The sequence below is a fragment of the Carya illinoinensis genome, chromosome 6 (genome assembly GCF_018687715.1).
Source record: "Carya illinoinensis cultivar Pawnee chromosome 6, C.illinoinensisPawnee_v1, whole genome shotgun sequence".
In the NCBI taxonomy this organism is placed as follows: Eukaryota; Viridiplantae; Streptophyta; class Magnoliopsida; order Fagales; family Juglandaceae; genus Carya; species Carya illinoinensis.
This window is the reverse complement of record NC_056757.1, coordinates 26,318,678-26,462,856: the sequence shown is the minus strand read 5'-3', so window position 1 is coordinate 26,462,856 and position 144,179 is coordinate 26,318,678. Positions and strand designations below refer to the sequence as shown.

The window sequence follows — 144,179 nt, the reverse complement described above, 5'->3', positions numbered from 1 at the left end:
TTATGATTTTGGACTTCCTCATCACGGACTCGTTTAATTATGAGTAATGCTTAGACCACCTATGATTTTTTATTTTTATTTTTATTTTTATTTAATAATTAAGAAAATATTTTTTAATAATATTATGAATATTTTTTTAAATATTAAAGGTATAAAAAAAGTGTCATTTGTCATTGTCGGTAACATCCATTCCACCGGTGGATATAACATCCCTCTTTAATTATTCCATCTTAATCTAAAAATAATAAATATATTCGTACATCTCGTGGGACGACATAACTTTAAACAATTTTTTCTCGAAAAAATCTTAATATGCCATAAGATCGATCATTGATTAGTTCCACCAAACATTAATCACCAACCCAAAATCATTGTTTTGTTGGGATTTTTTTGGTATCTTGTAACTTAAATAACAATTAAATGGAATGAAAAAAGGGGTCTCATATCATTACTCTTATTTCAAAACAGCCTAAAATAATGACATCTCTCCTTCCATTTGATTGGCTTTATTTAATTAATTTGCTATAAATGCATTCATGAATGCTATAATATGGCACTTAACTTCAGGAATCCAAATTGCTTTGTTCAATGCTGCAGTGCCTTAAACAAACTTATAATCATTACTATCTTCTTCTTCTTCTTCTTCTTCTTCAGTGTATTAAACGCCGCACCTTCCAAAGTCTGTCACCAACAAAATTATGGGAATGTGACTACTCCCCACAAGTCAAAATCATTAGGTGGGTCTAACTTCTTCGTCCAGCTTTGTATTTCTTGCGCATTTCAACTTCCATTTTTCTGATATTTTCTTTTATTTGAAAATAAATCAGGAAAGTTCTTTGCATTCAATCTTCTTGTGCCTGCAACATAATCGAGATGGTATAGGAGAATGTCTCGTGACTCGTAGCTAATGTTTTTTTTTTTATGTTTTTTTCTTCTATTCTTTTCTTTCATTTTCTTTTATCAAGTTGCAACCTTATACCCTAAACTTAAGTCTTAAATATTGTTTGATTACACGTATAAAATGAGATGGGATTAAATAAAAATTAAAAATTAAATAAATATTATTAAAATATAATTTTTATTTTAAATTTTATAAAAATTAAATTATTTATTATATTTTATATAAAAATTTAAAAAATTATAATAACTAGACGAGTAAATTACGGTGAATTGAAATAGTTTGTGTAGGTATCCGGCCTTAAATGCCTACCATTCCTACCAAAGACTTTAGAATGGTTCTAAAATTTCTTACAACCGATTCTCCGGATTTCATGGACTTCACGTGATAAAATTTCTTTGAAAATTGTACAACTAACTATCTTATTTCATTTTAATATTTAAATATTATTTAAATATAAATATTATTTAATTTTAAATTTTTTAATTTTTTCATCTAATCATTAAATGATTATTATAATTTTTTTAAACTTTTAAATAAAACATAAAAAATAATTCAATTTTTTTAAATTATAATATAATATTTAAAATTAGATTTTAATCTTATTTTAATTTTATAATTTTTTATTTAATTTTTTCTCTCTTATTTTTTAAAATTTTATAAAAATTTTAATTAAAATTATTTAATTATTATTTATAATTTTTTTTTCTTCATCTCATAACGCCTGTATATCGAATCGAGAGCTATGAGATTAGTTTCCAGATTCTATACGCCTTTTGCGGTGTTTGACGTATTCGTACCATTTGTTATAGGATAATTTTAGTTAGAGCAATATTACATATAGTTATTTTTGTGTATTTTTTATGCACTCTATTGATATGATTGACTGGATTAATTTTTTTTTAATATCCAACCAATCATATCATTGGAGTGTATAAAAGAATGCGTAAAAATGACTGCACATAAAATTTTTGTTTTATAAGTTATAAACATGACTATATATTAATATATATATCATATTAGTTAAAAAATAAATTTTATTAAAAATAATATTAATATAAATTTTAAATATGGAGACAAAAATAATAAGAGAAAGAAATTCAAAGATGAATACAAGAGAAAGAGATTGAAATGGGTAAATTTCTGGGCAGGAAAGCTGGCCATCATGGTCATTAAATTGTGCGTTAAGAAGTTGTCCCCTGGCGTGCCGTCCAGGTAAAGCGGCACACCTACCCAAGCTGCTAAAACTTAGATTATTATTATTTTTTTTTTTTGAATTTTTGGTTTACATTTGAGCAGGTGCGGGCCCAAGAGAACCCAACATACTGTTTGTTTATTAAAGCCAGCCGAGTGCTTGCATCTCGGAGATCTGAATCATCTGATAATCCAAAGTCCAAACCCAACTTCTCAGCTAGCTTTCCGCTCTTATGCAGCCGACACTACTGTCCCTCCTCCATCTTTAAGCATATAATGTCAAGGCAGGCCCTTTGCAATCATCTAGATGACTTTTCTGAGCATTTACAATATACATCATTGTAATGCACAAACATATAACAATGATATAGATATTATTATTTTGAAACTTATTTTATAATTTATCAGTGTCAAAATAATAATAATAATACTAAGATATATAAATCCTCGCACTCACGGAAAAAAGTAAGACTTATTGTTAAAAAATAGATTTTTTTCATATATATTTCAAATTTATTTATTTTTTATAAAAAGAGTACTTAAAATTTGCACACGCTAAGATGTACAAATCATTTTCCTTGTAAAAAACAGATTTTTTTTTTTTATTAAAAATTTGAATTTTTAACCTATTTGAATTTCAAATACTAAATAAACACCTTTCATTTTATATATATATACATATTGTCTATAACATAACTGAAGTGTATTTTTCATGTGTAAGAGACGAAATTAGAAAGTTTGAAGTTTAGTTCAGTCCACCTGAGTTCAGTCAGCCTGATCTCAAGACAAGTGGGACAACTCATTGAAGCTTTTTCAGCAATTAACGGCTGCTTAAATTATGAACTGCATGTGGTTTTGGACAGCCCAAAGATAAGTAAAATGGGCTCAATTCAACATTACCCCCCAACTACTTGATCCATTCTGACCAAACATTCATTAATTTACGATTATAACTCTAGAAAGCCTGGGTGTCATAAAACAAAATTGTTGAAATATATAGTAAGACAAAAGAAAAGAGCACTTGCAATGAAACTTTTTTTCCCTAAAAGAATAAAGGGACATTAAGAACTAGAATGGGATAAAACTATTGCTCAAGATACATGTTATGTTTAGTATGAGACACTACGATAAAATTATTGGTTTCCATTCCAAGAGTAGAAGATATGCAACTCTAGCAAACTCATAAATTTTCCATTCTTCATGAACTTCTGAATCCCAATGATTTGACAAAATAGAAAAGCGCGCATAACTTCAGAGATCACTGTGGAAGTATCATACGATATCGTACCTTAAAGGCCATCTGCCTTCGTACATGATCATACTTGAGCTCCTGAATTTTCATCGTATCTTCTTGTTAATTTACAGAATGTTGTAGACATAACTTTAAAAATAATGTTACTTTACAATATAGAAACCTAACCCGGATCTCCTGAGGTTTTTGATTGGGTTGTCGAGGACTCCGAATCTGAGTGGTGTACTGAACTTGTGCATTTATCCTATGTATAAAAAAAAATGCATAATTAGTTATTATGGTGGGGTAGAAAAGTTTTTGAAATACCAAGTATTTCATCAAGTCGAGTTCTTTTTAAAAAACATGTTAATGCAATGAAAATAGCTGTGCATCTTGACTATGGGTTCAGTCATCTCCATACCTTGCCATCATCAAAAGAGACACTCCGAATGCTGGCTGCTAATTGAAGAAGCTCTGAACAAGTTGACTGTGGATGAGAACACGCAAAGAGCAAATGAATCGTTAATATTTGTTTTTTCTTTTTTAAAAAAGCCAAATTTGTCTTTCAACACAACCAAAAACAGCATGGTTAAGAAAAAGACCACTTGGCTCTGACATACAGGAGCCATTGGTATTTTGATCCTGTAAGGGACCGCCAACTTTTTTGTACTCCTCAGATAGAAGTGAAGCTGCATCAAAACATTTGGAAATACTGTATTCCATACCGAGACATGAAAGAGAGAGAGGTAATGCATGTGTGCGTGAATTTTCAATTTGCACTTCTTGTAGTAAAATAAATGACTCTGATGTGTGTATATGTTCTATTCCATGAAAGGGAATTTTTCTTTTTAATTTTTCTTGACATTGCGTTGAAATTCAAATAAGACAAGTTCATCATTTGAAATTACTACTCCTCACACTTATAGGACCAGTTTTCTATGATTCTCGATGTGGCTTTCGATGCTGATACTGTTGCATAGGGTGCAGTTCCATTGTAGACCAATCTTTTGCACGCTGTTGTAGGAACAAATTCTATTCCCAATACAACTACTCATGGCAGTTTCTAGGACCTAATCATTAAAAGGATTTTCTTTTTTCTTTTTTAAAAAAACTCAAATAAGCAGGGAATTCAGGTTTGTCTTCAGAAACATTATCAACCAACTTGCACCAGCAGAATGGAGAATGGAAAACATGTGAAACGGAGTATCGCAAATCACAATGACTAGAACCCCATGCTCGAAGATCACCACATGTTAGCCGCATATCATTTCCTACTGGAGTATCACAAGCTTAGGTTATCTCCTCACATGATGATTCTCTTTAAGACGCACATGTGCCATATGTTTCAAAATCTATGATCAAATAACTGACATGAATATTTTATTTTTTATGTACTAATTCTCTATGACTAAGCCTTACAGAAGTAAAAACAATATGGAGAAGGCTCAATAAACCTGTATTTTCCTTGCCGGTATCAGAGACCTTATCTGGAAATTTTTCTATCTTACTTTGAGGCAAATCTTCAGTCCTGATGAGCAAAGAAAACATGAGTGACATTACAAATATGTAATGCCTAGCAAGGGAGGAAAAAAGGGCCTTCTTTCAATTGCCTGGATCAGGGATGCATGACCATCCATTGGGAAGTCCTAGTGGGATCCTTCTATTTTACTCCCGTCCATTATAGTCAGTATCTTTGGAAAAAGATTCCAAATACACCTATACTCATGAGAGAATCATACACTTGATTTTAAAAACATTATCTTGGCAGGGTATCGTGTGCCATTTATATGCGACACCCAAGATTATGAATTCATCGAACCACTGCCCAAGATTGTGATTTCATCGAACAATTAGAGCAGAGTTACCTGATCCAAACAACCTGACATATACACTTAGATGTCTAGATACCTAAAAGGAAGCAAAATGATCTCTCCCGTAGTCACATGCTAATAGGTTGAAAAAAAGCATGCTAGGAGGTTGAAGTTGTCCTAGATAAGAACAAAGTGTTTGTATCATACCCATTATTTTCCTTCTTTATAACAGTGTCACGTCCTTCTTGGCATTTGAGTATCAATGAAAATTCCCTTTTATCCTAGCATGAGAGTCAATGGTATTTCAAAAAGAAGCAAATGATTGTGAAAAAAATAACATACTGTAAAAACAATTCACTGAAGTAAGAAGAGAGTTTGAAAATGGAAAAATTATGAGTTACTTATAAGGGAACCACAAGGAAGATAATGACCAGGGGTTGCTACAGGCATTGCAAGGCACAGTACTAAAACTTAAGCATAGGAAAAAATTTGAATATATAGAATGGACAAAGTCTTAGGCAGAATTGCATTCTACGTACTATGTGAAACCAATATGGTTCAATTGCTACTCACATTGCAATTTGCATGCCATAAATTTATAGGACAAAGGTAGATTCCTTCAAATTAATAATCACCTCCAATATGTTCTCCGTAACTTCAAATCAGAATCATCATGGAACTGGAAGTTCTTAGGAGAAAAATAAAAACAAAAAAATAACATCTACAAATCGAAATCATGGTATATTCCAAAAATCAGATCCTTTTCTAACCTCTTCATGGATATTTGTAACAACATCCTGAATCTTTTGTAAGATAATGCTTACAGTCCCCAGTTCAATGTGCAGTGCCTGATTATGGATCATTTCAAAGAAGTTTAGAAAGCCAGGAAGCACAATGTGCATAAATCAAATAATCAAAAAAGGAAATCTACAATTCAAGAACCTCTTTTTCCGAAATTAAATTCTGTATGACAACATCCTTTGCTGATAGGGTTTTCTGAAGGTTTGGCCAGTTAAGATAAACACCCATAAAAGTATACCTTCAGCTGACAGTGCAAGTTATTCCTTGGAATCAATCAAACACATAATCAACAAAAGTTATATGGATATCTCTTGTATTTGATTTTGATGGTTGTTGCTAGTTCTTGCTGCCTCAAGATGTGCATCTAGCTCTGAAATGATTCTATCCTTTCTTCGTAACTCGTCCTTGTCATTCTTACGTTTATTTTGAAGGTCAGAGATCTTTTCTGCATGAATAGAGTAAATTCTAGTGCTAATAAATCATAAATGTATCACACAGTCATTTTGTTCAATTTTGTGTAAGGCAAAACTATATGATAAATTCATGAGCACTTTGGCAGCATCAAAATTATTAATGATGATATATGGTCCAGACTGGCATGATACTGATATTGCAGATTGTTTATTATAACAGAAAATTTCAATAAGGGACAGTGCTATTTCCACACCAATATTTGCTATTTTAAGACCATACTCTCACTTAGTGGGACCCATCTTTTGAGAAAGAGGGTTACCGATATAGAAAAGCTGGTCTGGAATAGTAAGTCCTTTTGAATATAACAGACTGATAGTTACATATGCACATAACATAGTTAAGGCTATGCACCCAGACATGCACACGTATAAATATGTTTTATACTACAGAGTGAAGATTAATCAAGGCAGGTGAATGAGACTTTGGCATTACCAACAAAAACTTTTTCAAATGCAAGCAGCTTATCCATTTTGCTCTTTAAGGCAGCAACTGAATGTAGAAGACAAGGTTAGAAAGGAATACAATACTGCAGCTTTCATTATATGAATGGCCTCGGTTGAAAATGTAAAAATGAGTGTACACCTGCAATAATTTATGGTTTGGAAAGCTACTTACCTACTTCCTCTTTTTCATTCACTAGGCATTGCACATCATTGATGACTTGCTTGATAGAAAATGCCTCCTTTTCTATTGAATCAAATAATAATAAATGAGACTTTATCTTCTCAGATAGGACAGTGAGCCTTCTATCCCTGCATTCAACTGAGCGTTTCAGTTCATAAGTAGATTCCTGCACATAGATTATGACATGAGATGCCTCTCATATAAGCCTCAGATTAGCGTTGCAAGATATTTGTTCAACATAATGTATTAGTCTTTTCAGTAGTATTTACAGCACATTCTATTTCTCAGATTTTGCAGAAAAGGACCTTCATTCCATATTAATACATAGGTAACAAGCTTCACAGGATTCTGAATTGATGTAAATAAGAGCAGAAGGTTAATAAATTACTAGTCAAATTAGAAATAACATTAAGTTCATAATTGTAAAGGTCATTTATGCAAAGGATGACCCGCATAGAACAAAGAGTGTGACGGTAATGATGCGTTGTAGAGAAGCACCAGGTAAACAAAGTAAATCGTCTCATGAAAGGACATCCGCCCAATACTTTTACTGCCCAAATCCAAGTGCACTTAATACATTCAGCTGTACCATTCATAGATTCACACATTTGACCTGTTTTAAACCACAAGAAGCAGTACACCAAAATCTTAATATAGTCAGTTATTATGCATTACTGAGCCAACAAGGCCACCCGACAGATTAGTCATTAACATCATCAAGTATGTTTTCAATCGGTATAACCAACTATCTTTGCTCGGAAGTTTGTTCCATGCCATTCTTTTACTAGCCGGCCCATCTTCATCTTCTCCTCCACAAGATGATAATCAATAAAAGTGTATTCAATACACGTGATAGAAAGGATTAAGAAAACACAGACCTCATAAGCATTGATGAAAACTTCCCTCGATTGAAGCAAGCTCTGTATGGTTCCGTTCAATTCTTTCTGCTTGTTCTCGAGTAAAGTATTGTCATTTTGAAGGTAACTTACCTGTACCGGCATATAGTAAATCACGATGACTTTTATCTCTTAGGAGAATTTCTACAGGCACATAGACAGCAAGTTTTATCCAGAAACTTAACGAACCTGCCTTTCAAGTTTTTGCCGCTGTTCATTGGACAGAGCAAACTCTGTTTGTAGTTCCTGTAACTTTCTGCCCTGTTCCTCCTCAGTTTGCTTTTGCTTCTGTATTCAAGCGCCAAAAAGCATAGAACATGATCATAGAAAATAAAACAAAAAGAAAACATCAAAGTTTTTGGATTGGAATGGAATCGAATGGAAGAAAAAACCTGAATTTGATGATGGAGCTGTTCGGTTGCTGAGCGTTCCCTTTCCTGGAAATTTAAAGAAAAAAATCTATAGGATACACGCACACGCACACATAGATATTTAGTGGATTTGTTAATGGAAATCGTACTCTGAGGTCTCGAACTTCGGTGATTAGGTATCGGAGCTGGAGCTTGAATTTAGACAATTCGAGCAACCCCATCCTTTTCCTTTTGAAAAGTTTCAGATACTCCTTCTCCTCCTTCTCTTCTTGAAATTTGCTTCCGTTTCTATGGTTAAGATTTTAAATTCAATTCGCATCCAAGGAATGGATTGTAAAGACAGTTCCCATGGCTGCCATTGAAAAAATATATTATATATAAGGAGCAAAAACCGATTTTCCCGCCATCTTGGAAACAAATGGCAAAATATAGTAAATATTATTATACATTAGTTATTATATAATTAGTATTAAATATTAATTATACATTAATTATTTTTTAATTAGTATTACATGTTATTATACATTAGTTGTTATTAGACATTAATGTTACATGGTAGATGTTGCCCAGATGACTCATACAAGAGGGGGGAGAATTGAGTTATATTTAAAAAAAAATAACAATTATAAATCAAATATAAAATATAAACAAAATACGAAAAAGCAATAAATATAAAGAGTAAGGATAAGAAAGAAATAAATTCAGTATGTTAACGAGGTTCGGCCCCACTGCCTACGTCCTCGCCTCAATCTGCTCCTTGAGGATTCTCAAATTCACTATTCAACCTCATTCAGATGGAGATAGAAATCTATTACACCTTTGAACAATACCGCTACAAAGGATCCTTGTAAAACACCCTCTACACTTGCAATCACCTTACACATAGTGATTCAACTATTTCCTGTGTAGAATATTTTCTACATGCATAATGGTTATACACACTATTTTACTGATACAAGAGCTGATAGTGGATAGGTTATCAAAGAACATTCTTCAATAAGTGAAATAAGAATAATACAGCGCAAACTATATTTTTCTCAAAATGAATAAGAATTAAAGCTCAATGCTTAGATAAGAGAGAATAAAAGTTTTGAACGAATGTTGTATGCTCTTGGTGTTGTGAATGTGAAGCTCTCAAATGATCTATTTATAGACATATGAGACTTCATATTCAAATTTAAAAAGATTCACATATCAAAGACAACATCATTCACTTTTTCAAAAAATTCAAATAAAAGGTTCTTCTTTTTCAATTGTCAAAGACAACATCATTTATTTTTCAAAAATTTCAAATATAATCTTTTACTTTTGGCATATGACAAAAAGAGCATACTTTACTTTTCAAAAAATTTAAACTTAATCTTTTTACTTTTTGTATATAAAAAATGGGCACACTTTACTTTTCAAAATTTTCAAACAAAATCATCTACTTTTTGCATAAGTCAAAAAAAGTATCAATCACTTTTGAAAATATTCAAATAAAATATGCACATATGAAAGATGACAATAAATCATCTTTAATATTTTCAAAATTCAAACCTTTAATCATGTAATGTACATGTGAAAGATGACGATCAATCATTTTTCAAAATTTTTAAATTTAATTTTCAAAATATTCATGCACATGTGAAAAATGTATTTTAATGCTTTATGATAAAATATTAATTTTAAGCCTTAATCATAATTTTGAATTTTTAAGAGATTTACAGCATTACTCTATAAATTTAATGTGAATTTGTTCCCTTCTTACCCATACTTATTTCCTTGATGTGCTTGACTTAATTGTATAGACAACTTGAACTTGAGACTCATTTATTCTTTGAATTCATTTGTTATCGTCAAAATCTATATGTAGATATATAATTATACAAATTTTGAAACTTTGGGTTCAACAATCTCCTCATTTTTAATGATGACAAATACTTGATAGAACCTAAAACCTGTATTGATACTTAAGCTCCCCCTGAGAATGTGCGTTAGTTTTTTAAGCAAAATTATAAATATAATTCCAAGCATATATAACAAGTTTAGCAATTCAAACAATGTTAATGTTCTAGTTTAACATTTTTTTCCCTTTTAGCATCATTAAAAAAGATCCGCAACAAGTAAATAGACTGAAGAAAATAGCGCGTTAGTAGAAACTGTAGATAGTTGAAAAAATAGATTTGTCTGTGACCCGACAAGTGTGGTTGGAGATTTGAAAAAAAATCGCCTGATGTTGTTGACAAACGAGATTGAGGGCTCCGAGTTTCTAAAAAAATGTCATTTTCACTGATCGGAAAAAAAATCACATTGCTCTTTGACTTAGATGATAGCACGTCTTGTTCTTTATGCTATCTTTATAAAATCAATCTATAGCACGTCTTGTTCTTTATGCTATCTTTATAAAATCAATCTTAAAGTTCATCCAATCCGAATCAGATTTTCTTCTCATCTCTATTACTCATCTGCATTATTTTAACGTTCTAGTTTTAAGCCTTCAATTCTTTTCTCAATGGCTTATTTTTCTAACATTTCTCTAGATCCATATATACGGTATTCTATACCTCAACCTCCTGTCCTTTTTGCAGCTGCCATTGGTGCTATGTTACAGCAAAAAAATAATAATTTAACTAATAAGTCAGATTCCGATGCTATCTACAACTTGGTGAGTTTTGGGACTCGCTACTCCTCCTTTATTGTTACTTTTTCCTAGCAGCTACAAGTCAGAAACCATGAGATTGAAAAGTTTAAAGAACAAATTGTTGTACTTCAACGAATTGTTCAAGAGTCTCACACAAGAGAATGAATCATTTGGTAGAAGAATAAACAGTTAAAATCTCTATTAGATTCTTCATTCTGCTTGCTAGTTCCTATGGATATGGATAACATGATATTGTATGAAGAGAATGAGTGTCTCAAATATGAGACTAAGAATCTCAAGTTTATGTAAAAGTATTTAAAAAATCTCTCTCTATTTGTATTGATTCTGGTTTATCTTTTAAGAGATATTCATAGCATGCATCATACCTATTTCTCTTCTAATCATACATAATCTATCATCTGGTAAAGGTTTTGTGAAAATATCTGCTAACTGATCATGTGTGTTTGTGAACTCTAGTACTATATCGTCTTTCTGCACATTCATGATCTCGAAGAAAATGATATCTTATTTCAATGTGCGTAGTTCTAAAATGTTGTATTGGGTTCTTTGAAAGATTCATATCACTTGTATTACCACATTTGATTGGAATGTGATTATACATGAGTTTAAAATCTTCAAATTGTTGCTTCATGTAGAGAACTTGAGCACAACAACTACCCGTAGCAACATATTCTGCCTCAGTAGTATATAATGTAACAGAATTTGGTTTTTACTAAACCATGAAACTAGTGCATGACCTAAGAAATGAAATGCTCTATTAGTACTTTTTCGATCTATTTTACAACTAACATAATCTGCATCTGTGTAACTAATTAGATCGAAAGATGTGTGCTTAGGGTACCATGCTTAGGATACCATAATTCTAGGTTAATTGTACCACTAAGATATCTAAGAATGCGCTTAACTGCAATTAAATGTGATTCTTTTAGAGATGATTAAAAGCATGCACACAAGCATACATTAAACATAATATCTAGTCTACTAGTTGTCAAATATAATAAGCTACCAATCATACCTCGATATACCTTCAAGTCAACTAGCTTACCGGTTTCATCTTTATCAAGTTTAGTTGATGGACTCATTGGTATTCCAATTTCCTTAGCACCTTCTATTCCAAACGTCTTCAGTAATTCCTTAATATATTTTGATTGATTGATGAATGTCCTACTTTTTGCTTGCTTAATTTGCAATTCGAGAAAGAATGTAAGTTCTCCTATTATACTCATTTTAAATTCTTCTTGTATAGTCTTACCAAAAACTTAGCATATATTTTCATTAATAGCACCGAATATTATATCGTCAACATAAATCTGAATCAAAAGAATATCATCATTTTCATATTTAATAAAAAGAGTTGTATTAATTTTTCCTATTGAAAAACCTTTTTTCAATTAAAAAACCACTGAGTCTCTCGTACTAAGCTCTAGGAGCTTGTTTGAATCCATATAATGCTTTTATAAGTTTGAAAACATGATTTGAGAAAATATGATTTTCAAAACTTGGAAGTTGCTCAACATATACCTCTTCATTTATAAAACCATTTAAGAAAACACTTTTAACATCCATTTGAAAAAATTTGAAATATTTATAACAAACATATGCAAGTAGCATTCGAATAGTTTCTAATCTTGCGACGGGTGAATATGTCTCAACATAATCGATTCATTCTTCTTGATTGAAATATTGGACTACAAGTTGAGACTTATTTCTAGTAACAACTCCGGACTCATCTTTCTTGTTTTTAAAAACCTATTTTGTTCCAATAATAGTATGATTTTTGGGTCTAGGAACAAGTGTCCAGACATCATTTCTTTCAAATTGATTCAACTCTTCTTGCATAGCTAAAATCTAAGATTCATCAAAAAGTGTTTCATCAATATTTTTGGATTCAATCTGAGATAGAAAAGCAATATAATTGCAAATATTTCTAAGAAATGATCGAGTACTTACATCTCTTGAAGGTTCTCTTAAAATTTGTTCCACTGGATGGTCTTTCATAAATTTTTATTGTTTGGTTGTATCTTATATTAAATTTTGATGATTTTTCCTAATTTTTCGATGTTGAACTTCCTCTACTGTGTTCTCTTTGTTGAGATTGAGACTTTCTGTGTTATTTATACCTTCTGTTTCTTCATCAATAGATTTCTTGGATGGTAGAGAATTAGATTTATTAAATACTATATGTATAAATTCTTGTACAGTCAAAATCTTTTTTATTGAATATCTATAAGCTTTACTATTAGTAGAATACTCGAGAAAGATACCGTCATTAGATTTTGTATCAAACTTGCCTAAATTATTCTTATCATTCAAAATAAAACATTTGTATCAAAATACATTAAAGTAACCAATATTGAATTTTTTCTCATTCCAAAGCTCATAGGTGGTTTTATCTAATTTAGACCTTAGCATAACTCTATTTATAACATAATATGCAGTACTTACCGATTCGGCCCAAAAATAACTAAGCAACTTGTTCTCATTGAGCATTATTTTTGCCATCTCTTAAAGAGATATATTTTTCTTCTCTATTACCCAATTTTGTTGAGGAGTTCGAGAAGCAGAAAAATTATGCATAAAATTATTTTCATCACAAAATGTTTCAATATGTTTATTAACAAACTCTTTTCCCCTATCACTTCGGATGCTTGAAATAGTATAACCCTTTTCATTTTAAATTCTCTTGCATAACTTGGTAAAAGCATTATGTGCATAATCTTTATGAGCAAGAAAAATGACTCAAGTATATCTAGAGAAATTATTAACAATAATAAATGCATAATATTTTCTTCCTAGACTTGCAACTCTATTTGGTCCAAAAAGATCTATGTGTATCAGTTGCAATGATCTAGTAGTAGAAATATGTTTCTTGGTTTTAAAAGAAGTTTTTGTTTATTTACCAAATTGACATACATCACAAATTTTGTCTTTAAGAAAATTTATTTTTGGTAAATCTCTCACAAGATCATTTTTTGAAAGTTTGGAAATAAGTTACATGTTGGCATGACCTAGTCTTCTATGCAATAACAAATTAGTTTCATTTTGAATTAAAAAAAAATAACATCTTATGAGGTAATTTTTTCAAAATTGATTGTATAAATATTGTTGCTTCTAAAAGTAATAAAACAAATATTATAATCATAACCATTCAAAATAATTCACTTATCCATTTTGAAAGTAACTATAAATCGTTTATCACATAATTGATTTATGTTCAAAAGATTATATTTTAAACCTTCAACAAGTAGAACATATTCAATTATGAGAGAAGATTTATTACCAATTTTACCTATTCCCACGATCTTCCCTTTCGAGTTGTCTCCAAATGTCACGTGTCCTTCTTCTTTATATTTAAGATCAAAGAACTTAGTCTTGTCTCTCGTCATGTGTCTTGATCATCCACTATCTAAAAATCATTTATTTTTGTTTGTGGATGATTTCATGCATACCTATAAAAACAATTAAAATGATTTTTCTTGGTACCCATGTTCTTTGGATCATTTATTTATTAGTATTAAAAAAAAAGATTTTTAAGTACCTATATGGCCCTAATAGTCATTATACGCTTTCTTCTAATAGGACAACATGATAATTATGATCATTTCTATTACAAAAATTACAAATAGCATGTGGCATATATGAAGAACTTGAGTGATTATAATATTATTTTTTTTGACAAAATTATTTTTATGAAAAGAATTTTAGATTTTGATGTAGAAGGATTATCAAAAAAGTTTTTATAAGGTTTGTATTTTTGTTTTGGCATATATCCCAAGTTTGCCTTGTCAAAAACATATCTTTAACTACCAAGAAGTTTTTCAAAATTTCTTTTTCCATTCGTAAAGTTTTCAACAATATTTTCTAAATCAGTTTTCTTCTTTTTCAACTCAAGATTTTTATCTTTCAAAACGATACTTTGTTTTTTTAAAATATCAATTTCGTTTGTTAAAAAAGAATTTTTCTTTTTCAAAACAGTATACTTGATACCCAATTTTTCAATTTCCTCATATACCTCTTTTAAAATATTTTACAATTCTACATATGAAAGATTTTCAATATTATCAAGATTTGTTACCTCAATGTCATCTTTAGCCATAAAACAAAAATTTGCTGATTCTTCATTACTTACTTCACTATCTGAGCTACTTGAATTATTATTTCATGTAACTTTTATTACTTTCTTGACCTTATTTCAAACTTTTTTTAGTAGAGGACAATCTGACTTGATATGACCAGGTTTATTATATTTATAATAAATTAAAGTGTCATTTTTACCTGAATCTTTTTTAGAAAACTTTTTGAAGGATTTCCTTGGAAGAGTTTTATTTTTCTTTAAGAACCTCTGAATTCTTTTTGTTATCATCGTAATTTCTTCATCTTTATCATAATTTTCCTCATCTTCATCACTTTCACTTTCATGAGGAACAACTTTAAGTGCCAAGCTATTTTTTGGTTTTCTTTCTTCTTCTCCTCTTTTCAATGTGTACTTATGGGTGATAAGTGACCCGATGAGTTCATTCATTTCGAGCTTCTTGAGATCTCTAATTTCAAGAATCGCTGTCACTTTTGATTCCTAACGTTTTGGTAGAGAGTTGAGAATTTTTCTTATTATTTCCATCTTGGAATAAATTTTGCCAAGAGTTGTCAAGCTATTTATGATCTTAGTAAAACTAGTGTATGTAACAGCCCGCTAGAAATTCAATGATGAAATTTTTATTGGTTTTAGGAATCTTGTGAAGATCTCATAAGTTTTCACGAATCTATTAATGGTATACGTTTTAGTCTAACTACATAGTTAGTGTTATTACTCACTATTGTATCAGAAGTGTATTTTTAATTATTGGAAATAGTTAGACAAGTTTTAATTGGACACATGGAAATATCTTAGCCAGCTCATTCTTCCAAGTCTACTCTCCACCTTTAGAAAATATTTTGAATTGATTTTCATGGATATTATTGGGTAAAAATATTGTTGCCCAGATGACTAACACAAGAGGGGGGTGAATTGAGTTGTATTAAAAAAATAACAATTATAAATCAAATATATAATATAAAATATAAACAAAATATGAAATAACAATAAATATAAAGAGTAAGGATAAGAGAGAAGCAAACTCAGTATGTTAACGAGGTTCGGCCCCACTGCCTACGTCCTCGCCTCAAGCTACCCCTTGAGGATTCCCAAATTCACTATTCAACCTCTTTCAGGTGGAGATAGAAACCTATTACACCTTTGAACAACACCGCTACAAAGGATCCGTGTAGAACACCCTCTACACTTGCAATCACCTTACACGTGGTGATTCAACTATTCCCCGTATAGAATACTTTCTACACACACAAGGGTTATACACACCCTTTTTCTGATACAAAAGCTGATAGTGGGTAGGTTATCAGAAAACACTCCTCCATGAGTAAAATAAGAACAATACAGTTCAAACTATATCTCTCAAAATGAATAAAGATTAAAGCTCAATGCTTAGAGAAGAGAGAATGAAAGCTTTGAATGAATGTTGTATGCTCTTAGTGTTGTGAATGTGAAGCTCTCAAATGATCTATTTATAGGCATATGAGACTTCATATTTAAATTTAAAAAGATTCAGATGTCAAAGACAACATCATTCATTTTTTCAAAAAATTCAAATAAAAGGTTCTTATTTTTCAATTGTCAAAGACAACATCATTCATTTTTTCAAAAAAATCAAACCTAATCTTTTACTTTTGGTATATGAAAAAATGAGCACACTTTCCTTTTCAAAAAATTCAAACCTAATCTTTTACTTTTTGCATATGACAAAAGGAGCACACTTTCCTTTTCAAAAAATTCAAACCTAATCTTTTACTTTTTGTATAAGTCTAAAAAAGCATCAATCACTTTTGAAAATATTCAAATAAAACATGCACATGTGAAAGATGACAATCAATCATCTTTAATATTTTCAAAGTTCAACCCTTTAATCAAGGCATGCACATGCAAAAGATGACAATCAATCATCTTTCAAAATTTTCAAATTTAATTTTCAAAAATATTCATGCACATGTGGAAAATGTATTTTAATGCTTTATGATAAAATATTAATTTTGAGCATTAATTCTAATTTCGAATTTTAAGAGATTTACAACATTACTCTATAACTTTAATGTGAACTTGTTTCCTTCTTGCTCATGCTTGGTTCTTTGATGTGCTTGATTTCATTGTGTGAACAACTTGAGCTTGAAACTCCTTTATTCTTTGAATTCATTTGTTATCATCAAAATCCATGTGTAGATTTATAATCACATGAAACTTGAAACCTTGAGTTCAAAAAATATCTTAAGCTGATTTTTATGGGTATTGTTGGATAAAAATATCTTGAGTTGATTTTTGTGGATATTATTGGGTAAAAATATCTTGAACTGATTTTTATAAAATTTAAATCTTTGGTGGTTTAAACCTATTCCAATGGCTTTGATAATTTTATTAAAGGATCCTAAACCTCTTATATACATGTTATAATATTATTTTGAAATTATTTGATGTTAGTTTCAAAAATATGAAATTTTATGTAAAGAGATATTTGGATAGGCCAAAGTGATGATGTTCTTGGCTAAATTTATATTTTGGTTAATTTTTAACCATGTTATCTTGAATTAGAAGTTTATATATATTTTAAGACATCTTTTTAAATAATGTGATGGTTTGGTTTGAAAATCACATCTTTATAAGTCATAGATTAAAAGGTTGATCAAAACAAGTTAGAAATAAAAATCAATGGAAATAGTATATGAGAATTTCGGTCCTATGGAGTTTTAATAGTTGTGATTAGTTTTAAATTTTTTTAAATTGATATTTGAGTTTAGGATAAAAGTTACATGAGGCATGTAAATTTTGGTGACTTTTGGAGTTAGTATGCAAAATCCTCAAGTTAGGGGTAGAACGGTCATTTTCCTACATGTAAATGGTAAAATGAAAATTTTACTATTTAAGTTAGTATTTTTCTATATTTCAAATTATTAGTGATTTAGTTCTAACTTTTAGAATCACTAATTACAGTTCCTCGTGATCGCGCTTGAACTTTTTTAAGAAAAGCGGAGATCAAGATAAGTTAGCTTTTAACTTATTTGCAGTCTACTGTGTATGTGTGCTAAGCAAAGGAACTACAATATATATATGTGTGTTATCATATATACCATGTCATGTTAAGCTATCACATATTTTTCTGTTACACAGAATTTATTCTATCATGAGTTTCATCTGTTATACAAGATATTTTGTCATATATTGCAAGTACATAATATTAAATATGTCATCTATTACATGTATATCATGTCATGTTCACTGTTGCAAGGAAGTTATATTATTTATGTTTCGGTTACATGTGATATCATGTTATGAAATATTGTGTGTTACATGTTTAAGTCATGTTACGATATAACCCTATCTCAAGTTAGTCATGTCTTTCAAGTTATGTTCAAGTCACGTTATGTTACGTCAGAACTTCTGTCTTTTCGTATTCCAGTCACGTTTCATCTTGAATTACATTTAGTTTTGTGGGGTCTACAACAACTGTGGCACACGAAGTATGGGGTCACAGCAATTGTGACGCATACACTACGTGAGACACAGCAATTATGACACCTAAAATACATGAGGTTACAACAACTGTAGAGTATGTATTTAACTGCATTGTGATATGTAGAATACATGGGGCCACAACAACTGTGGAGTATGTATTTAAGTAGTTAAAGTCAAGTTTCATAGCAAGTTCATGTTAAGTCAAGTTTCAGATCAAGTTCATGTCAAGTCAAGTTTAGTTCACGTTTCAATTTAAGTTATGTCAGTTATGCTATGTTGTACGTCAAGTTATGCTTTAATTACTTATGAATTTGATTATGTATTCATATTTTTACTATCATCCATGCATCATTAGCTTGTGTGGAAGTTTTTGTTAACTTACTGAGATTTGTAATTAAATCTCACTTTGGTAGTCCCAGCTACCATTCTCCCCAAATGGTAGATCTTGTTACAGGACCTGAAGGAAAATCAGGAGCTGACTAACTAGACACAGTTGACTGAGCGACGATTCGATGTCAATGTTAATATATTAGTTAACGTAAATTACTACTTGTACGATGGAGTTGCATCTCCAGTACTTTTTGAATCATAAACATTTTGGACTAGTGTTGTGATTTTAGTTGTTTAATGAGTCTTTATATATGAAGTATGTTTTAAGCATTTGAGATATTTTCAATTTGGTGCATAGTATTGCTAAAGAAAAAAATTTATCCGCTTCGAATATTGCATAATGTTAGATGCATGTTAGGAATATTGTATCTTATATATCATGAATGAGGGCAGGTAACCTTGTGTTGTCTGTCTCGACGCTTCAAATGTCCGTCTGATCCTAAACGAAATTTAGAAAAGTCACAGTGTACATACTAAAAATAGATTCATCATCATTCATTTTAAACATTTCATATTCATGAGTAAGAAACAAAATTTTTGATTTCTTGACTTGCGAAATTCCTTCATAAGTAACTTTCAAGTTATCCCAAATTTCTTTTGCCGTAACGCAAGTCATTATTTTATTAAATTCATTTTCATGGAGAGTATTAAATAATAAATTCATAGTAGTTAAATTTAAAGTATAAAGTCTATCGTGTTCACAATCAAACTCTTCTTCTTCTTTTTTGATCTTTATTCCATCAACTACTTTTGTTGAAATATAAGGTCCATTTACCATACATTTTCAGATTTCTCGACCTTAAGCCTAAAGGAATATTCTCGTTCTAACTTTCCAGAATGAATAATTTTCTTCACAAAAGAGTGGAGGCCGACTGTTAGATTGAACTTCATCAAATGAAACTGCAATGTTAGCCATAATATCTTAACTTAAAAGATAGTTAATCTTATAACAGAGCTTTTTAGCTCTGATACCAATTGTTGCCCAGATGACTAACACAAGAATGGGGTGAATTGAGTTGTATTTAAAAAAATAATAATTATAAATCAAATATACAATATAAAATATAAACAAAATATAAAACAACAATAAATATAAAGAGTAAGGGTAAGAGAGAAACAAACTCAATATGTTAACGAGGTTCGACATCATTGCCTACGTCCTCGCCTCAATCTACCCCTTGAAGATTTCCAAATTTACTATTCAACCTTCTTCAGGTGGAGATAGAAACCCATTACACCTTTGAACAAATTCGCTACAAAGGATCCGTGTAGAACACCCTTTACACTTGCAATCACCTTACACGTGGTGATTCTATGTAGAACACCTTTTACACGCACAAGGGTTATATATACCATTTTACTGATACAAGAGCTGATAGTGGGTAGGTTATCAGAAAACACTCATTAATGAATGAAATAAGAACAATACATTGCAAACTATATCTTTCTTAAAATGAATAAGAATTAAGATTCAATGCTTAGAGAAGTGATAATGAAAGTTTTGAATGAATGTTGTATACTCTTGACGTTATAAATGTGAAACTCTCAAATGATCTATTTATAGGCATATGAGACTTCATATTCAAATTAAAAAAGATTCACGTGTCAAAGATAGTATCATTTACTTTTTCAAAAAATTCAAACAAAATGTTCTTCTTTTTCAATTGTCAAAGACAACATTATTCATTTTTCAAAAATTTCAAACATAATTTTTTACTTTTGGCATATGACAAAATGAACACACTTTATTTTTCAAATATTTCAAACCTAATCTTTTTACTTTTTGCATATGATAAAAGGAGTATACTTTACTTTTTAAATTTTTCAAACAAAAATATCTACCTTTTGCATAAGTAAAAAAAAGCATCAATCACTTTTGAAAATATTCAAATAAAACATGCACATGTGAAAGATGACAATCAATCATTTTTAATATTTTCAAAATTCAAACCTTTAATCATGTAATGTACATGTGAAAGATGACAATCAATCATCTTTCAAAATTTCAAATTTAATTTTCAAAAAATTCATGCACATGTGGAAAATATATTTTAATGCTTTATGATAACATATTAATTTTGAGCCTTAATCCTAATTTCAAATTTTTAAGAGATTTACAATATTACTCTATGACTTTAATGTGAACTTGTTTCCTTCTTGCTCATGCTTGTTTTTTTGATATGCTTGACTCCATTGTGTAGACAAGTTGAGTTTAAGACTCATTTATTCTTTGAATTTATTTGTTATCATCAAAATTCATGTGTAGATATATAATTATACAAAACTTGAAACCTTGGGTTCAACACTTGGTTGCATATTTGATGCTTAGTCTGTGAAGGCTGGGAAGTGTGGTTAATAAATCAAGGTTGCAAATTTATTGGCTAAATTAGGTGAAAATAATGGCGAAATGTGGCTGAAAATTTTGGTTGGCTTGATGTGTCAAGAGAGGTGGGAGGTTTTTGGCTGGTTAATAGATAAGTGTTTATCCTAAATTATTATATGATTTGTGCATCAATGTACAATATGGAGAAGGTGTTTAAGATGAGAATATGCTTAGGGCTGTACAAAAAAGGTGTGTATTCTACCCGATTATTTTTTCATTGATATCCATGGGTGAAACTTACATTGCTTTCAACATAAATGACGTTAAGAGAGAGACCCTTTCACTCACTCAACCTCACAGTTGTTGAAAGGGACCTTTCTAAGTGTTGAACTTATTCCATATCTTTGAAATCATAAAAGTCTAGTCATCTATTAAGGAATTGAGTGTTTTCAGTTTTTCTTATGATCATTTCATTCATTGAATTCAAATATGATTTCATACCCCACCAATCCCACCAGTTATATATGTTTTGACTTTCTCTTATGATTCGGTTGTTAGGATGAAAGCAAAATGTTGCTTGTTCTTGATTAGTTGGGTTATTTTGCCAACCAAATAACCTAAATCTTAAGCCTTGCTCTTTAGCATCTTAGGGGGTTAAAAATATAGTGAAGTGAGGGGCGGTTTGGCATTGGTTTAAGAGGTGTAAAGTTCTATCCATGCCTGAGGGCTTTAGGTGGGTATCTAAAATTATAGGTATACAATCACTTTGGTAAAATATATCAACTTTATCTACTTGGCATTGAGCTGCATTGTTGCCCTATTCTATTGTTTGACATTTATACTCGTTTTGTAGATGGACAAAATTTGGATGCAAATCACCGATAGACTTAAATCATTGGAACATGCCAATGGCATTAAATAATTGATTACTTTGGCGCGATCTCATGCTGTTGTAAGTGACGATGATGATCTTCATGAGCCTGAACATGATGATCATTATATTGATGACGTTGTTGTTATGTTAGAAGACATTCGTGCTAAGAAATTCATCGGTGTTTCTTCATCCGATGAATTCCATGTTGGGGGTTCGACCTCGGTAAAAACTGAACCAACAAAATGTTTCAATCAGTCGTTGGCTGACGCTCGGCGTCCTCTTTATAAAGGTTGTACGAAATATTCCAAACTTTTATTTATTGTCAAGTTGCTGCACATTAAAACACTTGATAGTTGGAGTGTCAAGACGTTCAACATGTTTCTTCAATTGCTGAAATCAACTTTCCCTGACGCACTTTTTCCCAACTTATATCAAGAGTCAGGCAACTTATTGCGATGCCTGGGCTTTACTTACACCAAAATACATTCTTATCCAAATAATTGCATACTTTATTGGAAGAAAAATGCAAATAAAGAAGAGTACCCTAAATGTAAGGCGTCGAGGTGGATATTCAACAAACGTAAGCAACAGTGCATTCCTCAAAAGGTTCTGCGACATTTCCCATTGAAGCTAAGATTACAGATATTGCATATGTCACAGAAAATAGCAGTAGAAATGATATGGCATAGGGAGCAGTGTGTCAATGAGCATGGTGTTCTAAGGCATCCTGTCGACTCTGAGTTTGGGCGACATTTGATTAAGAGCATGCTTGGTTTGCTCAAGATAGCTGTAATGTTAGGCTTGGTCCAGCTAGTGATGGTTTCAATCCATTTAATAATTTAAGTAAACCATATAATATATGGCCAGTTTCTGATTCCTAGACCAAGATCATCAGGAAATGAGATCGATGTTTACTTGTAGCATCTAATAGATAAACTAATTGATCTATAGGAAAATGGTATTGATACTTACAATGCAGTGGTAGGCCAGACATTTTGATTACATGCAACTTTATTATGGACAATCAACGATTTTCTAGAATATGGAAACCTCTTCGATTGGAGCACTAAGGGAAAGATGGCATGTCCATCATGTAGGCAAGAAACAAGTTCAATATGGTTGTCATATAGCCAAAAATATTGTTACATGGGTGATCATCGATTCTTGCCATTGGGCCACATTTGGAGAGAGAAAAAAAAAGTCATTTTAATGGCAGTGTAGAACATCATGAGCCACTTGATCTCGTCACGAGAAGATATAATCAATGAGATACAAAATATTCCTTTCAATGTTGATTTTGGTAAATCAAATAAAAAAAGAAAGTGTACCCCTGAGGTGTTCAATTGGATTAAAAAAAATATATATTCTTTCAATTGCCGTATTAGTCGTGGCTAAAGATCAGACATAATCTAGATATTATGCAATATTGAGAAAAATATATGTGACAACATCTTGGTAACATTGATGAACATCACCAGAAAAACTAAAACTCACGTCATGACCTTTCCAATCTCAATATAAGGAAGGGAATTATAATTGAATTAGGATGGATGGCGCATCACAATGCCACATGCATGTTTGACTTTATATGGAAGTGAGAGGACAGGTTTCTGTAACTGATTGAATGATGTTAAATTTCCTGATGGCTTCTAATATTGCATGATGTGTTAGTGTTGTCGATTGCAAAATCTCTATGATGAAAAGTCATTATTGTTATATTTTCATGTAAAGATTACTTTCTGTTGTAATTTTTAGATACCCACAACAAGATATACGATTGGCATTGACTAAATTGAGTCATTTTTTCAAACAATTGTGTGCTAGAACATGTAAAGTTGATGTCTTAGAAAGGCTTCAAGTTGATATTGTTGTCATTTTGTGCAAGCTTAAGATGATATTTCCACCTAGTTTCTTCGATGTAATGGTCTACTTAGCTACTATTTGTTATGTGAGGCTTTACTCACAGGGCTAGTTCAATATAGATGGATGTATCATTTCGAGAGGTATCCGGGCAAATTCAAGAAGTAGGTCAAGAATAAGACCTGCCTAGAAGGTTCAATAGCAAATACCTATATGCATGTAGAATGCTTAAATTTTTGCTCATGTACTTCCATGATGTTGAGATTAGGTTAAATCCACAAGAACAGAACTTTGATGGAGGAGAAGATGTTGTACGAGATGGGCTACATGTTTTTACACAAAAGGTGCGACCCATGGGTAAAGCATCACGTCACCAACTTGAAAAGAAGCTGTTTGTAACAACCAACTGGTATGTGCTTAACAATTGTGAAGAGATCAGAAAATACCTCAAGTAAGTTACTTTAACTACTCACCGACTTAGTTTATTTCAATTGTACCGTATTTTAGTTTATTTCAATTGTTCTATATAGCGATGGTAGTCCCAACTTGTTACTTATTCATCTGATGGCTAGGCTTTTTTGCAGTGAGTATTACATGCAATTAGTTTAAAGTATTCAGATAATGTTGATTGCATGCATGCTGCAAAATTTCCAAATTAGTTCAAGTCACACATATGTTTGCAAGTTTATTAAATCAAACCTTAGTATTGTACGATATTGGTATGACTTATCAAGAGGCATGTTTTTTTTTTTTTTTTAAATTTTGTTTATGTTTCTTGTTTCAACTTGTGACAAATTCAAGATTTGCGTATTGAGAATCCTGGTGAAGTCTCTGAGGGTTTATATGCTCTAACGTGTGGTCCTGACCCTTGGGTTGCGTCCTATTTTGGTTATATCATGAACGGTATACGGTTTCACACCATGCAATGTGAAAAGCATCATCGCATCCAAAATCTGGTGTCCTAGTTATTGGTGAACACCAATCCCAAAGTGTGGAGTTCTATGGTGTCCTAACAGACATTTTGGAATTGAGCTACATGGGATGGCATCTTGTATATTTATTTAAATGTGAATGGTTCAACATCTCTAACGAGGGATTCATGTGGACAACCATCTTACGAGTGTGAATATGTTCCAAACTTTTTATAAGGACGAGCCATTTGTTTTGGCGTGCCAAGCTTCACAAGCGTTTTACCTAGAAAATAGTAGCCTATGTGGTGATTAGTATGTTGTGCAAAAAGATACAAATAGAAATGTATATGACCTTCCACCTGTACCATTGATTGAAGACGATGCATCTGATTCTAGCGACGTTGATGCATACCAAGACAAAAATCCCTCAGATGCATACATATTTGTCCAATTCGATGACGGTGATTTAGTTACTCCAATGAACGGGCTTGATGTTGAGCCCACTCAAATTGATGCGTCCTCAATCATGGGGGATACTAATCGAAACCTCCATGAGTAAACTTTTATCAATGATGATAACAGCGATACCAGTGAGGATTACAATGCCAACCACGAGGGAAGCCTGAACAAAGATTATCTCTCGACAGAAGAAGATAGTTTCTCCACGGATGAAGATTGGAACTAGATGTGGTAATCAAGTCTAAAATTAGTGTTATGCCAAGAAACATGGTTCAGTGCATGCCATCATTGGTGGAGATGTTGAACCCTCATGTTTTGTTTGATGAGATTAACAAGGTAAATATATTGCTGATATGCTTTGATTAATCTTATACGTACCTAAGATTTTTTTTTTTGTTAACATTCCATTTTATAGTATGGAATGGGTGTTAATTAATGTAAATAATTTTTGTTGCAAGCTTGCAAGTTATGGAATGAGTATGATCTTCAAAGCAATAGCGTTCTTTGGGGGCTAGGAAGGGGACATGCTAGTGATCCAGCATGTGCAATGTTGGAGCTTCTTCATCCTAATCATTTTCTAGATGACTATCTTCATGCTGTAATTGAGGTTAAATCTATATTTTCTAGATCACTAAATCTTATAGATCTATCTTGATAGGATGATCATAATTATATATTCTCTAGATCATTATTGAAGTCCAAGGTTAGTTATTATAGTGAGGTGGAGAAATTTGAAGATATGCAATACTTTATTCTATTAAGTGGTAGCTTCAGTGTTTACTATCTTTGGATGGAAAAGTCTTTCGTGGCTTATTTATTGTTAAGCCAAGTGTCCATTGTTACATTATCTACCTTAGGGAGATGTTGTAGGTGTTCTACAACATCTACAGAAAAGGTCCTGACACCCATTTCTAATACTTGCATGGTGTTGCAGATTAATTTTTTCTGCACAACAACTTTTGTGGAAATGATACCCAATCCTTTGTTGGAGAGCATAGAGGTCATTGTCATTGGTGGATATAATTCTAATGCTTCAATGCACATGGCAAGAAAGTGCATATGGAGAAGACTATTGTTCTATGGTAAGAGAGCCAATTAGTTTGGATACACCAACTTGGAATCATACTGTTATGATGAAAAAGCAATAGATCATTGTTTCTCCTGTTTTTAAGTCTCTGCTCTGGATTGGCATACTATTATAAGAATTTCTTGGTGATCAAAGTCAAATTACACTACAATAGTTGATATTAATTATTTTGGATCTAAATTTTTGTCTCATGGAATGTGCTTTGACTATATCTAGCCCTATTGAGGATAACAGCCATCAACAAACTACTTAAAACCATTTTGGAGCAGCCGAAACAATACCAAAAAATACCTCCTACTTGATCAAAATCAATTTACTACTGCTAAACAACCTTTGGTTTCAAAGGTATAAAATAAAAGTGGAGAACTTTGGGAATTGGGTGTCATTAAAAGAAAAGTTTAACTTTGAAAATTTTCTGCATCTTTCGTTTGAGCATTTGGGTCTTAGTTATTAAAACCAAAGGTGGCACTTGACATCTCTCTTTTTTGAGTACCAAAGGTTTGTAGCTGTTAAAGCTAGAGCTTTAGATGCTTTGTTTATGGAATTGTTGGACATGTCTCCCTTGAAGCATATGGAGTGCCAATCATTTTCATGTTGAAGGAGGTAAAAAACCAGTCATAATTCTTCTTCTACAGCAAATGGAAAATTAATAAGAAACAATGTTGTTAATAAGATCAATTGTCTCTAAATGTCAAGTTTGGAGTGTTGGCAAATTGAGCCGTGTCTGACATTGAATACAAAGAAATGAAATGCAGCTAGAAAGGTAAATAAGTGAATATCATTATATTCTTGGTCTCTTAGTTAAAATGAACATCAGTAATAAAGTATATATATATATATATATACTTGTAGAACAGTTAATCTAGTATGAAGAAAAATGGAATGTGCAAAGTTGTTGTTTGATTCATTCTGATGTATTTCTTCTAGTATTGAGGGTTGTTGGAACTGCAAAGTTACTGTTTGGTTCAGGCAAAGTCTGTTTGATGCTTAGCTACTTGCATAAATTGAGGGTTGAGACAAATGTTGTCATAATTATCGATGGAAAATATAATAACGTGAACACATGAACACCAATTCCTACAATGGTTCACGGAATTAATCATGGCTAACTTTATAAATCAGTAATATTTACAATAATTCGTTGGGGTGACTTTTTATTAACTTGATGGGATGACGTTAGATAAGTGTTTGTTGTACATGATCCATTAAGTATTGTGTTTGCTGTTAGTGAAAATTGTTGTTGGAGTTTTACACGATGAGGTTGCATGCATACATACTTGTCAATATATATATAATCTAGTGAAAAAATAATTGATGGAACATTGTATATATAAATGGACATTAATGCAATGATATTATTAGAAGCTACGGAAATTTGTCTAACACAACCAAGGCTTCAAACTAATGTAATTAAATGTGGAGAGAATTGTGTGCATAAAATAGAACAAAAACCATAAACCAGGTACCAATTTGTGAGGGATGTGGTATCCTTTGCGCAGGATGTGTGTTTCAAGAGGGGCAAGTAGGGTAAATTTTGACTGTACAATTGAGTAAAATCCCAAAGCATGTAGGACAAGTTTCCATATTTTCTAGCTGGCCCGTGTGTAGTACTTATAGAGAATTGATTTTTTTTTCTCACAAATTTCTATTCATGCTCTGCATACATATATACAATCCGAGAGGCCTAATTTTAGGCATACAAGATATGCAATTGAAAAGGAAAATTATAATGTAATAAATGACAATATTTACAAAATAAAAAACTGATCCTAGAATCACGAGAGGCATCAAATCTGGCTGTGTTTATTGTGGCAGCTGGATCTTTGTTGTTGTTTGTTTGAATTTTTCAGTTTCCTTAATACGCCCCCGCAAGAACGGGCTACCATCAAATAGACCGATCTTGTATTTTAGATAATCTGTCCGCTGTCTTGAAAGTGGCTTAGTAAGCAAGTCTGCAAGCTGATCAGTTGTATGAACATGCCGAACTATTAGAATCTTCTTCTCAACCAAATCTCGCACAAAATGAATATCAATCTGGATATGCTTCATTCTGGAATGTTGGACCGGATTAAAACTTAGCTGTGTGGCCCCTAAATTATCGCATAAGAGTATAGGTGGCTGTGGTAAGGTAAACTTCATTTCTTGAAAAAGAGAGAGCAACCACATAGACTCAGCTGCAGCCATTGCTAAGGCCCTATACTCAGCCTCAGTTGAAGACCGAGCAATAGCACGTTGCTTTTTGGAGCTCCAGGAAATGGGTGTGTTACCAAGTAAGATCAGATAGGCTGAAGTTGATTTCCTGTCATCCAAACTACCAGCCCAATCGGCATCGGAGAAACATGTGAGAGTTGAGCTTGAAGATTTTTTTATATTGATACCGTGAAAAACTGTATTCTTTAAGTAACGGAGCAGCCTTTTAGTTGCAGTCCAGTGAGTTTGTGTAGGGCAGTGCATAAACTGAGAGAGTTTATTTACTGCAAAGCTTATATCCGGGCGAGTTAAGGACAGATACTGCAAGGCTCCTATCACTCTGCGATATTCGGTTGAATCAACTGAAGATGAGCCATCTGACAGCTTGAGGGGAACTGAAGTAGATAGTGGAGTGGTAACATCTTTAGCTCCATTCATACTTGTTTTAGCAAGTAGGTCTCGGATGTATGTATGCTAAGATAGAAACAGACCATCTGATGTGGGGATGACCTCAACACCAAGGAAGAAGTTTAAGGATCCCAAGTCCTTGATGGAGAACTGATTCCCAAGTTTATCGATAATGCTTGCAACAAATATTGAATTATTTCCCGTGAGAATCAGATCATCAACATAGACTAAGCAATAAGCAAGTAGAGTACCATCATGGAACACAAATAGAGAAGAATCTGATTTAGAATTTTTAAAACCAAATCTCAATAGTGCCTGTTTTAGAGCAGAGTACCAAGCACAAGGTGCTTGTTTCAGCCCATATATTGCTTTGGTAAGGCAGCAAACGTGATGTGGTTTTTCTGGATTCTTGAAACCAGGGGGTTGCTTCATATAGACCTTTTCTGTCAGTTGCCCATGAAGAAAGGCATTATTAACGTCTAATTGCCTTAGAGACCATCCTTGCATAACAGCAAGGGTTAGCACAGTACGTATTGTGACTGGTTTCACAACAGGGCTGAATGTTTTTGTGTAATCCAGTCCTGGTCTCTGATTAAAACCTTTGGCCACGAGTCTGGCCTTGAACCGGTCAACCGATCCATCTGCGTGCCTTTTAATACGAAAAACCCATTTACATCCAACAAGATTGCAATCATCCGGTTTTGGAACTAGTTGCCATGTATTGTGACGCATTAAAGCAGTCAACTCAGAGGACATGGCATCACGCCATTGAGAGCTTCAGTAACGTTCATGGGTTCCAATGATGGAGGAAGGGGATGTTTTGTGACTACAAAAGTTTTTTTGGTTTATAAATGTTATTCATGGAGCGAGTAGTCATGGGATGGTTTCGCACTTCATGGGTCTCAAGAACCTCGGGTTCATGTATTTGCAATGGAGAGATATGACTCGAAATTAAAGGAGAAGAAGAAGGATTACTTACCTGGAGAGGAGACGGAGCAGGGGATGACTCACGCGTAGGCAACGGCAAGACTTCAACACCCAAGACCGGATCTTCAGAGATTTGAACAGGAGCCAAAGGAACGGACAGCAAGGGAATTGTGACCGAGTGATTTTCGTTCCTTGATGGAGTCGGCCATGAAGAGTTAGGGTTTTGTGCTTTAAAAGGAAAGTTTCCTTCATGGAAAATCACATGCCGAGAGTGGAATATTTTTCGGGTGTTTGGCTCAAGGCAAAGATATGCGTTTTGGGAGAGGGAGTAACCAACAAAGGTGCACGGTTGGGCCTTGGGCTCAAGCTTATGTTTATTATAAGGCCTAGTTAGTGGGTAACATAGGCAGCCGAATTGTTTTAGCTTGAGGTAATTTGGAACTTGATTGAATAATTTTTGAAATGGAGATTGATTATTCAATTTCAAAGTGGGCATCCGATTGATTAAGTATGCAGCGGTTTGGAATGCATATGGCCAATATGAAAGAGGCATGTGAGCATCGGTGAGTAAGGTAAGACCGGTTTCAACAAGATGACGATGTCGTCTTTCGGACATGCCATTTTGTTGTGGAGTGTGAGGGGCCGTTGTGTAATGACTAATTCCATGAACTGAAAGATAAGATTTTAGTCCAATATATTCTCCACCATTATCGGAATAGAGACTCTTTATTTTGGTGTTAAACTTATTTTCCACAAGATTTCGGAATTGAGGAAAAATAGTTTGAACATTGGACTTAAGTGTCATAGGATATAGCCAAATGTATTTGGTATAGTGGTCAACAAAGATAACATAATATTTGGAACCATCAATACCAATTTCATGAGATGGACCCCAGACATCCGTGTAAATTAATTCCATGGGAGCGGTGCTAGAGAAACCATGAGAATGAAACGGTTGACGATGAGCTTTATTTTGAGAACATGAAGTGCAAAGGGAAAAATTATCATTTTTATTGGTGGGTAAAGAAAAGGCATGAATTAAATGGTGAACAATTTTTGACGAGGGATGACCAAGACGTTTGTGCCACCCATCAGGTGTGGTACGTTCATGAACATAGGCAATGACATTTGTGGAATTTGTTGATGGATTCTCCGGAAATGGGTACACTCCATCTTTACAATCGCCTTTGAGTAGTGTCGCCCCCGTGATCCGATCCTTCACCAAAAAATAAGTAGGATGAAATTCAAGATAAACATTATTATGCTTGGTGAAGTGATGAACAGAGATGAGATTTTTTTGAATGGAGGGAACACAAAGGGTATCACGTAATTGAAAGACACGATTAGAGGATGCAAGAGATAACGAACCAATATGAGATACAGGCAAACCTGATCCATCACCAATTACCACTTCATCAGTACCGTCATATTCAGAATGAATTGACAGATTAGAGAGGTCGGTGGTCATGTTGTGAGATGCCGCCGAGTCAACTAGCCACTTTTGATTTTTTCCTTGAGAGGATCCGGCACAGTTTGCTGTAAATTCAGCCGAGGGCATTTTTGGACAGTTTTTGGCCGTGTGGCCCAATTGATCACACCATTGGCACTTGGGCTTATATTTCCGGAAGCCCGAATTGGAAGGCCCATTTTTATGATTCCCATTGTTACCACGTGACTTAGTGGGAATAGGGCTTACCGTGTTGTTTGTTCTGTGCAGAGTTTCCTCCTTGCCGATGAGTGAAATTAGCAGTGGGCACAAATGTAGTTGCCGATTGGTGCTCCAGTCGGCGAAGATAGCTCTCATGACCTACAAGAAGGTCATGTATTTCTTCAAATTTCAGAGAGGTCTCTCGAGTGCGAATCGGTGCCGCAATCTCTCTGAATTCGGGACCCAATCCATTGAGGATGTAGAGGGTTAGGTCATCATCCGAAACCGGATGATCAATGATGGCAAGCTCATCGGCAAGCACTTTGATGGCCTGAAGAAACTCAGTAACCATGCGATTTCCACGAGTGCTCAGGGTCAAGTCTTCCTTGAGCTGCATCGCACGAGTTCTAGACTTCCCTGCATATAAACGGGTTAGTGCTCTCCACGCTTCATGAGAGGTTTTGTAAGCAACAAGAAGAGGGGTGATAGTGGTTGAGGTGGAAGCAAGAATGGCGTGGAGGATGAGCTTGTCTTGGCGAACCCAGTGGGAGTTCGCGGCACGGGATGCAGCAGAGTTCGTGGCATCAATAGCAGGACATTGTTTGACACCAGTGACAAAATCAATGAGGTCATAACCGGTGAGCAAGGCTTCAAATTGCACCCTCCACTGAGGAAAAGTAGAGGGGGTGAGTTTTTCATTGATGGTTGTTGCGGCATTGATGGTGACAATGGGTGAATCGGTTGTGGATGCAGGGGTGGCAGCCATGTCGCAGGAATTGAGAAGAGGAATTTACTCGTTAGAGGTTTGGCTCTCCTGATACCATATAGAGAATTGATTTTTTTTTTCTCACAAATTTCTATTCATGCTCTGCATACATATATACAATCCGAGAGGCCTAATTTTAGGCATACAAGATATGCAATTGAAAAGGAAAATTATAATGTAATAAATGACAATATTTACAAAATAAAAAACTGATCCTAGAATCACGAGAGGCATCAAATCTGGCTGTGTTTATTGTGGCAGCTGGATCTTTGTTGTTGTTTGTTTGAATTTTTCAGTTTCCTTAATAGTACTTACCTTCCTAACTCTCCAAAAACTTCTTTCCAAATACTAACGTAGTTCTAAAAGGGAGGTATTTTCTAGGCATTTTGCTGAGCAGGAGCTATGTATAACGTGAGTATTTTTCTGTCACTTATAGGTGCTGAAGCTGAAGCTTAATCTCAAGAATTTGTAAACCATAGAAGCTGAAGGCCCAAGCTGGTTATTTCTCCTGTTTTAACTACTACAATGGTACCGACTTTCTCCTGTATATTTCTCTTTTGCTTATTTCTCTTGTTTTAACCTAGCACTTTCTTGCATCAAGCAGAATACGGGTTATGAGTTTCGGAGATATTGAGTGATTTTCTAACAAAGTTTCATGTTGGGATTTTCTTGTATGTTTATTTTTACATTAGGTTAGTTTAGCAAGTGTCAAATATTTATAGTAATGTTTCCAAGTCTGCGATTTAGTCCCAAAGGCTATTTTTTTAAACACTTATTTTAAACACTACTTGCATTCAAGAACATATATATTTTGTGACTAAATCATAGTGGTTTAATAATTTGGATGGCAGAGCCGAGATGGAATCTGAGTTACTAATTTTGGGAGCAATGGTCTTGATTTCCGAGTACTTTAGGTCTTGATACTCTTTACATTAAAGAGATAAATAAGTCTCTTATATATGTTATATAGCAAAGTATAATTTAACTTGAGATGCAGTTTTTCACTCCTTGATGTTGTTTTATTTATCTTGATAGTTAAAAAACTTCCAAATCCTAATTTATAAATACCCATATCAAGAGTCATGCATGTACCACAATATTCTACTCTCAAGAGTTCTATATTACTGGTCATAGGAAGAGAAATATATACTTGCTCCTCACTAAGTCCTTTTATATATATATATATATATATATATACATACATACATACAAGCAATCTATAACCCTCTTGTTTCTTGTATATATACTTTTATTAATAATTGGGCTAATGAGGTTAAATCTTGGCTTCATATTCTGCTTGTTTTGATGTTATATGCATATAATTATGCAAATAAGGAAGTTTTGAGCTTTGGATGGAAATATAATACTTGTTAAAGGCTGATAAAAATCATTAGTTGGGTTCATCTATTAGAAGCTACGCCAAGAATCGAGGACTAGAGGATGATTTGTCTTATTATGTTGTTGATGACTTCAAGGACAATCAAACAAAAATTTGGTTGTTGGTGAGCAAAAACCATAAATTAGGAACATTACCTTCAGCCACACAAATTCTTACCACCCATTATTATGTGTTTCGTTTTATGTGGTGTACGATGTGCATAATTTGTGAAATTTTTGGAAAATTGAGAGTTTTAATTTAATATGCAATATTTATGTCAACTTGTAGAACATGCCAATACTTGGAAGAGATAGAGGTTGAGGTTGAGGTAGCTCATAAATCACAAGAAAAGCAAGAAATACAACACCCATTGCTACCCTAAATCTTAGAGACAATGCTCCATCAAGCTCGGATGACTCAATTGAGCCACCAAATGTTTTCCAGAGCACTGAACCCTATGAGCTAATAGTCGATTCGCCTAGAAGCACAAATGGTAATGTTTTATTTAATTTTCCGTCTATACATACTAATGTTAACTTGTATGGAATCATTTGGGGAGATATTTGATTGTTCAATGATGATTATAATATGGTGGTTCATGATACCTTAGTACCGCCTACTCGAAAATGTGGGTGTGAAGCAGCTAAGAGCATAGAATTTGACAAACTTCGCAAGCATGGGAAGATAATATTGAAGATAAAGGATTGTGAGACTTCACCTTGTTGTGAAAATGCTGTTGTGTTTACATCAAGGGTTACGTGGATATTGAAGCACCATGGTGACTTGAGTCGTGCTAGTTAGCATGACGTACATTGTAACGAGAAGGAAGAGTTGATTAGTTTTGGGGGTAATATAACACCAACTACATGCATGTTCTACGTATAGGATATGAATTTGAGTATGCTCATTTAAATGTTAATTTCTAGCTAAACTTTATTAATAGTTGTACGATGTTCGTCTCTAGGCTAACTTTATCCTAGACTGGTCAAAGAATAATCATCGTGATACGGTAACAAAGACTCAGTAGAAGAGGTATAATCATATTTGGTATGATCTACATGGTACAAGCAGTACAAGAATAATGAAGAAGCCCTTGCCAATGGCCCTTAGTTGGTACCGCCAGATAGTTGGGCCAAGTTATGCCCCAGATGGTCAAGTGAGGGCTTTAAGGTAATTCCACTTCATGCTTAACTACATGATGTGGAATTCGGGTACTTTATTATTTCCTATTCAAATGTTAAAGATTTGTGTTAAATATTATTTAGAGTAAAAATTTTGTACTAACCACAATTCCTCCATGTTAAACATTGAGGGAATGATTATGATTTCCCAACCCCAGAGTCTCCATTATTTTTAGTCCTTGGATATAGTGATGGCTAAACTCCATTTTGGTCAATCTAGTTTTTTATGTATTATTTCAATGGGTGAATATTTTTCTTCTTTAGTATATTTACTTATTATTTATGTTATGACATGAGTTACAGAGGATATCTGAGCGAAATAAAAATAAGGGAGAAGCAACAAACTAACCACACAGCTGGAAGAACCTCGTTTGTGTGGATTCTATAAATGAGGGTACATAAATCATATTGGTTTGTAAATAAAAATTTTGGCATTAACATTGTTACTGCTCACAAGTGGAAAATAATGCAATCTAGTGTTATTTGCAGTCCGAGACTGATGGTGATAATTTGGTTGATTTCTTCAAAGAGGTGAGGTGGTCGAAGAAGAATGGCACATTTATGACTCCCATGACAGAAGAAAAATATGAGAGTCCAATCATCTATTTTATTATTAAATTACTTTATGATTTCACTTATGATTTTTGAAGCTAAAGTTTTATATTTTGCTCATTTGATTAGAACTTGATGGTGGCCAAAATGTTTGAACTTGAGCTTGAGAAGTGGACAAAGGAAACTGCAGCAGAAGTATTTAGGGAGGTCTTGGGATACAAGTCAGGATTTGCCAAGGGACTGAGTGAGATGGTTATTTCCAAGTCCTCTAAACAACGCAATAATGAAAGAATTGCAGAATTATCAATAACAACCGAGAGGCACGAGAAAGATGCTGAGTATTACAAGAGGCAGCTCGAAGAATTAAGAGGGGATGTGCAAGTTTTGTTGGAGCAGCAAACAACATATGACAAGTTTATAAGCACATATATGTCAGAGAGGTGGTCCCAATGAGAGTCTCATGGAGAGACTCAGGGACCTGCATAACTACCTTTTTTGCCACAGCAAAATTTTTTGTGATTTTGGGTAAGTAGATGATATTCACTGTAGTATAACATAAAAAGCGTTGTTGGAGTCTAACATTTTGTTGATGCTTGTCAGATTGTGGGGCATGGAATGATCTTTAGTAATGGTTTCTTGGAGCTATGGGTAGCAGAAAGAAATGAAGCTAGAAATGATATCAGACCCTGCATAGATGACTAGAGCTGCATGTTTGAAGTGAAAAAAATGAACCTCAACCTCTTACATATATAAATATTTTGAGATATTCATATGAATCTGGTCAAACTAATCATTGGTTGTGCTATTTTGGTGACACTCATTGGAAAATTGGCTTTTGATGACAATATTCAAACTATAGGATTGGTTGGGCTAGATGAAAGGCATGGTATGTAGTTGACTTAACTTAAAGTAAAGGGCAAAGTGCAGTCAAAGTGTTGAGCTGTCAAGCTATAGGACTTATTTCTCTGGAGATGGAAATTTGTGACTAATCTATATATAAAGTACTAAATGAGGAGTACTGAATCTTGGCCAGGATACATGTTCACAAGTAAGTTATTTGTATGCAAGGTTTGGCATTAGTGCAAGGCCTCATCATGTGTTTTTTTTTTTTTTTTTTCATGCTTATTTATGTGGTTATGCATTAATGAGTATATAGTGTTTGATATTTGACCAAACTCTATATATACCAAGTTTCCATAAATCAAATGATAAAAGAAGTTCTCGATCGTCTATTAATTTTACTATATACTTTTATGGATTAAGGAATTTCTATATCCTTTCTGATTTAGCCTAACTCATATGTAAGATGCAGATTACAATTGGTTACATCAAGAACATTGAAGCAAAACCACCAAAATAAGTACGAAATGACTAGTAGAATGCAACTAGCTGCATGATTTGGAAATCATGAATGTACCTCCCTACTTATCATTTATGCTATAATTATATTTCTTAATGACTACAAAAATGCTATAAGGTGGATGTTTTTAATGCTGCCAGCATATAAAGGTATGCAAGATGGTTTTTGTATAATTTTCGAAAATTATACACTAGGTAACTTGCAATATATTCTCCTTACAGAATTTTGGATTGATTACATACCATTATTATTGATTGAGATAATCAAGATTATTGTTTATATATTTGTAGGACTTTGAGAAGGTAAATATCAAAATGGAGCTGTAAAGATTTGTAGGTTGATGGTTTGAGAAGAGATCATGAAGAACTGAAGAATCTTTCCAGTTTGACAAGCCTTGAGATCAATGTCATTCATGAAGACTTGCTCATAGGAACACTGGTTAGAAAGACTTGCTCACAAGTTAAGTATCGCTTGAGCTCACTATCAAGCTCACCTCGAGTGAACTCACAAGTTGAATTTCACTCAAGCCCATTGTAGAGTGATAGTCTAGTGAACTCTTTGTTTCTTGATTTATAGCTCCTAGACCAATCTCTACATGCAACCCAACACCAACTATATATATTAACTTTGTAGTAATGTGTAATTGTATAGAAAACAAGAAAAATAATACAGTCTTAAAGCTTCTTCTTCTTACTATTTCTATTTTCTTCTTCTCTGTTTTCATGCATGTTATCTCTACCTACTGACTTATTATTAGTTTGCTCTCTTTCAGAGCTGGGGTTAGACTATAACTCAATTTTTTATTTTATTATTATTATTTTTTTGGTACTAGTGGTTGCAACAATCTATCGTGTACATCATGAAGGACTCTCGACGGGTATAAGATTCTACTATAATCAATAGAATTGACAATATATGACATAACCATAAACTCAACATAAATACAACACAAAATAAACAAGTTTGAATTTTATATGAATTGATTTGAGTCAAAATGGGATGACCCAATGAGACATGAATAATAAATGAGTTTATTACGGGTCAACTTGCAAAATATGCAATCAATTCGTCTAATTCAAATAAATTCTACTTTCAAATTCTTTAAGTGTTTAGTTTTATATGTATTTATTGTTGTAGGGATGCAATATTAATATTAGTATTTGACTATTTAATTATTTTATGGAAATATTAGTTTTCTTATATATTATTGGTTTAAATATTGATCATAAAATATTTTATAGTGAATCCAGTTGTAATTGTGAATAATTTTATCTATGTATTATTATATATGAAATTATGTTAATTGGGTCAAATGAATATATAGGTTACGTCAACACATTTATATGAAATAGGTTAAATATGTTGTGTTCAGATTAACCCAATAAAAATTAATTATTAAATAGGTTAGGTGGATTGTGTTGCGTCACTTGTTATTTATACGAGTTTTGTTAGGATTTTAGAGTTTCACTCATTTTATTAAATGGGTCATGTTTGTATTGATTCATATAGTTTAATGATCATAACTTGATAGTTGATATGACATGAATACGATTCATAAATACGAATTACCAACACTAAATTAGTCAAGCCTTAAACCAAAGCATTAGCCACTTTTACGATGCAATATCCTATTGCTAGATGGAACACCCAACATATCTTTCTAGGTCAATAGGTTCAGCTCAAGCAAAAAGAGAAGAAAGGGCATTGAACAAGGCCAAGATGATTGTATTTTCCACACCCATCATCCTGATCTTCAACTCTTTAACCTCTCTCCAACGTCATTCACACTTAGTGCAACGAGTAGAATCCCCCAACCCTAAAAAAATAAAAAATCGATGCTATCCAAACTCATATTTTATATGTAAATATCTAAACTATCCATAGTATTTATTTATTTTATAGTTAGTTGGAATAATGACATACATTACATTACTATCTCACTTACATTTTAATCTTATTATATATGATGTGATATATTTATTATTTAATAGTAAATAAGTATGTAATAAATGATTATTAAATAATGATAAATATATCACATTTTATTTAATAAAATATAAAAAAATAATAATATAAAATATAAAATTTTCTATGGAATGCTAATAAAGTTAACAAATCAAAATACTAACTTGTTATGTTAAATGAAAAGTGATGCTCAACATTCCACGTCCCATATTTTACAAATTTAAAAAAAAAAGTTAATTTAATTTATTATTATATATTTATCATATACAAATGCTCCCCTCCATCCATTGATCCAGGCTGGCAAAGCTCTGTCTTATCTTCTAAGTACATAGTGGTACTGTTAAAACGAGGGAGATATTAAAGGATTTTGTTAGACGTAATCGGTATGCAGTCAGTTGTACGGAATAAATAAATAAAAAATATAAAAATATTTTTTTTTATAGTTATATAAAATGAATAAAAATAATTATAAAAATAATTTTTTTATATAAGTCTCATATTAATTTATTTTTTTTAAAATGATTACACATTAATTATATTTACCGACTGTATAAATTATTTCTCAATATTAAAACCATAAAAGAGCTGGGGGCCTTCAAATTATTGGTTTTGGAGGGTCTATTAATAAATAGGGCAATTTGTCCCAAAGAGTGGGCCACTTATACAGGGCAATTCCTCTGCCTTGCAGTTGGCATTCGTACATACCATGCCATCAAGATATGATTAACTTGACAACAGCTATCCATTCTACACTTCTAGTCATTAACTTTCTTCATCTCTGCATATCCCCATCTAATCACATTTACATTTACAAGTTGATTTAAAAGAAGAATGGTATTGGGTCTACAAAAAGACAAAAAAAATTAAAAAAAAATGCATTGATTTGATGATACATTAAGGTCTCATTTAAATAATGAGATGAGAAGAAATTAAATGAAATGATATATTGTATAAAATAATCGTTATATAAAACATTTTTTTATAATTATTTTAATAGATCATGCATTTCTCTTCCTAAAATCCCTTGATTGAATTCTAAACTTAATAAAATTGCTAGCTCATCATTCTTTGAAGAGGGACACAAACACCTCAGTAGATTGGACTGATGAAGAGCTGTATGTTGCTAACCCATATGTAATATATTATAAAAAAAATAATTTTACTTATCATCACTACATGTCACACACTACACCTATTTTATTTTATTTTTTATTTTTTATAACAAATATGTGGTGTATGGATGATAAGTAGAACAACTCAATTAGTTTAACAAGAATAAAATTAAATTAAAAATAAAAATAATAAGAAATAATTTTAAAATATGTAAAATGTGTAGTGTAGGATGATGAATATCATTCTTAGATTAACAAAGGGCATGTTTGGATATAATTTTATAAATAATGATAAGATAGTTTGAGTAGAAATGTTTTATTTGATTTTAGAAAATGAGAGAAAATTAAAAAAAAATATTATAAAATTATTTAAATATAATTTTTTTTAATATTATATATTTTAAAATTTATAAAAACTATATTAATTTTTGTGTTTAAATAATAATTAAACGTGGAAGTTGAAAATTAAAAATATATATATATATATATATATATTAGTAATATTAGATTTGTCTTGATCATCAAACAAGGCAGTCACATAGTAATCGAGGACGCCCTCCTCCTCTACATGGGTCTGTATCGTCAACGAAGGAAGCCCACCCACAGGATCCGTTTGTACATTTGAGTTCTGTAATAAGAATCTTCCCTGCCCTTTCTATTTAAAGTACTGTTTGGGTGCGGTTGGCGTGCGATAAAATTTAATTTTTTAACTTTATTTATTTATTTATATATTTTTTTATCATCTTTAAAGATTTTTAAAAAATATAAAAAAAATCAATACATGACTTTGTTTGATTGAAATGAGATGTTTTGTTAAAATTTAAACAAAATATTGATATAATCTAATTTTTTAATATTAATTTTATTTTATAATTTAAAAAAATTTAATTATTTATTATATTTTGTATGAAAATTTAAAAAAATTATAATAATTATATAAGATAAAATAATTTTATTTTGTATGATCAAATAAATCCTAATAGTTACTTTCTTAAAATTAGTTTGAATTTAAAAATGATATGAAATGAAATGATTTTAAATGAAAGTTAAATAAAATATCGTTATTATTATTTTGAAATTTAAAAAAGTTAAATTGAAATTTGAAAATTTTGAATTATTTATTATATTTTATATAAAAATTTAAAAAAAAAATTTCATGATGAGATAAAATGAGATAAGATAATTTCTAAATCTAAACGCGGCGTTAACCAATAAATAAAAAATAATTAAAAAAATTAAATATATAAATAATAAAAATGAGTGCTCATAATAAATAGCATTATTCTTCTATTTAACCAGTAGAGAGGTGAGGTAAGGACCTGCAGCTGGACTGGATTAATGGACCCGCCGAGAAATGGTGATCCCTTGCAGACACAGTGGAAGTTGAAGTGAATGCTTGCAACTCCCGAATCCCGAGGTCTTTGTCTTCAGTCCTTTGTTTTGGAGTGGTGGTGGACAGTGAGCGAAAGAGAGAGCGCGCTCTCCAAGCAGATCGGAGTAGACACGCACGGACACACGTACAGAGCTTCAACTTCTCTCTCTCTCTGCCTCTCGCTTTCCATTTCCCAGCTCATACGCGCTCTCCTCCTTTCTTTCAGCTTCCTTGTCTAACCCGACAAAAACACCTCTCTCTCTCTCTCTCTCTCTCTCTCTCTCTCTCTCTGTGCTTGCTCAGAGTTCTTCACGAGTTTACTCGGCTTCAAAAGATTGAATCCGGTATCAGAAATCGTGTCGGCTTGTTTATCGTGAGTGAATAAATGGATCCGTCGGCGCTGATTGACGAGGGATCTTTTTCGAACGCCAATGCTGCTTCTCACAACCTTATGGAGATCTGGCAGTTCCCAGCGACTGGCACTGGGGGCGCGGGGGAATTCGGCGGTGGGTTGGGGCTGAGGAGGACGCCGTTCGGGGATGTTATGGGTGAGAATCGGGACGCTTCAGGCAATGATCCAATGAGTTTGGACCCCGTACCAAATCATGGCGGTGCGAGGAAGCGGCGTGATTTTGAGAACGATTCCGCCAAGGGCGTCTCCACCAGCAATGAAAATGTCGCGGTATTTGCTCAAAATTCATTCCACCTTATTCAATATTCATCCTTGTTATTGTTATATTCTTCGTTATATATTTTTGTTGAGTGAATTAAGTTGTAATTTTTGTCATGGTTTCTCTCGATTTAATGCAATACCATATGGAATTGGAGATTGAAACTGAGTATTTGTGGATGTTTAGCTCAAACAATTTTATTATCTGCGAGATGAGTTGGGATGATTGCGATACTTGATTCTATTTGCTGGATTGTGCAGAAAGAATGCGCCGGAAAGCGGCTCAAAAGAAGATCGGGAAATGGGGATGAGAATCCCGAGTCAAAAGCTGAAGCTCAACCCAGTTCAGGCAAGCGTGTGGAACAGAATACTCGACCAACGTCAGAGCCGCCCAAGCAAGATTATATCCACGTACGAGCGAGAAGGGGCCAAGCTACCGATAGCCACAGTTTAGCAGAAAGGGTAACACCCGTTTATTTATATGTACGGAATGAGAAGTTTTAAATAGTAATTAATAAAATATTATTATAATTTAATTTTTTAATATTAATTTTATATTAAAATTTAAAAAAGTTAAATTATTAATTATATTTTATATAAAAATTTAAAAAAATTATAATAATGATTTGGTATAAAAAATTTTGATACTGTGTAACGAGGCCTAACTTCCAACTTACAATCCTCTCGATATCTTGTTACTTGACTCTGAAGTAATTTTAATGCCGGAAATTTTGATATTACATTTACTTATTTATTTATTTATTATTGATGCTGATGTGACAAGCTTTTATATCAGTAGATTGTACTGCAATAATGGTAGAGTTAGTGGTGCAAATTGAGATGGCAGTGGCTTGCATTGAATGATATTTTATGATTGGAACCATTTGGTGGACAGGCTAGAAGGGAAAAGATCGGCGAGAGGATGACAATTCTACAGGATCTGGTCCCTGGTTGTAACAAGGTATGATATGGCCATTTCTTGAACTTAATCACCTTCTGGTTACAAAGATTTTTTTTTTTTTTGTAAAGTTTAAACCCCCCATTTAGTTTATTTCTTTGTATGTTCAACAATAAATAACCTAATCAGTGACACAGTTGAATCTTGCTCCTCTGTGCATTCCACATCAGAAAAATAATCTCCCAAGCTTTAGTCTGAAAATGAGAACCTTATGGAAGAGAGAGATAGATATATACAATGGGTCTGGTAATATTTATTGTTGCTTGTGTGAGTTTTTTTAGTATTAAATATTCAATACATGTTGTAGATCCAGTTTCTTGTATCTATCTGTCTCCACTTGAAGCTCATAAGTTAGTCAAACTTGAGGGATTTATATTCTTCTACATCAGTTGTATTGGTATATTTTACTTTGAGTTCCAACTAGGCTTTTAAATTCAGGTTATTGGCAAGGCACTGGTCCTTGATGAGATAATCAACTATGTTCAGTCCCTACAGCATCAGGTTGAGGTATAAATTCTCTTAACTGATTTAGATTTTTGTGCTATACTGCTGTTTGTTTAAAATAAGTGAACTTCTTTCACTTACAAAATCAGAAGTCGAGCATTATAAAGTTTTAATGGATTTTGCAGTTCTTGTCAATGAAGCTTGAAGCGGTTAACTCAAGAATGAACCCCAGTATTGAAGTGTTTCCTTCTCAAAATGCAACCCCAGGCTATACGGATCGATATTCATGAATCTGGTTTTCTGTATAATGTATGTATATTTGAAAGCAAGCATAGGTATTGCCTTTCTTATCTTTAACTTGCATATTTCTCTTTTAAATTCCGATTTACAACTGATATTGCGCAAAAGAATAAACCTATGCATAGATGAGTCATGCACCATACATATATCTACTTTGAATGGATGTCAATTTTATTTGGTTTTGCGAATTACTTGTGAAACATTGTCTTCCTTTTTTAAGGAATTTGGGTTTTTTTTTTTTTAGATTTAATTTAGTGCTGCATTCTGATCTTCCATAGTCTCGTTTGTTTTAGTAAATGAGATAAAATGAATTGAGATTAAAGTTAAAAGTTGAATAAAATATTGTTAGAATATATTTTTTTAATATTATTTTTATTTTGAAATTTATAAAAGTTGAATTGTTTATTTTATTTTGTATGAAAATTTGAAAAAATTGTAATGATTAAATGAAATAAGATGAGTTGTGACAACAAACTAAAGAAGTACCATTTTAGGGATGCTTGACTACTGTAACAGTGCAGTAATCATATAAACAACTAGGGCTGTAAGTAAATAGGCTACTTGACAAGCCACTCGAAATTGGTTCAATCAAACTCAAATTTGACTCGATTCGTCTATTTAAATGAGTCCTTCGTGAATGCACAACTATGATAAGTATTATATGATACAAGTCGTACAAACTCTGCTTGCCAATAAACTTTTATTTATTATTGCTTGTAGTATTATTACTATATATATAATGAAAAATATTTTTAATATTTAAAGAGATTGAGAGAAATTATGTTCCTATACTTAATTATAAGATACAATATAAATAATTTATTTTACCAAAATAAGACAACTTGTAAACAAGTTTGATCTCACTCAAATATTAAGGGGCAGATTGGATTGAGAAACTATCTCATCTCATCTCATCTCATCTCACTATCCAAACAATTTCAAAATGAGTTGTTTATAGATGTAAAATCTAATATGATGAAAAGTACGAGTTCGACTCATGTTTTAATCAAAGTTAAAACAAATAAAGCTTGACCACCCACTATCACTTAACTCGGCTCGTTTACACCCCTGCCAACAGCAATCATAGGCTCAGAGGATCGTGCCCCCAATCATACCTTCAACTCTTAAATGAGGCCAATGTAAATGTTTAATTAATTATCAGTCACGCCCCCTTTACGTTGGGATAAGAGAATTCATTTATTTTAAAACAAACAGCAGAATAGCACAACAATCTAAGGCAGTTAGAGAATCCATACCTCAACCTGATGCCATAGGGATTGGACATAGATCATACAAGGGGTAAGTCTACGAAGGGCTTAATCTAACAAGGCAAGACTACCCTACAACAAAGTAGCACTACGAAGAAAAGAAAAGAGACTAATATGAGGAAGACTTGAACAGTGATAATGGATGCTAAAAACTAAAGTTGAATGGATTGCAAATCAATATATTGCACTCAAACGATAAAATGAATTTAGTTTTCAATTTAGTTTATACATAATCGGTTTTATAATGACAGAGACTTACCCTTTCTGTCTCCCCTTCTCTTCTTGCCACAGTCAATCTCTGAACAAAGTGTTTGCTCGAGTGTGACACCAACACTAGGGTTCTTCCATTGCCAAGAGCATCCTTGGTCATTTCATTGTTACCAGCAGAACTGATAAAATGCCCAAAATCAGTTAAAAGGGGTGAAGTGAAAGCATGTAAAGGTCAGAGATACAATCCGAGTACAAAATTTTATGTCATATATTTGGAAGTGGAGAAATCATCACATTAGCGTACATCTATCTCCAACAGGGTAGATGAACCATTTAGACTGTTCAGTTAATAAATCAAATAGTATGCAGTTTGAATTACTTCCTAAGCATATTTATATTGCCTATTTATATCTACACAACTTAAAGCCACAAAAAAGAAAAGTAATCTAGTAGTCATGTAGCTATATAGAAGACCAAAGGAGGAGAAAGAGTGATATTCTGGAGGAAATTCGGTAAAGAGCTCCCCAACAAATAGTCAAAATTATGTAACAGGCTGTGTTGCTCCAAAGGAACTTCCACCGTGGTTAAAGCTGCTCCCACTTGATTGGAAATAAGAAACAACTGCCCATATAACACGCAGGAGCAAGATCACCGTGAACACAGTGCTTCCAAGGGTGCAGACCACCTGAATCAATCATCATATCAGTTGTTAGCTTGTCTCATCTATTACAATGTGTCCGGTTATCAGCTGATTCAGAATGCCAAGACAGTCCGACAAGAGTATTTGTGATGTGGGCCTGTGGCTAAGTCTACAGTTGGAAAATTTAATAAAAAAATCAAACAGTGCAAGAGAGAGAGAGAGAGAGAGAGAGAGAGAGAGCTCATTTGCATGATAAAAAATGTTTCAGCATATCCAATTACCACGACATATAAATGTGGCATTCAAATCCATATGCGCATGTGGTTTGCTTAAAATTGAACATCAAACAGTTAATGGGATCTAACTTATCAAATTCAGTGACGACAAAACCATACCTCAAGAAGTGCTTTCAGAATAGATAGTGAACCCAAGAGCAGAATGCCATCAACTGCAAAAGATACCTGTATTCCCGGTACAAGGTTAGAAAAGAAATTAGCATATTTGAAACACAGACAGTCAAAAAGAACTCGCATTTTACTCCAAAAATTGTGTGACAAAAGTCATAATAATTTACTCACAATAACATGCAGAGATACTGGAGATGATGACGATGTTGATGATAAAGCACCTCTAATTCATAATGACTGCACTTACATAACAGTAGGTTATGTGCTTATGTATAGCATGTTATCCTGGGCTCCTGGTGTTTCCATTTAATGCTATTCTTTGGAAACCCTTCTTCATATGAAGGGGTTTTTACCTCTTTTAATTACTTTGGGGTTGCCTTTTTGGAATCCATTTCCAAAAGAGATTAAACAACAATTTTTTTTTTTTTTAATCCATAGGTGTTTGGACCAGCTTGCACTTGCCTCAACTAATTCCATGGGATCTTGAAATTAATGGCTAGATAAACCTCCAGTAGCCCTGAAGGGACTCGAACTGGTGATCATTGGGAAGCACACTCAAGACCTGACCAATTGCGCTACCCCTGAGGGTTTGAAACAACAGTTTTAAAGCAAATAAAAATCATTCTCTTCCTAAATTTAGCACCAACTACCGAACATTTGGGATCGACATTCGTTTTCTATTTATTGTTGAGTTACATTCATACCCAAAGGATCTTATTCCACCATCTCATCCTCTAGCTTTCATTTGGGATTAGCATTCTTGATAGGGCCCTCTTGAAGTCTTGATCACATAGTGCGTTTTTTAATATATTAGGTGTTGATATAGCAAACTTGACCCATATCCATGATGCAGAGTAGCATCACTGGACAACCTAGAGACACACCTCATGTTCTTGCTTAATGCACGTCTGATACGCTGCAATGGGAGCAGATGTTGAGTTCTAAGTTCATAGATAGAGGAATAAGCAACAAAGAACATGATCCACACATACATACAACTGTCTTGAGAGATCGTGATATCGCATGTGCGTGTTGAGGAATAATCACACATTACTTGTGGACAAGATGTTGGGCATGTTTTTAAAGAATGAATAACCATCTCTTGTTGAACCGGTTTTATGAGATGAGTTAGTCTCATGAATTTCTTCATGGTATTAGAACCTACCATAGGACGAATGGGGCCCACGCTTACTTATCCTGTGACAAGGACCAACAAAAATAATAGCCTACATGTGAGGAAGGGTGTCGAGGAATAATCCAACATTGCCTGTGGACAAACTCTTGGGTATGTTTATAAGAACTGAGTAATCCTCTTTTGTTAAATCGGTTTTATAAAATGAGTTAGAATCATAAATTTCTTTAGTGGGTGTGGTTTCAAGATCCCACCTGAAGTCGAGTTATATCCTTAATATTATTCAATATATTATTCTCAAGTGATTGACATGGGACCTATCAATGTCATAATGTCATAGTCCTCTTCTTCATCTATCAATTTATGCACAAAATCTACCTTCTGATCAATGCGTCAAAGACTACCAGCAGACATAAGGAAAATGAGAGAGAGTTTTCGAAGATTATTCACTACTGATCAGTTTGTTCCTTTAAAATGTCACCTACGTCAAACAGACCCAACACCCAAACTCTTTTCGAGTGGATCCTCCAAAAAACAAACAGCAGTTCCAAGCCAGCATAATTGATTTCTTTCATGCAATCGGTAAGGAAGGAGAAAGAATTACCAGCTGGGGAGGTATTATGGCTGGCAAAACGGAGCGGGAGGCCTTCTTGGCACGCTTGGAGACCTTTTTCAACATGCTTTGCAAGAACCTGATTAACAAATCAAGGCTGCTTTCTGTATCTTCCCCGTCGCTCTCCTCCTCGGCCATATCATCGATTTCGAAGAAAGCTTCATCAATCTCATCCGCTTCTTCGCCGATTGAACTGTTCAACTGAGAACATACATCATCCATCCTATGGCCAAACACTGTCTCCAAGTTCTAACTTTGCGTCCGTGCCTCAGTGAGCGAGTGCGTGCGAGCGTGGGTGACTGGTGTGTGTGTGTGTGTGTGTGTAAGAGAGAGAGAGAGAGAGAGAGAGAGAGAGAGAGAGAGAGAGAGAGATACCTTGCTGTGACAAATGCTGATTATGGGCTTTATGCGAGGGGTGCGGTGGTGTAGATAAAGAGCGTGGTGAGGGAACGAGAAATTTGCAGAAGGTGAGAACGAGGAGTGGAGGGTCGTGAGGTGGATCAATGGGGATAACGTAGCTGCCGCTCCTGCCGCCATTATTGCCCGGTTCGAGATTACAAGCAGCAGCATTACGATACTTGGGCTTGGATTTAGGGACGCATCAATTCCCTGATTCATTATTTGGGGCCCACGTAATATTTGAGACAATGTCTGTCCTCCAGTTTTTTAGGCTCAAACCTGATCTCCAACAAGCCCAACTCTGAGTTTTTGAGATACGAGCAGTCAGAAATATCGGTGAAAAAAATGGAAAACCGGTTAAATGAGACTGGATGGACCGAATCGATTCCATTTATAAGCGGTCCAATACTTTATCTATTAAAAAATAGACAATTAATTATATCAATAAAGTATATAAAAAAATAAGTAAAAGTAGATGTATATAAAATTTTTATTTTCATATTTTGAAAACTAGTTTAAACCAAATTGGCCAGTGTATATATTTATAATGTTTTATATCATATAAACATTTTATATTACATTACTTATTATATGTTAAGTTTTTAATTTATATAACATAAAATTATAATTTTATTATTTAAGTCTATTAATCTTATAACATAAAATTAATATAATACGTGATATAATATAAAATTTTAATATTAAACATAAACATTAATATTAAGTTGTTAATATAAACTTACTTTTCATATATATATATATATAATATTCTTTTTGTATATACATTTGATCATATATACTCATATAAAAAAGTTTATAATTTATATAGATTCTAGTTAAAATCAATATTATACTAGTATGTATTAATTATTATAAAATAATATACTTATACTATAATATAAATAGACTAATAGTTTAACACGTGTAAATATCATATTATTGTATAGATAATCCATAAAATCAAAAAAATCAGACCAAATCGAATTGAAACCAGAAAAGCAAAAAATTTTAGTTTTGGTAGTGAATCGGTCTATTATCAAGGATTATAATATAATTTTTTAATATAATTTTTATTTTAAGATTTAAAAAAGTTGAATTATTTTTTGTATTTTATTTGAAAGTTTAGAAAAATCGTAATGATTAGAGAAAAAATTTAAAAATTTAAAATTAAAAAATATTTATATTTGAATAATATTTAAATACTGAGATAAAATATAATGAGATGGTTTTAAAGGTTTTAAAATCAAACCAGGCCTAAGTCTATAATTTAGACAATGTTTTTTAGAAAAGTTAAGACCTGGTTTTGTTTCACAAACCTTTCAAACCATCTTATTTCATTTTATCTCATATCAACATTCAAACACATATTTTTTAATTTCAAATTTTTAACTTTTTCATCTAATCATTACCTATTTATTCTAACCTCTTAAAAAAAAATCAACTTTTTCAAATTCTAAAATAAAAATTATATCAAAAGATTATATTCTAACCCTATTTTAATTTTATAATTTTTTTATTTAATTTTCTCTCTCTTATTTCTCAAAATTTCAATAAAAATATTAACTCAAATCTTTTAACTACTATTTACAAATTATTTTACCACTATTTACAATTTTTTCATCTTATCTTTATATTATTTCATCTCATTTATGCAACCAAACAAGATTAAATTTTTACATTGAGTTGTTTTGCCATTGAAAAAGTGTGGTCTAATCATATGAAATAATAATAGATATTATTCAATATAGTCTATATCTATTTCACTTTAAAACTATTCAGATAATAAATGTGGCATGCCATCAGATTCCCAATCCGCCAGATCTATAAGAACTAAAAACTGGTATTGCAAAACAGTGGACAAGCATGCCTTAACAACTACCCATAGTGGCCCATGCGTCCCATGCTTTGCGCATCACTGGAGTTCCAAATACACATGCGTCACTCCATCCGATTCTCAGGCCTTAAGACCTTCAAGATCTATCTAATCATCTATGCCTCTCCATAGCTTGCTTGTGCGGTCCCATGCATTAGTACAGATTTGCATGCTTCTTAAAAATCATGCCCAGTAGTAATCAAGTTGACTCTCTATTCTCATGCCCAGTAGTAATCAAGTTGACTCTCTATTCGGGCCTATTTTACAAATTTTCCTAAAACTCCGAATCAACGTGTTCCTCTATCCAAGTTTGTAGAGTAGGAGACAGATACTTTCTTCAAATGCAAAAATAGATCCAAAACTGGTGTAATCCCATCTGTTGTCCAGATGACTAATACAAGAGAGAAGGTGAATTGAGTTGTATTAAAAAAAATAACAATTATAAATCAAATATATAATATAAAATATAAACAAAATATGAAATAACAATAAATATAAAGAGTAAGGGTAAGAGAGAAGCAAACTCAGTATGTTAATGAGGTTCGGCCCCACTGCCTACGTCCTCGCCTTAAGCTACCCCTTGAGGATTCCCAAATTCACTATTCAACCTCCTTCAGGTGGAGATAGAAACCTATTACACCTTTGAACAACACCGCTACAAAGGATCCGTGTAGAATATCCTGTACACTTGCAATCACCTTACACGTGGTGATTCAACTATTCCCCGTGTAGAATACTTTCTACACGCACAAGGGTTATACACACCCTTTTTCTGATACAAAAGCTGATAGTGGGTAGGTTATCAGAAAACACTCATCAATGAGTGAAATAAGAATAATACAGCGCAAATTATATCTCTCAAAATGAACAAGGATTAAGGCTCAATGCTTAGAAAAGAGAGAATAAAAGCTTTGAATGAATGTTGTATGCTCTTGGTGTTGTGAATGTGAAGCTCTCAAATGATCTATTTATAGGCATATGAGACTTCATATTCAAATTTAAAAAGATTCACATGTCAAAGACAACATCATTCACTTTTTCAAAAAATTCAAATAAAAAGTTTTTCTTTTTCAATTATCAAAGACAACATCATTCACTTTTTTAAAAAATCAAACATAATCTTTTACTTTTGGCATATGACAAAATGAGCACACTTTCCTTTTCAAAAAATTCAAACCTAATCTTTTACTTTTTGCATATGATAAAATGAGCACACTTTACTTTTTAAATTTTTCAAACAAAATTATCTACCTTTTGTATAAGTCTAAAAAAGCATCAATCACTTTTGAAAATATTCAAATAAAACATGCACATGTGAAAGATGACAATCAATCATCTTTAATATTTTCAAAGTTCAACCCTTTAATCAAGAAGGCATGCACATGCAAAAGATGATAATCAATCATCTTTCAAAATTTTCAAATTTAATTTTCAAAAATATTCATGCACATGTAAAAAATGTATTTTAATACTTTATGATAAAATATTAATTTTGAGCATTAATCCTAATTTCGAATTTTAAGAGATTTACAACATTACTCTATGACTTTAATGTGAACTTATTTCCTTCTTGCTCATGCTTGGTTCTTTGATGTGCTTGATTTCATTGTGTGAACAACTTGAGCTTGAAACTCCTTTATTCTTTGAATTCATTTGTTATCTCAAAATCCATGTGTAGATTTATAATTACATGAAACTTGAAACCTTGGGTTCAACACCATCTATGATAACCTCTCACGGTTGTAGTAAAAATCTTGGTCAGACCTGTAACAGCCCGCTAGAAATTCAATTGTGAAATTTCTATTAACTTTACGAACCTCGTGAAGACCCCATAAGTTTTCACGAATCCATTAATCGTATAGGTTTTTGTCTAACTACATAATTAGTGTTATTATTTACAATGGTATCAGAAGTGTGTTTTTGATTATTGGAGATAGTTAGAAGTGTCAAAATGTATTATGGTTTGTACCATTAGACTCCGAGGGTTATTTAAAGTCTTATGGTGCAATAACATTTTTTCATATTTTCGGACAAAACGTCTGTTCAAAACTGTAGATATTATTGGATAAAAAGAAATATTTTGAGGTAATTTTCATGAATATTATTGGGTAAAAATATTTTGAGTTGATTTTTATAGATATTATTAGATAAAAATATCTTAAGTTGATTTTTTGTAGATACTATTGGATAGAATATTATGAGATAATATTTTATAGATATTTTGGGTAGGAGAAAACTACACTCAACTCTCAACTCCAGCCTCATCTCTTCCATATCTCATCCATAAGTATCTCCAGCCACCTCTCCCCACGAAATTATCTTCATTTACACTTTCCATTGAAAGAATATCAAACACTCTCTCTCGGACAGCTTTTAGGAGGTCTTTTGCATACCCATTTCGAAGCTTTTGTAAGTGTTTTATCATAAAATCTCCTTCATATAAGTTGTTCCTTTTTTAGTCTAGTTTATATGGATATCTTATTTTCCCCATTTGAAGATCATTTGGTCAATCAAATATTGTATAAACTATAGAAAGGTCATTCTGGGAGGTAAACTGGAGAATATGTTATAATTTGGAGTTTTTGACCAAGCTAATGGATAGATATTGGTCCGAAATTTTTATGGAGTATTGTTAACATGTATATGTGACTATTGGTTGAGGATTTTTGCATGATTAAAGGTTTTGATGAAAGATTTTCTTAGATTTAGAAACTTAGAAACTAGAAGAAGAAAAACAGTTTCTATTTTGAGAAAGTTTAACTCTTTGGTGGTCTAAACCTATTTTAATGACTTTAATAATTTTATTGGAGGATCCTAAGTATCTTATATACATGTTATATTATTATTTTGAAGATATTTGATGTTAGTTTCAAAGATATGAAATTTTATGCAAAGAGATATTCAAATAAGCCAAAATGTGGATATTCTTTGCTAAATTTATGTTTTGGTTAATTTCTAACCATGTAATCTTGAATTAGAAGCTTGTATATGTTTTAGGACATCTTTTTAAACCATGTGATGGTTTGGTTTGAAGATCATATATTTATAAGTCATAGATCAAGAGATTTATCAAAACTAGTTGAGGAAAAAGTTTCTGTTTTTGGACTAAGTGTAAAACCAAAAACTTCAAATGTTATTTTGTGATTTTGGTGACTTTAGTTTGATGATTTAAAGCATGGTTGATGTTAGGATGATATTATGAATATGTTAGAAGTAAGATTTGATTTTTGAAATTCTTGGAGATGTTTTGATTTAAGGTCAAAACTTGTGATTTAAGTGATTGGATCTTTTTACAAAAAAGTTTGGTGTTAATTATTAGCTTTTTCTAAATGGATGTTTTAAGTATGGTTTTGAACTTAGAATTGGAAGATGTTTGTTGCAAAATTTTGGTTTAAGCATGAGTTTTGAAGTTGGAAGGAATTGCAACAAAAATCAAGGGAAATGACCTATGGATGTTTCGGCCATAGTGTGTTCTTCATAGTTGTGTTTTGTTTTAAATTTTTCTGATTTGATATTTAAGTTTAGGACAAAATTTACATGAGGAATGTAAATTTTGGAAACTTTTGGAGTTAGTATGCAAAATCCTTAAGTTATGGATAAAACGGTCATTTTCCCACATGTAGAGAGTAAAATGAAAACTTTACTCTTTAAGTTAGTATTTTCCATATTTCAAATTATTAGTGATTTAGTTCTAACTTTTAGAATCACTAATTACAGTTCCTCGTGGTCGCACTTGAAGTTTTATAAGAAACGCGGAGATCGAGGTAAGTTAGCTTTTAACTTACTAGCAGTCTATTGTGTAAGTGTGCTAAGTAAAGGAACTACAGTGTATGTATGTGTGTTATCATATATGTCATGCCATACCAAGTTATCACGTAATTGTCTATTATACAAAATTTATTCTTTCATCAATTTTTATCTATTACATAATATATTCTGTCATGTATTACTGTACCTTACAAGTACGTCATGCTAAGTATACCATCTATTACATGTATGTCAAGTCATGTAATATTCACTGTTACAAGTATGTCATGTTAAATATGTTGTCTATTATATGTTATGCCATGTTACGAAATGTTTCTATCTCAAGTTGGTCATGTATTTCAAGTTATGTTCAAGTCACGTTATGTTATGTCAGGACTTCAGTCATTTCGTATTCCAGTCATGTTTCATCTTTATTACTTATGTATGGGGTCACAGCAATTGTGGCGCATACACTGCGTGAGACACAGCAATTGTGACACGTAGAATACATGGGGCCACAACAACTGTGGAGTATGTATTTAAGCAGTTAAAGAATAAGTTTCCGTAGAATACATGAGGCCACAACAACTGTGGTGTATGTATTTACACGTAGAATACATGGGGCCACAACAACTGTGGAGTATGTATTTTTCATATTAAGTCAAGTTTGTGTAGAATACATGGGGCCACAACAACTGTGGAGTATGTATTTACACGTAGAATACATGGGGCCACAATAACTGTGGAGTATGTATTTTTCACGTTAATTCAAGTTTCAAAGCAAGTTCATGCTAAGTCAAATTTCAGAATAAGTTCATGTCAAGTCAAGTTCAGTTCATGTTTCAATTTAAGTTATGTCAATTATGCTATGTTGTACGCCAAGTTATGCTTTAATTACTTATGAATTTGATTATGCATTTATGCTTTTACTGTCATCCATGCATTATTAGTTTGTGTGGAAGTTTTTTTGTTAACTTACTGAGATTTGTAATCAAATCTCACTTTGGTAGTTGGTAGTCCCAACTACCATTCCCCCCGAATGGTAGATCTTGTTACAGGACCTGAAGGAGAATCAGGAGCTGATCAACTAGACACAGTTGACTAAGCGACGGTGCGACATAAATGTTAATATAGTAATTAACGTAAATTACTATTTGTACGATTGAGTTGCATATCTAGTACTTTTTGGATCATAACCATTTTGGACTAGTGTTGTGATCCTAGTTGTTCAATGGATTTTTATGTATGAAATATGTTTTAAGCATTTGAGATCTTTTCAATTTGGTGTATAGTATTGCTAAAGAAAAAATTTATCCACTGCGAATATTGCATATTGTTGGATGCATGTTAGGAATATTGCATCTTATATGTCATGAACGGGGGCAGGTAACCTTGTATTGCATGTCTCGACGCTTCAAATGTTCGTCCGATCTCAAACGGAATTTGGGGGCGTCACAAGACCTCTTGTCGATTGTCAACAAAAACGAATTTATGGTTGGCCTTCTCTCAGACCATGTTGAGTCTGTAGGCCAAGAAAACATGAGATCTAAACTATTATGTTTCTCCTAATTTTGCCTTCCTATATTTTGTACACTTTTATTACTGTTTAACACCTAGATTTGAAAATTTTGAGTAATTATAGAGGTCCCAACTGTATTACATAAGCAAAAGCACATGTATTATATAAGCAGAGTCCTAAAGGGGGCTGAAGCTCGATATCCAAACATAGAAATGATCGCCTTCGCAGTTGTAACGACCGCACATGGACTGCAAGCACATCCCATAAGGATCGTGGAACCCTTGCAAAAAGTGTTACAATGACCATACACCTCAGCCCGATTAGTCTAATTGTTGATTGTGAGTTCGACATCAATTACATCCCCAGGACTATTGTAAAGGGACATAATCCTGTTGATTTTGTAGCAGAGTTCACAAATTTTCAAGAAGAGGTACCAAAAGCTGCTAATGAAAAACCATGGTAGGTATATGTTGACAATTCATCTTGTCAAACGTGGGGGAGTAGGCATGCACATGATAACGAACAAAGGGGTTGAGACGCACCATGCAATAAGACTAGACTTTCAAGTAATGAATAAAAGAGGCTGAATATAAAGCAGTGCTCGTAGGACTTGCCATAGCCGAGACCTCGAGAGGAAGAGAGGTTGAGATGAAGGCAAATTGACAAGTCATAGTTGGCCTAGTAACATAAGAATACTTGTCAAAAAGTGAGAACTAATAAGGTACCTCTAGCAGATACATGAGGGGCGTGATTGCCTTCTCTATTTCAAAAATGAGTGCATCCTATAAGGATCGTGATACCCTTGCAGAAAGTGTTACAACGACCAGAAATCTCAGCCCAATTAGTCAAATGGTTGATCAAATTGAGTGAGTTCGACATCAGTTACATCCCCAAGACTACCGTAAAGGGACAAATCCTAACTGATTTTGTAGTAGAGTTCATGAATTTTCAAGAAGAGGTACCGAAGCTACTAATGAAAAACTAAGGTAGATATATGTTGATGGTTCATCTTGTCAAATAGGGGGGGAGGGGGAAGAAGGCGCGCACATGATAATGAACGAGGGCTTGAGACGCACCATGCAATAAGGCTAGACTTTAAAGTAACAAAAAAAGAGGTTGAATATGAAGTGATGCTCACAAGACTTGCCATAGTCGAGACCTCGAGAGAAAGAAAGGTTGAGATGAAGGCAGATTCACAAGTCGTAGTTGGCCAAGTAACAAGAGAATACTTTGCAAAAAGCGAGAACTAATGAGGTACCACTAGCAGGTACACGAGGGGCGCAGTCTCTTTCTCTACTTCAGAATTGAGTGCATCCCATGGTCTGATAATTGGAAAGCTGACCGACTAGCACATATGGCATTAGCAAAGCAACAAAAAACCCTACCTGGGGAAATTACCACTCGGCCATAGACACATCGGCTATAGGAGCTGAGGTCCTAGAGGTAGGTAAAGACACATCAGAGTGGGCTAGTGACAAAGCCAGTGCCTAGAAATTGGAGACCTCCCAACCATCCGAGAAGAAGCAAGAAAAGTTAAGAGCAGGGCCACCCATTTCACCATAATTGGTGGAGTATTATATAAAAGAAGGTTCTTGACACCACTCCTAAGGTGTATTTCGAAGGAAGAGGTCAGTTATGTCATGAAAAAAGTGTACAAAGTTATGTTATGAAAAAAGTGTACAAAGGAATATGCAGAAACCACTCAGGAGGAAAAGCCCTTGTAGCCAAGGTCATGAGAGTAGCGTATTATTGGTTGAATGCCCTCAAAGATGACAAAGAGTTTGTCAAAAAATGAGTCTAGGCCAATTACATGCGCCAATCCCAAGCAGTCCACCCGAGGAGTTGAAGTTAATAACTTCCCTCTAGCCCTTTGCTCAATGGGGTGTAGATCTAGTTAGCCCTATGCCACCTAGTAAAGGGGGAACTAAGTTCATCATCTTTACCATCTATTACTTCATGAAATGAGCAGAAGCTGAGGCGATGACAACAATAACCGCCCAAGGCATTACAAAATTCCTATGGAAGGCGATAATATGTCAGTTCGGCATACCTTTGAGCATTATCTCTAACAGCAGCAAGCAACGATTCCTAACATTACTGTAGGTGGTGCGTTGAACTAGAGATCAAGGTAAAGTACTCATCCCTGGGGCACCCACAAGCAAACATGCAAGTTGAAGCAACCAACAAAACTATTGTAGGAATATTGAAGAAGTTAGGAGAGAAATAGGGAGCTTGGGCGGACAAACTTCCAGGGATATTATGGGCTTATAGAACAATGGCAAAAACATCAACCAGCGAGACACCCTTCGCCCTGGCCTATGGGAGTGAAGCAGTGATACCAATTGAAGTTGGGTTGCCAAGCCATAGGATGAAAAATTTCAACATAGGAAACAACAGGGTATTGCAAAAAAGTTTAGACCTTCTAAAGGAGATAAGGACAGACACTAAAGAAAGGGTAGCAGCAAACAAAAGAAAAATAGAGCAATATTTCAATAAAAGGGTCAAGCTGAGGCTTCAAGGTGGATGACTTAGTCCTTAAAGAAATCGAGGTTACCACAGCAGAGGAAGGAAAACTAGGATCACAATGGGAAGGGCTGTATGTCTTGGTAGCCAACCATTGCCCATGAACCTATCGCCTCAAGAATGCTAAGGGAAATGAGCTGCCACGCCCTGGAACGTCGAACATTTGAAAGTACTTTGTGTAATTCACACTATAATGGCTCCAGCAAAATAAATAAAGTTGTTTGTTTCCACATATTGTATTTTTGCTAATTTATTACACTTAATCGCCCAAGTTACGCGACTGAGGCAACCTCTTGCTACTCACTTAAGCTACGTAGTCGAGGCAACCTCCCACTACTCTTGCTAGCCTAAGCTACGTGGTTGAGGCAAACTCCAACTACACTTAGTCGCCCTAATTACTTGGTCGATGCATCCTCCCGCTACACTTAATTGCAAAAGTTACGCGGTTGAGACAACCTCCCACTACACTTACCCGTCTAAGCTACACTATGGAGGCATCCTCCTACCACACTTAGTCACACAAGTTACATGGTCGAGGCATCCTCCCTCTATACTTAATTTTCCAAGTTATGCAGTCGAGGCATCTTCTCGCTATACTTGGTAGCCCAAGTTAAGCAGTCGAGGCATCCTCCCACTACACTTAAATCGCCCAATTTACATGGTTAAGGCAACCTCCCGCTATACTTAGTTGCCTTAGTTATGCAACTAAGACATCCTTTTGCTAAACTTAATCGCCCAAGTGATGCAGTCAAGGCAACATCCCTCTACACTTACTCGCCTAAGCTACACGGTTGAGGCATCCTCTCACTATAGTTAGTAGCCCAAGTTACACGCTTGAAACATCTTCTCACTACATTTAATCGTCCAAGTTATACGGTCGAGGTAACCTCCTGCTACACTTACTCGCCTATGCTATGCAGTCTAGGCATCCTCTCGCTACATTTAGTCGCCTAAGTTACATAGTTGAGACATCCTCCCACTACACTTAATGGCTTAAGTTATGCAGTCCAGGTAACCTCCTGCTACAGTTACTTGTCTAAGCTATGCAATTGAGTCAACCTCCCACTACACATAGTTGCCCTAGTTATGCGGTCGATGTATCTTTCTGCTATACTTAATCGCCCAAATCATGTGGTCGAGGCAACCGCCTGCTACACTTACTCACCTAAGCTACATGGTTGAGACTTCTTCTCGCTACACTTAGTTGCCCAAGTTATGAGGTCGAGGCATTCTCTCACTACACTTAGTTGCCCATGTTACACGGACGAGGCATCCTCCCACTATACTTAATTGTCCAAGTTATGTGGTCGAGGCAACCTCTCGCTATACTTAGTCAACCTAGTTACGCGGTTGAAGCGTCTTCATGATAAACTTAATTGCCCAAGTTACCTAGTTGAGATATCTTCTCACTATAATTAGTCGCCCAAGTTTCGTAATCAAGGCATCCTCCCGCCATATTTAATCGCCAAAGTTATGCGATCGAGGCAACCCCCTGCTACACTTACTCACATAAGCTACATTGAGGCATCCTTTCACTACATTTAGTCACCCAAGTTACACAATTGAGGCATTTTCCTGCTGCACTTAATTGCCCAAGTTACAAGGTTGAGGCAACCTCTCGCTACACTTACTCGCCTATGCTACGCGGTCGAGGCATCCTCCTACTACACTTAGTCACTCAAGTTACGCGGTCGAGGTAACCTCCTGCTACACTTACTCGCCTAAATTACGTGGTTGAGGCATCCTCTTGCTACACTTAGTGGCTCAGTTATGCGGTTGAGGCATCTTCCCACTACACTTAATGGCCCAAGTTACACCGTCAAGGCAATCTCCTGCTACACTTACTCACTTATGCTATGCGGTCAAGGCATCCTCCCGCTACACTTAGTAGCCCAAGTTACGTAGTCGAGGCATCCTCCTGCTATACTTAATCGCCCAAGTTACTTGGTCAAGGCAACCTTTGCTACACTTAGTTGCCCTAGTTACAAGGTCGAGGCAACCTTCCGCTACACATACTTGCCATGGATGAGGCATCCTCTCTCTATAATTAGCTATCCAAATTATGCGGTCGAGGTATCCTCCCACTACATTTAATCGCCCAAGTTATGCGGTTGAGGCAACCTTCTGCTATACTTACTTGTCTAAGCTATGTGGCCGAGACAATCTCCTGCTATACTTAGTCACCCTAGTTATATGGTCGAGGCATTCTCCCACTAAACTTAATTGCCCCAAGTTATGCAGTTAAGGCAATCTCCCACTATACTTTCTCACCGAAGCTACGAGGTCAAGACATCCTTCCGCTACACTTAGTCGCCCAAGTTATATGGTCGAGGTAACCTCTCACTATATTTACTAGCCTATGCTACACAGAGAAACAGGGAACGATGTAAAGGGAATATCGAATAGCAATCAATCAAGCAGAGTGACATTCCATGAACTCAATTAACAGAAATTGAAATGAAATATCATGTTCAATAAAAATGCAAAAGCACATTGTCGAATACATACATAACTTTCCATGAATTCAAAAAATTTTAAAACATAAACTTAAAAGTTGATAACATGAGCAAGGCTTTAAGAATGACGGGGAGGAGGAAAAGCTTCTAGCATTGTATCCATCCAAGGGAGTTGAAGACATGGTAAGCAGAAAGATTAGCTCGAATCGACTTCCACTCCAGAGTGTGGAGGTTTGTCTCTGGGTGGGCGAGTAAGATCTCTCTCAACTGCTTGATCCCAATACCAAGACCCCAAGCCCGATGTTGAACGATGTAAGCGGTTATCAACTAAGGGTGGATATGGGCCACTTCATCCTGAGAGTGAGCTAGTTCAACATTCAGCTTGTTCACCTTCAACTCCGACTTCAACAACTACTTTATGTGCGACTCCAGAATCTCACTCAGTTGTAAATAACGGCAATCATGGCCCTTAAGCTCTTTCTTTACCTTTGCCAGTTGCTCCTCCACCTTAACTTTCTCACCTTCAGCAATGCTCAAACGAATGTTTGATTCCCAATTTCCCTCTTCAGAAGCAACCAGGCAAGTAGCATAATCAACGTTCTTCTACTCCGCCTCTTTCTCCATTTGGCTGAGAACCCTCTTGTTATGCTCCCCTAGCCTCTGCCTCATGACGACATTGGCTAATTCTTGGGAAATTGCAAGCTTTGACTTGAGCATGTTAGCCTCCTCACGCAGGGAGACAACTTGATCTTCAGGTTGGTGAGAGTAGGATTCGAGCCTATACATTCTCCCAGTCACCTCCTCATTCTCTGCTCAGGCGATGAGAATGGCGTTGTGAGCACGATCAACGAAAGAACGCATGGACTCATTTTCCTCTTCTAAGTCCAAACGGTCATAAACCAAAGTGGCCGCTAGATGATCCACACCTTGGGAACTCAACCAATCAAGAACAAAAGGATAAAGACCATGAGAAAGGAGGATGGTGAAAGTGAGGAAAACTTACCAGATGCTTGGAGATTGTGAATAGTGCTGCAAAAGGCCTGCTCTCGACATGTGCTCGAGGGATGGTGAGAATCTTCAAGTCGAGAATTGGATGAGCCCTAAAACTAAATAGGTCCAAAGGACACGCCAGTGAAAGGCACAAAATCTCATAGAGAATGAGAACCCTTGGCAGTCAAAAGAGGAGCCAAAGAGGGATCAGAAGTGGGTGCTTCCACTTGAGAAGCTGTCTCTCCTTTGTTGGTAGAAGGCCTAGAAGCGGGAGGGACCTTAGCACCTTCTAGATCAAATGAAGCCTGAGTAAAATCAGCAAAAAGAGGGTCCGTTGGAAAAGTTGGAGAAGGCATGCTACCCCCTATAGGAGAAATACTGAAGGGCGGGGAAGGTATTGACACCTTACCCTCACTCACATCGATTCCCAAAGATCCAGTGCGAGATAGAGTCGGAAAGGCGAAAGGCATCTTGGGAGTTATCTAGCTGGAGATAGTTGAGGCGACAAGCAAGCTTGATACGGTGAAAGTGGCCCCTACCTATAGGCCCTAGATGTCTTCAACTTGGAAAGACTCTCCAAAAACATAAAAAAGACATGGAATGCCGCTCGACATGGTAGGAGTAACTCCTAGGAAGTCAGGATTTAAGGTTGCGATAACCTCATCCTCATCTAGGCTATCGTCATCCACTTAAGTTGTCAAACTTGGGGAAGTCGGTAGAGCAGCCTTTTAGCCAAGCAAAAAAAAAAAAGACTCAACCTCTAACACTAGTTCCAGGTTAGCCTTAGCCTAAGCCATGATTTCATCAACGGAGTTGGCCGTAGAATTTGGGGATGGCCCAAATCTTTTCTACCACTCTCCAGGGGAGGCGACGAAGGTCTACCCCTTGTGGAGCTTGACTCATCTGAAGGTTGGATCGTAGCATGAGCAAAGGACGTCCCAAGCGAGCCTTCTTCTTTTCCTTGCCTTCCGCTGCTGACGATGGGCCCCTTTTCCAACCACTAAGCGACAATGGAGCACCCAGAAATTGGCGGCCAAAAACATGTGCCCTGTTGGGCAAAATCACAAACCTATCAATATTTGCATGGGTTAGTATGACATCCAACCAAATGGAATTATTATTCTCCTCCACCCAAGCCTGCACCAAGCGAATACGAGCTTTTCGCGATCAGAAAGAATAATCTCGAGGCTACAATCATAGGGAACAATACTCCATAAGGCCTAATAGGGAACTCCTGGTTCATTGCCTCACATGGAGGGAATTCCCAACCTTCACCAGACACAAAAAAAGATTTTCTTTGCCATTTTTTAGCATGGGAATACTTAAGTTTTAGTTGAACCAACCAATTATGAGCCCTGGAACTACAAAGGTTCCCATCCAAATGCCTGAAACCGTGAAGGGAAAGAAACTCATGGGCGGTCATGTTAGGATACCCATTGCCTGTGGGTTCCAAAACCTGCCGCCAAAGAACATTACAGGCCATCAGAATCTGCCAAGCATTGGGCATAAGTTAAGCAGGAGCAAGACCTAGGAAATCTAGCACATCGCACATAGGTCAACAAAAGGACAAAACCCATTGATAACATTGCTAAATATAATGCCATAGAAACGACCAGACCTCTCATATTAATAGCCCAACAACACTGTTTAGGCAAGCCCAAAAAAATGGAATCTAGGATCTCGTAGCAGTCCCTCACCGAATCCACCAAATCCAACTCGTGATAAGTTATAGCCACCACCCAACGATGACCTTTGAAAGTAGAGCGATGACTAGCATTTAACTCCCCAGAATGGAGAGGATCATGGGGTAGAGAAGACTTGTCTCCACGATAAGAGGAAGGGCGAGAGGATTTGAGAGAAGCCATTGATTTAGAATAAGCAAAAAGGGTGCAAAGGAAAGTGAAAATTTTAAAAAGAAGAGGAGAGTACCAAAAGAGTTGGAGTAGGGAACGATGACTGAGTATTTGGAAGAAAAAAGGTGACTAAATGCTAAATGGCAAGAAGTTAGAGAATATTATGTGCCAAATAGCAAGAGGAAAGAATACGAAGAGGAGTGAAAGTGGAATGATGCTTTGACATAAGCGATATGAAAGGGCAAGAAGTCCAGAATGCAATGTGACGCCATCATTATTAGTCCTATCATGCTGCGCATGACGAGATATAACAGGATAACTGGAAGGGATTTAATCCCCTCCTTTTTTTTACTAGCCCACTGGACCGCCTTTGTGGGCCTAAGCCCAAGTTTGGACCAACAAACTTTGAGCTAATGACTCGGCCTACTGAGAAGATATGACAATAACTTCTCTTGTATTTAAAATAAGTCATCACTAATAAGCAATCTCAACAATCAATGATAGCACCGAAAGGCAACGAAAATTCAAATAAAAATCTCATCACTCAAATTCAAATGAAAGATCAAGCGGTTACCACACCTACGAAAGGGCCATTGTGGATTCTATGACAAATGAAGTTAAGTTTTTCCTCCTAAAGGATCCCAATTATCTTTATTGACTTAGGCATCGAAGACATTTCATGTCACACCAAGTCTCTTTTCTCTTTACCTGCAGGGAATCAAGTGAGCAGTCATGTGAAACACATTCGTAATAATAGTACTTTGAATGATTATTATTATAATGAAATCATTTGTTAATAAAAGAATAATCTGCTAATTTGTAGGTGATTGGGATGGTTGTATAGCTGTTGTTTTTTGTTTCTTTTGCTTTGTGTACTAAGGTCTGTTCATATCACCAAATGAGCTGGTGATAGATTAATTTTTGTTAAAAAAGAAAAAAACCAGCTCGACTGAGTAATCATAAATGATACATAGTATTATCATCCGATCGAGATCCTTTTCATTTGAAGCCTACTACTCTGTTCATAAACAAAAAAAGGAATATAGCTAAATAATCTTCTTTTTGAGATATATTAGGATAAAAACGTCCAACCTATTTCAATTAGTTTATCAATTGATCTGCAAATTAAAAATCTCTCTCTTTTTGGCATAGATTGGTGGAATCCCATCGTCTATATCTTTAAATTATATTTGAACATGAATGAATAAGAAGATTGTGTATAAAAGTAAAAACTCATTCCCTTTTTTTCATTTTGTAGAAATAAGCATTAAAATTTATATACTCACGTAGCTATCTTTTGGATCCAATTTTTTTCTTGAATGTTTTGGGAGTTGCTAATCCTGTTCTCTTTTATTTTTATTTTTATTATTTATTTATTTATTTATTTTTATCTTGTCTCCTCTCTTTAAGAAGAGTAGGAACTTTCAATTTAGTTTCGTAGACAGTTGATGATAGAACTTAAAAATAATTACCAATAAAATAAAAATGGTAGAGGAAATATAAGGTTTTAGTTTTAGTTTTTTTTTTTGAGTTGTTTTTTTTAATATATCTATCTATTATAATAAATATATATCCCAAATGAACAGTATTTTTTTTGTATAGTTACATTTTTACCCCTGAGTTACTTTTACTTTTAAACCAATGAAAAACTCTACTTTACTTTTACATTTTTATCCCCTGATCTTCTAATACAGCAAATATTAATTGCTAATTAAAAGTTTTTGCCCCTTGATCTTCTAATACATAGATTTTTTTTTTTTTTTTTTGTGTTTAATCTTAGTTAAATAATTATTATAGTTATTTTTAATATTTCTGAGCTTGAGATTAATTGAACATTATCCCAAAGTGTAGAGATGAGAAATATCTCGTAATAGTTAGGTGGGGGTCTAAGCGACACTGATTCCATCCGATCTTATTGCTTTGAAATTTGGTAGTTTGATTGCACTATTGATTGCACTACTCATTCTTTCCCCCCACCACTTCCAACTCCCAATATTAAACTCCCCCCCCCCCCAAATAGGTACAGAAATAGTCAGGTTGAGTGTCAAAATTCATACTATTTTTTTTAACTTTTAAAAATATTTCTCAAAACTTGATTATTTCTTTTACAGCAATATTTTTGTACGTGGGTTCTAAATATTAAAAAAAAAAATACAAAATTTACACAATTCAATATTACAAATATCATTTTTTTTATTTTATTGTACGACAATAGTTAGATTATACTCAATGTGTTTGACCTGAAAGGAAAAAAATTAATAATACATATACAATATTTTTTTACAACTATTTTACAATTTAGTATATGTTAAAAGGTTTAGTAAAATTTAAAATTTTAACTAAATAAAAAAATTAAAATTAAATTAAAAAAAAACTTAATAACTTTGTATGAAATAAAACTATCATGCATATTGATGGATTGTGAAATGAGTTGTTAAATAATAGTATATTTTTGTGTAGATCTTTTTCTGATAAGTTTGATGTTATGATTAATTGATTAAGCATATATATATAAAATTATATGTATATTTATTCTATTATAATAAGTGTCTATACCATATGAGCAATAATAAATAGTAATTTTTTTTTTTTTTTTTTTATTGTGTAGTTACGTTTTTGCCTTTGAGTTGCTTTTACTTTTAAATCAATAAAAAATTCTGTTTTTACTTTTACGTTTTTGCCCATTAATATTCTAATACCACAAGTATTAATTGCTAATTAAAAGACATGCATGCAAATCATATGAATTAATTTATAAGCACAAAGATCGTATGATAAAGATGTGCTAGCTGATATTTTTATTTTTCTATATATATATATATTTGTAAAAAGAAAAAAATAAAACAAACAAACAGACCAGAGAAAGAAGACGAGAGGAAAAATAATAATCTGAACGTATGTAGTACCTATATGTATATATATAATATTGTATATTTGATTTTAAACTAAAATATAATTTAACTACAAGCTTAAATTAACCATTATGACATTTAGGTAGAATATATATATTGAAATATATTATACTTTACTAACTTATTATTGTCTAAAAATATTTCCTAAAATTTACTTTTTTTTTTGCATTAAATAATGCATTAATTAAATTTTTTTGTAAAATATTATTATTTTTTATCAAAAATCTTATCTCACTTTATTAGATAAACGTGCTTTACACGTTGTTCTGACCTAGTTTTTTTAATAAGTCTCGTGGTATTGTGGTGCCATGTTAAGGAAGCAAAGTGAATGATATAAATTAAAGACTTAATAACATTACTCACATATATATAATTTACCCTTTAAACTTAAATTAAATAATAAAATGATGATAGTAAAATAACGTATCATCCTCCACTTTAAAATAATGGACTTTGATGACATTCCATGATAGCTACGCCCGTGGCTCTAGTGGGTGATTGATTGACCCTCCTAGTGGACAATCCATTTAAAAAACAACTGGAAAAAAATATTTTTCTCAACTTTTAAATAATATATATTTAATCATTTAGACTAGATAATATATGACTTGGTTCCAAATAGAAAAACCAGGTTTGGAGAGGATAAAAGACTTCACGGTCTTCACCACATAAGCTATGGTCAATTTTGGGAGCCCGACCCGTTTCCAATACCAACAAGATACTATCTGAAAGTAATATTGGATAAAAGCGGTTAGCATTTGAATTAATGAGATAAATCCATCATCTCTAAATTTGAATTTCAAATAGCGGACAAATCCGTTATTTATATAATAACAGACATTTCGTGAACTCTATATATAGGAAAAACCTAGGTATGCTAGTTGTAATTATTTTAACAAAATTTTATTAAACAAAAAATCATTTTCATTGCAAAAATATTTAACACCTTGCATTTCGAATTATTTTTGTATGATATCTTTTCTAATAGAGAAGTATTAAGTTTAGACACAAATCGTATATAAGAAAATTTTTATATTGACGTAATTAAGGTCCTGTTTGAAATTTGGATTAAATTGAGATCAATTTAGTTTAATTTAATTTTAAATTGAGTCTAACATCTAAATACTAAACTCTCAAATTATTAAACTCATTCTAATTCAAAACCTCTTTACACTTGAGATTTACAACCCTTTTCAACTTAACACATTTTTACACATATGATCTACAACCCTTTTCAAGTTCCTATAATATATTTGAACTCATTTTAACATCCAAATTCATTATTTTAAATGGGTACTACAAAACTCACTCCACAATCTTAACTCATTATTATTTATAAAGAATTCAACTCATCTCAACTTAGCTTAACATATAAACAAAGCCTTAATATAATACATAATTTCTATTTCATAATATTATTATTATTATTTTTTTTTACAATTTGGTAGCTGATAAATTGTGTTAGATCATGTTAGTGCAAGAATTTAATATTTTTAAAAATGTAATATTTAAGAGTCGCGACAAAATTAATTTTAAAGAGAATAGTAATTAAGGAATGGAAATTTAGATAGTGTACAAAACGTGATAATATGGTCTCAAAAAAAAAAAAAAAAGGTGATAATATGATGAGATTTCAAGGGGATATTTTTGTTTTTATTTTGTAATATTCTTAAAAATGGAATATATTATTATAGGGATATCAGCGTGTGGCAATGGCATTATCGTAGCTCATGCAATGGAGTTCCAATGGCAGAGGTCGAAGGCATCAAATAGTATTTATTGATTGGCCCGCATCCAACTAACCTAAATGAAGCATTCATCTTTAACGGTAACGTGTGTACGTCGTCAACCGCCTCCTGACCACCACGACCTGTAACTGTCTCCAAAGGTTTTGAGCAACTTCCTACGCGGTGTGCCTCAAACATTCAAACGACGACGTGTAAGCTAAAAGTCTTCGGCAGGTCATGCTTGCACGCGCTAAGCGCGAGTCTCACGCGAGAGGAACCAATTCACCCAAGGTAGCAGCCACGCGGCTTTTCTTTGATTTCTTTAATTTATCTTTCTTTCATCTTCTTCTGGGACTGTGACCAAAAATTGAAAGAGGGGCGAAAAGAACAAGCTGAGTGCGGGGGCAAAACTGGAAATAAAAGCCGAGATTGGAAAGGAGGCACCGTACGTAGCGTGGTCGAATGCGATTACTCGTCTCTCTCCGCATCAACGCGTACAGCGAATCGCTCTGAAGGCCAATCGGGGCGGACGGCCTCGTCACCCGATCGGAGGAAGATGGGTGGATGGGATAGGGTTAGGCCGTCGAGATCCACGGCTAGATTGGGTGGCAATTCCTCGATGAACGAGCGCGTTCAGTCGTCTCGGACGATTCGGCTCGGCCGGGTCACGCCCCAGGCGCCTGGTCATCGCACCATCTTCTGCAATGATCGCGAAGCCAATTCACCCGTCAGATTCATGGTTCGTCAACCCGTCCCCTCTTCCTCTTCCTTATACATACATGATTATGTCGGTGAAGAATTGACTTCGGCTGGAAAATATGTTTTGTCCTAAATTCTTGATCGTTACAACTCTAGCAAATCTTGTTGCGGTTTACGGTCCCTCTCACTTGTCGATGAGGCTTAAGTTGCATTTCCTCCTTATATGCAGGTTTTGGGCTTAGGCTCCATACCGAATTTTGACAAAAAAAAGTATAAGAACAGTTTTTTTTATTTAGTTTTAATTTCTCTTTTTTGCAGATGATAGAGCACTGAATTTAATTCCTTCAATTGAAACTCTCCTTAGTTTCCCTGTTGAATTGGAAAACTAACATACGCCATACTGTTACCATTATTGAAATTTTCCTTAGGATTTAGCCTCTAATAGTTTTTTTTTCTTTAATAAGTAGTTTTTTCTATGATATTCTATTCTCAATCAAAGCATCCATTTGGGGAGGCTTGACCAGGGTTGCTAAGTGGTCTACCAACAGTGTCTCCTGAAAAGAAGGTGCACTAAGGATGAACCGATAAGTATTTTGCTGACTAACTCACGCCAACAGCAGCATACAAGCCTCTATGGTTTGTCATCATTCTGAAATTCAAATGATGTACATCAAAATCTCTTCGGAAACAATTGGTTAGACAAAAAAATGTCTCTTTGATGGGATTGTTTTTGTTTGTCTACTTTCCTTCTGCTACAACTGTTTCAGTTCCATCATTTAACAAGGACAGCCTAGTGAACGAAGAGTTTCTGCCTATATTAAGCATTGCACTTACAATAATCTTAGCAAGAAATATAACTCTGCTGCCTTATGCCATTGTGCTTTCTAATAAAATGGTAGTACTTATCAAAGAAAATACTTCTACTGTCTTGATATCAAGTAATTCTTTACATAGATGAACTTACAAAAAAAAATATTCTTTACATGGATGAATGTTTGTGGTATCTAGCATTTAGGAATTTCTACGCCTTTGTTGAGGTTATGATATACATGGCTTGCATCTGGTTACAATAAGTTTTCTTTGGTTTTGAATTTTGATTCTTATTGTATCATTTTTGTCAGGGGAATTCTATATCAACTACGAAGTACAACTTCTTTACTTTTCTACCTAAAGGTCTATTTGAACAGGTAATATTCAAGCATCCTGGCAAGAAAATGTGTATATATTGTCATATTGCTTTGTTGATCCCTTACTTGGGTGTTTGCTTATGATCAAAGGTGGCAGTTAGTGGGTGGTTATTTCTGAATCAACCTATGAATACAACTAGAGTTAAACATTAGGTGTTAAGCCAATACATCTATCTATGGGTTGCTTTGTGCTTTGAGTGGTTAGCAGATGCAAATGGAGGTGCATAGAATTGATGAAGTCCATTTCTTTGGTGTCTTGGAAATGGGGAATTATTGGAGATTTGAAATAATTTGACTCTCTGTTTTTGACTTGGACCTCTCATCCTTTTTCTTTTGTTATCATCATTTTTTTTTCCTGAGTGGAATAAAGATTATAACTTCTACATGTAAGTTAGTCAATAATGCATTTCTTTGATAGAAGTGTAAAACAATACGTTCTTGTGGTAAAGTAGTTAAAAAGGAGACCTATATTACTATTATAGCGAGTGGGGTTGTATATCTTGGGTTTGTTCCGAAGGGTGTTTGAAGGTTCTTGCCTTAGTGAGATCCTTCATCCTTGTAGAAAAGGGATACCCTTATAACAACACTAGCAGACTCCACATGATGATCATATATTGTTCAATGTGTGTTTTAACTGCTGTTTCAACACTTTCCATACATATTTGGGAGTTTGTGTGCATGTGTGTGTGTGTTAGTAACCATCCGTCCCAAAAGCTAAAATTGTTAGAAAGTAGGCTCAAAATGCATATTAAGCTCACAAACATCTTAAAGCTGAAACATTAAGGTTCTGGTGGTGCCTCATCAACAACATTGCTCCTATAGGGAGGCTCTGGTGGTATCATCGAAGTTGGCGCAACCTAGTGACAAGGGTGGAGGTAGTGGTGCCAAGGAAGTTCTGAGAGGATCCTCTGCAAGTCTGGGTAATGGATAGGGGTATAGCGATCCTCGTACAATAGGGATAGGCATTATGCAAAGGAAGGGTGGTTGTGGTAGGCTAGCTATCGGTTTGGCAGAGGGGAGCTTACTCTCTGCGCTTTTGGACGTGAGGGACCAACTCTGTTTGCTTCAGGATAGAGTGGATTTTTTAATATTATGTGAAAAAGAGAAAAGAGTTGTGAGGGTGGGCTTGGAGAAAAGGGGTATTGAGGTGGGCCCTAGTGTGAATGAATTTGGCCTCATTCGAGAGATGGGCTTGGATATAGGAGGAAAAAGCGTGGGCAACGCGAGAGGGTTGCTTCAAGTGGGCCGTTACAAAGGGGGCCTATTAGGAGATAAAGGGAAAGGGAAAATGGGCTCAAACACAGGACTTGGGCTGATCCCTTTGAGCCACTCAGACCATCAGCAATTGGTGGGCTCAGTTTGGAGGAGATGAGATCCACCAACTGCAGGCCCATCGACAAGTGGGCACCCTTCATCGGTACCGGCGAGGGTGTTGGTGGTCTCCTTGTAGACAGTGGATCCATTGATGGTGGAGGTGATGGCCAATAAGTAGTTGGAGAGGGTTGTCTCGACAGCAAACACGATTTTTCATGAACCCACTACGACGACCGACTCTTTCTTGGCAAGGAGTGGACAGAATATACCGACGGGGAGCATAGAGGAAGAGGGGTTGGTCCTTGTGGGGGAATCTCTGCTAGCGGGTCAGCCTATGGTGGAGTCGAAAATTCTACCTGCGGATGCCTCAATTTTTGTCATGTTGGCTAGCTGTGATCCTAAAGAGGGTGGACAGAATGAGCTGATGGAAGGCAAAGAGGGTGGGGAAGTGGAAATAGTGATGTTGATGGTGTTGGGGAAGTCAATGTGGAAACATTACAGTCGATAGATCCTCTGTGTGAAATTAATGATTTGGACTATAGGTCTTCGTCTACTGAGGAGGAGGCAGGTTTGTTGGTGGCATCGAAGTGGGCACTAGAGCAAGGGATAGAGATGGATGGGGAGCCGATTCCATTGAATTCTATACCTCCTTGGCAGGACATTGTTTCGGACTGGGTAATGAAGAAGGTGCATGAGATACAACATGTGGGCATTGAGTGTAAAGGTTTTGAAGAACAATTTATGGCTTTGTTAATTGCCATTGAAGTTGGAAACAACTAGACCAAGAAATTTGACACAAAAAAACAGCGGGAGCTCAAGAGATTGAGTGATCTATCAATTATAAGGGTAGCTCAAGTTGAGAAAGACCACGAGGGAGGGCTTAACAACATAAATAAGCGCTTTTGGATAAAAAACTTGCTCTGAGAGTGGAAGGCGGATAAAAAACTTCCATGAAGCATGATCAGAAGCTTGTGGAGTTGTCCATATGTAGATTGGGTCTTTCTGGCTTCACTTGGAGCATCAAGTGGAGTATTAGTCATGTGGCATAGAAAGGTGGTGACAAAAATAGAGGAATATATTGGGGAGTACATAGTGGCTGTTTCATTTCAAAATGTGGAGGATAACTTTAGATGGGCTTTCGCTCGAATATATGGGCCGATAGTGGATAGCGTAGAACCCTTCTCTGGGAGGAGTTGGCTGGGTTATACAGCTGGTGGGGCTTGCTGTGGTGCATTGGTGGGGATTTTAATATTGTGCGATTCCCAAGTGAGAGATAATGAGACATCAGGTTGTGATCATCCATGGTGAATTTTTCAGACTGCATTTTCGAGCTGGGTTTGGTGGATCTTCCTCTTATGGGTGGTACCTTCACATGGTCTAATAATAAGGGCAGGTTTGGTAAACATGTTTCATCTTAAAATTTCCATCTCAACTCAAAATTCTCATCTCATCATTACAACTTTTTCAAATCCCCACACAAAATATAATAAATAATTTAACTTTTTCAAATCCCAATACAATTTTTTCAAATTCTAAAACAATAATAATACTAAAAATAATATTTTAAACTTTCATCTCAAATTCAAAATTCTCATCTCTACCCCCAAAACCTCCCCTAAGTCGTGGTCGAGATTGGACAGGGTTTTAGTCTCCCTGGAATGGGAAATTCATTACCCGGAGGTATGTCAAAACCGATTGCCTCACCTTTGTTCTAATCATTTCCCTATTTTGTTAGATTGTGGGAGAATTCAAGGAGGAAGAAGATACTTTAAATTTGTGAATATGTGGTTATAGAGGGTTTTGTGGAACGGGTTAGATGATGGTGGTCCTCCTACGAAATCCAAGGCACTCCTAGTTTCATTCTTGCAAGTAAGTTGAAAGCTCTAAAAAAAGATTTAAAGTTTTGGAATGTGTAGGCTTTTGGTGATGTAGGCAACTGCAAGAAGTCACTACTGGAGGAGCTTGAAAGTGCTCAGGAGAGACAACCAACTTCATTGGAGGAACTCGTTCGGACGATAGAACTGGTCTCAATACTAGAAAGGGTCACCTTATTGGAGGAGATTTCTTGGCGGCAGAAATCACAGGCTTTGTGGCTGAAAGAAGGTTATCGTGGCACGATGTTCTTTCATAGAATGACAAACTTTCATAGGCGAACCAATGCCATTGAGATGCTGAATATTGATGGAGCTATTTGTACGAAGATCCCGATGATCTAGGATCATGTGGCTGGTTATTTTGATCAGTTATTTACTGAACATGTGGGGTGGAGGCTGAAGATCGATGGGCTAGCTCTTGAGTCCATTGAACAACAGCATGTCACCTGGTTGGAGAGGCTATTTGAGGAGGCCGAGGCTCATGAAGTGGTAAAAAAGATAATAAAAGTAAAGCACCAGGGCCGTATAGCTTTTCTATGGGCTTTTTCTAAACTTGCTGGGAAATGATGTAGGAGGAATTAATGAAGGTATTTCATGAATTCTTTCCAGTTGGGAAATTTGAGAAAAGCCTTAACGCTACTTTTATTGCACTTATTCCCAAGAATAATGGGGCATCAAAGGTTAAGGATTACAAGCCCATTAGCCTTGTGAATGGGGTATATAAGATAATATCCAAGTTCCTCGCTAACTGACTGAGCAGAGTTTTGGGTCGGATCATTATGAAACCGCAAAATGCATTCGTACGAGGAAGATAGATCTTGGATTCAGTTCTTATAGCTAATGAATGCCTTGATAGTCAAATTAAAGCGGGTAAATTGGGTCTCTTGTGTAAATTAGACATGGAGAAGGCCTACGATCATGTCAATTGGGACTTTTTGTTGTATTTGTTGGGGAGATGTGGTTTTGGGGAGAGGTGGTGTACATGGATTAGATGGCGCATATCGACGGCGAGGTTCTCAGTTTTGGTGAATGGCTATCCAATTGGCTTTTTTAGTAGTTCCTGAGGCACAAAGGGATCCCTTGTCCCCACTTTTCTGTCATAGTGATGGAGGCACTTAGCAAAATGATGTTAGCGATGGTTAATGGTGGCTTCTTAACTGGTTTCTTGGTTGGTGATACACATTGAGGTACTATCCATATATCCCATTTATTGTTTGTGGATGATACACTTATTTTTTGCGAGGCAGATCTAAACCAGATTTAGGCACTAAGGGCACTCCTACATTGCTTTGAGGTAGTCTTTGGGTTGAAATTGAATTTATCCAAGTCAAAACTAATCCCTCTTGGCAATGTTCATAATATCCCGTTACTGGCTAACACTCTTGGTTGAAAGGTCTCTTCATTCACTATGAATTTTCTTGGGCTTCCTTTGGGGGCAAGGCCAAGATTGTCTGGGGCTAAAACTATTTGGGATGAAGTGATTGAGAAGATTGAATGAAGGCTGGCAAGTTTTAAGTGGTCGTATTTGTCAAAAGGTGGTAGGATTACTCTAATCAAAGGTACTCTCTCCAATTTACCTACCTCTGCAATTTACCTACCTATTTTTTATCATTGTTCCCAATCCCTGCAAGTGTGGCAGAGCACATTGAGAAACTGTATTGTGACTTCCTTTGGAGCGGACTTGGGGATGAATTTAAATTTCATTTGGTTAAGTGGGATACGATATGCCCCCCAATCTCTTCAAGTGGCTTGGGAGTAAGAAGCCTGAGATTGTTCAACTAGGTTTTACTTGGGAAATGGCTCTGGTGCTATAATACCGAATCTGAAGCTCTATGGAAGTTGGTGATTGATTCTAGATACGGAGGCCTTTTTTTGGGGGGGGGGGGGGGGGGGGGAGGGGGGGGCTTTGCTTGTTATACTAGATTTGTGATGGGCGATGGCTCAAGAATTAAGTTCTGGCATGACATATGGTGTGGCAATAGAGTTCTCAAGGACTTGTTCCCTGAAGTGTTCATGATTGCACATGAGAAAGAAGCTTCAGTGGCCAAACTCATGGAAAGGGTTGGGGATTTATTCCAGTGGAATGTGAGCTTCACTAGGATGGCCCAAGATTGGAAAGTCAGCAACTTTGACAATTTCTTCCAGCTTTTATACTCCATGAGACTGAGCACTCAAGGAGTTGATACTTTGTGGTGGACACCTACCAGGAAAGGTACATTTTTAGTTTGCTCTTTCTATAAGGCCCTCACACACTTGCAAACTAAGCACTTTCTGTGGAGATGAATTTGGAGAAAGAAGGCCGCCCCTCGCGCCCCCCTCTTGTGGGGCTGGCGGATGGTTTTTTCGCCTGGACAGCAGCTTTGAGGAAGATTCTAACAACAGATAACCTACGGAAATGTGTGGTGATCGTGGTAGAATGGTGCTGTATGTGTAAACAAAGTGGGGAGACAGTGGAACATCTCCTACTAAATTGCGATATTGCTTGAGCTCTTTGGGTCAAAGTATTCAGCAGGGTAGAACTAGCCTGGGTCATGCATGCTACAGTGGCCGAGCTTTTGGCATGTTGGGTAAATCTTGATGGTATCCCACAAATTTCAGCAGTGCTGAAAATGATTCCTATATGTCTTCTTTGGTGCATTTAGAAGGAACGAAATGACAGGACATTTGTAGACAAGGAGCATTCTATGGAGGAGATCAGATTATTATTTGTTAGAACTCTTTTTCTTTGGGCAAGCTGTAGATTTTAATGGCCTTGATATTCATGAGTTTCTTGTTTCTCTTTCTTCCTCCTAAATAGGTGTTATCTCTTGTATGCCCCCTGTGTACTTAGGTTATGCCTATTCTTATTAATAACATTTTAATCATTTACCTATAAAAAAAAGGTTAAAGCCCCACGCTCCCATTTGTTAGCCTTGCTGGCTTCCATGTACAAAATCTAAGAAATGAATAGAATGGGGTTTAAACCAAGGACCTTATGGATAATCCTATATTAGTAACCATTAATCCTGAATGTAAGCTATTCAGAAAATGGCCAACAGTATATCAAACTTGCAAGTGCATGTCACTAACGGTTTGCACAGTTATCTATTTACCCAGTTGTTGGAAAATGCAATAAAAAGCCTAAAAGGGCACTTTACCTAGAACTATTATATTTTTTGAACCCAGTTAACAATTAAGAACCTTTTCTTGTCTTTGTGCATCCAAATCATGTAAATCTAGACAAATAGATGCTGGGGTAAACTAGATTAGGTTAATTTGAACTATGCAAGCTTCCGTTAGTTCCACAACTGCCATATAGTGACTTTCTGGCTGAAGGTTTGGGGTTAGATTATTACTTATCAAAAAAATGTTTGGAGTTAGATTGTTAATTAATATTACTGGTATCACTATACCGGTAATATTACATGAATGGGTTGGGGTTAGTTCATTGCTAGCCCTCTGTTGATTTTTGTTTTATTTATGTTCCTGATTTTTTTCCCTTACATTCTACAGTTCAGGCGGGTAGCTAATCTCTACTTTCTTACAATCTCAATTTTATCAGCAACAAAAATCAGGTATGATATTCTCAGCTTACCTTCAACTTCTTCTAAATTGGGTTGGCTTCCAGATATACCTGCATTTAAATCTTTGTAAAATAATTTTGTATAGCTACGAGTTTGATGTATTCGTGTTTATCCTACTAATCTTAGATAACATGTATATTGCGATGTGAGAGCTATCCCTCTAGATCTTAACTCACTCAACATGGCTAAAGTTTAATTTCAGCTGGTGGTTTGGATCTACGAATCCTTCATAGAGCTAATCTCAATCAGGTCCCAGGCTAAAAAGTTATTGCTTTTTGGATTTGTATTGCTTGATGCTTTTGAACCATTTAGCTCCATAATACTGAAATGGAAAATGTAACCACCTAGGAAATTGCTGGCACATCTGCTCTATAAACCTAAAATGAGTAATCAATTTGAAACTTCCATAGAATCACATATAAAGCCTAGTTTCACCTAGCAAGTAGCCAATGTGGGACTGAACACCCATGATACCTTTCTAACCTTTTTTTTTTTTATTAGTTGATACCTTTCTAACCTATCCACTCTATATGGATTATCCATATTCCTATTGTGGGATTGGGGTGTTACAAACTCCCCCTTTTAAATCCCTAATGCCTTTGTTAGGCCAATGGCAAGTAATGCTCCAGCATCACATGTTGACCTTATTAGGTGGCTTTGATACCATATGAAAAGACTCAAGAAAAATGTTAGTCACATTTGTGCTGTAACCTCAAAAAGACTAGTGAATTTGAAACCTTTTTACAATCACTTATAAAGCTCAGTTTCACTTAGTAAATAACCAATGTGAAACGTAGTACCCATGATTATCTTTATAACCTTCCCAGTCTTTGTGGATTATCCATAACATACTGTGGTGTTACAGAAAATTGTATTTATTTCGTTATGTTGAACTTGCAGTTCAATAGCATTTTCGCAATATTTCTTAGCATTTAGTTCCTCAATTCTGAAACGGAAGATTGCATTTATTTCAATGCTTACTTCTGTTGCATATATTTGATATATTGTTTCTAGTGTCATTGAAAACTGTGCTTCCCTGATAGTTTCTTCATACTTATAAAAAAAGTATTTGGAGATGACAAAATGCACGAACCTTTGATGAGGATACTTCAATGGTACAGCTGAAAAAGAAAGTTCTCAACCCCCTTTTTACATGGATGGCAGCTCATAATAGTTTGCTGTTTCTACCTTTTCATAATCTTTGAATTGCTTCTCATCAAAAAAATATTCTTGAATTTCTAATTTTCTTTTCTCTTGTATAGGGGTTCTCTTGTATAATTCCTGTGTACCAAGCTACCCTTGGGCGATTGTAAAACTATATAGAGTGATTTCTAAAATGTTGAATTGACCATATGTTTCTTTCATGCTCACTTTAACATAGCATTAGAACCAGTGATGCTCAATTTAAACCCTTAGTCCAGTCTATCTACCATTGAGGGGAAATGTTAAAATGTCGTGAAGTGATTAAAATCACCCTTGCTCATCAGTTCAAACTTTTAGGATGTGATAATATAATAATTATCATACTACATGCATGATTGCATCATGTTTGCTTGTTGAGATTCATTCTCTTTCCACTTTCTTCTATACCTTCTTTTGGCTTTGTCATCTTCTTTTTGTGGTGATTAAATTAGCATAAAATATCTATGCTAGTTTTTGATTTAGAGCTATCCTATTGATACCTGATTTTGTTGTGAATACATGATGTATGGTAGTATTGTTTTGATTATGCAGTCCTGTGTCTCCAATAACAAATGTGGTCCCTTTGAGTCTGGTGCTCTTTGTCTCTCTTGTTAAAGAAGCTTTTGAGGATTGGGTGAGTACTGAACTTCTTCTTGCTTATTGTGGTGTTCTGTTTTCTTTATGAATTTATTTGTTGTTCGCTTGGGGCATTTTTTACAACAATTGTTGTCCCTTATGCGTTAGCATGGGGCTTGAAATTCCATCCATTAATTAGTTTGCATTGGAGCATAAATGTACAATGATTGCTTAATTATTTTTTGATCATCTCGCTTAATCATGTACAACAGAAGCGTTTTCAGAATGACATGGCGGTAAATAACAATCTTATAGATGTCTTGCAAGATCAAAGGTGGGAGCCTATACCTTGGAAAAAATTGCAGGTTGGAGACATTGTAAGGGTGAGTATTCTTCAGTTTGGTGTTTGCACAATGGGACTTGATGTGTTGTGTGTTGGGATTGAGTTTGATGCTTCCAGAAAACCCCGTAATCTCTAGATTTTTCATATTTGAGAAAAGCTGCACCAGTTACTTTGTGTTTCATCACTGTGGACTATAGTGTCATTGCTAGTTTGCAAACCAAGTCAAAACTGCTTTCTATTTTCTTTAATTTATTTTGTGGGTCAAGTGTAAAACTAGTGGGCTGCCCATGATTTCATTGTTGTTTTAGTGTTTAGTTTTACAAGGCTTATTATTAAGCACTCTTTACCTGTTGCCATTTCCTTACTGTATTTTGACTTTGTTCCTGATCGTGGCACTAGAAACTGATTTGAGTTTGTGGTGTATTTTTTTGGAAGATATGTGCTTTTACTTGGTAGGTTCTTTGGGAATATTATGTTTGGAATTTATGTTTGGATATAAGATTGATGTACTGTAATTACTGAAATATGTCTATGTATTAGCTTTGAGAGGTTGCCATTTAGGGGGGAAGAGATCTCTCCCTTTGTGGTTGCTCCCTAAGCACTCCAGTCCAGCTGAAGAGCCCCTCATTTTTTTGGTTTTTATTTGCTCTCTCTCTCTCTCTCTCTCTCTCTCTCCCCCCCCCCCCCCCCCCCCCCCCCCCCCAAAAAAAAAAAAAAAAAAAAAATCTCTTCTTGGGGTTGGAGGGTGGGGGTGGTGATGGTGGATTGAGGTGACAGTGGAGAGCAGCTCTAGTCTTTTGATTAGCTCATTGTTGGAATTTGACAGTGTTGAAGCCTTGTAGTTGTGCAGACTTGGAGTTGTGCAATTGAACACTTTCCATGAATTTGTTTTTAATAGAAAACTGACTTATATATGGTTTATGTATTTTCCTTTGCTTTCTAGCATATCTATAACTTTTTTTAAATAGAAAAATTGTTCGAATGCTCTTTTTTCTTTTTTTACACTACTGATGTTATCATTCTTAGTATTATGATAAATGTGTTGGCAATGGCAATAATTAAATTGGATGCTAAAATACAATGCTGGATTTGCTTGGGTGTAGGTTAAGCAGGACGGATTCTTTCCTGCTGACCTGCTTTTTCTTGCTGGCACAAACCCAGATGGTGTCTGCTATACTGAGGTTTTCTTAATATTCTTTCCCATTATCTTTTCGTCTTTGTTGTTGCCCTTATTATCATTGTCATCGTTATGATTATGATGCTTTTATAGAAGAATGAAGAGCTTTTGGTTGTTGTGATTTGCAAATCAATGACTTCATATCTTTCTTTTTTTCTCATTTTGTTTTTTGCTTGGTTGTAGACTGCAAATTTGGATGGGGAAACAAATTTGAAAATTAGGAAGGCAGTGGAGAGGACATGGGATTATTTGACTCCCGAGAAGGCATCTGAATTTAAAGGTTTAGCATTTTTCACTTGTTTGTCTATACTATTGTTGATCATGATGCTTGTATTGTCATTTGCCTGTGCACCCTTGGGATTAATCGAGATGTTGTTCCAATAAAAAAAAAAAATTTTCAAATTCAGATAAAATTTGACCAGCAATCCCTAGGGGTTGGCTCAAGTGGTAAAGGCTTTGGGGTATGCTCTCCCCAAGTTTAATGTTTAAATTCCCTTGGGTGTAAACAATTTCTTGGGGTCATTGGATTGGGAGATTTTCTTCTTGAATTACCCAATGTGCACTTGCGGGAAACTCTTTGCTGAGGGCCTTTACACTCCTGGGATTAGTTGGGACGTTGTTCCTGCGCACCCGGTGCTTATAAAAAAAAAAAAAAATTGACCAGCACTTGCAGAAATTACCAAAATGGGAGGACTTTAATCAAATATGAGACGGGGACAACCTTATGCAATTTGATAATTCCCTATCATAGTTATGCAAGGAAATAACTAGAAAAATGAGATCATGAAACATAATATTTTCTTTTTATTTATTTATTTTTTTGGGGGGGGGGGGGTAAGCTTATGGGAAATTTTGGCTTAGTGTTGCAGTGCACTACTGTTATTACACCCATTTATAGACCACCATACGTTAAACTGTAACTTTTTGTGTTTAGTCAAGCTGAGCTTGAGATAATTGAGTTCCAATCAGTCAAGTCCGTTAGGGGCTCAATCTTGGCTCAAGCTTTTGGGTCCAAATCCATATCTTTCTTGTTTCAATTTATGACAATCTCCTTTTTTCCAGGGCATTTCCCTATGTAGTTTTCTTGCGTACTTGGGTCTGACCGCCTTTTTTTGGTGATTTGTTTTTTGATAATTAATAAGATAAATTTTTTTGGTGATTTTTATTAGATTTCGTTAATGAAAAAAGCGAAAGGAAAAATGGAGAGTGCTTTTAGAATGATTTCTTTGTTTATTGCAGGTGAAGTGCAGTGTGAGCAGCCAAATAATTCATTATACACTTTCACTGGCAATCTTATACTTCAGAAGCAAACACTGCCTCTCACTCCAAACCAAATTATGTTACGAGTATGATATGATTTTTCTTCCTTGCAACATTGGTTTTTTTTTTTTTTTTTTTTCCAACTCTATGTTTTAACAGCTCAGTCTTTGCCATTTAATATGTTCTTCCTGCCCATATCTGCTAGGATTAGGTTATATAACTTTTATACAAGACTGCTATGTTGCACTTGAATGTTCTGTTGATCTTGGTGGTTTGTTTGAAATGCTTTCTTTGTAGTCCTGGCATTGTACCGGTTTAAATATTATCCTAATGATCGGAATCATGTTACTCATTTTTATTATATTGTTATATCTGACGAATGAGTAGTTTCGCTTGGAATGTGGTTCTTCTATGACCTGTGTGGATTCTTTCGTGGGAGAACAAATGCATATGTACGGTGTAGAGTTGCTTATTTCTGGGATCAAATTTTTACTCGTGCTCCAAATGGTTGAACACTTCATGGCAACACCCACATTTTCTCTTTTATTGGGTTTGTTAGATATTTAAATTAAAATTTATAGTTTTGGGGGAAGCTTGTGTAGGCTTTGTATCTACACAAGTGTTTTATTTCATTAATAAAATCTTTATAGATATAAAAAGAGAGTCCCTTTTTTATGCTTCTAATCTTTATATCATTTGGTCATTGTTGATTTTGAAATTTGCTCTCCATAGGTGGAACATAGCTGACTTTTACTCGTTGGTATTACTGGTGTTTTCAGGGGTGCAGTCTCAGGAATACGGAATATATAGTTGGGGCTGTTATTTTTACTGGACATGAAACAAAGGTTTGATATCACGAATTAAACTGACATAAACAACAACTATTTGCTCTCTTACTGCTACTGCCATTCTTTGATGTGTGTGGTATCTTCCCCATTGGGTCATTTATCTCTACTGTCTATCGATTAATGTAAGTTCATTTTAATGGATGTCTGAATTTAATTGCAGGTCATGATGAATGCCATGAATGTTCCTTCCAAAAGAAGTACATTTGAGAGAAAACTCGACAAACTTATCCTTACACTTTTTGGTGTTCTATTTACAATGTGTCTGATTGGAGCTATAGGCAGGTTTGACAATAAGGAATTTGCTAGTCAGTACATGTTTGTGGATATTTTAATAGTTGCAATCAATTTTTTTTATAATAATTTATAGGTGCAATTATTCACATTAGTGAGTTTTTGGCTTCTTGAAACTCTGCAGTGGTGTATTCATAGACCGCAAATACTATTACTTAGCTCTCACTAAAAGTGTGGACGATCAGTTTAACCCCGACAACCGATTCTTGGTATTAATGCTTGTTATGTTGATTTGACTGCTATAGAATGAGAGAAAAATTACTTATCAAAAAAAGAACGAGAGAAAAGTTGCTTGGTTTTTTCCTTAACATTTTGTCAGTTGATTCTAATTATTGGTTTTTCAGGTTGCCCTTCTTACAATGTTTACCCTGATTACTTTGTACTCCTCAATTATCCCGATTTCTCTTTATGTTTCCATTGAGGTAGGTTTTTTAGTCTGTTATAATCTGTCCTAGCAATGTGTGCGGTTATTTAAGGATAACTCCATTAACAATTTTGTAATTACTATTTCAGATGGTTAAATTTATTCAGTCCACCCAATTTATCAACAAGGACTTACATATGTACCATACTGAAACCAACACCCCAGCACTGGCTCGGACTTCCAATTTGAATGAGGAACTTGGACAGGTAAATTGCTCCCATGCTGACATTCTTGAGTGAGTCACAACAAGTGGTCTTTATTATTTTTGCTAAATAAAAGAAAATTTGGTTATGTTAAGTGAGATATCGTTGGTGTTGTCATCATCACCATCGGTATATGAACAGTTAATCTATTAGAGTGTTTGCGGAAGCATCTCTTCATCTGCTACTTTGTTAATATAGTTGATCAATAGTGGTGGTTTACACTTTACAGTGTGAATTATATTGTTCTACTCATCCAAAAAGAGTGCTACTGTTCTGAACTGCTGCTGTAATCAGGTGGAATATATATTTTCTGACAAAACTGGAACTTTAACAAGAAATTTGATGGAGTTCTTTAAGTGTTCAATTGGAGGAGAGGTGTATGGCACTGGTGTCACTGAAATAGAGAAGGGAATAGCACAGCGTAACGGCTTAAAAGTGGAGGTATACATTGCTGTCATCTTATGGGCACTGACGATTTCTGTTTAAACAGAAGATAACTTTGATGTCATTGAATTGTTACAGGAGCGGAACTCAGACAATGCGATGCATGAGAAGGGCTTTAATTTTGATGATGCTAGGCTTATGCGCGGAGCTTGGAGAAATGAGCCCAACCCTGATGTTTGCAAGGTAGATATTGTTCTGAGTGGGAACTGGATGCAGTATTGTTTCCATATATTAAACATGAACTGAATATGATGTTGAACATTAGCTCTGATATCAAAATTGGTATAGAACTAAGTTCTGATGCCAAACTAGTGCAAACTCATATAGGACAAGAAACCTAATACCAAATTAATGTGGGATAAACGGTTATGATACTAGAATCTGATATAGAATGTAGCTTGAACATTTGTACAGTACTGTGATCAGTACTATTGTGAACACTAACATTGTGAATAATATTGCACAGTTATTATAGCACGGTGAACAGTCTTTTTGGATTTTTGTTTGGAAGCCTTTTTTGGGGCATGAGTGTTTTAGGAGGTTTATTTTAGGCTCTGTTTGGGTAACTACTATTCATTATTTTATCATTACTTTTTAACTACTTCTCACTACTTTTTTCTACTATTCACTACTATTCAATATTTTATCATTACTTTTTCACTGCTTTTTTACTATTATTCACAGAATATTTGGGATCATCTCACTATGTAAACACAATCTTAGTGACCTAGAGTTTGAAGGAAAGATAAGATTGTTGGAAATCAAAGAGAGAGAAGAAGTTACCCATCGAATGAAAAACAACAATGACCTTTCATTCGATAGGTTCCGAGAGGACCCATGGTAGATGTAGGAGGTTTAGTCCATATTCTTGGTGGTGAAGTACTTGGGCCTTAAAGTGATGATGTTCTAGGCGAAATTAATATGGCATAGCATCCTAGAGAATTTTAGGAGGGTGAATAACTTATGAAGATATATGGAACATCACATAGCTAGGTGGAAGTAGCAGATAATTTTTTTGTTTATAAGCAAGAAGAATAATTTTATTAATCCACATAATTAGGCAAAGCCCATGTACACTAGAAGTATACAAGAGACGAACCTAATTACAAGCTAAGTGCTGTGAAAAACAGAATAGAAGTCATTAAAACTAGCCCCATTCAATACAATAGCCAAAGCCCAAAGTAACAATGTATGAAAGAAAAAGTCCCTGAGCCCTCCCAATGAATGCTCCCTATTATCAAAACAGCGGCTATTCCTCATTCTAAGTGCACGACATTAAGCATAGAGGCACCATCTTCCTAATAGCTGCGATTTGACGATTGCCCCAGATACCTGTCCGACATGACAATAGATCTACCACCCTCCTTGGCATTACCCATGCGATACCAAGCCTGGTAAAGATTTCATCCCATAAAGCCTTAGCCACATCACAGTGAAGAAGAAGATGATCCGCTGATTCACCATCTCTTTTACACGTAAAACACCAATCTATTATTAAAAAACCATGCTTTCTTAGCTTGTCAATAGTCAATATTTTCCCATGGGAGGCCAGCCAGCCAAAGAAAGCAATTTTGAGAGGATAATGGGCTCATGGCTTGCTGGAAAGTGTGTAAGGGTAGTCCATGTGAATCAGAAGTTTGGCGGATGATCCTATTATGGTTATTGTGGTTTATTTGGGAGGAACAGATTGCTCTTTCGAAAACCTGGAGAAGGGGTGCTTGAGATAGAAGAATGTGCGTTTAAATCTAGAGAAATGATTTGTACAGCCCTAGGCTATGTAAGTCCCATGCACTCTCTTTGAAAAAAGTGGACAAGTCTGGGACTCACATGAAAAATCCCACTTTTAAATGGTTGGCCCAACTACTTTTCAAAGGGAGTACGTGGAGCTTGCTCACCGTAGGATTGTATCTAGCATTACTCTTAAATCTGTTTATTTGGATGAAGGCTCACTGCAATTGTTCTACTACATTGATGTCCTCTTGCTTTACTCGTTAATCATAAGTGGGTGTTCTCTCTTGTATAGTTCATGTGTGCTCAAGTTGCTCACCTATGCACTTGAAAATTTTATCAATAAAAAACATCCTAACAACCTTTGCTTCTAGATACATTATGTTTGTGGTCAGCATATGCATGTACCATGGAACAGGCATACTCTTTGTAACGTTATCTCTTAGCTACAATATGTTTTGAGTATAGGAGTTCTTCAGATGCCTTGCTATATGTCATACTGTACTCCCCGAGGGTCAAGAAAGCCCAGAAAAAATCACTTATCAAGCTGCATCCCCAGATGAGGCTGCTTTGGTTACTGCTGCAAAGAACTTTGGCTTTTTCTTTTACAGGTTTGTGCTTGCCATCTCTCCCATACCTTATTGAAGAAAGGATTGTTTGCTTTGTCAAGTTTTCTGCCTTGGGTACCATATTGTTTAATATTTTGATCGGTAAACAAAATCTTATTGAGAATAAGAATTGGCAATAGCCCAAGAACCAGGGACATATACAAGAGCGTCGCCTATGCATGATCTCCATAGTTTTTAATAACGTAAAGTAGCAAAACCTGATTGATCTCTGCTCCTTCTAAGCCAGAGCAAAAATAAAAGAAAACTACAAGATAATAACATCAACAAACGGGGGAAATTAACCTGTTTGTCTTAATGATCTTTTAAAATGAGGGTTTTAAAAATTAGCTAAAACTCATTGACTTGGATAAAGAATACATCAACTCATCTATTCATTTGCTGTGAAAAGAAGAACGAATAGCAGAATTTTATTTTCAAGGGGGACACTGTCGACAACAGTGGTTTGTGAATCCTCTGTACCTGTTGTGGCTGTTGTACCTACTGCTAGATCGTCGTACGGGATTGAACTGTTTTCGTTGATTGCTGAGGTTTACTTGGGCGTGGTTCTCAAGAAAGTCTTGAACCTGAAAGCTTTAGTTTTTATCCATAAACGACTTTTAATGTTTGGATAGAACTGCAGGTTCTGGTTCTAGTATTACTTCTCTGAGAGATCTGCTACCATTCAAGGCTATACAGCTTGTCTTGAGACTAATGATTTTCTGATTCTCAGGCGTACACCTACAATGATATATGTTCGTGAATCTCATATTGAGAAGATAGGCAAAATCCAAGACGTGTCTTATGAGATTCTAAATGTCCTTGAGTTCAACAGGTGTGTATAAAAGTTTTGTATTTTCTTTTCCTTTTGGAGGGGTGTTGAGGGGAGGAGCTTTCAGTAATTTATATTGGTTTACAAGTCTATTGGGGACCTCGCTAACATCAACTGCACCATGGTTTTTAATTAGTACAAGGAAGCGTCAGTCTGTTGTATGTCGCTATCCGGATGGCCGACTGGTATTGTACTGTAAGGTAATAATTTCTTGAGGCTTATAAATAGGATGGACATTGCTGGGCTGTTGAAAAACAAAATAACAATCGGCTATATATCTTCTTTTCACAGGGTGCTGATTCTGTAATCTTTGAGAGACTGGCTGACGTAAGCGACGATCTAAAGAAAGTAACGAGGGAACACTTGGAGCAATTTGGATCTTCTGGATTGCGTACACTTTGCCTGGCCTACAGAGATTTACATCCTGATATGTATGAAAACTGGAATGAGAAATTTGTCCAGGCTAAATCTTCTCTGCGAGATCGTGAGAAAAAGTTGGATGAGGTATATCTTTCTGGACACATGTATGTTTTTCCACCTGGAATTGATAGCATTTTTTGCCTGAATTTTTCAGTTTTTATTACTCATGCATTTGAAAAAAGTTAAAAAGTTATTGTTTCTATAAATGACACTGTATCAATGTTCTGTGTTTTAATGATGCTGTTTTGGTTATGCATTTTTTGTTATGTACTAGATTCCGGTTTATCACTTAATGCAAAATGTCACAAGAATGAATCTTCAAGTCTCTGGATTTCAATTTTGTGTGATATGCTCTGCAGTACAATTTCTTACTTGTTTCAAGTGATTAACATGCTGAATTCAAACTCTGAATTAAGGAAAGTGTTGCAAGAACATTGTTTTCAACCCTTTATTCATGGATGTTGATTTCTGTAATTCTTGATATTTTTTTTTTGTTTGTATAGCCTGTGAAAAGTGTCATCTTTTAAGTTTTTTTTGTGCTGAAATATTTTGGCACTTAATTCATTTTTCCTACACACCTTGACACCGATGTATGCGTCATGCTGTAGGCTCTTGACAACAAGCAAACATGTAGTGACATATGATTCAAGTTTTCATATTGCATTGATTCAAGTTTTCATATTGCATATTTTACAGCACCTTTGCTTTTAATTGAAGCATGATGTTGGTTCTTTTTCTAGCATGAGATCTTTTTGATAAGTAGTCTTTCTAGTATGGACATGTTTTTATTTACTGTCACATTGATAAGTCTTTAATTTTGTGAGAAGTTGTTCCAATGGTTTCACCTTTATATATTAGGATACTGCTAGACGGATGATCCTTAATCTTTCATTCATTGTCCCTGTTTCTATTCCCTTTTTCTGTTTTTCTTTTTATTTTATTTTTACCAATAGTTAGTTGAAGATGGAGCGTAGGTTTTGGATTGAAGCAAAGGGATTTGTGATTAGTAGGAAGGGTGTAAACTTTTTTTCTATTACTAAGAGGAGCAGTTGAATTATTGGGCACTTTTTGTATTACTGAGAATCTCGTGTTGGTTTTGAGGAAAATTTTAGAGCACTTTTAATAGCTATAGAGGCTGGTCAACCTCGTTTGGCTAGATCCTCTTCAAAAAAGGAGAGGGAATTGAAGAGATTATTGTGTTCAATAAATTATAACTCAAAAGGGAGGAAGTGCCTTTAGAAAAAGGCAAGGAGAGGGCTGTCTATAGTCATCTATGAAACCAACGATCTTATCTTAGAATGTGAGGGGGCTGAACGGCTATAGAAAACCTCTTCGCGTAAAGAATTTGATTTGTAATTGGAGGATTGATGTTATTTGTTTTCAAGAAACCAAGCTGAAACTGGTTAATCAATCATTAACAGTTTACGGAGTTGTCAATGTGTGGGATGGGTTGATTTAGTTTCGAAAGGGGCATAGGGTGGTATTACTGTTATGTGAGGTTGGAGGGTAGTGGAGATGATAGATTATTATGTGGAGAATCTATGGTGGCTTGTCAATTCAAGAGTGTGGATGATGGATTTGAATGGGCTTTTGTGGGGGTTTACGGTCCTAATGTGGACAATGTTAGGAGAGTTTTTTTTTTTTGATAAGTAAATGTATAATATTAATCAAAGAATAGGCAAAAGCATGGTAAAATGTATAGTTTGCCCTAGCTAAGTAGGAGCAATGGAAATAAGAAAATTATGAAAATCTAAGCCATTAAAGTCAACAGCAATGGCCCAAGTACAAAGAGTTCTAGTAAAGAAAGCTTTCAATTCCTCCATCGATCTCTCTTTGTCCTTGAACGTCCGTTCATTGCGCTCTTGTGTTTTGGGATGTTAACTGCTGTTTGGAATCTTCCTTGGTGTTTTGGTGGGGATTTCAACATTACAAGGTTTCCTAGTGAGCGAGTGGGGGATAATTACTTTTCTCAGGCCATGAATACCTTTTCAGATCTGATTTTTGAGCTATTTGATTGATTTACCGTTGGTTGGTGGGGATTTTACATGGTCCAATGGAAGAGCATGGTCTAGGCTGGACAGATTTCTGGTTTCGGCTCATTGAGAAGTTCTTTTTCCTGATTTGAGCCAGAAAAGGTTACCGATAATGTTTTCTGACCATTATCCTATTATGTTGGAATGTGGGGGCATTTTGAGAGGGCATAGGTACTTTAAATTTGAAAATATGTGGTTGGAGGATGAAGGTTTTGTGGATAGGGTGAGGTCGTGGTGGTCTTCGTACTCTTTTTCTGGTACCCCGAGCTTTGTACTGGCTAGTAAACTTAAAGCTTTAAAAACAGATTTGAAAAGCGGAATGTGGAGGAGTTTGGAAACTTGGAAAATAAAAGGAAACCTTTGATGCAACAGTTGCAGAGTTTGGAGGAAAGGGAGCTGATTTTTTTTTTTTTTTTTGGGGGGGGGGGGGGGGGGGGGGGCGCATATCCGGTGAGGAATTGGAGAGAAAAAATGCGGTGGTGGATGAATTGGAGAATATCACCTTAATGGAGGAAATATCTTGGAGCCAAAAATCTTGGGTCCTTTGGCTGAAGGAAGGTGACAAGTGTTTGAAATCTTTTCACTATATGGTTAACTTTTATAGAAGAAATAATGCTATTGAGGCTATTCATGATGGTGATAACATCCTTTTAGATCAAGAGGTCAATAAGGATCACATTGTGAATTTTTATGAGAAGTTTTGTAGGGAAGAATACTTGTGGAGACCAAAGCTTGATGGACTCTTTTTTTACTCCATTGACCAGATTAGTGCAGATTGGTTAGAGAGAGTTTTTTAAGAGGATGAAGTTCTTGATGTGGTTAGAGGAATGGCATGGGATAAGACTCTGGGACCAGATAGTTTCTCAATGGCTTTCTTTCAAGCTTGTTGGGAAATAGTGTGGGATGATATTATGAAGGTTTTTCTTGAATTTTATACATTTATGAAATTTGAGAAAAGCTTCAATACTACATTTATCGCTCTTATTCCCAAGAAGGTAGGGGTTGTGGAGATGTGGGATTTTCGGCCTATTAGTTTGGTGAATGGGGTATATAAGATCATTTCTAAGGTGTTAGCTATGTTGGTTTTTTGCTCTTTTTTTGGTTCCACACCGGTGGGAAGAAAATAAAGGGCATAGGCCTAGGCTTATAAATAAGAGGCTTAGGCTCTTAGTTGAAGTACACCAGTTGAAAACTTATCTAGTAACTTTTGACCTTAGTTAAATTCCTCTGTTGGCCTTTTTGTAAAAGGGGAAGAGGGGTAAAGTTAAAGTTTAGCTAGTGGGGAAGCTTTGTGGGTGTGTTTGGGGTGAGGAGAAAAATTGTGTGATCGTAATAATTTTTCACATAGTAGATTTTCTTCTCTGGATTTGGTGGTTTTTTCTCCTATTTAGGAGTTTCTACGTAAATATCTTGTGTTATTATTTCTTTATTTTTCTTATTATTCCTGCAAAGGGTAGATCCTAAGGAGGTGAATTTAGGTGGTCTAAGTTTCCAACAATTGGTATCAGAGCCACTAGATTCTTTTTGTGGGGTGGAGCTTTGGTTTGGTAGTGTGGATACGTACAGTCTAAGGAGGTTCTATTTAGGAGATCGGAAATTTTAAGCGTGTCCATTGTGACCCTTCAATCTTTCCTGGAAACTTACTTAGTGAGGTACTATTCATATCTACAGTAAATTCATCAAAGCAATGTCAGGAAGTAGGGTTTCAAATCCTTTCAGATTTGACGTGGAGAAATTTGATGAGAGAATCAATTTTGGCTTGTGGCAAGTACAAGTCAAGGATTTCTTAATTCAATCAGGATTACACAAGACATTGAAGGGCATACCAATACTTGAAGTAAGCACTGATACTAGTGTGACTGGTGAAAGAGCAGATCTGAAATGAGCGATGAAGATTGGGAGGATCTGGATTTGAGAACAGAAAGCGCGATACGTCTGTGTTTGACAAAAAATGTTCTTGCAAATGTGCATGGAATATTTACGGCAAAAGAACTCTGGAAAAAACTTGAAGAGTTGTATAAGACGAAAGGCGTCTTAAATCGTGTGTACCTAAAAGAGTAGTTTCATACATTGCGGATGAGTGAATGTATAACTATTTTAGATTATTTAACCGTTCTCAATGGCATTGTCACTGAGTTAGAATCTATTAGAGTTAAAATTGATAATGAGGATTAAGCCTTGAGGTTCATCTGGTCTCTTCCATCTTCCTATGAGCATATGAAGTCTATTTTGATACATGGAAAGGAGCAAATAATTTTTTTAGAGGTTACCGGTAAACTCTTTTCTGAAGAGAGAAGACTAGGTGGTGGAAGAAATTGTTCACCTGAGAACTTAGTACTGTTAGCAGCTGGAAATGGGAAGATAAAGATTTTCATGAAGAAGAAAGTAGTCTACTGGGGGTGTGGACAATCTGGAGACGTCAAGAATAATTGTCCAAGAGCTGGAGCAGATTCGGCAAGTAGCTCCAAGTCAGTAAATGGAGATACTGTAAATGATGCTAATGTTGTGTCTCTCTCCATGGAAGATTTTGATCTTTAAAAAGGGACATGTACGTCCTCATGGCATGCCATTAATTCCCAAAAGTTGTCATGATAGAGGATGTGTTAATGTTAGCAGGTCCACAAGTTTGCACACAGACATTGGTTTGGCATTGATGCAGGGTGTGTGGTGGAAATTCATGTCGATGGTTGATGAACTTTCAGGAAAGCCAAATGTGGAAGTTACACCATAATTTTCAGTAAGGTTATTTTTGACATAGTCCGAAGTGAAATGCTTAGAATTGGTTTATTCTGAGTGGGTATGCTTTTATGGTGAAACATGATAGTAGAAGTTATGAAAATCTTCATTGAGGTGGAGTTTGGCTGTGAGACCAGTCAAAGTCGCAAGGTGGAGATTGTTGGTTTTTTGCTCCTTTTTTGGTCCCACACTGGTGGGAAGAAAATAAAGGGCATAGACCCAGGCTTATAAATAAGAGGCTTAGCCTCTTAGTTTAAGTATACAAGTTGAAAACTTACCTAATAACTTTTGACTTTAGTTAAATTCCTCTGTTGGCCATTTTGTAAAAAGGGAAGAGGTGTAAAGTTAAAGTTTTGCTAGTGGGGAAGTTTTGTGGATGTGTTTGGGGTGAGGAGAAAAATTGTGTGATCGTAATAATTTTTTACATAGTGGATTTTCTTCTTTGGGTCTAATGATTTTTTCTCCTATTTAGGAGTTTCCACGAAAATATCTTGTGGTGTTATTATTTCTCTATTTTTCTTGTTATTCTTGCAAAGGGTAGATCCTAGGGGGGTGAATTTGGGAGGTCCAAATTCCCAACAAGCTAATATGAGTGGTAAAAATTATTTTGAAATCTCAAAATGCTTTTGTAAGGGGGAGACAAATTCTTGATTTGGTCTTGGTTGCTAATGAATTTGTGGATAGCATAATTAGATTAAATGAATCTGAAATTTTGATCAAATTAGACATGGAAAAGGCATATGACCATGTTAGTTGGGATTTCCTCTTGTATCTACTTGGGAGGTATGGTTTTGGAAAGAAATGGTGTATGTGGATCAAGCATTGCATTTTGACGTTGAGATTTTCTATTTTGGTGAATGGTACCCCGGTTAGATTTTTTAATAACTCAATTGACTTGAGGCAAGGATATCTGCTATCTCCTTTTCTTTTTGTTCTTGGCATGGATGCGTTTAGTAGAATGATTGAAGTGGCGGTAGAAGGAAGGTTCTTGTCGGGTTTTGAGGTGGGAAATGAGAATCGGAATAGCATTAAATTATCTCATCTTTTTGCTGATGACACTTTAATTTTCTGTGAGCCTAACCAAGAACATCTTCAATCTTTGAGAGCCTTGTTGTTATGTTTTGAAGCTGTCTCGGGTCTAAGGATTAACCTTAACAAGTCTGAAATTGTTCCAGTGGGTGAGTAGCCAATATTTCAGATTTGGCTAATATTTTGGAGTTTAAGATTTTCTCATTGCCAATGAAGTATCTTGATCTTCCGTTGGGTGCGTCTCACAAATCTGTTTTGATATGGGATGTGGTGATTGAGAAGATCCAGAGAAGGTTGGCTGGATGGAAAAAGCTATACTTGTCTAAAGGGGAATGAATTGCCTTGATAAAGAGTATGTTGTCTAATCTTCCCACGTATTTTCTTTCACTTTTCCCTTTGGCAGCAGGGGTTGCAAAAAGAATTGAGAAAATTTATCATAATCTCTTATGGGGAGGTATAGGAGAGGAGAAAAAGTTTCATTTGGTTAGTTGGAACAAGGTTTGTCAACCAATCTCTTGTGGAGGATTGGGGGTGAGAAATTTGAGGATGTTTAATAAAGCACTTCTTGGGAAATGGCTTTGGAGATATCATGTAGAGAGAGATGCTTTTTGGAAGAATGTTGTTGCTGTTAAATATGGGAGTGGGTGGGGGGGATTGGTGTTCTAATGAAGTTAGAGGAGCGTGTGGGGTGAGTTTATGGAAGTTCATTAGGAAAGGTTGGGGGGAGTTTTTGAAACATAATAAATTTAAGGTGGGGAAGGGAAGAGGATTTTATTTTTGGCATGATATTTGGTGTGGGGAATCAGCTCTCAAATCTGATTTCCCTCTCTTTCTAGGATTGCAAGGGATCAAAATGCTGCCATGGCAGATTATTTCCACTGTACGGATAATAACATTCTGTGGAATGATGTTTCTGATTTTTTGGGAAGAATTTATAATTCAAAAGTGATGCAGGGAAGAGGGGACAGTTTACTGTGGGACCATGCTTGAAATTCCAGGTTTTCAGTTAGTTCTTTTTATAAGGTGCTGACTTGTCAGCCTGGTTGTGTTTTCCCTTGGAAAAGCATTTGAAGAGTGAAGGTACCTACTAAGGTGGCGTTTTTCAGTTGGGTGGTTGCTTTAGGGAAAGTATTGACCACGGATAACCTTAGAAAATGTGGTTTGTGTATTGTTGATTAGTGTGTTATGTGCAAGAAGGATGGTGAATCTGTAAATCAAATCATCTCTTTCTTTATTGTGAGGTGGCAAAGTCTTTGTGGAATGAGGTTTTTGGTCGGATAGGTATATATTGGGTGATGCCAAAGGAAGTTGTGGATCTTCTTGTATGTTGTACAGGTTTTGAGGGAAGGAAATGTGTAGCTGCCAGATGGAAAATGATTCCTTTGTGTTTAATGTGTTGTCTTTGGCTGGAAAGGAATGAGAGATGCTTTAAAGACACAGAGCGTTCTTTCAGAGGACTTCGGCATTTTTTCTTTTCCACTTTGTGTTTGTGGGCTGATATTTTTGTAAGGAATGATGATAATGTACTGAATCTGTATTAGTCTTTTTCCTGCTTACTAGAGTGTATTAGGTATTTCCTTTATGTACTTCCTATGTACTTGGGCTGTGCCTATTCATGGTAATAAAATCTCTTATTAATTATAAAAAGAAAAGTCTTTAATTTTGTGAATCAAGTGTTCATACATGAGCATGATGTTAGTTCTTTTTTTAGTTCGTTTAATTTTCATGTGTGCTTTAATTTGGTTTATCTTTTATTTGGATGCAACTATTTAAAAAAAAATATATAAAATTTATGCAGGTGTCAGAACTCATAGAAAAGGATCTCATTTTGATTGGGTGCACTGCTATAGAAGATAAGCTTCAAGAAGGAGTACCAGCTTGTATAGAGACTCTTTCTAGAGCCGGTATTAAGATTTGGGTACTGACAGGCGACAAGATGGAAACAGCTATAAACATAGCTTATGGTAAGTTTGTTTAGAACGAGAGCTTGTGCTTCTTCTCCCTTTCTCTCAAAATTTTAATTATTTCCATTTCCTAAATTGCGTCTGCAACAAAGTGAGTTTTCTCTTTGTGTCTATTTGCTGTAGCCTGCAACTTAATTAACAATGGCATGAAGCAATTTATGGTCAGTTCAGAAACTGATGCGATTAGAGCAGTTGAAGATAGGGTAAGCAGCTTTTCTTTGGTCATATGTTTTTACACGTGTATGTTGGAAGCATTGATTTAAATCATTTAATAGATATGTTATTAATTCAAAGCTGTTGTTAGGGTGACCAAGTGGAAATTGCGCGCTTCATCAAAGAACATGTTAAAAAAGAACTGAAGAAATGCCTTGAGGAGGCACAGCACCATCTTCAGACACTTTCTGGACCAAAATTAGCACTTGTAATAGATGGAAAGTGTCTGATGTATGCCTTAGACCCAAGTTTACGTGTGATGCTGCTGAACTTGAGCTTGAATTGTACTTCAGTTGTTTGCTGCCGAGTTTCTCCTTTACAGAAAGCACAGGTGAGGTTCTGGATATAACTCAACTGAATTATTTCCCATTTGAGCACCAAATGGAGCAAAATATATTAGTATATTTTCCATAGTTGTATAAGTTTGAGTTGTGGTTGCTGCATTTGCAGAATGCATGTTGTATCGGTGCTTCGTTTTATTCTCTTTATGAATAATTTATCCTGTGCTTGGATTTGGTTGCTGTGTGAAAACTTTGAAATTAGCAGTCCATACCATGCCATGAGATTAATGTGATGCCACTGTATCATTAAATAACATGAAAACTTCTTGCCCGTGGATACTTGGATGTGGATTGAAATTTTATTATTCTTTTAATCTGTTAAAATATATATTTGTTTTGATTTGGTTTGTTTTAAGGCTCTATTTGGGAATACAACTGTTCTCAGATATTCTCAGACTACTTCACTACTTTTCACAAATTATTTACTGCTACTATTTCACTATAATTCATAGACGATTTCATTACCATTCATAGATATTCTGAGATACACATATGTTCTTTTAACTTTTTTTTTTTTTTAATAAAATTTTATTGAAACAATTAAATAGGCATAGCCTAAGTATACATGAAGCATACAACAGAGAACACCTAGTTACAAGAAAGTGATAAAAAAAACTCATGTAAGCTGGCTTCGTTAAAAACATTGGCAGAAGCCCAAAGAAATAAAGTATGAAAAAAGAAACTTCTAAGCTCATCCAAAGAGTGTTCCCAATCTTCAAAGCTTTTCAACCATTCCTTTTAAGCCAAATATATCACATGAGACATAAAGGAATCATTCTCCATACATAAGCAATTTGGGAATTGCCCCGAAGCCCTTTCCAACGAGCAAACAAGTCCACCATCCTCTTGGGCATCACCCATGCAAGTCCGGTCCTGTTAAAGATCTCAGCCTATAACATCAATGCCACCTCACAGTGAAGTAAAAGATGATCCACAGCTTCACCACTCTTCTTAAGCACCAATTTATCACAATGAGTCCACACTTTCTCAAGTTTTTGATAGTCATGTTTTCTCAAGAGATGTAGTCCAACCAAAGAAAGTAATTTTAGGTGGCACTTTCTCCAAATGCACTTCCAGATAAACAAAATATGATTTTGACACGACAAAGCCATGTACAAAGTTTGCACAGAGATGAGAGAACTTCCTATACCCAATATCCATCCAAAGCATCCTGTCCTCCTCAATACTACTAATGTTTGAGGTATACACACTATATGTTTTTTAACATACAGTGTGGACCATGTTGATGTCATTGGATTTTCAGAAGTTCCTTATGTAACTCCACAGGAGTTTGGCCTGTCTCTCACCCAAACCTTCAATATTACGGGTTGAGTTCACACTACAAAATCAAAATAGAATGGCTTTTCAATTGAGCACCAAATGTTGTTCAATTGAGCACCAAATGTTGTTTTGCCCATTAGTAGTATGATGTGATACTGGGCGTTGAATATTTGTTCAATGGTGAGATTGGCTAAATTCCAGATAGTGGAGTTCCTTAAGAAATGAAGAGGATTTGTATATGTTGGCTGACAAGTTTTGAACTTTAGTGTGAGTTTCTGTTTTGTTGGAACATTTGCATTTCAATCTTATCCTGTTGGTATGAAGTGGAAGCAATGAGAAGTGAAGTATGTTGGTCAAGTTTCATCACTATACCCTTGATTGTGTATAGTGAATGGGATCCCACATTGCTTGGGAGGGAGAAGTTCAATCTTGCTATAATGGTTCCAAGGGGACTCCAGTAGTAAACTTGACCAATCCTTTTGGAGTATGGATTCAGATGTGGCTTGGGCTTACCTTCGGTTGACAGAAATGGTATTAGAGTCCATCTCAACCAAAAGTGTGGGACTTGAACTGTGCCACTTATGATGGAATGACCTAACAAGGATGTCGGGGATTCAAGTGGAGAGATTTTAATACTTCGGACGTATAGCGGATGAGATTGGACATTTCTTGTGAGTGAGAAGTTTAAGCCCTTTATGACAATTCCAAGGGACTTCAATTGAAACCCTAACTAGTCATTTTGGAGCATGGGCCTAGATGTAGCTTGGGCCTTTCTTGAGTTATAGAAATATTTGAGCTCTAACTCCAAATTTTTTTGGTATCCTGAACTTCTTGCTTGTCTCTTTCACTTCATAGACACCATAATAAGCATGATGGGATCATCTTCCACAGAGGTGTGCACTAAGGGTTGCGAAATTGCCATTTTGAACATGTTAGGAGTTCCACTACCCAAGAAGGCATTGCTAGCCTATCCCAAAAAGGCAAAATATCATGTTCCATAGGATGCTAGCAACCTCACAATGTAAAAGAAGATGATTCATCTGCTACTCACTTTTCTTGCGCATACAATCGCAAGTAACCAATTTTAAGCCTTGCTTCCTCACGTTGTCCAAGGTAAGAATTTTCCCCAATGCCCCATCCAAGTGAAAAAGCCACTCTGGGAAGAGCTTATTTCTCCAAATAAGCTTCAAAGGCAAAGGGGCCTGACCTGCCTTCTAAGACCATTGAGCATAGCTTGGACCACTTCACTAGAAGGAATTTGTGCATAGGAAATCACCGCTGTAACTTCTCCAAATGATTAGCACCCAGACGGAGTAAGAAGAGTGACGTATAATTATAGGTGGGTAAGTTGGATAGCATGCTTTTGATCAATGTGCTCCTACCATCCTTTTACAAGTTCAACAGCTTCCAGCCCATCTTCTCAATAGTTTTATCCCAGATACCTTTGGTTTTGAAGGGAAGCCCAAGATAGGTCATGGATAAGGAAGAGATCCTACAACTCAAGATGTTTGCCAAACGAGCTACATTCTAACTATACCCACAAAAAGTAATTTAGACTTGGCCAAGTTGACCTCTAGATCAGCAACTGCTCAAGCCATTGATGTAAACAATGCTGGTAACTGAGATTGTCATGGTTGGCTTCACAAAAAAACTGCAGTGTTATATGCAAATAACAAATGATGGATGCTAAGCCTAGTTCCATTCCTAACGCCTATTGAAAAACCCGACAAAAGACCTTGAGCACCGTGGCAGAAATTATCATACTCTGCCTCATAACAATAACAAAGAGTAACGGGGATAAGGTTCCCCTTGACAGATGCCTCGAGTACTGTTGAAGAAGTCCATGGGGTACTATTGGGTGATTCAGCCACAGCATTTCTCCCCAAAACTGTAGCTTTGAGAAATTAAATTTGGAAGCCCAGATCACTTGATCCTAGCCCTCTTCAATGTCCAATAATCAAATAATGGCTCACTTTACCTAACCTACCATCCAAGCATTAATTGGCAATAAGAACTTAGTATAATTTTCCTTCCATTGATAGAGGCATTTTGAGAGTTGGAAATGATCTTCGATAACATTGATTTTATTCTATTTGCAAGAACTCTGGTCATTGTTTTATAAACACCGTCTACTAGACTTATTGTCCGGAACTCCTTGACATCAACCTCCCCTGACTTATTTTTGAATAAGGACAATGAATGTAACTTTAAGGTTCTTCTCAAAGTTGCCCGTCGAGCGAAACTTATGAAAACCATCCTAATTACTTCTTTCAATACATCCAAATGAGTTTGGAAAAAGGCCGTGGAATAACCATCTGGGTCTGTTTGCCTGGACTCCATTTAGGGTTTTCACCACCTAGCACACGCTTTCAATACAACCAAAACCGATCCAAAGAGCACAAGACTGAAAGCTTAGGAGGTTTCAGATGGTTTCAAGTTAACATATTTTGCTTTCAAAAAAAAAAAAAAAAAAGAAGAAAAGGAAATGCCTTCATATTAGTAATGTTTACCGTGCAAAATAAAATTAATTATTTTTTATTTATTTATTTATTTTTTGATTGGTAAACAAGATTTTATTGATCATAAGAATAGGCCTTTTAATAGCATGAGGAAGTTCTTGTGATACTAACCAAAAGGTACTTAGCAGGTGACAAGTCTGGTTAAAAAAGGTGGACAAAAAATTACACTTAGCATTGGTGACGGTGCCAATGATGTTAGCATGATTCAAGCTGCTCATATTGGCATTGGAATAAGTGGGATGGAAGGGATGCAAGCGGTGATGGCTAGTGATTTTGCGATTGCCCAGTTTCGCTTCCTTACAGATTTGCTTCTTGTGCATGGACGGTGGTCTTATCTTAGGTTATGCAAGGTCTGAATTTTTGTTAGCTTCAAAACTTTGTTAATATAAATTGAGTGGTTACATTCATGGTAAATTTTATATTGCAGGTGGTGACATACTTCTTTTACAAGAACCTTACATTCACATTGACTCAATTTTGGTTCACCTTTCAAACTGGATTTTCTGGTCAAAGATTTTATGATGACTGGTTTCAGTCATTGTATAATGTTATATTCACTGCACTGCCTGTGATCATTGTGGGGCTTTTTGATAAGGTACAACATTCTTTCAGGCAATTTAGGACGTCAAATTTTTAATGCAACTTTATTGAAGCAATTGCAATTAGTTTGGTTAATCACTTCTGTTGGGAAAACATCCATCAGAAAGCCCTAGCTCAGAAAACAATTTGCTGGTTTCATTCTCTACTTTTACTAGTTTTTGGGGAATGCTTAATTGATTATTTTCCCGTGTTTTTTGCCAGGATGTCAGTGCAACCCTTTCTAAGAAGTATCCTCAACTCTATAGGGAGGGAATAAGAAACGTCTTTTTTAAATGGAGAGTTGTGGCAATATGGGCGTTCTTTTCTATCTATCAGTCGCTCATCTTTTATCACTTTGTTACCACTTCCAGTAAAAGTGCTAAAAATTCATCAGGGAAGATGTTTGGTCTCTGGGATGTTAGCACGATGGCCTTCACTTGTGTTGTAGTAACAGTCAACTTGCGACTTCTTCTGATGTGTAATTCCATTACAAGGTGGCATTACATTAGTGTTGGAGGAAGCATTTTAGCGTGGTTTGTTTTCATTTTTATTTATTCAGGAATTATGACCCCAATGGATCGACAGGTGGGTACTTAGTTTTTGGTTTATGTCTCCTTCCAACCCTTTTAAATTATTCTAAATGCTAACTTACCTTTTTTTAACATTCAATGCAGGAGAATGTTTATTTCACCATATATGTCTTGATGAGCACATTCTACTTTTACATTGCTATTCTTCTTGTTCCCATTGTTGCCCTTTTGGGCGACTTCGTCTATCAAGGGTAAGAAATTAGTCTCTGAGAGCACTCTGTAGCTTTTATATGTGGATATGTTGCAAGTTTTTTTATGCACTCTCAGGCTTGAATATGCATGTTTTCAATGGTCAAAACAGCTAAAGGTTATTGGTTCTAGGAAGGGGCTGGGTTGAACTGACCAAGTTTGTAGCAATGCCGTATTGATAGGGCTCATGAGTAGGTTGCTTTTGGAGCAAGGTAGCACATTCCTTGATATGGCTCGTATGGTTTTTTGGGGCATTGGCCCAGATGGTTTGCTGTCTTTCTTGGTTTGGCACTTTTCAGGTGGGAAGATGATTTAGGAGAGTATTTACTTTGTCCGAAATGTGCCAATGATGAAATAGACAGCAATGTGTCTCCACGTATCAAGGAGATGATACCGAGGCATTGACCAGTCTTAGTTTGGTTCATGTTTCTGTTGATTATTTATTCAGCCTACACACTTGGTGAGGTCCTTTTCATAAAGTATGGAGCTGCTTCTCCCGATCACATTCCCGATTAAAAGTTACTGGAGAGTATTGTTGTCATCGACCAGAAGGCCGTGACCATAGACATTACATGAATATAGCTTATATATAGCATGGTGAAAGCTTTCACCTCATATTGGATTTTATGCTTGCTCTTCACTGTGTCCCTACAATTTTTTTTTATAGGCCACTGTGTCCCTACAATAAACTAGTACACTTTTCATTATACTCTGCACCTGAGCTTTCTTTATTTGATAATTGAGGTACAGTTTTCAGTTTGATTTGTGCGAGCATGAATGTCTTGTTTGGCTCCATTAATCTTTAGTTTTTCCGGATGCAGGATTCAAAGATGGTTCTTTCCCTATGACTATCAGATTATTCAGGAAATTCACAGGCATGAAATTGATAATACCAGCCAGACAGATTTTCTTGAGATTGGGAACCACCTTACGGAAGCTGAGGCAAGGAGATATGCGTTATCTCAACTCCCACAAGAGAGATCAAAACACACTGGCTTTGCTTTTGACTCACCTGGGTATGAGTCATTTTTTGCTGCACAGCTAGGTATCTATGCCCCTCAGAAGGCATGGGATGTTGCTCGGAGAGCCAGCATGAGATCACGGCCAAAGATACCCCTTAAGAAATAGTCTAAAATGATAATTTTGCTGTACAAAATTTTTCATTTTGACCATTTCCTTTAGAGATATTTGCAGAATTAGCTTGTGCCATATCTAGTTTTTTCTTTCTTTCTTCCATCCATTTTTTCAACCCGGAAATCTGTCCTCTCTTGTTGAACCTTGCTGGTTACCGGGCTTGCCACTGATGTAGATTTACATCTGAGCATTTTTTGGCTGTGCAATATAATTTGGTTTTTAGCCTCATGTATATTGATTAGCAGTATTGATCGTCTACGCTTAGCTCTAGTATTTATTTATTTTCTGCTGTTTTATGTGGGCATACTCATATGAGATTGAATCGTTCTGTTTGCAATTCGGCATTGAATTTTAAGTTTTTTTTATTTTTTAATATGACATGATTGGAACATGGAAAGCTTGTAAATAAAGCTTTTCTAAAAGGTTATCCATTCAACACGCTTTGATTGATGAGAATTTAATTAACTTAGCACCAAGAACAGCTTTGTAACAGGGAGAATGGAGAAAAGAAAGGAGAAAAGGGGTTTAGAGGGAATAATTCCTCTTTAGCTCAGTACCTCTAAATGCCGGTTGAAAGCCAAAATGGGGTTCTTTACTTCCTGCTTACATCGGAAGCCAAAGAAATCCTATTTTTTCCCTATTTTGTTAAGAGTTCACTCTTTAGGCTTCACAACTCCTAAACGTCTTCTTTTTATTTATTTATTTATTTTATTTATTTTTATTTTTTTATTCCTTTGTTCAGCTTCCAATGATTTATGTTTTTCTTAGCTCTTCTTATCACCGTGTTGAATATAAGAAGACCAAACAATAGAAAGAAAAAGATTTTGCCTTGCCATAGTGGAAATGCCAAAATGCCCCTTTATTTTGGTAGCTTACTTGGGTAGTCCAATGTGAATGCTAAGGGCCACCATAAACACAATCTTCAATATCATAAACGACCACGAGTAAATAAATAAAAAATTAAAAACTTGAGAGATGCTTTGAGCCCCCCTTGCTTAATACACGATAAAAAGTATTTTCTTTCAAGTCAGATCATTAAGATGTTTGTCACTGTAACAAGAATAAGATTGGTTGTCTAAAAGTGCTACTATAGGGCTAACCAAATTAATTCTTCAAAGAAACGCTTTGAGCCTCCTATGTCGGAAAATTATTAGGTATTCTCATAATACGAACGACGTAATATTCTCATCTTATTATAACATTAACATGATATTTTATTATAAGATGAGAGTATTACAATACTCTAAGAGTACCACGTGCGCGTACTTTGAGAATATCTAATAGTAACTTTCAATAAGTTTTATTTCACGCCTCTACTCAGAAAAATAGTCAGATCCCTAGTCTTCTAAGTGTACGCTATTGAGGCTGCATTCCTGACTAACATCGTCGAGATCCTTTCTAGTGATTATCATCCCTAGCATGCAACCGACAGGCATCAAGATCACAACTTGCATCGATCTTCCCCGAGTCTTCATTTATATATATATATATATATATATAAATCCTTCAAAAGGGTGTATATATATATATATATATATATATATATATATATATATATATGAGTGTTGTTCGCCCTTAACACATGATCATGAGCTGCATGCATCATTGGGGTTTTCATCTTCCCCAAGCCTTCCTTTTCCATCATGATCTTCTTGTTTCCTCTATCTTTTTATAGACAATCAATACGCTAATTAAACTTCATGGGTGCCAATTTTGGAGTTCGATCGATGAACTCTAAAATTTCTGATCTTAATTAATAAAGAGCCTGCATGAAAGCAGCAAGGATTACAAAGAAAATTAAGGAATCAAGTCCTAAACAAATTCTCACAATAATTTAAGTTTAAATAGCTCTGAAAGACGCCAAGAATAGCTGAACTCCAACATATTAAACCCTTTGGATTATTACTGGAAAAATGCTCTGATATCATGAGTCATTGAAACAACTTTTGTAACGCCCAATAAATGTAACTCAAGTATTTCAAAAATAAAATAAAATAAATAAATGTAACTCACTAATAAACTCAAGCTTGATGCGTGCTTGGACAAAAATTATACAACTAAGGCTTGACCACCTACTGCTTACTTGAGCTCGACTTACTTTATAAACATCTAAGTAAACTGCATTGTATTTTATCTAGTATCTACAACCCAAAACAGTCAAGGAAAAATGCTATATATTATCACAGCCTCATCTTGCACTATTACTATCCTACTGTGTTGATGTGATATTATCTATCAATTTGATATTCTTTATTTGAAAAACAAGAGTTGATCTAATGGTTCATGAATAAAGTATTAGATTAACACAATGTGATGGAAGTTGAATAAAAACTTAGTATGTACATAACCTGACCCAGTTATTAAGAGTTCACCTACTGTCAAATGGTGTATAACCTAATCCAAATTGCCACTTAAGGATTCTATTATTTTTAAAAAAGAATACTCCATACTGGATTAAAAAAAAAAAAAAAACCCATTAACGAATAAAAAAAACTATAGATACCAGGAGTAGTCGGAAACCCATCCCATTGAGGTCACTAGATATCCGCTACTACGGGTGGCTTCAAAACCACATTTAGCAATAGAATGGATATGCAACCACATGATCTTATGAGGTCATGGTCCACCTAGCTTAGGCTGGTGTGGCTATAGGACCACCCTTAGGTGGTTGGCCATTATTATGGTTTTGAGAAGCTATGAAGGTACAGAAGTGTTGAGGGGCTTAGGAGGAACTGATGAGGTTCGTGTGGCATAGGGTAAGAGATTGAGAAGTAAATGGCACATGGACAGCACGTGATCCATCAATGAAGGTGTAATGTCTGTGTTGTCCTTACTTAGTGTAGTTAGATTACAATTTTACCCTTTGTATTGTAAGAGAATTAATGAGCATTTGTTGTATAAGAACTAGAACTGAGGGAAGAAATATTCATTTGAAAGCTTAATAAAATCCTTTTCTTGGAGGTTCTGATCCCTCGAATGATCAGAGTGATCTTGTTCTTGATTTTACCCTTGAAGTTACAGGAAGTCTGTAACAATTTGGCATTAGAGTAGTTTGTATTCTTGGGAAGAAAGTGAAGTTGAGCAATGAAATTCTTGAAGAAATGGTAGACGGATTGAGGCACAAAGAATTGGAAAAGATGGTTATGGGATTGAGATAACTACAAGAACAACAAGAAAAGAGAGTGGAAGACCATCGAGGCATGTTTGAGGCGTTGAGTTCTAAGATGGACCTGTTACTGGAAGCTGTTAATGGAGGAAGGACGGGCTCGCATAATGGTAATGGCAGGCATGATGATGGGACGAACACTGAACATTTAGGTGTGTCTGGAGGAATACCTTTTCGTTCCATCAAAATTGAGTTTCCCATATTTGATGAAGAGAACCCCATTGGTTGGCTTTATAAGGCAAATCATTACTTTGCCTTACATCCCATGCCAGATGGGCAAAAGATCCTTATGTCTTCATTTTATATGGAGGGAAGTACAATGGTTTGGTTTTAAGATGCTGAGGAGACTAGGAATTTCAGCACTTGGGAATATTTTGCAGTAGTCTTACAACTGAGGTTTGGCCATTATTCCTATGATGATCCAATGGAAGCTTTGATGAGGCTGAGAGAAATTGCATGTGTCTCCATATAAATCTCAATTTGAGGTAATTTCCAATCGTTTGAAGGGTTTGTCTGAAAATTACAAATTGAGTTATTTTTTAGGTGGATTAAAAGATGAAATTCAACTTCCAGTTAAAATGTTATGCCCTTAAAACCCAAATCCTGCTTTTGGATTGCCCAAGATCCAAGAGGCGTACATTAATAGTATTTGAGACAATCATAAGGGTGTGCTTAGCAACTATTCTTCATATATGTCAGCACCTGTATGTGGAAATGTAGGAGTTCTTGTGGGGATAGGTGTGGTAACCAATAGTATTGTGAGGAAAGATTTTAATTTTGGAAGTAAAGAGGGAAGTTTTAAGACTACTATCCCTATTCAAAAAGTGAGCCTAGTAGAGACGAAGGAAAGAAGAGAGAAAGGGTTGTTCCACTTTTGTGATACTTTACTTTTGTGATGAAAAGTATCACAAAAGTGGAACCCAACTCATAGATGTAAAAAAACAAGAATTTATGTGATGGAAGGTATGGAGTTGTTTCAAGAAGAAAATGTTGAAGAATTGGTAAAGGTTGGAAGTTCTAGTGATTTCAAGCTGGAGTATAATATGCCAGAAATTTCTTTACATGCAATAGCTGGTTCTTTAAGCCCAAGAACCATGAGGATCAAAGGTCATGTTAAGGGATGTTTTGTGATAATTCTGGTGTATACAGGTAGCACCCATAATTTCCTCGACTCAATGGTGGCCAAGAAGGTGGGTATGGAAGGAAATAGAAAAGAATAGATTGAAGTGAGGGTTGCTAATGCTGAGGGGACTAGAAGTGAAGGGATGGTGCAAGGAGTGAAATTTCATATGCAGGGCAATAATTTTGTAAGTGATTTTTCCTTATTTTCATTGGGAGGATGTGATGTAGTAGTTGAAATGCAGTGGCTAAGAACTTTAGGCCTTGTGTTGTGAGATTTTAACAATCTCACCATGTCATTAGAAAACAAGAAAAAGTCTATGGTTTTGAAGGGATTAAGCTGTAATCAATCAGAGTTGGTGGAAGAGGTACAGATTTGTTGGCTTACAAAAGTAGAGAGGAAATAAATATTTCTGCAGATTGTGTCATAAGAACTAGAAAAGAAGGTGGAGAAGGTGAACCCAAGTGTAGAGGCTATGTTGTTGAAATATGACAAAGTATTTGAGGAGTCAAAAGGGTTGCCACCCAAGATGAGTAAGGACCATCAAATTAATTTGAAAGAGGGAACTATGCCCATATTTGTAAGACTATACATATATCCCTTTGATTGGAAATTTGAAATTGAAAATTTTTTCCACGAGTTGTTAAGTGCTGGGGTCATTCGAAATAGCCAATCTCCTCTCTCTTCACCTATGTTATTGGTAAGGAAATCAGATGGTACTTGGCGTATGTGTATGGATTACATAGCTCTTAACAAGGAAACAATGCAAGATAAGGTTCTAATACCTGTTACAGATGATCTATTAGATGAGTTATTTGGCGCCACCATTTTCTCTAAATTGGACTTACGATTAGGCTACCATTATATAAGAGTAAGGGAAGAAGACATTGAGAAGATTGCATTCATAACACACCATGGGAACAATGAGTTTTTGGTCATGCCTTTTGGCTTAACCATGCCCTAGCAACCTTTTAGGGTCTAATGAATGAGTTATTTTAGCCTTTCCTTTGTAAGTTTGTTAGTCTTTTTTTTTTTTTTTTTTTTTTTTTTTTTTTTTTATGACATATTAGTCTATAGTAAAACCAATGAAGACCATTTACAACACTCGTCAATACTATTAGATACCGTAGCAAAAAACACACTATTTGATAAGAGAAGTAAATGTAGGATTGATTGTGTGGAAATAGATTATTTGGGCCATTTAGTTTCTGTAGAGGGGTTAAAGGCAGACCCATCCAAAATGAAGGCCATGGTTGATTGGCCTTTGCCTAAGTCCATTAAGTCTTTGGAGGGCTTTCTTCGACTAAGTAGATACTATAGAAAATTTGTGAGAGGATATAAGGTGGTTGATGCTCCACTCAATGAGTTGTTGAGAAAAACTCATTTGTATAGGGACCTAAGGCTTCCAAGGCATTTGAAGCTTTAAAGCAGGATGTGACAAGCCCACTTGTGTTAGCAATACCTAACTTCTCTAAGGCCTTTTTAATGTGATGCATATGGTAAGGGTGTGGGTGCAGTGCTAATGCAGGAATGGAGGCCTTTGGCTTTTCTGAGTTAAGCCTTGAAGGGTAAGGGCACTAGATTTATCTACTCATGAGAAAGAGTTGCTGGCTTTGGTGTTGGCTGTAAAGAAGTGGAGATCTTATTTGTTAGAGGGTACTTTTGTAATAAGAACAAACTAGCAAAGTTTGAAGTTTTTGCTAGAACAAAAGATTGGCATACTATCATAGCAGAAGTGGATAAGTAAGCTGCTGATACACTTTCAAGAACAGGTGAAGGGTCAGAAATAGAAGTTACTTTGTTTGCAATCACGGTACTTGATCCAATTTGGCTAGAGGTAAAGCCTCTTATTTGCTGGATAATGAGGTTTTTGAGATTTGTAGAAAGCTACAGCAGGGTTCTTTACCTAATCATACATTTGAGGTCAATAATGGTTTCCTGTTTAAGAAGGGTAGATTGTTTTTGTCATCAATATCTCCATTGAAGCAGCAAATTTTACACTTTATACACAGTGGGTGGGCATTCAGGATATCAAAAGTCATTACATAGAGCTAAGGCAGATTTCATTTGGGCTGGTATGAGGAAGCACATAAAGAAATTTACTAGAGAATGTTCAGTGTGTCAGCGATCCAAGGTGGAGAATTTGTAGCCAGCAAGGATTTTGCAGCCTTTGCCAATACCCACAAGCTCCTAAAGTGATATCTCCATGGATCTCATTGAAGCTTTGCCATTGTCAAAAGAATTTTTTGTGATTTTTGTAGTAGTTGATAGATTTACTAAATATGCTCACTTTCTGCCATTGTCCCATCCTTATACAGCAGCAACAGTTGCTCAGTTGTTCATTTATCAGATTTTCAAGCTAGCAATCATTGTGATGGATCGATATGTGGTTTTTACTAGCAGTTTTTGAAAGGAGATGTTTAGATTACATGGCATAAGGTTGAACTTCACCTCAGCTTACCATCCTCAATTAGATGGTTAAACTGAGATAGTTAACAAAGGTGTCCAACAAGATTTGAGATGTTTGGTGAATGAAAGGCTTAGGTAATGGGTTCATTGGTTACCATAGTCAGAATGGTGGTATAATACTTCCACATATTTCTCAACAAGAATGACCCATTTTGAAGCTTTGTATGGCATTCCAACTTTGTGGAAGTATTATACCACAGAGGTATGGCATTCCGTCTCAGAATGGTTTCTGAGATTTGTGGGAAGCTATAGCAGGGTCCTTTGCCTAATCATACATTTGAGGTCAAGAATGGTTTCCTGTTTAAGAAGGGCAGATTGTTTTTGTTATCAATATCTCCACTGAAGTAGCAAATTTTACACTTTATACACAAGCGTGCAGTGGGTGGGCATTCAAGATATCAAAAGTCATTACATAGAGCTAAGGCAGATTTCATTTGGGCTAATATGAGGAAGGACATAAAGAAATTTATTAGAGAATGTTCAGTGTGTCAGCGATCCAAGGTGGAGAAGTTGTAGCCAGCAGGGATATTGTAGCCCTTGCCAATACCCACAAGATCCTGGAGTGATATCTCCATGGATCTCATTGAAGCTTTGCCATTGTCAAAATAATTTTCTGTGATTTTTGTAGGATTTGATAGATTTACTAAATATGCTCACTTTTTTCCATTGTCTCATCCTTATACAGCAACAATAGTTGCTCAGTTGTTCATTTCTCAGATTTTCAAGCTAGCAACCATTGTGATAGATCGATATGTGGTTTTTACTAGCAGTTTTTGAAAGGAGATGTTTAGATTACATGGCATAAGGTTGAACTTCACCTTAGCTTACCATCCTCAATTAGATGGTTAAACTGAGATAGTTAACAAGGGTGTCCAACAATATTTGAGATGTTTGGTGAATGAAAGGCCTAGGCAATGGGTTCATTGGTTACCATAGGCATAATGGTGGTATAATACTTCCACACATCTCTCAATGAGAATTACCTCTTTTGAAGTTTTGTATGACATTACACATGTCTGATACCCCGTATTTTAGTGTATTTTTATTGAAATAGTATTTTACTTGATTTAAAAATTGGTTCTTTTATTTTAAATTTATCGGATTTTTGTTGGATTTAATTTATGATTTTTAAGTTGTGAAATTTATTTTGATATGTTTTCTTATTATGAATTATTGTTTTACATTTAAATTACTCTTTAATTTAAATTAGTTTATTGTTGGACTTTAAATTATTGTGTTGTTGGATTTTTATTTATTATTTTATTTTAGCTTGTGATTGCCTTTAAATTATTTTATTCAACTTACTGTCTTGAAATTCTTTTCATTGGATCAATTTCGTAACCCAAGTTGTAAGGATTGGACCTTATTCTTTCCCTTCATTTTTCTTTTTCTCCTCTTTTTCTTTTATCTTTTTATCTTTTTCCTTCTTTCTTTTTCTTCTTCTTTCTCCTCTGTTTTTTTCCTGTGCGCAAACCACTCTCTCTCCCTCTCCCAGTCAGTTTTCTTCTCTTCCACCCAGCGCCGCCGTGCGCTGTCTATGAGCCACACCACCCCTCCCATTCTCTTCCCTACCGGCTAGTGACCCTCCCCCTGGTGAAGCACAACCATCTCACTTTCCGTTTTGAACTTTTTGGCTTTCGACCACCTCCCACGCCACCACCCACGGCCAATCACCACTACCTTTAGTTTCACCAACACTCTTAGGCCCTACCCTAACCTTCCCTAGCCTTCATTTATCTCTGTTCAAATTTTGGTATTTTAAGACCCACGACCATAGTACATTTTGCACCATGACGTTGCTTTGCTGTTGCCTCTTTCACCTCCTTGATCTTCCAAAAATTATATTATTGTGCTGTAGGTATTTTTCAAACAATCTTTTGAGATTTAAATATATTTTACACTAACAAATCTTTGTAATTTAGTTGGTTGTGCCAGACTGAGTTCAAAGAGTTAGAGGGTTAGTTGGATTTGGAGGACGAAGTTGTTTGTGTGATTGGTTTATGCTGGAATTGGTTGGTTGTTGTTTATTTGTGTTGTCTCATATACATTGCATAATGGCACACATGTTCATGTTTGTAAATGAAAACTGGATTTTTGCATAATTGCATGCATGTTCATGTATATATTTGAAAACTGGGTTTTCATGTGACAAATGATTTTGGGTATATTTGATATGAACAGATGGAACGATTTGAGAGAGAGAGAGTTACTGTAGGGATGGTGGTAACCAGGGACAGTGGTAGAGTCTTGCCTGTGATTCCTGCTTACGGTGCACGCAGTAGGGATAGTGGTAAGCAAGGATGGTGGTAGAGTCCCACATGTGATTCCCTCCCACGGTGCATGCGGTATTGATGGTGGTAAATAGAGATGGTGGTAGAGTCCTGTCTATGATTCCTGCCTACAATGCTCTTATAGATTGAAAGAGAGGTAAAATGAATTGTAGAGATGGTGGTAAGCAGGGACAGTGGTAGAGTCTTGCCTGTGATTTTTACCCACGGTGCACGCGGTAGGGATGGTGGTAGAGTCTCGCATACGGTGCATGTGGTATGGATTGTGATAAGCAGGGATGGTGGTAGAGTCCCGCTTGCGATTCCTGCCTACAATGTTAATTGGACTTTTGGGCCATTTTCTGAAAAAATGGCAGGTTTTGGATAAATAGATTTATGTGGACTATTTTATGGAAAAGCGGTAGATTTCTATGTAGGCCGTTTTCTGAGAAAATGGTGGATATGTTTTAATGAATTTGTTTTTGGGCCAAATGGGATTTTGGCGTGTGTTATAAAATAATCATTTTTGAAGAAAATGATGTTTTTGGGTATCATGCATGTTTGATCATATGCATGCATATTTGTTGTTGCATGAATGTATTTTTATCTCTTGGGTTGTTTGGTCTATTACTTACCTACGGTACCATTTTTTGGTGCCGTAGATTTTGATGCAGATGAGGATGCCGAGTCTAAGGATGCAACTCTGTCGGAGGAGTGATCGGGGATCACTTTCTCATGGAATGGGCCGAATTTGTTTCCCACTTTTGGTTGTTGATTTGGTTTGTATTATATTTATATTGGATAACTGTATAACTTTTAAATGCATTTTATTTTGGAATTATGTATTTAACAATTCTGGTATTTAGTTGACTGACTTTAATTATTTTGCTACATTTTTATTGTACACTTTTTGTATGTACATACACTTGACACTTATTATTGGGATGCGTGACCCGTATTGTCATCATCCTGACGTCTCGATTTTCACGTTGGAGTTGAGGGCTTCACAACCTCCCTCTTTGATGTAGTATGTAATGGGTACTACACAGAATCATGCTGTAGATTCTAAGTTGAGGTCAAGGGAAGAGATTTTGGCATTATTGAAGAAAAATCTATTGGCTACACAGTTAATGATGAAGTAGAATTATGGCAAGAGGCACATTGAGCGATAGTTTAAGGTATGTGATTTGGTCTATTTGAAAGTACAGAAGTACAAGCAAAAGAATATTTCCACTGGTCCTCGTCCTAAATTGGCTCATAAATATTATGGTCCATTTTAAGTGCTGGAATGTATTGGGCAAGTAGCTTATAGACTGGAATTGCCACTAGCTTTTGCTGTGCATCTAATTTTTCATGTATCAAAGTTGAAGAAGCATGTTGGATTAAACATTAACATCTCACCTTTAGTGCCTTTCACATATTCTCATGGATGTTTAAGAACTGAACCTAAGTCTATTTTGCAAAGAAGAATGACAGCTTGTAACAATCAACCTTTCATTGAATCACTAGTTAAGTGGCATGGAACTCCTACGGAAGATTCATCTTGGGTTCCAGTAGAACAATTGAGATTTCAATATCCTAACCTTGTGGACAAGGTCTTTTGAAGAGGGGAAAAATTGTTATGGTTGTGAGAAGCTATGAAGGTACAAAAGTGTTAAGGGGCTTAGGAGGAACTAAGGAGGTTCGTGTGGCATTGGGTGAGAGATTGGGAAGTAAAGGGCACATGGACAGCACGTGAACCATGAATGAAGATGTATTGTCTGTGTTGTCCTTACTTAGTGTAGTTAGATTACAATTTTACCCTTTGTATTGTAAGAGAATTAATGAGTATTCATTGTATAAGAACTGGAATAGAGGGAAGAAATATTCATTCAAAAGCTTAATAAAATCCTTTTCTTGGAGGTTCTCATCCCTCGAATGATCAGAATGATCTTGTCCTTGATTTTTCCCTTGAAGTTACAGGAAGTCTGTAACATTACCTAACCATGGGGTGGCTAAGGTTGCCCAACCACATTTTTCTTCTTCTTCTTCTTCTTCTTCTTCTTCTTCTTCCTTTTTTTTAAAGTTTTATTTATTTATTTTATTAAATATACTGAAGAGTTTGATGCGGCGTGGGTGTGTTCTTTTTCTTGAAGAGTGTAAAGGACCTAGTTTATATAACAAGGTATTGGTTGAAGATAAATTCATCCATTCAAAAAAGTAGCATATATATAAACTATTTGAGTATAAAATTGATCAAATTGATATTCCAATAGATGTATTTATCTAATGAGAAATGAATTAATGCTACTCTTTAATTTGGATTTTAACTCGGCCGATCGTGATGACGGAATTTATAAAGTTTTTCTATCAACTATTTAAAAGAAAAATAATTAATATACATGATCGACCAAATGAATTAGAATTAGATCTAGGGGTGTAAAAAAAAACCGATAAACCGGTAAACTGGACCGGACCGGATCAAACCGGTGGCATCGGTCCGGTCCTGAGGTTGGTTCGGTCCGGTACCGGTTTTAGTTTTCTTAAAACCGATCAAAATCGGTCCGGTTCCAATTTTTCTTTTTTTAAAACCGGACCGGACCGGACCGGACCGATTTATATATATTTTAAATTTTTATATAATATGTAACTATATATAAAATAGTTTTGTATTATATGATAAATTACTAATTAATATAATATTAAATTTTAAAATCTTATATCATTTTGTTTATTGTATTAATAGTTATACTAGTATTATATAGTGCATATTAATAATTATACTAAGACTATATTACTATATATTATAATATACTATAATATATTATTATATTATATATTGTAATATATCATTATAGTCTATAATACAATTATAATATATATTATAATATACTACAATATATTATCACTATAGTATTATATACTATAATATATTATATTATATATTATATAATATAATATATTATAGTATATAATACTATAGTGATAATATATTGTAGTATAATATTATAATATATTATAATTGTATTATAGACTATTTATATAATATAATATATTACATTAAAACCGGTAAAACCGGATCAAACCGGACCGGAAACCGGTAAAACCGGAGTACCGGTTTAAGAGGGTAACCGGTACGTAATCGGTTTTGAAAAATACAAAACCGGTACATACCGGTTCAGTCCTAAATTTTGTCCAAAACCGGACCGGTTACACCCCTAATTAGATCCAACATTAATATTATTTTATTTATTTGATAAATATTGTGAAATATATGTAAATTAACATAGCGTGTGTTCAAAAGCTAGGATTAAGATTCCCATTCTTTTAGGAGCTAGCTATTAGCTAGCTCATGTTGATATCTAAATAATGGAAGATGGAAAATGTGTCTAGAAAAGATCAGCCGCAGCTGGCACATGACTTTATTATATGCTTCTTTAGTGAGAACGACAAGGAGCAAAATTTAAGCAGAAAAGCGCATGCTTCGGCACTTAAAACCTATTGGTTTCAGTGGCTAAGTCATTTGATGCATGAATCTATATATATATAAAATCATATCTCGCGAGATTGGTGGGAACATTTCATCAAAGCTAAGCTGTCTGTGTACGAATCCTTAAAAGAAAATGAGATTTGTATATAAAAATTTGCATGCAACATGCCGTAGGCCACCCTTGTACTCCACAAACCCTGATCTTCGGCTTCGAGATCATCATGTGCGCGCATGGGCGGCCAGGTAATTAAATTGCCTTACTAGCTAATATATATATTCTGGATAATAAATGGCAATGATTTTGGTGATTTGCATCTCATATGTATTACAAATATATATATATATATATATATATATAATATTAATTTTTGTTGCAATTAATTAATTAATTAATTAATTAATTATCTTTCTACTTCAAAGTACTGGAATATTAATTAAATAATTAAAATTGTAGGTTTTCAAGGATATTCACATCATAGATACTTAAGAAAAAAATTAATTAAAAAGTGAACCTTCAATTAAGTGAAATATATAAAAAAAAAAATATTTGGGAAAAACTTGTGCACATAAAATTTTGAGAAATATAGTTTAAAAAAAAAAAAAAACTGATATATGGGAATTAAAGGGAACCGTACCGTTGAATTTTGAACTCAATCATCAGAAAAAAAGAAATTGTGTATGACCTAATAATGATGGTGGACAAAGGAGAGATTCCCAGGTGTAAGCTGGGGAACTAGTTAGCCAATATATATATAAAAATATATACATGCTTTTTGTGTAGGGTTCCCAACATTATGTCCAAAGCTTAAAAGCAATGGCGATTTACTGTCTGTCCTATATACTGCATTTTATTTCATCTACAGCAGCAAGGAATTAGCTTTTCAAAGCAAATCCTGAAAGCTGATACTGAAAATCCAATTAATTACGTGGCTGCTTAAGATTGCTAGCTGCAGCCAACTAGGCTGCTGCTTGTACAACTGAAGCCATCTCAGTATAGATTCCATTCCAATTATATAAGAGTATAATCATATCTTCATGTTTTTATTTAGAACAAGCAACTGTTGCCTGTTGTTGAGTACTGTATATAATATGTGAACAATTCATGATGTGAATTGATCATGAACATTGCATTGTCACTGCAATATACAGTATCAGAATAAACATAGAGTTCATGCAAATCATTTATGCTTCATCACAAACAATAAAAGTACATGCTTTCACTAGTACTGCAAATATATATATATATATATATATATGTACACGCGCGCGCGCGCTCAAGTGAGAGAGCTCACACATGAGGTGCCGGCGTGCATTCTCAACAAAAAAGAAATATTAAAAAAAAAACCTCTCTCAATAGAGGTATGTAGCAATTTGCGCCGACATGATAGTATTCAGAATATATAATGATCGATGAGATGACAACCCATTTTCTTGCAAATAATATGCCAAGTTATTTTTATATAGATAATTATTATATCTACCTTGAACGACAAGCTGTGATTATATAAGTGTAAAAGCATTGGATTCTCCAATACAATAGCTTTGGTGTCTCTTTGTGAGATTCATATAGGTGAGATAACATAAAATGTGCCATATGATCATGCACTCTTGGCCTCATGTACATTAGAGTAAGGCACATGACCATATTCCCTTAATTAATAAAGCCTCATTTATCTCATGTGGGGACCAGCTTCTATATATCTCCAGTCAATTCTAGCTCCTATTTATAGTACTCGAGATATCCAACTATAAAATCCGGCCTCTATCATATATATATATATTCTCAAGTGCCAAGATTATAGAGACATATTAATCAGTATTTTCAGTCAATATTATGTATATATCTTATGTTTGGAATACCATATATATCAACCCTAGTGGTAGAATTTTTCTGTACCCCAAGTGGCGCAGCTAGCTTAATTCCCATTTTATCAAGGCCAATAACTAGGAAAAGGGAAAAAGTACGACCAGGAATAGCTCATAGGTTCAGTTAAGAATATTATCAAATTTGGCTTGTGTTTGATGGAAGGTTGCCATGCGCTTTGGTACGCCATCAATTAGCTAGGATCTAGATCCTCTACAACTTTTTGATACAAACACTTTTTATAATTTAAAGAGAGAGCCAACTAGATGTGGTCCTTCTCTCTTCACTGGAGAGTAATTAGAGTGTAGGGTTTTGGTTTCTTTGTCTCTCGGTACAAAGAATTTGTCTCTCAGTGAGAGCTGAGAGTTAGTTTTTCATCCTTGTCATGACTTCATTGCTTGGATCGAGTTAGTTGTAAGCACCTGACCTACTTTATTCTAGGCTTGGAGGGGAAACTTCTTTGTTTGTCCAATTCAAAAGACCTTGCTCACTTGGCAAGGAGTTGACGGTCTTTGTACTAAACACGTATGGTGGAAGAGGACCTATCCAAGCTATGGGAAGGGCTCAACTTGATTGAGGTAGAAGAACAGCTAGTAAAGGTCTTAGACCATGACATCCTAGCTGCAGCTCAAAGAGGAATAAACTGCCTGATGGCTAAGGTCATCACCGAAAGGAATTTCAACAAGGAGGCATTTCGTTCCACCATGCCTCAGTTATGGAGAATAGAAGGAGGCGTGACATTCACAGAGATAGGTGAGAGTAGCTTCATGTTGGAGTTTGAAAAGTGCTCAGACAAAGAGAAGATTATTCAAGGAAGGCCATGGACTTTTGACAAGAACTTAATAGGTATCCAAGACATTGACAATAGCCTCCCCCCTAGTGCAGTAAGTTTTTCCCATGACCCTTTTTTGATCCAACTCCACAATATCCCCTTCATTGGAATGACGGAAGATTATGGTAAGCAAATTACCTTAGCAATCGGGAGAGTCATTAAAGTAGAGGTGGACAAGGAGGGTCAAGGCTGGGGAAGATGCTTGAGAGTGCAAGCAGAGGTAGATATTACTAAAACTCTGGTCAGAGGGCGATGGATACAGGCAGGGGTGAGGAAACTCTGGACAGTATTCAAGTATGAACAGCTACAGAAATTCTGCTTCAGATGTAGTGTCATCATGCACCAAGGAAGGGTCTGCCCTCACTAGAGGAATTAAGCAGATCAACCTTCTCAATATGGCCCTTAGCTTTGAGCCATACTAGCTAGAACTCCAACGGTGGCCTCTAGGTCCTATGGAGGTAACTCAACATCAAGCAACCCTAAACCAAAGGGGCAAAAACTAGGCAGGGCAAAGAAGGGCTGTGAAGATAGGACATGCAAAGGTGTACTTGGGGGAAGGATAGAGACGCAATGTTAGGAGGGGCAGAGGGAGAGGAGTATGTTGGTGCAAGTCTCCACGGAGGAGGTCACTGTTGGGCCGCAATCCCAGGAAATGAGCCAAAGCTACTCCCTGACAGGTGAGCTCCCTCTCTTTTCCACAATGGACAAGTACCACCCTTACCAGCAGAAGCAACCTACAATACAACCCATACCATCTTGCCAAAACATACCTTTTCACCAACTAGGAAAAGTCTAGATGTTGACATAGACTAGCACCCCAGAACCTTTGAAACTGAGGTTGCCCATCCCAACCCCTCAACCAAATGCTAAAAAAGGCATGACAGAACTTTCCCTATGTAAAAAGCCCCTATCGCCATTAAAACTAGGAAGGCAACTTGGAAAAGGAAAGCCCTTGACACTCCCTCACCAAATCCTGAAAGGCCTACTGTTCCAATAGAAACCGCAAAAAAAAAAAAAAAAAAAAAAAAAAACTGTAGTAAAATTTTGGGAGACATTTCAAATATCCATGAAACCAAAAGAACAAAGCTTCAACCCTTGTGTACTGGGGTCCACCAGGCCAACAAAAATGTTGATCTCAAACTATTGGTAGAGGCTGCAAGCCAGCCCTTCAAAACCCATGAATCTAATAAGCTAGCACTGACGAGGGCTTGGGAACCCTCAAATAGTTAACTTCCTTAACCTTCTTGTTAAGGATAAGAGTCCAACCATGATCTTTCTCATGGAAACAAAGTGTACAACAACAAGAGTGGAAGAAGTCAGAAAAATTCTGAAATTTGATGCATGTTTGGCTGTTGAGAGTAGAGGTAGTAGTGGTGGCCTTGCATTAATGTGGAAAGACCATGCTAAGGTGGTCATATATAACTATTCTAGATGGTATATTAGTGCTCATGTTTCGAGTAATATAGATAGTCATTCCTGGTTCTTCACAGGATTTTATGGTCATTTTGAGACATAAAAAAGGAGTAGTAGCTGGGAATTCATAAAATCTCTAAAGCCAATAGCTTTAACTACATGGCTATGCTGTGGTGACTTTAATGAGATAACCTGTTAGGCTGAGAAGATTGGAGGCCCTCCCAGACCCTATAAACAAATGGAGATGTTTAGAGATGCTCTTGACTGGTGTTCCTTGAATATGGTTTTAATAGTAGGACCAAAGTATAATTGGGCAAATAACAGGAGTAAACCAAATCTTACAAAAGAACTACTGGATCGAGGAGTAGCCAATCCAACATGGCTACAAATGTTCAAGGATGCCTCATGCTTTGTCATCCCTGCTGTGAAGTCAGACCGCTCACCCTTGCATATTTGCTTAGATAATAAAAGAAACTAAGGTAGACCTAAGTCTAAATTATTCAGGTTTGAATCTGCATAGTCCCTAAAGGAGGGTTGTGTTTCAACTATCAAGGAGATGTAGGGGAAATATGCTCCTGGTGAGTGTCAAACCACCATGATGACCAGTAGACTTACCAACTGTAGTTCAGCTCTGAAGAAGTGGGATACTACAAAGAACAGAAGCACTCCTACAGGCATTAAGCAAAAAATGACAGGGCTTAGTGAACTACAAGATACAGGTAGAGGGGATCAGGAGTAGTCTATACTCAAGTTGCAAGGTGAGATTGAGACATCCCTAGTTGAGGAAGACCTGAAGTGGAAGCAAAGGGCCAAATGATATTGGTTGAAAGTGAGAGATAAAAACACAAAGTTTTATCACTTGCATGCTACTCAAAGAAGGATCACCAACAGAATCACTCAAATCTTGGATGGTAGGAGATCACTGATCACTGAACAGCAACACATTGGGCCTATTTTCTCTTCTTTCTTCATTGATCTATTCACCACCTCGAATCCTTTTGGTATTGCAGAATGCCTAGAGGATATGCCCCAGAATGCCTAGAGGATATGCCCCAGTAAGTATCCCTTGAAATGAATATATACCTGACAAAGGAATTCACAGAAGAAGAGATCAAGGAGGCTGTCTTTTAGATGAATGGTTTAGGCTCTTCAGGGCTAGATGGTTTCCCTGCTATATTCTATTAGTCAAACTGGGACTTGGTTGGGGAAGATGTCTATAAGTTTTCCCTTAATATCTTGAACAAAGGGGGACCTTTGGAGGGAGTCAATGACACATTCATTACTCTCATCCCAAAAGTTAAAGAGGCTAAGAGGGTTTAAAATTTTAGGCCAATTAGCTTATGTAATGTTCTATACAAAATTGTAGCTAAGGTGATTTCAAATAGACTCAAATTTATACTACCTAACATCATCTCCCCAAATCAGAGTGTTTTTGTTTTAGGTAGGGCCATCACAGACAACATTCTAATGGCCTATGAAGCCCTCCACACAATAGCAACCAGATTATATGGAAGATCAAGTTTCATGGCATTCAAACTAGATATGAGTAAGGTATATGATAAGGTGGAATGGCACTTCCTCTCCTCAGTATTGGCCAAAATGGGATTTGAAGATAGCTGGATCTCCTTGGTGATGAAATGCATCTTCTCAATCTCATATTCCATCCTCCTCAATGATGTACCTCAAGCTCCTTTCAATCCATCTCAAGGTCTAAGGCAAGAGGACCCCTCTCCCCTTGCCTCTTCATTCTGTGTGCAGAAGCATTTTCCTATCTACTTCATAAGGCAGAAAGAGAAGGAAGCCTTACTACTGTCCCTATAGGTCGAGGCCCCATTAGGTTCAATCACCTCTTATTTGCTGATGACAACATGTTCTTCTGTAAATCTAATTCCCTAGCGTGGAGCAAGTTGTAGAGAATTTTAAGCCAATATGAATGTGCCTCTAGTCATCTGCTAAACAAGGAAAAATCTTCCATTTACTTCAGCAAAAATACCACAATTGAGAACAAAAGAACTATCCTGTAGATAGCTGGGGTTAAGGCAATTGGATCCTTTAAGAGATATCTTGGACTTCCAGCTATGGTGGGCAGAATAAAGATAGATTCTTTCCATGGTTTAATTGACAAGGTATGGGCTCAAGTTACCAACTGGAAGATCAACTGCCTATCTATAGCCGGCAAAGAGATTATACTCAAGTTTGTATTGTAGGCTATCCCTACCTACACCATGGGCATATTTCTCCTTCCTCAGTCCACAACTAACAGGCTGGACCCGCTCCTAAGGAAATTCTGGTAGGGTTTTACTGAAAACCAAACCAGAATCCAATGGGTCAAGTGGGACAATCTTAGCAAGCCAAAGGAGCAAGGTGGTTTGGGATTTAGAAATTTCAAAAGCTTCAATTTGGCACTTCTAGCAAACAAGGATGGCAAGTTCTCCCAACACTTGATTCCCTTCCTGCTCAAATACTTAAAGAGAAGTACTTTTCCCATGATTTCATTTTGAATGCAAAGTTGGGCCATAGACCTTCTCTAGTCTGGAGGAGCCTTAAAGTTGGACTAAGCCTTTTGAATGAGGGTCTTCTGTGGAAAGTAGGCAATGGGGCTCAGGTCAAGATATGGGAGGATAGGTGGCTGCCTAGACCCCATTATCTTACTCCAAACCCCAATAGAACTAATGAGATAGTTGTAACTCAGGTGGTTGAACTAATTGATCCAGTGTTAAGGATATGGGATGACAACTTAATAAAAAACCTTCTCTCAGAGGATAGTGTGGATATCATAAAGATCATTCCCATAAGCTTGGGTAGTAGAGAGGATCGTTTGGGGGTGGGGAGGCACATTCAATGGCATCTTCATAGCTAGGAGTGCATACCACCTTCATAGAGAGTTATAAACGAATATAGAGGGTGGTACCTCAAACAATCCAACTCAAGATGGCTTTTGGAAGTCAATGTGAAAATTGAAGGTGCCAAATGGAGTTAGGATGTTCCTATGGAGGGCTTGCAGTGAGGCTTTGCCTACATTTAGTAACTTGTTCAGAAGGAAAATTAGAGAGGACAACATTTGCCTTGTATGTCACCTAGAGGAGGAGACCTCAAGCCATGTATTGTGGAGTTGTGGTGCAGCTTGAGATGTATGAGGACAAGCTAGCAGGCAAATAAAAAAATGGCCATTAATCATACATCTTTTAAGGTCATATGGTCCCAAATGCTAAAAAGGCTACGTCAACCAATACTAGAAGAAGCAAGCATGATTGCAAGACTTATCTAGACAAGGAGGAATGACTTCGTGCATGGGAAAGCTTTCAGACACCCAAATTCTATAATCCAAAAAGTTGAAATTGACCTGAAGTGCTTCAAGGCCATCCAAACTACACTCCCTACAGGTATTGCTAGGCCTAGTTTATCGGTTGAGAAATGAAGAAAACCACCAGAAGGATGCTACAAGTTCAATTGGGATGCTGCTATTAAAGTGTCAAGGGGATTGATTGGCATTGGACAATAATTCGAGACTACAATGGGAGAATCCTAGGTACAATCAGAACCAGAAGAAACATGTATCTCTCACCATATACAGCCAAAGCATGTGCCTTGATGGTGGCTGTTCTATTCAGTAAGGAAGCGGGGATACATGAACTAACCCTTGAAGGTGATTCTCTTCAGGTGGTTGAGAAGCTGTAGAAACCAGTGGAGGATTGGAGTCTAGGTGGCCTAATAGTTGAAAACACAAGAAATATCATAAAGTCCTTTGTATCTTGGAAAGTTTGTCATACTAAAAGGGATGCTAATATGGTTGTACACTTGCTAGCCAAGAATGCCCTTTTAAGTGAGTTTGATCTATATGATCTAGAGGAGACTCCAAATTGTATTAAGCAAGTAGTTGATGCGGAAGCATTGTAACATGTTTGCTTAAGCAATAAAGTTTTATTCTCCTTTTAGAGAGAGATAGAAAGAGAACTAGTCTATATATGGATCCTACATAATTAAATGATGTATGTGGACAACATAAACTCTAACCTTAAATACACTCATATCTGCATTAATATTTTGTGTCTATATATCTATCTGAATTGGATGAGAAAATTATAGAAAATCTAGATCTTGATGCAACAATTAATTCTATACAAAGAAAAAAATGTTTATATGATACAAGAAATCATCAAGTTTTCCCCCTTCTTTTCTTTATTCTTTCCATTCTTTCTTTCTTCATTTTTTTTTAGAGCAAGGAAGGGATTGGTGCCATAAATATAATAATGAGTATAGAAAATAAAGAATGTGAGTAGTAGGACTATTTACATTTACTTGTTTCTTCCTTTTGGTACATATTAATACGAAGAAGAGTTTGTTGTGATTGATGTATATGTAAAATGAAAGCTTTTCATAAGGATGTTGTTATTTAAGTTTTATGTATGAGATGATTTTGTCGAAAAAGATTGTCTATCTAGAGCATACAAATTTCAAATAGATGTTATTTAAGTGGTTGATAAAAGAAGTCACTTAGAATGTGACACATGATCACCATATGTGATGGGGGATGACAAAATTTAGGATAAAGAGTAGCATTGCTTATAAGAATTTATTAAGGACACATTATACATGAAAACTATCATTAGATTGGGAGAGACTACCATGTATGCCATAATGCCATAGTATATGGTCATAAAACCCAATTTGAATCATATTCCTAGTGTAAGTAGAGTCAGGTGGCAAGTCACCCATTCACAGCTTGCTTGCCCTATAGTCTACTCCTAGGAGGCAACAAATTCATTGATTTTCATTCAGGAGCAAGTGATGTATGACCAAAGAGCAAGCGGGGTATGAATATGGGTACCCACCCACTTGTCCTTACACTATAAACATATAATTCTAATTTTTTTTCTCTCCTCAGTTTACTCTTCAATAGTTGTTGGCTTTCCTCCTCCTCTTCCTCTTCTTCTCTTCTCACTTAATAAGAACTTCTAAGTTAGCCAAAATCATATGTTGTAGAACCTTACAATGTTCACCCAATCGTAGACAAGCTCTAATAGTATTAGTAGCTCACAAACTAGATTGAGTTGATTTTGCACCCCAAGTTCCTTTTGAAGTCGGTCCACTAGTGTGTTAGCAACTTGATTGAATTAATTCATATAGAGGTGTCTTTGGTTTTTTTCATGTATTTGTAATTTGATTGAGTAGATATATCAGTGGACACAAGAACACCTTGCTTTCCCATTCAATAGATACATGCAAGTAGGCGACCGTCAAAACTTGAAAATGAAGAAGCTACAAGAAGATGTAGGAAAGAGTAGAGAGCAATGAGAGTTGAAGAAATGTATTTTTGTATATTCATAACTTAGGAAGTTAACTTTACAATGCTATATCCATTTTTATTTATACACTTGAGTTGTAAACGTAAGTTTATACAAGAAATAACTAACTATATAGCTATGTAACAAAATTGCTGATTTGTGTAACCTTTGTGCCAACTAAGCTCCATCTAAGCTTTTGATAAGTTTAAGACTCCCCCTCAAGATGAATGGTAAATATTAAACATGTTCATCTTGGATAAAATGGTAGAGAAAGAAGCTAACCAAGAGGTTTAGTAAAGATATCTCCCAGTTGATTATGAGAAGTAACATGAAGGCTCTTGAGCACGCCAGCTTGAAGCTTCTCATGTACAATATGACAATCAATGTCAATGAGTTTTGCATATTCAAAAAAATAGGGTTTGCAAATATATGAAGAGTTGCCTAGTTGTCATAAAAGAGAATGGTAGGTTTATCACGTGAGACAGTGAGATCTTGTAACAAAGAGAACAACCATTGAAGCTCACAAGTGGTAGTAGCCATAGCACGGTATTCAACTTCATCTGAAGGATGGGAGATGGTAATTTGCTTCTTGGGATCATCAAGTAAAGAACCCTTTGTTTTGGAAAGTTGAAGATTCTGATCCATAGGAAATGATGTAGGTTTGGCAGCCAGAAAACTAGCATCAAAGATGACTTCAAGTGCATACTTTCAAGGATTATTGAGGAGCACTTTAAGATCAGCTATAGATTATTCATCATTACTAGACCAGTAAAGCTACAAAAGAGTCACCAACTTTTCTTGTGAACAAAGTATAATTAGCAAGAGGTTGAGTAATCCATGAGCTAAAATAGCAGTTAAAAATCTCTAAATCCATTGTCAAGAAGCTTGATTAAGTCCATAAAAAGACTTGTGAAGCTTGCAAACCAGTTGAGAAAAAGCTACTGATGTAATGGAAGACTTCTCCCCCTTACCAGTTTTGCACCATTTTAAGATGAGAAACCAGGTGGAAGGGGCGTATAAACCTTCTCAATCAAATCTCCATGTAGAAAAGAATTCTTTACATCAAATTGATGTAAACGACAATTTTAGAAGCTATTATGGCTATCAAGGTACAAACAGTGACTAGTTTAGCTACGAGAGAGAAAAGGTTTCAAGATAGTTCATTCTCTCTTGTTGTGTGTAACCCTTAGCAATAAGATGAGCCTTACATCTCTCAATGGAGCCATTAGGATTGTGCTTAATTTTGTAAACCTATTTGCAACCAATAGCTTGTTTGCCAGGGTGAAGTGAGGTAAGTGTCCAAGTATTGTTGACTTCAAGAGCCTTAATCTCAGCAACTATAGCACTACACCACTCAAGAGATTTGATGGCTTGTTTAAAAAAAGAAGGTTCTTTGTGTAAAGTAATAGAAGCAGCAAAGGAATGAGGTGCAAAAGAAAAATGTTGATATGATAAAACAGAAGAGAAAGGATACTGCTTACCAGAGACACCGATTTGCAAGGAAGAAGAAGTAGTTGTTGGACCATCAAGATTGCAATGATAATATGGTAAGTAAGAAGGTGGTTTATGAATTCTAGTAGTTCTGCGAGAAGGAATAGATTAGGAACAAACATGAGATGTTGAATCAGAAATAGGAGTACATGGATGATAGGGATACATTTGATTGGGTACAAAAAAATTAGTGAAATAACACAAGAAGAATCAGAATTGAATGAAAGAGGAGAATTTTGAAAAGGGAAAATTTGCTCATGAAATGTAACATCTCTTGAAATGAAGGTAGATTGAGTATGAAAGTCATACCTCTTGTAAAATTTAATCCCATATGCATAACCAAGGAAAAGACAAGCTCTAGCTCTAGGTGCAAATTTTGAATGAGAATGAACTAGAGTAGAAGCATAGCCCAAATAACCAAACACATGAAGATGAGAATAAGTTAGTTTGGTAGAGAAAAGAAGCTCACATGGAGATTTATTGGAAAATAAAGGAGAATGAATTTGATTGATAAGATAAGCAGTGGTTAGAATGCAATCACTCTAAAAAGATACGAGCAAATGAACATGAAATCGAAGGGACCTGGCAACATTGAGTAGGTATTGGTATTTACATTCAACAATACCATTATGTTAGGGAGTAGCAACACATTTTTGTTGATGAATGACACCTTTAGACGAATAAAAAAGAAGGCATAACAAAATCACCACCTTGATCAATATGTATTTTCTTAATCTTAATACCAAATTGAGTATCTATTAAGGCAAAGAAAGATTGATACAACTTTTGAGCATTAGATTTATTCTTCATGAGATAAATCCATGTACAACAAAAAACATCATCCACAATAGTGAGAAAGTATCCATGGGCACTAAGAGAAACAATGGGAAAAGGGCCCCAAACATCACAATGTATTAGATCAAAGATATATTTGCTAACTGTATGACTTGTTGGAAATAAAAGGCGAATATGTTTAGCTAAATGACAAATATTACATAAGAAAGAATTATAAGTGGTAATATCTGGAATAATTTGATGTAAAAGATCTAATCTACTAAGAGATGGATGCCCTAATCTATAATGCCAGAGATCAAACGAAGAGAACTATCTTATAAGGGAAGACACAATGCAGGCCTTGGAAGCAGATGATATAAGCCAGCTTGCTGTTCAATTACTCCAATCATCTTCCATGTAGATAGGTCCTAGATAAAGCAATATTTGAAAAGAAAATGAAACAACAGGAGAAAGCTTCTGTAAGTTTGCTAATAGAAATAAGATAAAAATCAAAAGATGGGATACAAAGTACATTGGGCTGGAAGAATGAATAAATTTTTTTTTTTATAGTAACAATGTGTGTAACAGAAACAAAATCACCATTAGGCAATTTAATAAACATATTAACAGTGGAAGTAATAGAGGTGAAAAGAGAAAAGAAACTGACCATGTGGTCAGTGGTACCAATATCAAGAATCCAAGCATTTCTAGATTGGAAAAAAGGATTTTTAGAATCAAATACTGAAGATAAAACTGTACCTAACAGATTCAAGAAAGAATTAGTAGGATTGATGGTGGAGGTTGAATGAGTAGAGCCTACAACATGCGTAGTAGATGGTGTAGGGGATGAGGTGTTTGGAGAAGGCTGAATAAGAGCAAGTAATTGATGACATTGATCTTGTGAGAATGGTAGTTGTGGAATGGGTTGTGGTGTAGTTGTCATGTCTAAACCAAGAAGAGATGTGACACTGGACACTTGATTTGCTTCTGGAATTCGAGGCTTATGTGAATGATAACCAGGAGGAAATCTGTCCAACTTGTAACACTTATCAACAATGTGTCTAGATAAGCCATAGTGAGTACCAAGCGGTTTAGAACGTCGATTAATGTTAGGCTTGGAACCCCAACAAACTAAATGACATTTTGGCTTATCAAAGCAGTAAATTAAGCAACATAAGGGATAAAGGTAAACTTTTGTTGTTTTTTCTTCTTGTAAGACCAAAGAAAAAACTTTGCTGATAGAAGGTAATGGCTCAAGAAGAAGAATTTGTCCACGAATATGAGAAAATTAAGTCATTTAACCCCATGAAAATATTTATAACATGTTCATTCTTCTAATAATCAACAACAATTTTCAAACACCACAAGAACAAGGAATAGACGAACAAGTGGGAATAGGCTTGAGAGTAGTCAATTCATCCTATAAAGCCTTAAGTTTAGTCAAGTACACACTTACATAAACATTCTCTTGAGTTAGGGTAGAAATTTGTTTCTGAAGCTGAAAAAGACTTGGTCCATTATTTTGTGTGAATCGAATTTTCAAATCTTTCCAAATTTCAATAGTAGTGGTAATACAAATAACACTAGCAGCAATATCCTTGAAAATGGAATTTAAAATCTACGGAATATTCATCATATTATTGCTTCGAAACCAAATACCATAGAGAGGATCAGCTTGATTCAATGGCTAAGAAACTATTCCATCAATGAACGAAGCTTATTCTTCACACTCAAGGTCATTACCATAGACCTACTCTAGGTATAGAATTGTCTTCATTCAAAGGTTGACAAACCAAAAGAGATCCACGACTTTCTCTATGGTGAAGAAAGTAAGGACAGGAAAAAACATCAATTAAGGAAAAAGAAGAAGTAGATCCGAAAGCCATACCAGAATTTTAATCTTCTAATATCATGTCAAAACTTGAAACGAAAGAAGCTACAACAAGATGCAAGAAAGAGTAGAGACAACGAGAGTTGAAGAAATGTATTTCTATACATTTAGAATTTAGGAAGTTAACTTTACAAAGCTATATCTATCTCTATTTATACACTTGAGTTGTAAACATAAATCTGTACAAGAAATAACTGACTATACAACTAACTATATAGTTATGTAATAGAATTTCTTATCTGCGTAACCTCTGTGCCAACTAAGCTCCATCTAAGCTTCTGATAAGTTTAAGAACCTAGATGAGGATGGGGTTAAGGGGACATATAATTAGTACTAGATTACTCTATCCTGGTGAGAGAGAGGTACAGGGAAGGAAACTACCCGCATACGGGTAGGTAGTAACCCTATCTGTAAGAGCAATTACTTCATCTTAAACTCAAACAGTCAAGCTCTTGTTTGTTTGAATTCCAGCTAGGAATGCAATAATATAGTTGTCATTGCATTGTACTTGTTAGTTAAATCATCTTTTATCCTAAATGTTTAAGTTAATTGTAAGAAATAATAAATTTAATTATTTGAATTCCAAAACCGAAACCGAATAGACAACCTTTATACATGTTTAAAACCGGCCGGTTAATAGGGAGAAAACAAGCAACATCGGTTTAGGCATGATTCCTGTCGGTCCTCGGAGTCACGATGTCGGTCCTCGGAGTCACGATCGATGAGACGGGAACTCAACCAGAGGAGAGAGAGAGAGATGAAAATTGGGAGAAGCAAAAGGGAGGGGATTATTAAACCCTAAATGCAAACGACACCATTTGAAATGAACCGGCTAACTTTGGTTTTATTAATTTTCTACTGTCAGCCGACCGGTTCTCTGTCAATTTTAGCCTATTCCATTGGTTTCAATACTGCGATACTTATCATTAGGTACTTTTCAACAATGTGATCTAATCGGTAGGCAACATCTATTACGAATAATATATGAACGCGGCAAGTACAAAAATCTTTTTGGACGTTGGTGTCTTAAAATGATCCTAAGGTTACACTTGGGGTTGTGTGTGTGTATATATATATTGAGCACCCATTTTTACTTTGCTAGCTTAACGACGTTGCTGCACATGGTATTCGATTCTTTTTTTTAGTCCCAAGAGGTGCATGAATATGTCATGGGACTGGGGACTATAAGATCTTTACCCTTTCACCAGATTGTACGTAAAGGATGACAGAATGAGGGTCTTTGGTATCGTAGGTGCATGAAAATACACAAATATTCAAAGCAAAAGAAGAGTCGTATTGGGACCTTCTCAGCATAAAGCAAAGGGGTTCCCTCCATGTCACGTTCGAAATCAGCTTGGCTCTCTCTCTCTCTCTCTCTCTCTCTCTCTCTCTCTCTAGGCTCGAGAAAGTGCAACAGAATCCCATCCCACCCTATAAAGAAAACCAACCATCGCTAACTCCCTTGAGGTAAAAACCAGTCCAGCCCCAGCCCCATATCCCCATAATTAAAAATTCTCGCCTCTGTATTCCTTCCGGCCTTCTTAATCTCCTTGTCTTCTCTCGTTCACCTCCCCATATTAACCACAGACACCCATGCAATGATAGTCTTGTTCTGTTTTATCCTGGATCTGTGTCCAGCTTGAAGCACTATAATTTCGAATCTTCTCCAACAGAAATTAATAAAGTACATATAGAGATAAAAGGACGACAATTATGGGTGGAAGTAGTAGTAGCCAGAATTGGATCTTGCATTTGAAGGTCTTGTTTGGAGCACTGGCATTGGTAGGGGTTATTTTTCTTTTGTCGGTTGGCAGCCAGCTGGAGATCAGTGGAAGTACAAAGAATATTGCACCAACGTCATTAACGTCCGACTCCGGAGGAGATTTCAACTATGCACATGTTCTGGGTACAGAGAAGCAGCTCGTCGATCATCCAGAGTTGGATCTTAACTGCATGAGCAAAAGACGAGTTCCCAATGGACCAGATCCTATACATAACAGGTACGTACGTACGTTTTATTCATAGAAATTACATATATAAAGATTGTGTGTGTGTGTGTGTGTGTGTGTGTGTGTGATTTATATATATATATATATATCATATTTCTATCTGTTTTGGTGTATATATCTTTTCTGAGTAGCAAATAACTAGGGTTTGGTACATATATATGTGCTAAATTATGGACGTTTCCCTATCTTATTTATACAAAGAAAGAAATTAGAATCAGCGAAAGCTAGCAATTAATTAGCTCTTATTATTTTATAAATAGATATGGTATTGAGAACTTTTAATATCCCAATCAATATATATGATCATGTAATTGATTCCTTGTGCAGTTAATTAGCTTAATTTGTTGAATTAATGATCCCTTTCATCTACTATGCCAGTACAAGAAAAATGCTTAAGTGTGATAAATTAATATTCGCTATGAAAATGATAATTTCATACCAAAATGAATTTATTTTTATTGCAAATAGTTATTTTCATTGTAAAATATAATTCTTAATATAATTCTTCATAAATAGATTGCATATACATATGCAATTTATTTATAGATTTTAATATTGAGAAATGATACTTGCAGTCGTGAGTGTGTAAGTATTATGCAATTACTTTAAAAAAAATAAATAAGTACGGGATCTACAAGAAAAGAAAATTAATTTTTTAATAGTGGATCTCACTCTTTTTCAAAGTAATTGTATTGCTTTTGTACAATTTATGACTGTATGTAGCAATATTACTTTTCTCCTTGTTATTGTCTCAGCCCAATAACAATAGTTTATATTTTCATGGGAATCTCCGTTATGTATTGTTCAGTGATCAATTAAAGAATCATTTTCAGGAACAAAAAGGAGTATTATTAAACTGCCTGCAATTATATATATTTCACTCACGAGTATTCTTTTTGTTTTTGTTTTTTTTCCTAATATCATGATCATTAATAAACATCGATGGATGCCATATTTTATGAGAAGACTTTCAGGTTTATTGTATATAAACTATGAGAATTTTCATGCTTTAACTGTTACATTAAGGGGCTGTTCTAATTAAGAGCTCGTGATCAAGTTCCTTTATCACACACACAAACATATATATTTATATATTTATATATGCTGCTGGTTAATTCTGTCCATAAACCCCAATTAATTAGTTATCGTAAAGGGGAAAAGGAAATAAAGCTTGTCTGCTCTCGCTTTATTCCATACCCTAATCATGCAGCTTATCCAAAGCTAATTAACATTTCACTTGATTCTCCATATAACAAGCAGCCTTGAAGCTTTTCACAGTGCCTTTCTTATCACTTTTTTGTTGCCTCGCTTTATACCAATTCGTAACCTCTACTACATCGAGTTTGTGTGGTTAACAACAGCAGCTCATGTACTTAGTCTGTTGTCCACCACCAAAATTTGATTCTTTTTGTCTTTTTCTTTTTTCTCCACTTTCTGAGCTTCCAGATTTGCTTCTGAAATGGAATTCAAAATGTATACTAATCAAAATTATGGTACAATTGCTAATATAGTTCTGTTTTCGATATTTTCTTTATGAAGGAGGGCTGGACACTCTGGACGACCTCCTGGTCGAAACAATTAGCTAGCCATCCATCACAGTTCAACAAGCTTCAGAAAACTACAGCTTAAACTTGCAGATCCAAGATGTCATGCTTGTATTATATATGGCTTCGTAGATAGTACTACTCCTGAAAGGACCCCAGAATCCAAGCTGAGAGCTAGCTAGCATGCATGCATGCAGTTTTATTTTCTTACGTACACATGTTAATTTGTTATGGTAAGGTACTGTGGGGGAGTAAAGAAACGTATGTACGGAAGCTTGTGGCGCAGTCCAGATGAAGATTGGTGAGCCTAATTTGCAGATACTCCACTTCAATTTCTGCATGATCATCTTTAATTAATTACTTTACGAATGAAGATTTATAAACATCGATCTTTGCATGTACGTAAAAGAGAGAGAATTAAGTGTACATCATGCATGTACCAATACGTACGTACGTACGTACCAGTTTCTATGTATGTTTGGCTTTGTGTTGTTAAGCGTTTTAAGCCTTTCTGTACCTGTTTACTCCATTAATTACTTTAAAGATTAAATGGCAGCTTGAGTTCCAAAACGAAAGTGAATTCTGCCTCTTAAAGTTGCTTGCGTACCTGTTAAAAAAAAACAGGTGCTCTTCTTTTTCTATGGATATATTCTTTAGTGGTGTTATACTGTTTTGGTCTTTAGTTCCTTCAAACTTGTTTAAGAGCTCGAATTAGATTCTCTCTAGCTAGTCTCGTAACAATCAAATAATAACGAAACATATATAAATTGTGTATATTGGGATGATGTGGCAATACCACGTGGCACTATCATGTTACTCACATCGATCACCCGGTAACAGTCAAATAGATTAATACTAAACGTCGGTGATAGTAAAAAATAGATGGCTTACACGACATGCCATACCAACATGAGATTGGATGAGTACTTCGCCATCCCGAGAGCCTGTGCACCAAGCTTTTCACCATTAAATAACTTAAGGCGTATATGGAAGAAACAAACCACATACGTGCCATCATGATTTTGTCGAAACATGCATGCACTAAAGTTAAACTTAAAGGAAGCATGCATGGTCGAGTTTTTCATGACATGATGCTTTTACCTAATTTCTTGTTTTACTGATCTGACTGGACGACAGATCAGAAGCAAAGACTAGGTCCAAATTAAAGCAAGTATATAGGATTCAAATTGGGATATTTACCAAAATTGGAAAAAGGGAAAAAGAGATTCAAACCGATGCTTTTGATGCATGTGAGACGTACCAACGGGTAATAGTACCAATATGGGATCAGTTCAGTCGAAAGTTAAAACAGGTCCAAAGTGGAGCCCCGGCCAGCCCCACAGGATTCAAACTTGTTTAAGCTCACTCGGCCTGGCCCAATCCACTTTTCTTTTGTCCTAGGCCTATTTTTTCATGTCTGTTTCCTTACATTTTTTTGGTCTCGTCACCAGATTCAAACCCTAAAACTCATTCTCGTTGAGCGGCCTGTACCTCCATAGCCATGCATACAACTAATTATATATCGATCCGCCTGTATATATCCACGACAGCACAAGGCTACATGTTTATTACTGACTCAATTGTTACATATTGTTACATGATAAAAAAGATAAATATATATAGAAATAAAGGACAAAGTATGAAATGAGAAAACTGTATTGAATGAGCATTTTGCACTAGTTTAATTAATTGCCTTCACACAGCTTGGAAGGGATATTCCCCTCCTGGCCCACTGGGTTTGGCCTAGGCCAAATACTAAGGCCCCTTTTGGACTAGATCCTACCCTCCCATGGCCCAAGAATCACCATAAGAGCCCGGCCCACGAACTGTGTTAGCAAAAAGGGGATGCATCCTATAGGAAACAAGTCGAAAGGGACAGATGGGATGCACAAACCCTAACACTCACCTGTGAATGGAAAGTACTGGCAACTCTCCATTCTCTAATGATAGGGACAAGAAGTGATTGTGCCAATCCCCAACCATCGAAAGGCCACCCTAGGAGCTTATATGCCGCATTAATGGCGCCATCTCAGGTGCCACTCCACATTAAAGGACCTGACCGGGGGCAATTACAGGCGTGACAGTGACCCTTGACACAAGGTACGAGAATGTTCTTCCAAACCTAGCATAAAAGCCATGCTCTAGGTACGAATGAGGCTCTCTGAGCTCTATTATTCTCCTACATTTCTCTTAGATGAAGTACTAACTTTGGCATTAGAGACTCCCTGAACAACCACCGAGCCCACTTTTGTCTTTGTGATTGCAGGTAGAAACATCCCAACCCGGGTTGAAGGAATTTAACCAAAACGTACGAAACACGACTTTAACATAGCTAACCTAACTAGCTATTTACATACAAACATGATCAAGCCAGAACACTTCTTAACATTATAAGGTTTAACAATTAATGAATTAATTAAGAATAATTGCTTCTCTTATAAGCACACTGTTGATGTCGTGTTTCATACGCCTATGAACCGGACTCTTAGTAGTTTGGGTCTTCGATCTGGAGGGCCTACTAACACAAAGAGGAGATCGGCGGGAGGTGGCCCTTGGGTGGCCGAAAGAGCCTTCGATGCCTAAGTCAATGATGTCCTTAGAGATGGTGCGAGAAAGTAGGAGTTAAGCTGGAGAGATTTGTGAGTACATAGTCAGTCCCCCCCCCCCCCCCTCTTCCCTCATTCGATGCCTGGAGGTTTCCTTTTATACCTTACCTCTAGGGCCAGGTAGCCATGCCCTACAACTGTGTGGAGGGGTGTCCTCTTGGATTCCCTTCCACTACACATCATTTAATGTGGCGTGATCCTCTGATAAGTGCATTTAATGTAGCATGATCCCTTAAAGTGCTTTAGGGTTCAGTCCTTTTGAGATGGCGTGTTCCCCTCCCTCTTTCATCTGGGTAGCTTCCCATGCTTCTAGAATAACAACCCGTCCTTCAACCTGAAACCTTGAACCTAGCTTTTACTAGTCAAGAGCCCTTGACCGGGCCACTGAGTGGCTTGGTGGATACAAGTCTCTAGGTACTGGGTCAGGCTCCCTAGGCCTTTTGGGCCTGAGGGAAAAAACCCCCTACAGTTACCCCACTAATTCTCATCAGGCTAGGCTGGTGGAAATTTCTCCCGCTCTCGTTTGACGCCATTGTTTGTTGTTATATACTCGGTTGACCAAGATGAGATGACGTCATCACTTCTTGATCCCTCCACACGTCGAGCCTTTATCTTACCTCGTTCCTTTCGACACAGTTCCCAAGGATTTGATCCTGGTGCCCGAGGGTGGTCATTCTGTCTCTTCCGCAATGATGGCTGTCAAACGATCTCTTCCTCTTCTTACTATATCCGGCATACGCGGGATTCAAACCGCTTTTATCTTCCGTATTCACTGGCAGAAATGAAAGAAGCAACTATCACTTCTTCTATATAAATATTGCCACGCTCTCGCCACTCCCTTTTTATCCCATTTGCTTTTCCCTCTTCTTTGCTCTCCTTCATCATCTCCTTTATCGCATTTGTTCTTAAATGGCTGCCAGAAGGTTTGTTGAACCTACAAATTTTGACGGGCAAAACCAATCAGAGGCTGGTATCTTGGAGCCAGGTTACACCAGTTGCTCCTGGCACTCAGAAGCCTCTCCCAACTTCCTACAGTCACTAACCTCCACCTACCGCATACCTGACATGGTTGCTTTTGATGGGTCGTCGACATTAATGGCTTGACATCGAACGTCACTCTCTTCCCTAGCATGTTCTCTTGCGGGTTAAGGCTACCCTTCCTTAGCCCTGTTAGTGAAGTCCTGCATCACCTTGGGTTATCTCCCACCCAACTCCATTCGAACTCCTGGCGGATTTTGATTTGTTGTTGCATTATGTGGTCGCGTGCTCTACTAAAGTCAGACCCAGAGGGTGCCGATTTGACCTGCCGCAAGTTCTTCTTGACCCACAACATGAAGAGAGGCATTGGAGATATCTATAACATTAGGGTAATGAGCGTCATTGTAGTTTTAGAGCAACAGTATCGCAAGGTCTCTGATTGGACATGGAAGTTCTTTTTTGTGTCTGGTAACAGATGGGAGTCCATAGTTAGGCAAATTGGCCGCACTGAGTTCCCAATTAGGGCTTCGTGAGGCGTCACCCCCAATGACAAGGCTGTGTGACTGATAGCTACGCCCAATGAGTTCCGCCACATCACCATTGTTAGGGAGTGGGCAAAATAGTGCCCGCTCCTTGTTCACTCAAAATTTCTTCTTGAGGAGGATAACTTTGTTGCTTTTCTTCCTCCAATCGATCACACCATCCCCTCCAGTCGCGCCATCTCCATTTGTCTTCCTACTATGTCACCAAAGCAGCAGACCCCGAGCCTTCCCCTTGAAGGCAAGGGGAAGAGAGTTCGCTCAAAGGTTGAAAAAGCCAAAAGTGATCTTACGCCCCGGCTAAGTCACACGGCGAGGGCGGTTGTTAGCCAGTGACTAGGGCCCTCAGTGTTTGCCCAAATTCCTGATCCCCTCGTGCCTTTAGTGGAGCCAGTTCAACAACCTGAGAGGAGTCTCTTGGTCTTGGTATGTCCACAGTGCCTTCCCCTTCTATAGCTTTGGTCATCAAGCAGGCTGCTATTGCCAATCCGGAGACCTTGGTCGTGCCTGCAGAATTGCAGAACACCACTCGGAGAGGGAACTTAGTTCAAATGCACTTCTGGGGAGCCCTTCTAGACAAGCCACCTCGTCAGTCTTGCGTGGTGGAGCCACCCCCGAAATCCAACGTTGAGATGTCCCCCTCTTCAGCGTCTACCTCTCGGTCCGCAACTGGGGGATGTTGAGTCCGAAGATGCTTATGGGGACTCTACGGGGGTGTTCTGCCCTACCGAGGGGGCTTTGTCTGTTAGAAGATCCCTACGAGGAGAAGTTTCTATAGGTGATGTCCCGACCGCCACTGTTATCGCTAGTCCACTGGTGGGTTCAATCGTTGGTTCCACTGAGGCTTTCCAACTGATGATTGAGTCTCCTACGCATGGGGGTGAATTAGAGATTGCCGTCCGCAAGATACTTAGCTGAGGTTGTTCCTACATCCTCTCGCCTCAAGGGTGGGATCAGGTGTACGGAGGCCTTTGAATGGGTATCTAGATCTTTGTGGGGTCTTCTTTCCAAGGTTCTTCTTTGCTTTATCCCTTTTTCTTTCGCCTTGTTCCCATTTCCTTGTCTTCTTGCTCTCACTTTCCCGCCTCTTGTTGTAAGGTGATGTAAGGGGTCGATTGGTTGTTGCTTACATCGCAAGTGGCCAAGAAGTAGTCAAAAGGGAGAACCTGGAGCTACGATCCATAGTGATGATGACCCTCCAATATGCGAGCTGAGAGAGAGAGAGAGAGAGAGGAGACGAGCTGCCTGGTGGCAGAGTTCGGGATGGCCAGGGAATGGGCCATGACGGCTTAGGAGTCGCTGAGCAAGCTCTAGGAGTCGTAGGACTTGCTTCAAGTGGAGAATGAAAGACTGAGAGGCCTCCAAGAATTTGATGCCCAACGACTCAAGATGTTGGAGGGGGAGTGTTCATCGTTGTCAGCCACTGCAGAGGATCGGGGAGTCTCACTGTCGATGGCTAGGGCCAGAGAGGAATAAGCGCTAACCGAGTTGGGGGCAGCCCAGAAGAGGATCGCCGCTCAGAACGTGATCATCAGGATCTTTAGAGCGACTTGGCTCAAGCAACTAGCTGGGGAGGGCTCTCTACATCCTTGATGATGCTTGGTCATACGGATATCTTGAAGGCCTTAAGAGGATGAGCGACTACGTCATCCTAAACTGATAAAGGGTTAGAATTGCATAATTAAGTTGTTTAAATGAGTGATTTATTTTATCAAATAAGAATTGAACACTTAATTATGCATCAAATTCTAATATTGAATGTCAAATTAATTGATGCCAATATTTTTGCACATCAAAGTCTCATATTTGCATTTATGGAAGGAAAGAAAGAATGAGACCTATGAGAAAATAGAGAAGTTAATTATGGTTTTATGGAATCTCATCTAATAGAGATCACATGCAGACCATTCGGACACCATGCAGTGGACTCACACAATGCACATGCAGACCATTCGGACACATGCAGGATCACATGCACACATGCAGAAAAGTGCAAACACATTCAGACTCACACATGCAGGACAGCAGCCACTCACACATGCAATGCACATGCAGAACGAAACTCACATGGACACCATGCAGCGGATCAACACATGCAAACATGCAGCTGACAGCAACCACTCATTCGGACACAGCACTTGCAGAAAACCCACATGTGCAGCAGCAGCAGATTTGTTCTTTCTTTTTTGAGTAGCTGGACGTGCAGTAGGAGATCAATAGCCTCACTCGGATGTGCAGCAGCTGCTACAGCAGGAGAAGAGAAATAACACATGCAGAAAACGTGGACCAGCTCACACATGCATGCACACATGTACACATGCAGACCAGTAAACGTACAGCAGCAGAAAGACACCCAGATCACTCGATTGTGCAGCACGTTACAGCAGACAGCAAAGCATTCGGACCAGTTCACACATGCAGACCAGCAAAGCTGTTCACTTCACCTTTCTTGCTTCTGCACATGGAAGTTAAACGTGCAGTAGCTGAGTTTTTTTATTTCTTTTTCTTTTTTCATGTGGACGGGAAGCAGCAACAGCAGGGGATGAGCCATTTATTTAGCTGGAAGTTTCAGACGCTGGAGAAAAGAAATTCTTGTTTTTGTTTTGGGGGGAGTTCAGTAGCTTAGCTTAGAGTTGTTACTTTCTTTCTTTTGTTGCAGACGCTGGGCATCTAGTTTAATTTTCTTGCTGTTTCTTTTGGTCTTTCATTCGGCTATAGCAGTAGCATTGCATTTGAAGTTTATTACTTTCTTTCTTTCATTTAAGCTGGAGGTAGCAGTAGAGTGGGTTGAGTTTTTATTATTCTTTCTTTTTCCGAACAGAACAAGAGGCGGCTGGCTTTTGGCTCTTTAATTTTCATTCTTGCTTTTTTTAGTTTAGCTGGAAGCAGCAGCAGTAGTGAGCTTTTAGTTTTTAATTCCTTTCTTTTCTTGAAGACGGAAGGCAGCTTGTTTTTGTTTTACACACATTATTTACTTTCTTTTTCGTTTAGCTCTAGCAGCAGAATAGAGTTTTTAATTTTATTTATTTGCTTTCAGACAGAGACCTGCGACGGCAGCTTGTTTTAGTTTTTATTCATTCTTGCTTTTTGTTTTAGACTGGGACGTTGTTTTCGTTCGGTGCAGTAGAGGAGGAAGTGCAGAGTTCTATATTTTTAGGGAGTATTTTTCTTGTGCTGCGATTTCTCCTTCGTTTAGGCTCATTTTTATTTTGGATTTATTTTTGCTCTCAGATTTTGTTATGGCTTTAATTAGATTAATTTTTGTTGCTAGAAATATCATGTGTAACTAATTTTAGAAACTTGGGTTGTGGAATGAGATTTAATTTATTTTAGGTTCTAGTTTAATGCAATATTTTGTGATTGATTGTTGATTTCACTATATTACTAGTCGGATTTAAATTGAAAATAGATTGCGGCTCTTGCTCTTGTTTTGTTGTTGACGTAAGGCACAACAAAAGCTTGAAAGTTATCAAGGTTTCTCTCGATTGCTTGTTAATGTGTGTTTGGCTAGTAAAGTAGAGAATCCCTTAGAAAAATATTGCAAAACTTGAACATAACTTTTTATCTTCCGATTATCAATGCCTTGATTGGGTTGTTAATCGAGAAAATTATCTAGAATCCAAAATAAAGAGAGTCTCAAACCCAACCCAAGTGTTCGTTAATTTGTTTATTTTAGAAACTCTAATTTCAACTTCAATTATCTTCTTGCATTGCATTTGAATTTTATTTTCATTTCTCATACTTGATTCATTTGTTACTCACAAATCTCTTATACGCTTTGATAACCCATTGTCCCTGTGGAATACGATCCTGGACTTATCCTTGATACAACTTGACACTTCTACACTTGGAAGCACATTCGATGATGAGTCATAAACCCTCAAGAGAGTTTTAGGATGTTGGAAGTGCATCTAAGGGCTATTGTCCTCAAAGACCTTGGTCCCAATCCTACCGTTCTTAATCATGTTGGCGAGATTGGTCAGACGATGATCTCGGATGCTTTCCTTCACACAGATGACAACCCTCCAGATTGTCCTATGGAGGATGTTGTGAGTGCTGGCCTTGAGGGAGATAATCTCAAAGAGGCCGAGGTTGACCCCGCTAGGCATCAGCCAGACCTAAGCACTCTTAAGGCGAGCTCTGCTGACTCCGAGATGGACTTTAATGCCTCTCTCAACTAATTTCATTTTTGTCTCTTTGTACTTAACATTATGTAAATTCTACTCTCGTAGTTCTATGTTTGTATGGACTGTGGTGCTTAAAGCACTGTTATACTTGTATACACACTTTGCTTCTCGTCATACAGCTATATGCCTGCTTTGCTTTGTGGTTGCTTTCATGTGCTTCTCAATTTCTTTCTTTCTTGATGTTCGTCTTGTCGGGGGCTACCTACTCACTTAGCATGCTTTTTTGTGTGAGGTTGCCTTCTCAGGGAGGGGGTTTTGCACTTTGTTATCAAGCGACATTGTACTCTTGCCACATGGCAGTCTTGGGCTTTTCAATAAAACCTATTTGGCAGTTGATGTGCCGCCCGCGAGTTTTCTTGGGCTTCGGACAGTTAGCTACCAATATTCACCCATTACAATTTCTTCGCATTGATGGTGCTTGCAGCGTGTATTGCGAGATCCATGCTACGTTGCTTGTGAGATTCTTACTAGATTTGATGGGCATGTGGGATACACACATTCTCTTAATCTCAGGGAGTGAACCGTCACTCATTGCCTATATAATTCCTTCTTGCCTTGTGGCTAGTTTTTTATTGTACCTCCCCTCCTACCTTTCAAGCATATAGGGCCTTTCTGCCTCCCTCGTGGTGGGTTTCACTTAGTTACTTCTGACTTCGATGAGCCTTTTGGCTCTAGGTGAGGCTTCCTGGACTGAGGCGCGCATCGAGGTGGATGTTTGGCGATTCTTTATGGCGTTCAAAGAAAACTTTGCCGAAATTCATGTCAATCTCCGTCACTTTTAGATGTGTTGTATAGGTGGCGCGAATTGGGCTTCGTGGCCACGTTGTTCAATGGTCTTCCCTATCTCAGGACTCATCGTGCAGTCCATGTTCCATTAGGACATCCCGACTTGTTCTCATGATTAGGATGGATAAGGCCTCTTACTTAGGTTTGGGAGGTGAAGGGGATTTCTCCCAGCCTAGGCCCGTTCTGGTTCAGTCGCATCTTCTCCAACCAAGGAAGAGAAAGGGGAGCCCTGGTCTAGGTTAAGGGTCTCTGTTGAATTCAACTAGAGCTTGACACGTCGTTGCCACCTTTGATTGGGCAGGGATCATGAAGGAGAAGCCTCTATTTGCCACATCCACATGGAAGTTGTAGACAACATCCACATGGAGATCTTTGTCTACAACTTCCATTTGCACATCTCAGCCTATGAAGAAGCGATTCTGACTCGAGGCTAGTTCTCCTAACGGTCGCCTGGGAGATGGGGATCCCGATGTGCCCGGGACGTGCACGCCCTCCTGTCTTCACCTCTTGTATACTTCTGGGATGGTTCCTCTGGGAAACCCAGCCGATTCCAATTTTTCTGACAACTCATTTTCTCTTTTAAATACATATATGTTTCTTTCTTCTTGTAAGGTTCCTTGCAAAGATGTTGTAAGCTTCCTCTTTGAAAAGATTTTGACAGTTGATGAATAAAATTCTCTTTGCTTATGTTCTTGCATCCTGTCGCCATTACTTTCTTATCGTCCATTTGCATTATGCGTGAGCCCCTAAGGGGCAGCTAGGTGTTGATTCCCCGACAACATTGTTAATGTCGAGGACTTTGCTTTCTTTCTTCCTGGGGGGTGAATGACTTCCCACGCCGTAAGGAAAGGCTGGTATGTTTAACGTCACCCTGCCGAGCCAGTAGCTCATGACGCCGGGTCCACCCGAAAACTCTTGCAAAGGTTGCGCAGCAGTTAGGCTGAACTTATCTTGTTGACGCTTGCGCTTGGCGAGAGGGGCCGAATGGCATGTGAAGTCAGGCTCTTCAAAAACTCTTGTCGAGGTTGAGCAGCACTTAAGCTGCACTTGCTCAGTTAGCCCTCGTGCTTGACGAGAGGGAGCCGAGTGGCATGTGAAGCCGAGCTTGCCCAAAGACTCCTATGGAGGTCGAGCAGCACTTAGGCTAAACTCACCTCATCGCGCTTGGCGAGAGGGGACCGAGTGTCATCTAAAGCCATGCTCGCCCGACACCACCTATAGAGGTCAAGCAGCACTTAGGCTGATCTCACCTTGTTGACACTTGCACTTGGCAAGAGAGCCTGAGCAACATGTGAAGCTAGCCTCACCGAGATGCTTTGACGGAGGTCGAGTGGCACTTAGGCTGAACTTGTCTTGTTGACCCTCATGCTAAACGAGAGGGGACCGAGTGGCATCTGAGGTCGAGCTTGCCCAGATACTCTGACGAAGGTCGAGCTGCACATAAGCCAAGCTCACTTTGTTGGCCCTCGCACTAGGCAAGAAGGGGCCGAGTGGCATGTGAAGCAGGGCTCCACGAGATGTTTTGACGGAGGTCGAGCAGCACTTAGCCTGAACTTGCCTCATTGATCCTCGCGCTTGCCGAGAGGGGGGCGAACAGCATGTGAAGCCTTGCTCACCCAAAAACTCCTGCAGAGGTTAAGCGGCGTGTAAGACAAGCTCTCATCATTGAGCCTCGCTCTAGGCGAGAGTGGGCTGAGTGGCATGTGAGGTTGGGCTCGCCTAGAAAATCCTGTAAAGGTTGAGTGGTGTGTAAGTCATGCTCACCTCGTTAAACCTATGCTAGGTGAGAGGAGGCTGAATGGCATGTGAAGCCAGGCTTGCTAAGATGCTTTGATGGAGGTCGAGCAACACTTAGGCTAAACTCACCTCGTTCACCCTCACGCTTGGCGAGAGGGGCCCAAACGGCATGTAAAGCTGGGCTCACTGAGATACTTGGATGAAAATCGAGCAGCACTTAGGTTGAACTCACCTCGTTGACTCTTGTATTTGTCTAGAGGGGTCAAGCAGCATGTAAAGCCAGGCTCGTAGAGATGCTACTCGACCGCACTTGGCGAGAGGGGGCCGAGTGACATGTGAAGTCGTGCTCGCCCAGAAACTCCTGCGGAGGTAGAGCAGCACGTAAGCCAGGCTCGCCTCATTAACCCTTATGCTATGAGAGAGAGGGCTAAGTGACATGTGAAGCCATGCTCACCCAGAAACTCTTGCAGAGCTCAAGCAGCATGTAAACCATGCTTGCCTCATTGACCTACGCTAGGCGAGAGGAGATCGAGCTGCATGTAAAGTCAGGCTCACTAAGATGCTTTAACGATGGTCGAGCAGCACTTAAGTTGAACTAGTCTCATTGACCCTTGTGCTTGGCAAAAGGGGGCCAAGCGGCATGTGAAGCAGGGCTCATCGAGATGCTTTGATGAAGATTGAGCATCACTTAGGTTGAATTCGCCTCGTTGAACCTCATGCTTGGTGAGAGGGGGCCAAGCAGCATGTGAAGCCATGCTCACCCAAAAACTCCTGCGAAGGTAGAGAGGCACGTAAGCCAGGCTCACCTTGTTGAGCCTCGCGCAAAGAGAAGGGGGCCGAACGGCATGTGAAGCCATGCTCGCCCAAAAGCTCCTGCAAAGGTCGAGCAACACGTAAGCTAGGCTCGCCTCATTGACCCTTGTGTTAGGCAAGAAGGTCCGAGTGGCATATAAGGCCGAGCTCGCCCAAATACTTTGACGGAGGTCAAGCCACATTAAGGTCGACTCACCTTGTTGATCCTCACACTTGGCCAGGGGGCAGTTATTTGAGTACACTGCTGGGGTCAAACCACAATACGGGCAATCATTGGCATTCACTAACCTGAGCTATCTAGCCAATGTGTGGGAAAGCTCTAAATCACTACCCGTTGAAGGAGACAATCTCTTTGAAGTTTTGTCAGGCAGTCGTGGGACTATCTTGCACTCAGCCGAGAGAGGGATAGAGGTGCCTCAAACCATACTCTCCCCATTAGTCCCTCCGATGGAGGTAATTTGATGGGCACCAAGGTAGATTAAGTCTTAAAGATCCTTTGCAAATTTTAGATGAGTCAATTATAAGGTCAAGAGCTAGGAAGATCAAGGAAGCTATGTAATAATAGGTGCAATTCACTTGGGACGAGTCTAGTAAGAGCCCAACACTTAAGATGGGCTTGAGAGAAGAAGATCTAGTTTTGATCCACGTGATACAAGCTATGGAAAACATGACTTAGAGTTATTATTTGGGCTTATTATTTTTTAGGCTTTGGATTTGTTGAATATTTGGGTTTAAGTATGTTTGGCCCATGTATGTCTTATATTTTATTAACTAGGGTTTTAAGGGAAACTTTTAATGTATACACTTAAAGGGGTAATTCGTTTTGGCAGCCTTAGAGCTGGACCCTCTCTCCTCTGAGGGAAAGGTCAGGCTAGAACTGGACTAGTCTCACCTATTGACCCTTAAGTGGAGGTAGTCTATTCGAGCAGTTTGTGATTGGATGCTCTCCCTTTTATCGATGCTCACGAGGAAGGTAAATTGTTGGGCCGCCAAGGGCTGGCCCGCACTCCACTGCGAGAAGGATAAAGCAACATTTGGCATTACACCCATCCTTTTGTTACCTCACAGGGAGGTAATTAGTCACTAAAAATTCAACGTTGAAGGAGACATTCGAAGTTCATATATTAGAAAATGAAATTTACAAAATTGTAAGCGGGATCGGGTTGTTTCTTTGTTTTTCCTATATACGGCCTTCTCCCCTCCTCTAGCTGTGGCAGGTTGAGTTTCCAAAAAGAGCTAATCGCGCCTTCATGTGGGGCACATATACACACTGTGTGTCACCCTGCTGGGCTTTAGCTTTAACTTCTGCATGTAACATTCACGCTCCAAGGCTTATTCTCCGCTGATCTCTCATAACCCTAGGGCAGTTGGAAATTTCACATTCAGATAGTAGGTGGAGGTGATTGCCCTGACCTTATTGAGGGTTGGCTGGCCACTGATGGGGTTGTAAGAGGAGAG

At 36.2% G+C, this 144,179-nt stretch overlaps 8 protein-coding genes across 11 annotated transcripts; 5 read left to right on the top strand and 3 right to left on the bottom strand.

Annotated features, from left to right (window-relative positions):
* Positions 1–3,148: 3,148 nt before the first annotated feature.
* On the bottom strand, positions 3,149–8,633 carry LOC122313567 (myosin-7). The gene is made up of 14 exons (XM_043128679.1): positions 8,450–8,633; positions 8,322–8,366; positions 8,119–8,217; positions 7,912–8,022; positions 7,025–7,199; positions 6,842–6,898; positions 6,244–6,380; positions 6,077–6,136; positions 5,905–5,982; positions 5,342–5,415; positions 4,778–4,851; positions 3,745–4,012; positions 3,513–3,588; positions 3,149–3,422 (listed from the first exon to the last, which is right to left on the bottom strand). The coding sequence occupies exons 1-12, from the start codon at positions 8,519–8,521 to the stop codon at positions 3,867–3,869; spliced, it is 1,128 nt and encodes a 375-aa protein (XP_042984613.1). The 5' UTR covers positions 8,522–8,633; the 3' UTR covers positions 3,149–3,422; positions 3,513–3,588; positions 3,745–3,866.
* A 22,971-nt stretch (positions 8,634–31,604) lies between these two features.
* Positions 31,605–32,342, bottom strand: LOC122312713. The gene has a single exon (XM_043127383.1). It carries the CDS (start codon positions 32,340–32,342, stop codon positions 31,605–31,607), a length of 738 nt encoding a protein of 245 aa, XP_042983317.1.
* A 358-nt stretch (positions 32,343–32,700) lies between these two features.
* LOC122314147 lies at positions 32,701–37,376 on the top strand. 2 transcript variants are annotated; one of them, XR_006243618.1, is made up of 6 exons: positions 32,701–32,870; positions 34,009–34,213; positions 35,205–35,295; positions 35,391–35,432; positions 35,583–35,978; positions 36,054–37,376. XR_006243618.1 is itself a non-coding variant. In XM_043129559.1 (4 exons), exons 2-4 carry the CDS (start codon positions 35,290–35,292, stop codon positions 35,904–35,906), a joined length of 372 nt encoding a protein of 123 aa, XP_042985493.1. In that variant the 5' UTR covers positions 32,701–32,870; positions 34,009–35,289; the 3' UTR covers positions 35,907–37,376. The 2 variants fall into 2 exon arrangements, 1 of the variants encoding a protein (XP_042985493.1); XM_043129559.1 differs by having other exon boundaries at positions 34,009–35,295; positions 35,583–37,376.
* Positions 37,377–41,177: 3,801 nt separating this feature from the next.
* Positions 41,178–45,498, top strand: LOC122314001 (transcription factor BPE-like). Of its 3 annotated transcripts, XM_043129365.1 has the most exons (6): positions 41,178–41,944; positions 42,194–42,415; positions 42,828–42,893; positions 43,329–43,397; positions 43,520–43,669; positions 45,194–45,498. In XM_043129365.1, exons 1-5 carry the CDS (start codon positions 41,648–41,650, stop codon positions 43,622–43,624), a joined length of 759 nt encoding a protein of 252 aa, XP_042985299.1. In that variant the 5' UTR covers positions 41,178–41,647; the 3' UTR covers positions 43,625–43,669; positions 45,194–45,498. The 3 variants fall into 3 exon arrangements, with proteins under 3 accessions (XP_042985299.1, XP_042985298.1, XP_042985300.1); XM_043129364.1 differs by lacking the exon at positions 45,194–45,498 and having other exon boundaries at positions 41,179–41,944; positions 43,520–43,822; XM_043129366.1 differs by lacking the exon at positions 45,194–45,498 and having other exon boundaries at positions 41,180–41,944; positions 42,194–42,394; positions 43,520–43,822.
* LOC122314002 (protein SHORT HYPOCOTYL IN WHITE LIGHT 1-like) lies at positions 45,042–48,551 on the bottom strand. Its single transcript, XM_043129367.1, has 4 exons — positions 48,280–48,551; positions 47,896–48,105; positions 46,148–46,213; positions 45,042–45,797 (listed from the first exon to the last, which is right to left on the bottom strand). Exons 1-4 carry the CDS (start codon positions 48,520–48,522, stop codon positions 45,654–45,656), a joined length of 663 nt encoding a protein of 220 aa, XP_042985301.1. The 5' UTR covers positions 48,523–48,551; the 3' UTR covers positions 45,042–45,653.
* Positions 48,552–68,250: 19,699 nt separating this feature from the next.
* Positions 68,251–101,713, top strand: LOC122312841 (phospholipid-transporting ATPase 3). Its single transcript, XM_043127486.1, has 27 exons — positions 68,251–68,642; positions 69,724–69,789; positions 76,470–76,531; positions 78,275–78,356; positions 78,571–78,681; positions 79,745–79,822; positions 80,002–80,098; positions 81,058–81,164; positions 81,858–81,923; positions 82,087–82,208; positions 82,342–82,426; positions 82,562–82,639; positions 82,731–82,847; positions 83,139–83,285; positions 83,367–83,471; positions 85,485–85,627; positions 86,355–86,456; positions 86,590–86,653; positions 86,745–86,957; positions 94,470–94,635; positions 94,759–94,838; positions 94,940–95,179; positions 99,118–99,339; positions 99,417–99,584; positions 99,791–100,153; positions 100,243–100,349; positions 101,169–101,713. Exons 1-27 carry the CDS (start codon positions 68,460–68,462, stop codon positions 101,473–101,475), a joined length of 3,681 nt encoding a protein of 1,226 aa, XP_042983420.1. The 5' UTR covers positions 68,251–68,459; the 3' UTR covers positions 101,476–101,713.
* A 14,650-nt stretch (positions 101,714–116,363) lies between these two features.
* On the top strand, positions 116,364–117,035 carry LOC122312712. Its single transcript, XM_043127382.1, has one exon. The coding sequence runs from the start codon at positions 116,364–116,366 to the stop codon at positions 117,033–117,035; it is 672 nt and encodes a 223-aa protein (XP_042983316.1).
* An 11,916-nt stretch (positions 117,036–128,951) lies between these two features.
* LOC122312840 (CLAVATA3/ESR (CLE)-related protein 25-like) lies at positions 128,952–131,650 on the top strand. Its single transcript, XM_043127484.1, has 2 exons — positions 128,952–129,522; positions 131,071–131,650. Exons 1-2 carry the CDS (start codon positions 129,236–129,238, stop codon positions 131,111–131,113), a joined length of 330 nt encoding a protein of 109 aa, XP_042983418.1. The 5' UTR covers positions 128,952–129,235; the 3' UTR covers positions 131,114–131,650.
* The last annotated feature ends 12,529 nt before the right edge of the window (positions 131,651–144,179 follow it).

What these genes read in the sequence shown, in the direction of transcription:
- LOC122312840 (XM_043127484.1), top strand. Translation starts at nt 129,236, where the DNA reads ATGGGTGGAAGTAGTAGTAGCCAGAATTGGATCTTGCATTTGAAGGTC. An exon ending in CCAGATCCTATACATAACAG is followed by an intron (nt 129,523 to 131,070) that starts GTACGTACGTAC and finishes TTCTTTATGAAG; the next exon opens with GAGGGCTGGACACTCTGGAC.
- LOC122314002 (XM_043129367.1), bottom strand. Translation starts at nt 48,522, where the DNA reads ATGAATCAGGGAATTGATGCGTCCCTAAATCCAAGCCCAAGTATCGTA. An exon ending in TCAGCATTTGTCACAGCAAG is followed by an intron (nt 48,106 to 48,279) that starts GTATCTCTCTCT and finishes GTATGTTCTCAG; the next exon opens with TTGAACAGTTCAATCGGCGA. An exon ending in CCATAATACCTCCCCAGCTG is followed by an intron (nt 46,214 to 47,895) that starts GTAATTCTTTCT and finishes CCGGGAATACAG; the next exon opens with GTATCTTTTGCAGTTGATGG.
- LOC122313567 (XM_043128679.1), bottom strand. Translation starts at nt 8,521, where the DNA reads ATGGGGTTGCTCGAATTGTCTAAATTCAAGCTCCAGCTCCGATACCTA. An exon ending in AGCTCCATCATCAAATTCAG is followed by an intron (nt 8,218 to 8,321) that starts GTTTTTTCTTCC and finishes GCTTGAATACAG; the next exon opens with AAGCAAAAGCAAACTGAGGA. An exon ending in GGCAAAAACTTGAAAGGCAG is followed by an intron (nt 8,023 to 8,118) that starts GTTCGTTAAGTT and finishes ATGCCGGTACAG; the next exon opens with GTAAGTTACCTTCAAAATGA.
- LOC122312841 (XM_043127486.1), top strand. Translation starts at nt 68,460, where the DNA reads ATGGGTGGATGGGATAGGGTTAGGCCGTCGAGATCCACGGCTAGATTG. An exon ending in GAAGGCATCTGAATTTAAAG is followed by an intron (nt 80,099 to 81,057) that starts GTTTAGCATTTT and finishes TGTTTATTGCAG; the next exon opens with GTGAAGTGCAGTGTGAGCAG. An exon ending in TGAATGAGGAACTTGGACAG is followed by an intron (nt 82,848 to 83,138) that starts GTAAATTGCTCC and finishes TGCTGTAATCAG; the next exon opens with GTGGAATATATATTTTCTGA.
- LOC122312713 (XM_043127383.1), bottom strand. Translation starts at nt 32,342, where the DNA reads ATGGCTGCCACCCCTGCATCCACAACCGATTCACCCATTGTCACCATC.
- LOC122314147 (XM_043129559.1), top strand. An exon ending in TGGTTGATTTCTTCAAAGAG is followed by an intron (nt 35,433 to 35,582) that starts GTGAGGTGGTCG and finishes TCATTTGATTAG; the next exon opens with AACTTGATGGTGGCCAAAAT.
- LOC122314001 (XM_043129365.1), top strand. Translation starts at nt 41,648, where the DNA reads ATGGATCCGTCGGCGCTGATTGACGAGGGATCTTTTTCGAACGCCAAT. An exon ending in CCAGCAATGAAAATGTCGCG is followed by an intron (nt 41,945 to 42,193) that starts GTATTTGCTCAA and finishes TGGATTGTGCAG; the next exon opens with AAAGAATGCGCCGGAAAGCG. An exon ending in TGGTCCCTGGTTGTAACAAG is followed by an intron (nt 42,894 to 43,328) that starts GTATGATATGGC and finishes TTTTAAATTCAG; the next exon opens with GTTATTGGCAAGGCACTGGT.
- LOC122312712 (XM_043127382.1), top strand. Translation starts at nt 116,364, where the DNA reads ATGGTGGAAGAGGACCTATCCAAGCTATGGGAAGGGCTCAACTTGATT.